We start from the raw sequence: 142,670 nt of genomic DNA on the forward strand, positions 1-142,670 counted from the left end.
GAAACTCATAATAAGAGACACGCGGTCAAGGGATTTTTTTCTGCCAATAACTTTTGCCACATATTGGTGACATTTTTGTTTCATTTCAATTTGCGAAAAGTTAATTTCTTGAACTCCTAAAATTCCCAATGCAACCTAACGTTTTCTTTGCGGAAATGGGTTTCCCGTGGTCATTTTTGTTCAGTATAGCACATAATCCCACTTGTAATGCAATGGCAAATGCCGAAATAAATTCGCCGAAAATACGCGGAAATGGACTCTTGGCTCTGCCTCTGTTTTGACGGCTCGTAGTTTGACCGTAAAGCTGCGAAGAAAGGAGGTTAAATTGACACGCCACATGAGGGGGAAAGGGTTACAAGCCTTACCCACGGAACAACCACGAGCGGTGAGTGCCGGAATCAGACCTATCTTATCACAAATGAGATCACACAATCGATTACTTGTAACCCTTTCCCCCCTTGTGTGGCATGTCAATGTAAATCCTTTCTTCGCAGCTTCGCGCTCAAATTGCGAGCCGTCAAAAAAGAGGTGGAGCCAAGGGCTTATTTCCACAGATTTTCGGCGAATTTATTTCGGAAATTGCCATTGCATTAGGAGTGGGGTTATGTGCTGTACTGAGTGAAATGACAACGGGGAACCAATTTCCGCAAAGAAAACGTGAGGTTGCCTTGGGAGATTTCGGAGTTCAATTCAATTCAAGAAATTATTTCCGTCAATTGAAATGAAATAAAAATGTTACCAATATGTGGCAAAATTATTGGCAGAAAAAAATTTCTTGACCGCATGTCTCTCCGGGGCCTACGTTATTTACTATGAATTTCTATCATTGTTTGTGGACCACCCTGTATATGCTTTGGTGCTCCATGTTTCAGAAATACTGTCCACTTAATGTACTTAATCTGGTATTTTTCCAATAAAAATGCGTATAATTCAGTTCACTTCACTTCTAAGATTTCCAATAACATCTGGCTTTATCTGCTAGACGCCCTATGGACTGAAAGCAACTACGTGTTACAAAATAAAATAATCGTGCATTTGACGTGCGTTTATCACGTGCTGCAGGGTTCTTTCTTTGTAATAATAATAATAATAATAATAATAGTGCATTTCATTTAGGGTGTATGTATACGGCAATATATCTTAAAGGGTCTCTGACCAGAAGCTGGAAAGACTTTTCCGGATTAGCTACCGACAGAATACACAAAAGCAACTTCACATACGAAAATGCATGCCTGAACACCTCGTAGTTTTCGTAAATTTGAATTTTAAACATCGCGGTTCACGCCGACGCTGGCACACCTAACGTCAAACCAAGAAAACGTACGCATATATAGAAAATTCATCTGGTCATCCCACTGGGATGACGTCATTCGCCCATGCAATCAGCGCGCAGAATGCCGTCACGTGATCGAGCACTAGAACAGCAACTTGCAGCAAGAACCAACATTTTTACACCGATATACTGTTGTCATAATGTCTGGAAATAAAAAAGTATGTATATACTTCGAAATCTGCGACCTGTTTTATAACTGCGATAATCCAATTAGCGACTACCGTCGAAAGAGGAACTAGCTACGAGCTTCGACCTACGGCGACTTTCGTGATCCAGCCCGCTGTTTCACAGCGCTAGCGTAGTGTGTGTATTTCCAAGTTTTCTTTATTTATATCTTTTGGAACAACGACCAATTTATCAAGGTACACAGACTTCATTGGACATGCCTCGGTTGTGTCGCCAAAGCGAGATTTGTCGGCGGGCATTCAGTTCCGTACGATACTGCAAGTTGAAACGCAGCGGCAGTTATGGTTGGCAGCGGATTTTGCCAATCGTATTTGAAGAAAGCAGACTATGAGACGGACCCCTCAGTTTGAGTACAAAGAACCTCCGTCTACAGCAGTCCGCAGTGCTTTCTTTGAATCTATCTTCCAAGACTATTGCATCCGGACGCGACGAGGTTAGTGTCTTCTGTATAATTTATACAGTGATTACTCTCTTTGTGAGAATTACGTTGTCGCATGCAGATGTGAGGAGACCATTTACGCAACAGAGAAAGATAAGGATGAAAGAAAATTGAAGTTTACGCACTAAATCAAAAGATATACTGTACAATTCCGAGTGTTGTTCAGAATGCAGCCATGCCATTGCAGTAAGCAACACCTACAGTACTTAAAATGAAGCTGTGTATTCCGCATCTAGGTTTAACATTTTAATTGTCCCGGCAGTGTGCACCAATGTAGTTCATGACTTCCTTGGACAAGATGTGGAACCAAATGTTGAAAATACAAGGCAGGGATCACGTACAACTTTTCATAGGTTTGTTTTCCTTATAATATGCAGCATACTGCACATAGTAAAGGACGGCTCTGGATCCTAAACAAACGCAGTTAAAATCCTTAGTTTCCCCTAGCTGTACTATTGTTGTCTAACCCGGGGAAACACCACAGAGGGCAACTACGATAAAATTGCAGTGCACACACACAAAAAAGACAGCCTGGTGTACGACAACTATGTCTACAGGTGCAATGCGCTGGACCTTCATTGCAAAGAGGCCCACCAGGGGGTGCCACAACAATCCATCATTCCATCCAGCCCCTCATCTCCTTCAAGACGTGCAAAATTGCCTTGCCAATTCAGGATCTTTTAGCACCATCCCAAACACTTGCCATTAGTTGTAGGAGGGCGGTCAGAAACTACGGGGGAGGGGGGGGGGCGAAACTACGGCACCCCTGCCCCTGAGCCGTGCGCGTATTTTCCCACGCGCGGCGCGTGTGCGGAGCGTTGTCCATGTGCTTATCGGCGAGGGAGGGCTGCGTGCGCGCTTACCCTCTCACATTTTTCAGCCTGGGCCGACTTCCCTGAGAATTTTTTTCCGATACAACAGGTATGCAGTAGGCTGTTTACATGCAAAGGATAGCCATACACAAAAGTACAAGTGAAAATATATTCATTGAAGTCATTAGTGTCAGAAATTATGTTATGACTCTGTGTGAAGGAGAAAAACCCAGCCAAGAAACCTGATGCAGAAGAAACACAATACACGTAACAAAGAATATACTTATTAGAGGTACGATACAATAGCATTGAATAGGTATCACAGATCAAACACGATATTTTTTATTAACTGTAATCATACACACAAGTTTTCAATTAATCAGAATTAAAATGTAGTAGCACATTTTAATGAAGATGTTCATGATCAATACGATTACATTCAAAATTACAAGTTTTATTATAAAAGCCTGAGACGTGAGAACCTGATAGATTTAAGTAATTTTGAGCACAATATGGAAGCTAAGTTTAATATTTAAATATGACACAAATGTAATTAATCAATTTCTATTGAAGTGAATAGCGCAGGCATAAGGCAATAATTCGAATCAACACATACCATTAATAGAGATGTTTGTGGAAGACAGGACAGCGATCAGGGATGATGACACGACGTTTATTCGCCGAGAGCAAGAGAAGGAATGAACGGGCTGTGGTCGCGCGGTAGCGACCACGAATGGTGACGCGAGCGATGACGTAATGAGCTGTCGTCTTCTTTGGGATATTCAACAGCTTGCCACCCGCGGTGACGAGTCTGTTGCGTGATTCGATGGGGGTTGGGCTGTACCGGACTCGATCTTGTACAGACGCTGATTCGGCCTTCTAAGCAGAGCCTTATTGGATGTTCTCAGAATGCAAGCTCGGACCTTCCCATCTGAGGAACTTGGGAGGGTGCTCTCGATGACCCCCAGATTCCATTGAAGCCTGCTCCGGTTGGGATCTTCAGTTAGCACGACGTCACCGGGCTTGAGATCTGACCCTTTTAAATGCCGTGAATGATATGCTGAGCGCAGTTCTGCGAGGTACTCTTAGCGCCATCGGATCCATAGCGCCCGAAGGTGTTCTTGGCGTCTGTTCCACATGCGCGTCAGGAGCTCTACCGATAGGGCAGTGTCATGGAGAATGTCCATAGAGGGAAGTGCCGATGAGTTGGATTGTGCTGTCAGACGTCTGCCTGTTAACATATCCGCTGGCGTAAGAGGAATCGATTCATTCGTTTCGCTGTAAACGAAGGTGATGGGCCTCGAGTTAATTACCGCTTCCACTTCGGTGAGCAAGGTCTCCATTGCCACGAACCCTATTACGTGCCTTGAGAGGGTCTTCCTGATGGCTGATTTGACCGAACGTACTAGGCGCTCATAAAAGCCACCCCACCAGGGAGCTCGATCTGCAATGAATTTCCAGCGTATTCCCCTGGAGGAGGAGGAGTCTTGAACCAACGGGTCCCTCACGGATCGAAATATGTCACGAAGTTCTTTAAGATACACTTTTAAACGACTTTGCGTTGTCACTGTACACGGTGTGGCAGAGTCCCCTGCGTGCTGAGAATCTGCGGAATGCTTGCAAAAATGTAGCAGCGGACATATCCTCGCACAGTTCCAGACGTACCGCTCTCGTTACGGCGCACGTAAACAAGGCGATGTATGCCTTTGCGTAAGGCTTCCTGCGTTGTTTTATGGTGATTGGTCCAGCAAAATCGACACCTATTACTTGGAACGGATGAGATACGGACGAACGATCTGCTGGAATTTGTGCTTCGTTTTGATCCTCATGTCTGGCGTCGTTTTCCTTGCAGGCCACACAATGCTTTAAAATGTGTTTAACTTGCTGGCGCGAACGAATGACCCAAAACCTTTCTCGTAACCGCACAAGCGTGTCGCGCACACCGCTATGCAGCACTTGACGATGTGCCGCCAAGATCAGCAGTTTGGCGTAGTAAGAGTTAGCCGGGATTAATATAGGGTGGCGCGCGGCGTAAGATTGGTCACTTGCGCGCATTCGTCCGCCAACCCTTAATCTACTGTCGTCGTCCAGGAAAGGAGTCGAATCCCTCCTTGTCCTCGAGCGTTTAGTAGCTGCTGCCGGAGACGAAGTGTCGTGAGGCTGAGGGGTGTGAGCTGCAGCGCCGCTGCGCCTGGCAGTTAAGAATGCCTTCGCTTGAAAGTAAGGGTGCCGATGCGGTTGGTATATTCGAGCTGCCTGGAATATTCCTGCTCGAATTCGTCCTCGGTAAAAAGAGGTTCAAGTGAACTGTCAACGCCCGTGAGCATATCGGTAAGGCTCTTCAGACGTTCCATGCGTTCTTCGAGCTCACCCAGAGGCGCTGACTCATCGGTGATGCGTCGTTCAATGTCAGTCGATATATTGGTCACCTGAGAGCGTAGAACCTTTCGCTTCTTCATCAGCTGAGCTTTCTCCATCGTCGTGCGGTATCCGTTTCTCTCTCACCCTGTAGCTGTGCCGTAGCCTTCCGTCTTCTTTCACTTCCTTCGTCGTCAATCCTGGTCACGGCACCAGATTGTGGAAGACATGACAGCGATCAGGGATGATGACACGACGTTTATTCGCCGAGAGCATGAGAAGGAATGAACGAGCTGTGGTCGCGCGGTAGCGACCACGAATGGTGACGCGAGCGATGATGTAATGAGCTCTCGTCTTCTTTGGGATATTCAACAATCCTAACTGACGTATTCTCCAACATGTAGGGAAATAATAGCCACACCATATCAAAACGAGAAACGATCAACACATTTAATCAAAGAAGATATTCTTAATCAGTAAGATTATAAACAAAATTATAAGTTGTGTTATAAAAAGTCTAATATTCCTATACGTGAGAACCATCAGTGCAATAGCAGGAAATTCTGATACTTGTATGTAATTAACTGTGAACAGCAGTGAGCCTGGAAGGCTATGGGACACGAACACAAGAGGAAATAAAATCTATACCACTACAAAGAAGACATTCCTAATCAAAACAACATAGCAATCTATCATTCAGAAAATCAGAAGAAAAAATCAAACTCATCAGAAAATAGACATGTTAAAAATGAACTTCACCACATAGCACACTCCTAGCCAACAAACACAACTAATGATATCTGCCCTGATTTGTTGAAGACGGGTGCCAATAGATGTATGGAACACCATGGAACACGAACGACAAAGAATGACACGAACACAAAAGGAAATAAAATCTATACCACTACAAAGAAGATATTCCTAATCAAAACAACAGAGTAATCTACCATTCAGAAAATCAGAAGAAAAATCAAACTCACCAGAAAATAGACATGTTAAAAATGAACTTCACCACATAGCACGCTCCTAGCCAACAACCAGATCTGATGATATCTGCCCTTATTTGTTGAAGACGGGAGGCGTACGCCTGTTTTGTGACAGTTATGAACATTTTCGAGCGCAATAGGGAAGATATGTGAGTGAACGGGTGATCATCATTCCACATCGTTTTTTTTCTTGCCTTCTGGGATTTTTTTCCCGGAACTGTCGGAACTTTCTCCCGTTGTTTCAGAACTGTTGTCGACGTCTTAAATGTAACTTGCAACTGTGTGAAGTTTAGGGATGTCACGCGGTACGTACAGTACGTACAGTACTAGGGATCTTTGATCGCGATCTGCCAGAGAAGCTGCAGCTGCTCCATACCTTAACTTCTACAAAGCGTTGATCACGTACCGTCAGCAAGCTCACCACAGTCTGGTTCCCGAAAAAGGTGGCAATACCGACCGCTTTACTCAACACGGAATCAGTAATAAGTCAACATCGGAAGAAACATTGACAAATGAACTCAGCGAATTCCCAGGAATCTTAAAGCAAGTCACGCGGTTGCTTGCGCCAGGGATACAAAACGGAGACAACAGTGTGCAGCGGAAACTGTCATCCGGTCACCCGGAACCCCAAAATGAATATTTTGTATTGCAGTGCAAATCATCCTTAACACTTCACGCAGCGTAGATGCCGCTGGTGTAGCCTATGATGTGGTTTGTAAGTCAATATACAGGGTGTTTCACAAAAATCCCCCGGATGAATAATTCGAAAACGGCGCCACCTATCGGGAAACTTTTTTTTCTGTTAGCCTTGATGCGTCAGCCACAATCCTGCCGCTAAGTTTCTCATTTGCATGCGCTGGTTAATTAGATAAACATCCTGACTTTTTGTTTTACTACGCCGGGCTTTGGTACCTGTGACGTAGCAATGGTCACCCTGAGACAGTGCTAAACCACTAAAAAATAGCTTCGACTTTTAGTGATTTTTTCAAGTAATTAACTGGTTTCGGTTTACAAATTTTGTGCGGGGAGCAGTGCAGGAATGCGCTGTTTCGCTCAACTATCCTGCCCTGAAATTGGTGTCCATCCGCTTGCACTGGTGGCGGGAGAGCCTCATGATAAGGAACAGCCGCGCGCGAGGGTTTGATATGGCTTCTTGTTTACTACTAAATTCGAAAACAGGATTGCGGTCATGTCATTCGATGAGCCAGATAGTGCGCCTTCGTATACAGGGTGTTTCAAAAAACGTGTCATTCGGACTTTATAAAAAAACGGGGCGACGGAAAAATACGGGGTAAACGGTATTTGTGTGGCAACTGAATTTGCCATCTTTCAAAAATATTTTCGTTTGATTTTATTTAAAAGAAATTAATTTTTTTAATTGAACTCCAGGATTTCCCAAGTCAACCTACGTTTTTTTTTTTTACAGAATTAGAGAGCCCGTAGCGAACTTCGTCAGATCCACGAAGAAATTCGCTCGATATTGCAAATAGAACTGCCAAAAAAAAGTACCGAAATTGAGGCTTCAGAGTTTCGGCTATTCAACGGCTCACAAAATCAGTCGCAAAGACGCGCGGACAGCCTGACATGCTCCTGCCCCCACGAAGCTAGTACAATTTATCGCCGAACCGGCGTGCAGCACAAGACGGGCCGATAACAAGGCGGATGACATTGCACCATACCTTGATAAGCGGCAAACAAAAATGATTCCGCCTCTTTTTCCCGCCCAAGCAGCAAAATGCACTGAAAGTCGAGTGCAATAGGGGTGGACGGGTAGATGAAAGGCCTTGAACAGATTCATGAAACTAGAGAACATTGATAAGACACATACCGTCCACCCCTAATGCACTCAACTTCCAGTACATTGTGCTGCTTGGGCGCCCTCTTGTTTTTCGACCTTCTATCTTTCATGGGGGCAGGAGCATGTGCTGCGCTCTGCGCATCTCTGCTACTGATTTGGTGCGCCGTTGAATACGCGAAACGTTGAAGCCTCAATTTCGGGAATTTTTTTTTTTTTTGCAGTTCCATTTGTAATATCGAGCGGGCTTCTTGGTGGATCTGACTAAGTTCGCTACGGGCTCTCAAATTCTGTAAAAAAAACGTGAGGTTGACATGGGAAATTTTGGAGTTCAATTCAAGTAATTCAATTTATTTTAACTAAAATCAAATGAAAATATTTTTGCAAGACGGCAAGTTCAGTTGCCACACAAGTGCTGTTTACCCCGTATTTTTCAGTCGCCCCGTTTTTTTATAAAGTCCGAATGACACGTTTTTTAAACACCCTGTATATAGATATATAGATAGTTGTAATAAATGGGAAACAGAAGACGAAAGTAGGGGAAGTAACTTGATAGCACTTGACAACCGCCAGGTGGCGGGAATTTCCCCCAACCGACCATGACGTCATTCTCAAACCCCAATGTCAGCCTCGTGGCCACATTTAGCTATTTCGTCCCGAAGAAGGCGGAGCTTCCGCCGTAACGTAGACATCCTCCCTAACTTTAATCATTTTCAAGTTTTAATAAACCCTTTTTGTTACTTCCCCTACTCTCTTCTTCTGTCTCCCATTTATTTCAACTATAATTACGTAGCCGTCCGACCCAAGTCCAACTTTTCAAGATATATACAAGGTGTCTCAGTTAAATTCCCGGGCTAAATAATTCGCGAACGGGTGCACCAATCGAAGAACTTTCTTTTTACAAGTATCTGTCCGATACTACCTACAAGTTGCGCACCGTGTGATTGAGTGTGAGGCGCTCATTATTTAAATAAAAATTCAAATGAGTTTCGTGAAAAACATAGCTTCTAAATCAGAGCGCCGTCAACATTAAAATGTGTACTACCCCTTTTAGAACCTTCAGTGGACACCTTTTCGATAAAAATCTGCCACCGAAGCGGGTCATTTGTTGCCGTAATTAATTGGTTTCGGTTTACATGTTTTTATCGCGGCTGGTCACAGTGAAGCGCACAAGGACGCTCTTCCACTCCCGTATCCACCAATGAATTACGTGTTCTTGAGCTTACTTCGCAACGGGGAGTGCCGAAGAGAAAGTAACAGCGTCATACAGGCTTCGCCAGTCCCACACCCCGCGTATCTGACTGATGAGCACCCTTTCTCTGTTATGATCGCGCGGACGAAACACAGTTTATCGCATAGTGCCTTGATATCACATGCTTTCCACTAGCAGCCACTGGTCCAGACTTTTTGTTCAGCACTCCCCGTTGCGAAGTAAGCTCAAGAACACGAAATTCATTGGTGGTTAAGGGAGTGGAAGAGCGTCCTTTTGCGCTTTACCGCGACCAGCCGCGACCAAAATATGTAAACCGAAACCAATTAATTACGGCAACAAATGACCCACTTCGGTGGCAGATTTTTATCGAAAAGGTGTCCACTGAAGGTCCCAAAAGGGGCAGTACACATTTTAATGCCGACGGCGCCCTGATTTAGAAGTTATGTTTTTCACGAAACTCATTTGAATTTTTATTTAAATAATGAGCGCCTCCCAATCATTCACAAGGTGGGCAACTTGTAGGTAGTATCGGACAGATACTTGTAAAAGAGAAAGTTCTCCGATTGGTGCACCCGTTCGCGAATTATTTAGCCCGGGGATTTAACTGAGACACCCTGTATATATATATATATATATATACACGGTGTCCCAGAAAACGTGTCATTGAATTATAATAAAAAACTACAGCACCTAGAGTCACGTGGTCAACGGCATTTGTTCTTACAGGGTTTTTGCCACCACCTCATGTGAATGTCGTGTAACGTAAGTTTAATTATGTAAATTTTTGCGAGCTTAAGTCGGAAATTTGCCTAGTAAAGGTCACTTTTTTACCCCACCAATGTGAAGAGCGTGTTTACTCGATAGCTGTTGACAGATGTTTAGATGTTGATAGATGTTTACTCGTAAATTAGCGAGCTAATTTAATCAAATTAATGATAATTGACACGGATATTCAGGAGCTATCCCATCGGAAAAAATAGCCGAACATCATGCTCTACGGAGGTCGCACAGAATAGCGCACGATGAATTTTTCAGCGCAATTATTGTCAGTCCGACCAAAGTAGGTTGGAAACCCAGCCCACCCCGGCATGCAGAAGAGATCACGTCCGACTTTCGCTGGGATAATGCTTTCCCTCTCCCAATTTTAGGAACTGTTACTTTTTGTACTATCACTCTGTGGGCTGGCTTCGGAGCCTCCTTTCGACGGACTGCGAGCGATTGCGCTCAAAAAGACATCGCGCGTAATTGTCCGGTGCTCCGAAAAGCATGATATTCGACTATTTTTTCCGATGGGATAGCTTGTGAATATCACTGTCAATTGTCATGAATTTGAGTGAATTCGGCACGCTCTTCATATTGGTGGGGTAAAAAAGTGACCTTCCCTTGGCAAATTTCTGAGTAGGTTTCTGAAATAGGTTGAGGCAAAAAGATTATCAAACGGTCACGAAGTTTTACAGAAGTTGCAAAAAAAAGACGCGGAAACAGATTTCAGGGAAGTTACAAACACTACTTTATTACATAGGGAGACGTTAAAAAGTAAAATGGGCAAGGGTTCGACGTTTCGACAGTGGCACTGTCTTCGTCAGGACAAAAGATGCGTAGGTGGTTACACTTTACTTAAATAGGTTTGGTACTGTGACGTCATAATCGGTACGGGCACGCCACAGCCGTTTGTCAGGGAGTCAGATTCGGGAATATTCCAGAAGGTCAGGTCCGGGTGGTGATGTCATTCGCCTTTGGTTACTCTACCTTTAGGGAAAATTCCTGGGCAGGGTGAGCGCTGCTTCAAACTTTGCTGAAAAGAAAAAAAAAAGAAAAAAATGAAAAGGAAGAGAGTGTAGCTCATGTAGGCGGCCAGATTTCTTACCGTTGAAAGTGCTCGGAGATCTTCGTTAATGGTTGACTGGAATTTGTAAATGAGATAAGATTCGCGTTGTTCCCTGCACCGATGTGAGCTAAAATTTGACTGGAGAATGAAAAGTGACACATTATTTAGTGAATGACCTGGTTCTTTGAAATGGCGAGAGACCGGGAGGTTTGGCTTTTTTGTAACGTCAGACCGGTGGTTGTTGAACCTGATCCGAAGTGATGTTTTAGTCTGGCCTACGTATTGTGCTTGGCACATGTTGCACTGAATCACATAAATGATGTTAGGTGAATTACAGTCGAAGTCACTATTAAGTTTGACAAAAAAACTGGGATTAGTGCTTTTATGTACTTGGATGCTTTGCATTAATTTACATATTTGACACCTGCGACCATCACACGTGTGGCAGCCATTTCCTGGATGCGCTGCTTGGCTAAACTTAAAACTAACTACAGGTTGTCCCGCTCATTTTAATCCATTGGTCACTGAATTTAATCCAAGCGCTACCCAATATAATCCAGTGGTGAACCACATTAATTCAGACACCAACCAATTTAATTCAAGCGCTACCCAATTTAATCCAAGCAACACGTGTAAATGTATTCAGTGTGTATTCAGTCATGCCATGACTGAGACTTTCATGATTTCGCCAATGTATCATGACTGGTTCAACAACCCATGAATTTTGCGTGTCATGCGGTGTTTTATGACTGCTTTATGTCATTATGACACTTCATGACTATTATGATATGCGCCACGAATCAATTTTATGGGACTACCGCTGCTGCAAACAGTGTCATGCAGTGTCTTATGACTACCGACGGTCATTAAGACATTCCATGACTATTTTCATATGTGCATTGAACCAATTTGGGACTACTGCTGATTCAAACAGTGTCATATAGCGTTATATAACTACCGACGACCATTCTGACATTCTATGACTATTTTCATGTTTTGTGCCATGAATCCATTTTATGGGACTACCGCTGCTTCAGACAGGGTCATGCAGTGGTTTGTGACTACCGACGGTCAATATGACATTTCATGACTATTTTCATGATATGCGCCATGAATCGATTTTATGGGACTACCGCTGCTTTAAACAGTGTCATGCAGTTCTTTATGACCACCGACGGTCATTATGAGATTCCATTACTATTTTCATGACATGTGCCATGAATCAATCTTACGGGACTACTGCTCCAAACAGTGTCATACAGTGTTTTATGAGTACCAAGAATCATTACGCCATTTCATGACTATTTTCATGGTATCTGCCATGAATCAATTTTATGGGGCTACCGCTGCTTCGAACAGTGTCATACAGTGTTTTATGACCTGCCGACGGTCATTATGACATTCCATTACTATTTCCATGATATGTTCTATAAATCATTTTTATGGGACTTCGGGTGTTTCAAACAGTGTAGTGTAGTGTTTTATGACTACCGATGGTCATTATGACATTCCGTGACTATTTTCATGATACGTGCCTTGAATTAATTTGATGGGACTACCGCTGGTCAATACGACATTCCGCGACTGTTTTCATGATATGTGCCATGAATGAATTTTATGGGTCTACCGGCGTTCCATACAGTGTCATACAGTGTTTTATGGCTACCGGCGGTCATTATGACGTTCAGTGACTATTTTCATGATATGTGCTATGAATCAATTTTATGGGACTACCGGTGTTTCAAACAGTGTCATATAGTGTTTTATAACTACGCACGGTCATTATGACATTCCGCGACGATTTTCATGGTATACGCCACGAATCCATTTTATGGGACTACCGCTTCTTCAAACAGTGTCATGCAGTGTTTTATGACTACCGACGGGCATTACGACATTCCATGACTATTTCATGGTATGTGTCTTGAATCCATTTTATGTGACTACAGCCGCTTCAAAGAGTGTCGTGCAGCGTTTTATACTACCGACGGTCATTACGACATTCTATGATTATTTTCGTGTTATGTTCCACGAATCATTTTTGTGGGACTAGGAGTGTTTCAGACAGTGTCCTGCAGTGTTTTATGACTAGCGATGGTCATTATGACACTTCGTGACTATTTTCATGTATGTGCCATGAATCAATTTGATGGGACTACCACTGTTTCAAACAATGCCATAGAGTGTGTCATGTCTACTGGCTGTCATTATGACATTTCATTAGTATTTTCGTGATACGTGCCATGAATCAATTTTATGGGACTAGCGCTGCTTTAAAGTGCCACTCCGGATTCGAAAAACATCGTTTATTTTATTTAGTCCACGAAAAGAAGGTGACACAAGGACTTTATACGGGAAATTTCAATCCTATTTCCGAACAGTGTGCATTTCTGTCAATTTTTGAAGGTATGCTGATCCTGCTCGAGTTTCGAGGACGTCGGGAGCGGGTGACGTAACTAAAAGCCCGCAAATTGCGATGATGACATGTTCTAGAGAGGGCACTCTGACGCTGACTGAAAAAGGCGAAAATAGGAGAGATGTCTTCCCCCTCCTTGTGTTTTCTCGAAGGTAGCAGAATATGTCATGTGCGGCTCCGCTTACGGAGCGCAAAAAGCGAGCCCCACGGAACACGCCAAGGGCAACAACGTTGCCAGATGACAGCCGGGTGCCCCATCGGAGCCTAACATGATGTCACAGTTCTCAAAGATACAAATTGCTTTTCTCTGGATTTCGCGTCACGTAGAGCAAATATATTTTGCAGGAATGTAAAGTGAGAGAAGTATATTTCAGCAACATAACTTTGGTGGGATTCTGAAGACACGAGATTTAGTCCGCAGTGGCAATTGAAACAACGCCATAGTGTTTTCTGTACTAATGGTCTTTAATACATTCCATGACTATTTTCTAGATATGAGTCATAACTCGGCTTCATTCAACTATCGTTGCTTCATACAGTGTCACAAGTGTTTTAGAGACTACAGACGGCCATTAGGACATTACATGATAATTTCCATTATAGGTGGCATGAACCGACATTATTTCGCTTCATTTCATTTCCTTAAAAACCCTCTACGCAAAAGCGTTACATAAGGGGAGAAAAGCTACACAAAATAGAAATTTTTAGACAAGTTTGACTGTTACGATCGAAAGAACATTTTCTCGCAGGCTATCTGAAAGCTACAAAGACCTGGCAGTGCGACAACATCTGCTGGCAAGTCGTTCTAATCGCTAATACCCAGCCGCAGTGTGGAGTACTTATGTGTGTATGTAACTTAGTTTTGATTCTAGCTTGTAAGGATGTTCTACACGACGTGAGGAAAAATGAGCAGGGGTAACATAAGAACCAGAATGATATAATTTATGTATAAGAACAAGCCCAGCTATTTTACGTCTCACTGCCAATAACGGAATTTTGTAACACCTCTTAATCTCGGACATACTTGCTGTGCGATCACGTATATTAAAAATGAACCTCTGGCATTGTTCTGAACAAACTCTAGCCTATCACACAAATATCTCTGAGGACTCCACACCGGCTGCATATTCCAATTTTTACGGAACCAACATGTTCTGGGACTACAGCGGCTTCACACGGTGTCCTATAGTGTTTTATGATTGGTGACGCTCATTATAACCCTTCATGATATTTACATGATATCTACCATGACCGACTCGATGTACCTCAGCTGCTTCACATCGTGTTATACAGTGTTTTATGACTATGAATACCTTAGTGACCATAGGTATTCATAAAACTGCATGACACTGCGTGAAGCAGCGGTATCTGCATAAATTTCGAGTCATGACCCGTGTCATGAAAATAGTAATGAAATATCATAATGACCGTCGGCCGTCACAAACCACTGGATGACCCTGTGTGAAGCAGCGGTAGTCTCACAAAATCGATTCATGGCACATATCACTAAAACAGTCATTGAACGTCATAATGAGCGCCAGTAGTCATAAAACACTGTATGACACTGCTTGAAACAGCGGCAGTCCCATAAAATTGATTAATGGCACACATCTGAAAATAGTCACGCAATGTCGTAAAACACTGCATGCCACTTTATGAAACAGCGGTAGTCCCATAAAATTGATTCATGGCATATACCATGAAAATAGTCTGGAAATGTCATAATGACTGTCGGTAGTCATAAAACAATGCATGACACTGTTTGAAGCAGCGGTAGTCCCGTAAGATTGATTTATGGCACATATCATGAAAATAGTCATAGAATGTCATAATGACCGTCGGCAATCATAAAACACTGTATGACAGTAGCATGAAGCAGAGGTAGTCCCTTAAAATCGATTCATGGCGCATATCCCGAAAATAGACACGAGTAGTCATATTGAACATCGGTAGTCATAAAACACTACATTGCACTGTTTGAAACATCCGAAGTCCCATAAAAACAATTCATGGAACATATCATGAAAATAGTCACAAAATGTCAAAATGACCATCTGTAGTCATAAAACATTACATGACACTGTTTGAAACACCAGTAGTCGCCTAAACATGATTCATGGAACATATCCTGAAAATAGTGATGGAAGGGCATAATAACCGTTGGCGGTCATAAAACACTGTATGACACTGTTTGAAACAGCGGTAGTCCCATAAAGTTGATTCATGGCACACATCATGAAAACAGTCACGAAATGTCGTAAAACAGTGCATGCCACTGTGTGAAACAGCGGTAGTCCCATAAAATTGATTCATAGCATATGTCATGAAAATAGTCGCAAAATGTCATGACTATTGGTAGTCATAACACACTAGATGACACTGTTTGAAACACCAGTAGTCCCATTAAAATGATTCATGGCACATATCATGAAAATAGTCATGGGATGTCATAATGACCGTCGGCAGTCATAAAACACTGTATGACACCGTTTGAAGCAGCGGTAGTGCCATAAAATCGGTTCATGGCAATATCATGAAAATACACGACATAAACACGACAATGATGGGACAGTTAGGCACCGGAGGGAGTCTAACCCTCGATCTCCTGTTTACTAGACAGGCGCTTTAACAACCTTAGCCACGGTGCCGTGGAAGGCAAAATACAATGCGATGTCGCGGAGCTAACGATCCCTAGAAGGGCGCGAACAAGAGAGTCTACCAAAACTGTAACATAAATACGACAATGATGGGACAAGTTAGGCACCGGAGGGAGTCGAACACTCGATCTCCTGTTTACTAACCAGGCGTTTTAACCAGCTAAGCCACGGCGACATGAAAGGCAACATCCAGTGCGACGTCACGGAGCTAACGACCCCTAGCAGGGTGTGAACAAGAGAGACTACCAAAACTGCAACATAAACACGACAATGGTGGAACAGTTAGGCACCGGAGGGAGTCGAACCCTCGATCTCCTGTTTACTAGACAGAAGCTTTAACCACCTTAGCCACGGCGCCATGGAAGGCAAAGTACAATGCGATGTCGCGGAGTTAACGATCCCTAGCAGGGCGTGGACAAGAGAGTTCACCAAGACTGTAACGTACACACGGCAATGATGGGACGGTTATGCACCGGAGGGAGTCGAACCCTGGATCTCCTGTTTACAAGACAGGCGCTTTAGCCACCGAAGCCACGGCGCTTTTTTTAACCATTTTATTATCACAAAATTATGAAGGCATTAAAAGGTAGCATCTAAAAGAGGGCACTCCTTCTTGGAATGACACCACACCAGAAATCATGGAGCCAGTCAGGCACATGACCTCTACACTCTGCATACAATTTCATTTGTGTCAATTCATCTGCGAGATATACCATGGGTGGCTGCACAGGTTCTTCGTTTCTACAAGCGATTATGCACTTCCACAAGCAGAACATTGCTACAACGCACAAGGTGTCATATGGCGGTCCTTTCTTCTCTGGCAATGGCAGATACCGCATGGTGTGCGGGTTTAGCTGCAGTCGCTTTCCAATTGCGGTGCTCAAGTCATCCCACATGAACTGCGCTTCTGTACAATACAGGAAGACATGTACACACGATGAAAGAGCTGCATTTTAGTCCTTGAACACTGCAGCACTTGTAGCCAGTAAACGATTTTTGCCACCAAGAACACGTTGCACACACTGGCTCGCTGGAAAATCGACAGGTCCCTCACCTTCCAGATGTTTGCTTGAGCCCGTACTTTGCCATACAGTTCAGTCCAAATCCTGCTGGTGTTCCCAGACGCTTGCAGCGGTACGCCTAAGTATACGCTTGGTTTGCACTGCCACTTCATACCTTGATACACAGATGGCGTTGTCCCCCATCGTCCTGCCCAAATTCCAATTGACTTCTTTTTGTTGAGGCTAGCACCCGACAGTTCGCAAAAATCTTCTATTTCATCTATCACACGGTTAACACTTTCTTTGTCAGCGACTACGAAGGTTAAGTCGTCAGCGTACGCCAAAACTTTCACTTCACTGTTTCCTAGGTGGAACTCTCTAATATTCATGTTACTGATGACATTTCGGCACAGCGGTTCCACATATAAGTCAAACAACAGGGGTGACAATGGACATCCTTGTCGCACAGACGAGCGTAGAGGGATTTCACCTGTACACTGGTTATTTATAACGAGCTTTGTAGCCACTTCTGTATAACAGAGTCGAATGCGATGTGTAAATGACTTGCCAAAGTTCATGTCAAGAAGGACGAAAAAGAGAAATTCATGGCTCACCCTGTCGAAAGCCTTCGACATGTCAGCTTGCATCACAGCTGCCTGATCTCCTTCTCTCGCGCACACATCCAGCACAGTCCGCAGCACATGGATATTCCTCTGAATGCTTCTACCTTTCACGGCACATGTCCGATGCTCTCCGACAAGACTCACTATAACTTTCTGCAGTCTACCTACCAATACTTTCCCATAGAGTTTATAATCGACATTGCACAATGCGATTGGTCTGAAGTCAGTCACCCGAGGTGTAGACTCTTCAGGGATTTGCTTAGGTATAAGCACCGTATGCGAGTGTCTGAAGGACCGGGGAAGCAATCCCTGTCGTTCTGACTCTTCGTAGACTTGTAACAGCAGCGTTGCAATGGCGTCGGCGAACACCTGGTAGAATTCAGCCCCTAGACCGTCTGGTCCTGGCGTCTTGTTTCGGTCAAGGGACGAAATGGCTTCTCTTATTTCCTCAAGTTGTAATGTGCGATCCAGTATTTCCTGTTCTTCTTTGGACAGTCGTGGCAAGCCGAAGTTTATTTCATTTGCAGCCCTCATTACCGGTTTCCCCTCTTTCCCTATGAGGTCTTTGTAATATACTTCGAAGCACTTTCGGATCTCTGATTCATCCCTAACTATTTTGTCATGTATGATCTCCTGTATTGCTTTTCTTTTCCATGCTCTACTTCATGACGAAATTGTCTTTTGCTAGGCACCTCATCCGCCAGGTATTGCTGAGATCTGGATCTAACCTTTGCACCTTCGTACTTTGAATGGTTGATTAGTTCAAGCTCGTATTTGATATCTTCCATTTCCTTGTAGAACGCTCCCGGATTTTCATACTCCAACCTCACTACACTGTCAATTTTTTCTTCAAGTCCTCTTCACGCCATCTTTCGGCGTACGCCAACACGCTGCTCCTTTCTACAGCGAGGTACCGTACTCTTTGTTTAAATTCTTCCCACAGTGTAACCCTACTGTCCTTGCTTGAAGATAACCTCCTTATCTCCTTCTTCACATCCTCCAGAAATTTCTCGTCCTCTAACAGCGTCACATTTAACTTCCACGGGGCCCATCCATTCGTTTTTGCTTTAATAACTTTATCTTGTCCTAGGGTAACTTCCACCATACAATGGTCACTGAAGTATACGGGATGAACGTTGTACTGATGAACTTTCCTTTTGCTTGAAGCAGTGACATACACTCGGTCCAATCTGTCATGCGCATTTCCTTGAAAGTGCGTAAAGGTTTGTGTACCTATTCGTGCATAATCGAATGCATCTGTCATGCCACGGTTCGTTGTCAATGCTACTAATGCATCTTTACTCCTGTTAGGGGACTGCTTTGCGTTGATCCTGTCTTTATCTCTCAACGTACAGTTGAAGTCCCTAAGTAACAATATGTTATCGGCTCCTGTTGCATTGTCTTCCAGAGAATCGAACAACGCCATTCTTTCCTGCGCCTTGCTGGGAGCATACACACTGATAAAACGCCACAATTCGTTATCGATGAGCACATCAAGCCTCGCTACACTTCCTTGTTTGTCGACCACATGCTGCAACGGTGTCATATCGCATCTCTGCTTCAAACACAGTAAAGTTCCTGCTGAGTGGCCCACTGCATCCCAAGCAGCACAATGTACTGAAAGTCGAGTGCAATAGGGGTGGACGGTATGTGTCTTATAGATGTTCCTTAGTTTCACGAGTCTGTTCAAGGCCTTCCACCTACCCGTCCACCCCTATTGCACCCGGCTTGCAGTACATTTTGCTGCTTGGGATGGCTCACGACGACATCATACCGCTGGGCAAACAGCTTGTTTATTAGATCAGCAGTGGCCTCTTCTGTACTTATCTTTGTTTCCTGTACGGCAATAACATCAATTATCGGATGGCTTTCAAGATATCGTTTCAAGTGATATTGTTTTTTCCGAGAATTTATGCCTCTGACGTTTAAGGTGGCCACTGTGATTGATGTTACAGTCATGGTTTGGTGTATTTGACGCGTCTAAGTGAAAGTTTTCATTCCCAGCTTCTTTACTGCACGCAGTGGGCTTCCAGTCGTGTGATTCGTTGCCGTGGTGTTAAATAGTAGCAAAGGGGGCGTCATCGAGGTGCGACGCTCCGATTTCTTGAGGAGTCAAGCTCATTAAAGTCGTGGGGCTATTATGTTTCAGTCTTTTGGATGTGGGAGTGCACGTCCGCTTTTCCTTCCATTTTGTGGCAGACACCTCGTCAGCTCGATCGTTTCCACCAGGTCTTTTTTCTGTAGTCTGTTCACTTTCTTTGGCACAGTTGTCCCGCTCTTGCCTTACGCTGTCTTCTTCCATCTCATTCGATACGTTGACATTTAGAACGGGCTCTTTTCTTTCTTTGCTTTCCTCTGCAATGACTTCCATCGCCGTATCGCTGTCTATGTCGTCAGTGTAAAGTTCCCTCGCTGGCTCATCAGGCTGCTTAGCCCGCGACGCGTATGTAGACACGCATTCTTCTTCCAGATGTCCAAATCTTCGGCATATCTTGCACCATGGTGTATTGCACGATTTTCTGATATGGCCAGCCTGTTTACATCTCAAACAAAGTGGGGCACGCCCTTGTATGTCCAACAGTACTTGGCATCCCGTAATGAAGATCAGATGGGGCATGTCATCAACAGAAACCGTTTCTTTCAACAGCAAAGTTACCTCTCGTGTGGTAGTTTCAACACCTTCGAAACATGAAGTCTTCCACTTCTGTCGTTTCACTTCCTTCACTTTCCCATAGGCAGAAAACGCACGTATCACTGATTCGTCAGGTATATTTCTCGGTATCCAGTTTATTTTCACGGTCACCACTTTCACATTAAGGTCGATGATTTTGCACAACTTTCCTTTCACTTGCGCTTCTCTGAGCGCCAACAATTTTTCTTTCGCCGCACTATCATGGAAGCTGATAGTCCACACGAGGTTGTACTGGTAGGCTCCGAAGTTTGCCACGTCGTCCTTGTTGACCTTGTCCTCAAGTGCTTCCCCAAAATGATGCACGTTTTAAGGCCTTCCTCGGGGGTGCGCGTGAAGGAAGAGGGTGTTGTACGACATCTTTCCGGAGGGCACAGTTGGCATAATAAGACGATAATCCGTGCGACCGTTCGACGTCAATTGTTCACGGTCAACCCGGCTAGGCCTAGCCGTAGCGTCCGCCCACGAGGAGCTCACGTTACCTGCGTTCGTACGCTATCGCGGTCGGAAGCAGAATCCCTAAGCCACGGCGCCATGGAAGGCAAACTACAATGCGACGTCACGGAGTTAACGATCCCTAGCATGGCGTGAACAAGAGAGTCTACCAAAACTGCAACATAAACACGACAATAATGGGACAGTTAGGCACCGGAGAGGTTCGAACCCTGGATCTCCTGTTTACTAGACAGGCGCTTTAACCACCTAAGGAACGGCGCCATGGAAGGCAAAATACAATGAGATGTTGCGGAGCTAATGATCCCTAGCAGTGCGCGAACAAGAGTGTCTACGAAAACTGAAACATAAACACGACAACGATGGGACAGTTAGGCACCGGAGGGAGTCGAACCCTCGATCTCCTGTTTACTAGACAGGCGCTTTAACCACCTAAGCCACGGCGCCATGGAAGGCAAAATACAACGCGATTTCGCGGAGCTAACGATCCCTAGCAGGGCGTGAACAAGAGAGTCTACCGAAACTGCAACACAAACACGACAAAGATGGGACAGATAGGCGCCGGTGGGAGTCAAAACCTCGATCTCCTGTTTTCTACACAGGCCCTTTAACCGCCTAAGCCACGGCGCCATGGAAGGCAAACTACAATGTGATGTGGCGGAGCTAACGATCCCTAGAACGGCGTGAACAAGAGAGTCTACCAAAACTGCAACATAAACACGACAATGACGGGACAGTTAGGCACCGGAGGGAGTCGAACCCTCGATCTCCTGTTTACTAGACAGGCGCTTTAACCACCTTAGCCACGGCGCCGGGGAAGGCAAAATACAATGCGATGTCGCGGAGCTAACGATCCCTAGCAGGGCTTGAACAAGAGTGTCTACCGAAACTGCAACATAAACACGACAATGACGGAACAGCTAGGCACCGGAGGGAGTCGAACCCTCGATCTCCTGTTTACAAGACAGGAGCTTTAACCACCTTAGCCACGGCGCCATGGATGGCAAAGTACAATGTGAGGTCGCGGAGCTAACGATCCCTAGCAGGGCGTGAACAAGAGAGTCCCCCAAGACTGTAACGCACACACGACAATGATGGGACGGTTAGGCACCGGAGGGAGTCGAACCCTGGATCTCCTGTTTACTAGACAGGCGCTTTAGCCACCTAAGCCACGGCGCCATGGAAGGCAAAATACAATGAGATGTCGCGGAGCTAACGATCCCTAGCAGGGAGCGAACAAGAGAGTCTACCAAACTGTAACATGAACACGACAATGATGGGACAGTTGGGCACCGGAGGGAGTCGAACACTCGATCTCCTGTTTATTAACCAGGCGTTCTAACCAGCTAAGCAACGTCTTTTTTTTTATTGGCAACAAATGTTCGAAAACATATAGTTTCTCGTAACAGTTCGATAAAAAAGATAAAGAAAACAGGCCTACTTTGGCCCTGCTTTTCCACATAAGTTCATCGCAACACTCCACAATGTGGCGGGGTAGGGTGCTTCACTCCAAAATGCCAAAGCCTACGATCAGCACTGTGATATCATTGGGTACACCAGTTAGTGGGTGAGGGCCCTCATTCCCTAAGATGTGCTACACATATTGTATGCATCAAAGTTACATCACTACACATATTACGTGTTGCGCGCTATAGAATTTTCCAATCACTCTCGAGACGCTCTGTTTATCATCAGTAGCTTGCACACATTTCCAAATGTCTCTGGTTTGAGGTTTCTGACGATGTTGGCGAGCCTGATCCAGCGATGCTCATCCTTTAGCTTGTTGTGCCCAACTAGCGATGTCGTGCACAGTAACTTCTCTTTCAGGTACGTAACCGGTGGCGCCGCTCTTACGTCGCACTCGACTCGTGCTGTGCGTGCCTTCCACAACGCGTGTAGTCCTGTCACTGCGATCACACTGAGAAGTTCGGCGCTTGGGTCATTGGTGAACATAAGAAACTTGAGGTTTTCGTACGTGAAGTCCGCCGTAATCTCCAGCGACACACAGAGGTCAATCCAGAAGAGCAGCGCCGTTCTGCAATCGGAGAAAACATGCCTTAGTGTTTCGTCGTGGCCACAGACATCGCATTTCCCATTGTTCGGCACAAAGAAGCCTTTCCCCATCATCCACTTTCTCACTGGGAGGACTTCACAATGCAAACGAACAAAGAAGTCCTTTGTCCCCGTAGCTACTGGCAGCTGGCGAATTCGCTTCAATGTATCCATCCCTACCATCTTCCCGCTTAATTGGCGATGTAGTGGAGGAGCAAAGGTACTGGATATCGTGTCCCAGTAAAGCGTTTTACCAGCTAAGGAACGGCGCCATGGAAGCAAAAATACAATGCGACGTCACGGAGCTAACGACCCCTAGCAGGGAGTGAACAAGAGAGTCTACCAAAACTGTAACATAAATGCGACAATGATGGGACAGTTAGGCACCGGAGGGAGTCGAACGCTGGACCTCCTGTTTACTGGAGAGGCGCCTTAACCACCTAAGGCACGGCGCCATGGAAGGGAAAGTACAATGGGATGTCGCGGAGCTAACGATCCCTAGCAGGGCTTGAACAAGAGTGTCTACCAAAACTGAAACATAAACACGACAACGATGGGACAGTTAGGCACCGGAGGGAGTCGAACCCTCGATCTCCTGTTTACTAGACAGGCGCCTTAACCACCGAAGCCAGGGCGCCATGGAAGGCAAAATACAACGCGATTTCGCGGAGCTAACGATCCCTAGCAGGGCGTGAACAAGAGAGTCTACCGAAACTACAACACAAACAGGACAATGATGGGACAGTTAGGCACCGGAGGGAGTCGAACCCTCGATCTCCTGTTTTCTACACAGGCCCTTTAACCACCTAAGCCACGGCGCCTTTTTTTTACTGATAATTTATTGCATAAAATCAATCGAAATACACAACTTGTGCATCACCACCATTTAAAAACTGTGCACGTTCAGTCGCTTGCATAGTTGCATGCAGAGTTCATTTCTTAGTCTTCAACTCTTTCGACGAGGATCCTGAAACGAGCTTCCCAATTCGGCCAAAGGTTGTTGGATGCAGAGTGTTTATGACGGAAGCCAACTGCTCCCACCTTTCTTCATCGCGCAATCTGTTTTCGCCACGTAAAGAAAGAGTCCACAGGAGCTTCTGCTTCAGATATATCACTGGCGATTCCACTCTGACGTCGCATTCAACGCGTCCTGTTCTCGACTTCCAAATCGCGTGCAGACCGGCTGCTGCCACAACTGACACCACTTCGGCATGTTTTGCTTCCGAGAAAGTAAGGAACTTGAGGCTCTCGTAAGACAACTCCTCTCTAATCCGCAGAGTTGCTCGCAGGTCACTCCAGAAGAGCAAGGCGACTCGGCAATCATAGAACACATGCCGTAGGGATTCCGTTTCACCGCAGACGTGGCACCTCGCATCGCAGGGTACAAAGAAACCTTTACCCTTTAGCCATTGTTTAACTGGGAGAACTTCGATATGAAAGCGTACGAAGAAGTCTTTCGTACCTGAGGCTATCGGCAATTTCTTTAATCGGTTCAACACGTCCTGCCCCGGAAAGGTCGTATAGTTTAGCCTATACAGCGGTGGTGGGAAGAGACTTGTCACCGTATCCCAGTAGAGTGTCCTCCTTTTCACCTTTACCAGGTATTCCCAAGAGAACTTCTCAAGGAAGAACTCAATGCTGTGCCTGATTTCCTTATAGAATTTGAGAGCGTTCTCTCTGGTATACCGTGGCAGTGCTTACAATCCATTGCAACAAATTCTGCGTTCCCAAGCACTGCACCGCAGCGCGAAGTTCCGGCTTCGATTCGTCCCTAAAGAAGATGAAACGCTGTACCATGATCTTGACCTCTAAGTTAACAACGTTCAGACCACCCGCCTGGAGGGGCAAGAAAATATTTGACCGGCGCATCCTTTCAAACTTTGAACCCCATAGAAGCGTTGCACAGGTTCTGTGAAAGCGCTGCATTGTAGCCGCGTCGACTGGGATAGCTTGAGCGGAGTATAGCATCGCTGGATAGAGTACAGTATTGCACACAAAGCTGCGGTGAAACAGCGAAAGGTGTCTTCCTCGGTACTGTTCCAATTTACCCTGAAGAGCATTCAGCTTCGGACGCCATTTTACTTCTTCCGCTATTTCCCAATCCAGATTGACGCCCAAGTGCTTCCCAACTTCTTCCGAACATGGAATATCCATAAAAATTTCCGGCTTCCGTTCCCAGTCTCCTAGCCAGATGCCTTTCGACTTTTTTGGATTGATTTTGGCTCCGGAGGAATCACAAAAGTTCTGGATTATGGAGAGGGCCACCTTCACTTGCATTTCTGATTTACATATGACCGCTATGTCGTCTGCGTATGCCAGCACCTTGACTTCTTCTTTTGCTAGAGTTAAACCCTCGATTTGCTGGCACTGTAGTATCGCCCGACAAAGAGGTTCCACGTACAACGAGAAAAGCGTAGGCGACATAGGGCATCCCTGTCGCACTGAGTTGGAGATGGCAATTCTGGGACCTAAAACACCGTTGATGATGAGCTGTCCGGAGATGTGAGTGTAGCAAATCTGTACCCACTGGAGAAAATCCTCGGTTACATTTACACATCGCAACACCTCGAACAGGAACTTGTGACGTACGCGATCAAATGCCTTGCTTAGGTCAGCCTGGAAGACGGCAAGACTAGAGCCCGTTATTTTGGACGTCTCTACTACAGTGCGCATCAGATGAAGGTTTGCGGATATTGATCTTTTCTTAATGCCGTACGCTTGGTGTTTTCCAATCACTCTCCACAGCAGGTTATCCAACCGTCGGGCCAACACCTTCGCCAGGATTTTGTAGTTCGTGCATAGTAAACTGATAGGACGTAGATCAGATGGTGCTGGGACTCCCTCCTGCTTAGCTCTTTTTGGTATTAGTATCGTGTGGCTGTTCCTCATGGGCGTCGAGTTTTGATGTCTTCGAACACTTCTTCTAAGACTGGGCATAGCTCTTCCTGAAACTTCTTGTAGAAGGCAGATGTTAGCCCGTCCGGTCCAGGCGCCTTGTTACTTGGTAGCTTACGGATTACCCATTGGATTTCACTCTGTGTGATTTTGCCTGTACCACTTTCCTTCTCTTCGTCTGAAAGTTTTGGCATGTTCTTCAATATAATATCGTTGGGACTGGTTGCGTCGTCTTTCAGGTTAAACAGCTCCTTATAGTGTCTTGTAATATCGCTTCTACCACATCCGTATCTTCTGCAACCGCTCCCTTGAAACTTATTTTAGTTATCCCGTTTTTCACCGCTCGCTCTCTTTCTCTTAACAGAAAAACTTTGGTCGGGGCCTCGTCCCTTTCTAAAGCTTCTAAACGGCTTCATATCTGTGCACCTGCAAACGTTTCGCGCATCCTTTCAAGCATCTTCTTCTTGATTTCTTTTATATCTGAAGAGAAGCGACCTGGGCTCTCCTCCTCTTCTTTCAAAATGGTTATCAAGCTTTCCGTCAGCGCTTTCATTTCCTGCTTCTCCCGCAGGGCCCTCCTCTCGCAGTGTTCGATAGCTTTGAGACGAACTTCATACTTGAAGGTCTCCCATACTGGAGCAGTGACACCCGTTTCTTTTATCTTCAAGATCATGTTCTTAATCTCTTCGACGAAATTTTCGTCCTCAAGGATGCTGTCGTTTAGTTTCCACGGCAAAATCCGTTTCCGGCTAGGTTTCCCTCTGCCCGAATACGCTTACAGTACGCTTACGCAGGCATGATCCGAGAAGGCTAGCGGCAGAACTTTGTATTCGCTTGCATAAGACTTGATGTCTCCGGAGATGTAAATTCGGTCCAGGCGTGCGTGTGACTCCCCTTGCCAGTGGGTAAATCTTATCGTGTTAGCATCTTATCCGACTGCAACGTCCTGAAGGTCGTTATTTTGCAGCAACCTTTTTAATTCGTATACACTGCTGTTCTGCTTTTCACTCTTATACGAACAGTCCTGTCTGCAAACTACACAATTGAAGTCTCCGGCCACTATCAATGTACCTTCTGTTTTAGTGAAGTGCCTTACGCTGGTTTCAAAGAAAATCTTCCGCTCAGCGCATCCGTTTGGAGCATACACGCTTATAACCCTGATAATTCGACCTTTCCATAGACAGTCCACACTCGCCGCCCGACCGTTTTGCTCCAAGTCAGAGTCTATTACCGTTAACTTGCTACTTTTCTTTATCATCACAGCTACTCCCGCACTGCCGCTGGCCCCTGAAGCATGAAACACGAGAAACCAACGTCTGAAGGCTTCCACCAACTCAAATTCCTGTTCCTGCGTTGAAATTTTCGTTTCTTGTATACACAGGACATCAAACCTTTCCTTCAGTGCGACACTCAATAACCAAGTCTTCCTTTCTTTTCGTAAAAGACTGCTTGCGTTTATCGTTGCAACTTTTATCTTCTTCCTTCTTGTCATGGTTCTAAAAACTTCAAAGAACTTGTAGCACTTACTTCTTCTGCCCTTTTAAGAGTCGTCTTTTCTCCTCTGGAGTAATGAGTGGAGCCGGAGAAAATCTTGACTTTTTTAGGCTTGACACACTATCCTTCCATTTCCACTCATTTGTGTTGTTTTCTGATGTTTCCGCACTGCTGGCGATGCTCACCGCCTCTACCGACATAGTTTCGCTATTGGAGTCCTCTTCTTTATCCTTTCCTTTGGACTGTTCCCATACTTCTGTGCCGGTCTTGAAAACTTCCATGGAGTCTACTTCTTTTCCTTCTGTCGCATCCTCTGATTGTGGTGCTACATTATGACTGCTGCATCGGTCATCATTTCCGCCTTCATCCCAGGGAGCTCATGGTGGGCTAGTAAACGTCTAAATGACGTCTAAAAAAAGAGATAAGGAATGTCTATAGAATGTCTAGGCAATTAGACCAAATGTCTAGTATCCGTCCACTAGACGTCAAATAACACGTCTAACGTTACGCCACCTAGCCATCTAGCCCTAGACATCCGATGTCTATGTACCTAGCCGTGATTTAGACATTCTTTTGACCTGGATGTCTGGAACAGGGTCAGACACTTAACCATGTATTAGACATGAAGTCTACAGCTAGACCAATTTTATCCCTCCATTCAGGCGACAGGTCTAGGGTTATACATTTCCTGTACCTTACTTTAGCCACCTTTAGACCTACTTTAGACCATGACTAGTCCTGCTACCGTCCTGGCATGCATTCATGCAGAAATGTGATATAATTGATAGCAACACGGATCTCAGCATAAACATTTATTCACAGTAAACCACACACAAAGTCTACGGTACAAAACTCTTGTCTAAAATTGGATTGACTTTGCCGCCAAGCAGGCGTCTTGTGTTTTGACTGAGGAGTGTTGAACTGGCAGCAGGGTGTTGATGGCCACCTCATTCCTTTCTTCCAACGAGTGATTGTTGGTGCTGCAGCACTGCCTCCAATGACTCACTGTGGCTAGAAAATAGAACAAAACATGTCAGAAAGCATTATGTAGCCTGCTAGTTCTAACTAGTTTGTTTAGTGGCTATGCACACTCTTTTACGGGATGCTTGTCTGGCCACATAAGAGCAAAAGCTGTATCAACATTGATCTGAGAGACACAAAGAAAAGAAGCTGCACGTACAAAAATCACAGAACTGTTACAGCTACACAACACAAATTGCAGCAACAGCTGAAAATGTGTTTGCGCATCACTAGCTGATGTGGACGCTAGAACCCTGCACCATCCGCGGATGGAAGCGAATATCAGTAAGATACTTGCGGATTCGGATGAGAATTTATCACTTTCTGCGGTGTGCGGATCGGATGGCTCGAGGTCGGATGCGGATATACCGCATCCGATGTAATTTTTCTGTCGATGTAATTTTTCTACTAGCAATTTATTTGTATTGCGCACCGACAGCGAGCGCATGCCCAGGTTCACCTTTAACCATGCACGGCCAAGACGGGAGAGAAGGCATTTTGGCGTCCACACGAGCACCGGTGAGGAAGCGTTCCAGAAGTCTCTCCATATCGCGTTTGTTGAAAGGTTTACCTTTGCTTGTCGCCATGAGTCCTTCCATGAGAGCATGGAGGCATCCGAAATTATACCAACATTCTTCTGGCTGTGTTTACGCGTCCTTCGAAACTTGCGGATCTAAACGGTTGTGTATGCAACGGTGCGGAGCAGATAACGTGTACGCGGATGCTAAAAATCTTATCTGCGCAGGGCTCTAGCGGACGCTGCCAGGATCTCAGTGAAATGAGGATGTAACAGCTGTCGCTGTGAAAGTACGTCAATGTGACAGGCGTTTTCTCGTGACACACGACCTTACCTGGTCGAGCAGGCGACTGCTAAGCACTCCATGATTGGCGCAGCACTTCCATCACTCCATTACGCTAAAAAAACATCTGTGCTGCTCTCATAACTTTGGTGCAAAACTTCTGTACAGGATAAAAATAAACACTGTGTATATTATAAAAGACAATACAAAGCAAGAGCTGTATCACTACGTCAAATATTATAAGTACGTACAAGTAGCATACAAGTTTATTCACATGACATCATCCGCAGGAGACTGCCACTGTCGCTAGCAGGCAGATTTGCTGCCATCGGCCTTATTGTAGATTTCAGTCAAGCTGTTACCCATATTATACTCACCGTATATCTGGTGTTTAAAACTTGTTGCTCTGTGATTTGTAGAATCTCTGAGCAATTTCCATATTTTTTGTGTTAATAGTCACCTAAAAAGCATAATGCAGCGAACAAATGCAAGGACTAAACATTGAGGGACCTATAGTATGGCGCTGAGGTGACTTCAGTGAATAAACCTTTTAGGAACTCAAATCTTGCACTACTACCCGGTAGCTGTTTGGGTGAAGTAAGACGGAATGACATAGTCACGCTGTCCTCAATACAATACCAAGGATGTCTCAAAACGACCAAGCACAAAAATACTAGTTTTGTACCGTTTGATGAATATTTTGTCTGCTGCCCACACAGGTTGTGCGGTTCCTTAGCAAGCTTCTGGCAGTCATTTCTTCTACATCGCACTTCCCTGCTGACTTTCACAGCATCTGAAAAAAAGTTTGATTTCGTTAACCACAAGACAACCATGTAAATGGAAAGCAGTTAGAGTCTTCCACCAACTATACTTGCAATACTTTGTTGACAAAAAATTTAAAGAGGCTCCCTCCAGAGTAAGATTAGGGGGTACATCGAACACCAGGAAGATTGGAGGACAACACAGTCACACGTCAGTGACAACTGCTTCCCCTCACCTCACAGGGAACTGTTAAGCTTATGTGCAAATAGCTGTTTCGTAGGGTAGGTTACCACTATTTTCATATCCACCGATGCAAGACAGTACAAGCACCTATAAAAAGAAAAACCCAGTTGCTATGAAACCATGATATGCAAACAAAAGTACTTGCGCAAAATTTTCAGTGTGTAGTTTCACTATCAGCGAAAAATGCAACAACCGAAGTCGGGCTGACATGACAATGAACTAACCAGCATTTATGTTCCGGCATGTCCGCCCTGCAAACCGTAACTGTCGACTTTCGTTTACTCAAGACTTCAACAGTCATCGAAAACTCGTTAATCTCGATGGTTAATTAGTGATACCGTATTTATTTTAGCACCAAGACGAACCAAGGCACTTAATGAAACTTTGTACTGCCGAACATACAATGTTAATCACTACTTTGAATGCAAGTGCAGTCAGGTCAACCCACACTTCCAATATGCTTCAATCGGTGATACGAAGCCGAAATAAAGGAAACGATATTCCGATATTATGCCACGCATCTCTACTACATGCGATTTGGTGCACTGAAACAGGCACATACTTTAATGAAGAGTGAACTCACCCCTTAAACTTGAAAGCCAGAGAACAAAGAAACGTTGTCCACCACAGTACTCTGGCGCTGCGCTTAACAGCTTTTATCACTGGACAGTACGGCGTACGTTCTCGCTATGCTCAAAAATTGCAAGACAAAACGCGCGGGAGATTAGAACTTCGAAAGATTTTCGTATAACAACCAGTGGAATGCAGCATGCAGCCGCGAAGACCCCAACTGCTACCCGTTGCGCGTCTGGAAAGTTTGAAGTTTCAACCGTTGAAACTGAACTGGTTCGAACTGGTTGGATGGATGGATGATGGATGGTGATTGGGTAGACGGGCAGACGTCATTGTCATTGCTTTAGCTCGTGCTTATTGAGTACTTATTTTTTGTAATATCTTTAATTTCCGTGGCCGTTCATTTTAATTGGGTGGTGGAGGTTAAATGTTAAATAACACATATGCCAATCCAGCGGAAGTGACACCAACATCATCATCATTATGCAATCGCCATCGTTGTTGCAGCGACGAGCGTCGTATTTTGTGATGTGTGTGTTGAAAATCGCTGTTCTTTTTGCAAACATTTTATGAGTGCCTTTGCTACTGAGCTACAGGTGTGCCTAATATGTAGCGCATTGCCTGTTCAGCGGTTTCAAAAAGATACCATGGGCAGTTTCAAGATTTTTTGAAGGGTCCTGAAATCCCTGAGTCGCGTCAGATTCCATTTTACTGCTGCAGCTGTGTAGCTTGTGGGAAGATGTTATATGCAGTAAACAAACATCTGCTATCTGCTGCCTACGTGCAAAGTGCTTCTGTGTTTGTGGAGCTATGGTTTATAGTGCTACGCTGCACGATACGTAAGAGTCGTCGTCTTTTTTATTGACGTTTCAGTGATTCAATAATTTAGTTGCTGATTTCTTTAAGTTGGTGTAGCAGTTGGTGCTACACTGCACCAACCCCTGCACCAACACCAATAAGGTGTTGGTGCAGGGGAGTTACTAACGTACAAAATTTACATTTACCAGCAACGGTAACGCCATCAGGAACGATAGTTCAAGAAACATTGCTCCGAACAAATGCAGGCTTTCGTTAAGAAAAAAAGATATATATTCAGTAAAATAAAATATTACTTCACAGCACTTAGATTCTGGTAATGTCTTCTAGTTGTGGATGCTGTCAGTGTATATGCATGTCAGTGAGCCAAAAACACTCGGATCATCATATGTATGGACATTATTTAAATTATCTACGTACCTCAGTCAGACTGCCTTCATCTGACTGATCTTTTGTTACAATATATGGGCATACAACTCACATAGCATGAAAGACTACATACTATCCATTTGGTCATAATATAATTGGACAAAGTTAATGTGGTCCATTCCTTTAATAGTTTCTGAAGGTTGTTGCAGAGTCCAGTTTTATTACCTCAGTATGATCATTTGCAAACAGATTGTACTTGCTGCTCCACACACGTGTGATGGAAAGTAAGAGAATAAGGAATTTCCTTCATGTATGAGGATCATCCAACAAAAGTTCCTCTGCTGTGATCAAAATAATAAACCTATAGCACAACATTGAAAAAAATTATGTACAGATTAGAGCTCAACGTTACACCCTAACACAGTCACCTTATTTAGCTGTACATTTTTGAAACTGTGAGGCATTCACTTTGCATTTCACCTGATCAATTTGTGTTTCATGATCACTTGCGAATTGGTGACTGCCGAGGGGTGCTTTGAGAGGAAGATGGAACAGCAGATTGGGCAAATTTTCATTGAAGTAGGAATCATCACCTTGAGCACGAGGAGAACGAAGTATACAGGAAGCCCACGAAAAGGAAACTCACGTTTGTGTGTCTCCTGTATACTTCATTCTCCTCATGCTCAAGGTGATGCTTCCTATTTCAACGTTGTACCAGCTCGCTTGTGTACTTTTTCTCTCTTTGGCAAATTTCCAGATGAATTTCTGGAACATATCCCGAGTCTTTCAAGACGAGTGCAGACAGCGTTGACGTGGTTGTACTACACCCTTCCAAGTCCTGTGCGTTTTTGTTTCATTGTAGTTTGAAGCTTACCCAGGATCTCGCAGTACATCTGCATTTACTGTCATTGTGCATGTGAGATAATCTACAAGTTGCACACAACGATAGTCCTAAAACATTGTCGGCATAGCCTTTCCAGACGAAAACGCGAGTTTGACCTCCTTCAGAATGCTTTCACCGGGCACCCACCATGACTTCCTATGGTATTTTGTCTCAGCACTTGCATAATGCATCCAGGTTTCATTAATAAAAATTGTTCCAAGAAATTCATCTTGACCGTCTTGATACCATTGAAGGAAAATGCAAGCTGCATTCATTCGTTGCTCTTTACAAATGTTACCGAGCAAATGTGGCCCCCATCTCGCATAACTTTCGTTGACCATACTGAAGGAAATTTGTTCTCATTAGTATCAGAGTGCAGTACCAGTGACCCGCCAGTCTCCGTTAACAATTCTCGGAATTTCAGAAAAGAAACGTCGTTTCGTGGTGTTATAGCTGATCTCCCACTGTACTGTTCATTGTGCAGATTTTCACGACCCTGTATAGAGGACACACAATTTCAATGCCTCTAAAGTGTTTTGTATAAACATGTGTTAACTGTCAGTGGATATTCTCTAAAGTACTCTTTCACTCTTTTATTCTTTAACGAAAAGTAGGATAACTCTTCCGTACTAGGATAGTCAGACGTACTCGGAAATATTACATCCATGCTTGAATGCCTGACACATTAGGTGAACGGCACTCCATTAACCAACATCTGCAGTGCCGGGATGTCACACCGAACTACTACACCATTCAGGTTGTCCTAGTGGTGTTTCCTTTAAATAACAAATATCGGGAAACTTATTTTTGGATGGCCCTCCTAATTCCAGTTCTCTTTCTGCATTTGGCTACATTTTTTAGATTTCTTGTGACGACTCATGTGGACAAATACCAGCATGGAAGACTTAATAACAATTGGGGTTTACATTGCGAGACAACTGAGATCATGAGCGACGCCACAGCAGTCGGTCTGTGGATTGCCCACCTGAGTGTCCTTAAATGTGCAATGAAAGCTCACCACACAACACACCGTATTTAATGTCCCTTGTGGAAGATGGCATGTCTAAGCAACCTGTATCCTGGCACTAAGTTGCTGCTGTTTTTGGCCGGGTTCGATCCAGCGATCTCGGGATCAGAAGGCGAACAGACTCACTCACCAGGGCCGGTTCACGGACAACTTGAACACCACAATTATGTTAACTCTGCCATCAAGTAATTCAGTTTCCTGCATATGTTTTGTAACAATTGAACTTCAGTTTTGTAAGCCTGAAAGCTAAGCTTAGAACCACCTCTTATAATATAGTGACTGTATTTGATGTGTGAATGTGTTCACACCTCTTAAAAAGCTAATAAAACAAAAATCTTGATGATTTCTAATATGTGGTACATACAAGGCCAGCTACAAGACGTCTACAATTAGACGTCAATTACTAAATGTCTACAAGATGTCTAGTAAATCACTAATTTTAGACGTCTAAATAATGGTAAGACTTTTAGACGTCTAGTCAACGTCTAGTTTGGGCACTATCCCTAAAGTCTAGGGCTAGAACAGGTCTGGACGTCTAGTTGACTACCATGTGTTCCCTGGGATCACTTAGCCCATCCTTCTGATGGACTTCCGTACATCCTTCATTTCCCTTGGGTTCAATCTTACTCTCCTCATTCGATGTGTAGGCGTCTGCCCTCATAGACTGGTCCCTGAGAGGTGGTCCCCTAGGTTCATCCGACATAGTTCCACCGCTGCGACCTAGATCACCGGTATCACCCGCCTGCGTGCTCTCTTCGACATCCATCAAATCCACCACCGTTGTATCTTGCACGGCAGTTCTCGTCTTCGAAGCATACGTGCTGACGCAATCATCCGCTTCATGGCCGAAGCATCTGCAGCATTTGCACCATGGAGTCCTGCACATCTTCCTCAAATGACCAACTCTTTTGCATCTTAGACACATCGGCGGTCTTCCTGGGATGTCGATAAGCATTTGACCGCCGAGGATTTTCATAATGTGCGGTATGCTGTCCACGGAAACAACGTCGCGTAGGACTATCCTCACCTTCCTTGTTGTAGTCTCCGCTCCTGCGAAGGCAGTTGACCTCCACCTCTCCCTTTCTATGTTTTCCACCTTTCCGAAGGGATTAAGCACGCTGGTTAGAGCCTGATCAGAAATGTGCAAAGGAAGCCAATGCACCGACATCAAGAGCTCCTTTTGATTTGGGTCAATGACGACACACTTTCTACTTTTCACGTTGATATGCCCCTTCGCAACCAGTTTTTCCTTAGGCAGTCTAGTATGAAGCGTGAGGGCCCAAACATGATTGTAAAGGTAAGCTCCAAACTGGGCCACGTCTGCTTTATCAATCACGCTAAACACTTCTTCAGCAAAATCGTCTACGTGATAAGACCTCCCTGCTGGGTCCGCATGAAGGAAAACAGTGTTGAGTGAAACATTACCGCTTGGAAGTGTGGGCAGTAGAAGTCTGTAAATCTCGTTCGACGAAATCACTCGTGAATCTTTCGAGGTATCCCGGCTAGGCTTAGCCGTGTTAGGGTTAACCGCTCCACCGGAGCTCATATCGCTCACGTCCGTATCGCTCGAAAGCCGGAAGTGAAACTCCCCCACCTATGCCACGGCGCCATGGAAGGCAAAATACAACGCGATTTCGCGGAGCTAACGATCCCTAGCAGTGCGTGAACAAGAGAGTCTACCGAAACTGCAACACAAACACGACAGTGATGGGACAGATAGGCGCCGGTGGGAGTTGAACCCTCGATCTTCTGTTTCCTACACAGGCCCTTTAACCGCCTAAGCCACGGCGCCATGGAAGGCAAACTACAATGTGATGTGGCGGAGCTAACGATCCCTAGAACGGCGTGAACAAGAGAGTCTACCAAAACTGCAACATAAACACGACAATGACGGGACAGTTAGGCACCGGAGGGAGTCGAACCCTCGATCTCCTGTTTACTAGACAGGCGCTTTAACCACGTTAGCCACGGCGCCGTGGAAGGCAGAATACAATGCGATTTCGCGGAGGTAACAATCCCTAGCAGGGCGTGAACAAGAGAGTCTAGAAACACTGCAACATAAACACGACAATGATTCGGTAGTTAGGCACCGGAGGGAGTCGAACCCTGGATCTCCTGTTTACTAGACAGGCGCTTTAACCACCTAAGCCAGAGAGCCATGGAAGGCAAAATACAATGCGATGTGGCGGAGCTAACGACCCTGGCACGGCGTGAACAAGAGAGTCTACCAAAACTGCAACATAAACACGACAATAAAGTGACAGTTAGGCACCGGAGGGAGCCGAACCCTCGATCTCCTGTTTACTAGACAGGCGCTTTAACCACCTTAGCCAAGGCGCCATGGAAGGCAAAATATAATGCGATGTCGCGGAGCTAACGATCCCTTGGAGGGCGTGAACAAGAGAGTCTACCAGAACTGCAACATAAACACGACAATGATGGGACAGTTAGGCACCGGAGGGAGTCAAACCCTCGAGATCCTGTTTACTGGACAGGCGCTTTAACCACCTAAGCCACGGCGCCATGGAAGGAAAAATACAATGCGATGTGGCGGAGCTAACAATCCTCGGCACGGCGTGAACAAGAGAGTCTACCAAAACTGCAACATAAACACGACAATGACGGGACAGTTAGGCACCGGAGGGAGTCGAGCCCTCGATCTCCTGTTTACTGGACAGGCGCTTTAACCACCTAAGCCACGGCGCCATGGAAGCCAAAATACAATGCGATTTCGCGGAGGTAACAATCCCTAGCAGGGCGTGAACAAGAGAGTCTAGAAACACTGCAACATAAACACGACAATGATTCGGTAGTTAGGCACCGGAGGGAGTCGAACCCTGGATCTCCTGTTTACTAGACAGGCGCTTTAACCACCTAAGCCAGAGAGCCATGGAAGGCAAAATACAATGCGATGTGGCGGAGCTAACGACCCTGGCACGGCGTGAACAAGAGAGTCTACCAAAACTGCAACATAAACACGACAATAAAGTGACAGTTAGGCACCGGAGGGAGCCGAACCCTCGATCTCCTGTTTACTAGACAGGCGCTTTAACCACCTTAGCCAAGGCGCCATGGAAGGCAAAATATAATGCGATGTCGCGGAGCTAACGATCCCTTGGAGGGCGTGAACAAGAGAGTCTACCAAAACTGCAACATAAACACAACGATGATGGGACAGTTAGGCACCGGAGGGAGTCGAACCCTCGATCTCCTGTTTACTAGATAGGCGGTTTAACCACCTAAGCTACGGCGCCATGGAAGGAAAAATACAATGCGATTTCGCGGAGGTAACAATCCCTAGCAGGGCGTGAACAAGAAAGTCTAGAAACACTGCAACATAAACACGACAATGATGGGGCAGTTAGGCACCGGAGGGAGTCGAACCCTAGATCTCCTGTTTACTAGACAGGCGCTTTAACCACCTAAGCAGGAGAGCCATGGAAGGCGAAATATAATGCGATGTCGCGGAGCTAACGATCCCTTGGAGGGCGTGAACAAGAGAGTCTACCAAAACTGCAACATAAACACGACAATGATGAGACAGTTAGGCACCGGAGGGAGTCGAACCCTCGATCTCCTGTTTACTGGACAGGCGCTTTAACCACCTAAGCCACGGCGCAATGGAAGGAAAAATACAATGCCATGTGGCGGAGCTAACGATCCCTGGCACGGCGTGAACAAGAGAGTCTACCAAAACTGCAACATAAACACGACAATGACGGGACAGTTAGGCATCGGAGGGAGTCGAACCCTCGATCTCCTGTTTACTAGACATGCGCTTTAACCACCTAAGCCACGGCGCCATGGAAGGCAAAATACAATGCGATTTCGCGGAGCTAACGATCCCTTGGAGGGCGTGAACAAGAGAGTCTAGCAAAACTGCAACATAAACACGACAATGATGGGACAGTTAGGCACCGGAGGGAGCCGAACCCTCGATCTCCCGGGAGTTTACTAGACAGGCGCTTCAACCACCTTAGCCAAGGCGCCATGGAAGGCAAAATACAATGCCATGCCGCGGAGCTAACGATCCCTTGGAGGGCGTGAACAAGAGAGTCTACCAAAACTGCAACATAAACACGACAATGATGGGACAGTTAGGCACCGGAGGGAGTCGAACCCTCGATCTCCTGTTTACTAGACAGGCGCTTTAACCACCTAAGCCACGGCGCCATGGAAGGAAAGATACAATGCGATGTGGCGGAGCTAACGATCCCTGGCACGGCGTGAACAAGAGAGTCTACCAAAACTGCAACATAAACACGACAATGATGGGACAGTTAGGCACCGGAAGGAGTCAAACCCTCGAGATCCTGTTTACTAGACCGGCGCTTTAACCACCTAAGCCACGGCGCCATGGAAGGAAAAATACAATGCGATTTCGCGGAGGTAACAATCCCTAGCAGGGCGTGAACAAGAGAGTCTAGAAACACTGCAACATAAACACGACAATGATGGGGCAGTTAGGCACCGGAGGGAGTCGAACCCTGGATCTCCTGTTTACTAGACAGGCGCTTTAACCACCTAAGCCAGAGAGCTTTTTTTAGACCTTTTTATTTTGATACATTTTAACTTGACATCAGATTAAAAACACTTGCATTTAAAAGAGTGGACTCCGACTTGGAGCAACACAGCCACAGAATTGTTCAAGCCATTCCGGTACTTCTCCTCTGCATTCAGCATATCGTTTCATTTGTCTTAGTTCTTCTCTTAAATATACCATCGGTGGTCTCATGGGCTCCTCGTTTCTGCCAGCAATGATGACTTTCCATAATGAGTACAATGCGACTACACACAGGACGTCATATCGTGGCCCTTTCTTCCCTGCTAAGGGTAAGTAGCGCATCGTGTGGGGATTAAGTCGCAAACTTTTCCGAATTAATATACTTAGGTCTTGCGACAGGAACTGGGCCTCTGTACAATAAAGAAAAATGTGTTCAATAGTTTCAGGTTCTCTGCAGTAACGACAGTTAACTGACCATGGTACGAATATTCCTTTCGCTGCCAGCCACGATTTCACGGGCAACGTGTTTGTATGTATCTTGAAGAAAAATGTTTTTAGCGCTGGCTTAATCGGCATTTTCCTAACACGGCAAAGTACATCAGTACCTGGCCAGTCACTCGGAATTTGTCTGTATATTGGAGTTGGAAAGAGGCATTCAATGAGATCCGCTCTTAGCTTGCTTCTTGACACACTGAACACATAGTCTCTTGTAAACCTAGTCAGTAGGAACCTTATACTTTCCACCACATCACTGTAGAATCCAGACAACACAAACGTACGTTTCACAGTCCCTACCACGATCTGCGGTAGATATACCTGTCCAACACTCTGCAGCATTTCACACAAAACAGGGTGCCTGCATTTGCGAAAGAAAAAGAGCCTCATAAGTAGTTTTTGGACAAACAGATGCTGTAGCCCTACTCCCCCATCACGTATTGCTTTGAACAAGTTGTTCCTTCGCATTGCCTCGATGTTTGATTTCCATATCAGTGTTGCAAACACACGGTGAAGTTGTTGAATTTTGCTCCTCGAACACTGCATCACTTGTAACAGGTAGACAACTTTTGCCACAAGGAACACATTGCAGACACTTGCCCTTTGGAAGATGGACAGCTCTCTCCCTTTGCACATGTTTGCACGAATTTGCACCTTTTTACACAGTTCTGTCCACATCCCATTAGTGTTTCTGGTTTCCTGCAGGGGGACACCTAAGTATACAGTCGGATTACACTGCCACTTTATACCCTCATACATCTTTGGTGTAGAGCCCCATTGTCCAGCCCATATACCAACTGATTTTTCCTTATTAAGCCTGGCACCCGACAACTTACAGAATTCTTCAATTTCCTTCAGCACTCCCGCAACACTCTTTTTGCCCGCAACCACAAACGTCAGGTCATCAGCGTAAGCCAAGACCTTCACTATGCTGTCACCCAGGTGATAGCCTCTTATATCCATGTTGCTTAAAACTCTTTGGCACAGTGGTTCTATATAGAGGTCGAAGAGTAGTGGGGATAATGGGCACCCCTGTCGTACCTATGATTTCAGTTGGATTGCACGTGTGCACTTATTATTAATTACTAGTTTCGTCGTCACCGCGTTGTAACAGAGACGAAGACGTTCCGTGAACACCTTTCCGACATTCATCTGCTGGAGAGTGGAAAATAAGAAATCATGACTCACACGGTCAAAGGCGTTCAATAAGTCGGCCTCAATGACTGCCGCCTGATCTCCTTCTTGCCTGCATACATCAATTACAGTACGGAGCACATGAATGTTCGTTTGGATGCTTCTACCCCTGATGGCACAGGTCTGATGATTTGCGACGAGGGTTCCCATGACTTTCTGCAGCCTAGCTGCGAGGACTTTGGCATAGAGTTTATAATCTACATTGCTGAGTGTGATTGGCCTGTAGTCTGCGACACATGGTATTCTTCCTTCTGCCTTTTTCTTCAGTATTAGGACGGTGTGTGATCGTCGAAACGATCCAGGTAGCAATCCTTCTCTTTCGGCTTCCTGATATACTTCTAATAACACCGGTGATAACAAATCGGCAAACTTTTGATAGAACTCGGCCCCTAGCCTGTCAAGTCCCGGTGTCTTGTTCTTTCCCAATGATGTCATTGCCGCTCTTATCTCTTGTAGTTGTAATGGCTGGTCTAACATTTCTTGGTCTTCCATTGTTAGCTGCGTCAGCTTCCATTGGTTTTCACAGTCCGTCAGTTTCGATTTTCTTTCTTTACCTATTAATTCTTCATAATATTCTTCGAAGCATCTGTGTATTTCTATCTGTTCACTGATTATTTTTCCTTCATGCTGGATTTCTTGTATAACTTTCTTCTTCGCATATTGCATTTCTTGAGTGAAATGCCGTTTACCAGGTAGCTCATCTGGAAGAAATTGCTGTGATCTTGCCGTAATTTTTGCGCCTTCATATTTGGAGTGATTTATCAATTCAAGCTCGTATTTTATATCTTCCATTTCTTTATAGTATCTTCCTGGACTTTCCGATTCCAATAACGTGACACTGTGCAGTTTTTTCTTTAATTCGTCTTCACGCCATCTTGCTTGGTACACTATGATGCTGCTTCTCTCGATAGCAAGGAATCGTATTCGCTGCTTGAATTGTTCCCAGAATAAAATCTGGGTTCCACTGCCTGGTATGATCTTTGCGATTTCTTTCTTGACATCATCCACGAATTTCTGGTCTTCCAACAATTTCACATTAAATTTCCAAAGCACCCATCCTTGCTTGTATGATTCTAAAGGCTCGGATTTTCCCAATGTAACTTCCACGAGACTATGATCACTGAAGTACACTGGTTCCACCCGGTATTTGTAGACTTTCTTCGTACTTGACGCCGTAACATACACACGATCTAACCCAGCATGGACATTCTTTTGGAAATGAGTAAATCTCTGTGTCTTTGGCGCTGCATATTCAAGTGCGTCTATTATGCCTGAGTTTCGTATTATGCTTCGTAAAGCTTCTGTACCTTTATCAGTTGTCCCTTTTACATTACTTCTGTCGTTATCTTTCAAGGTGCAGTTAAAGTCACCCAGGAGCACTGTGTTGTCAACTTCTGTTATAACCTTTGTCAGCGATTCGAAGAAAGCGTCTCTTTCTTGAGCTTCATTAGGTGCGTACACAGCAATAAACCGCCACAGGTCGTTATCTATGAGGACATCGAGACGAGCTGCCCTGCCTTGATCATCAGTTGCATATTGCAGCGGTATCATATCTTCTCTCTTTTTTAAACATAATAATGTTCCCGCCGAGTAGCCATCTGCATGGCTGACGACAACATCATAGCTCTGTTGAAACACGTTGGTGATTAAATCTTCAGTGGCTTCTTGAGAACTTATTTTTGTCTCCTGTATCGCTATCAGATCTAGGTTTGGGAAATTTTCCAGATAACGCTTCAGCTGATATTGCTTTTTCCGTGAATTCAGTCCTCTTATGTTTGAAGTAGCCACAGTAATAGTTTTTTCTTTCATGCAATGGTGTGTCTGCAAAAATTGAAGTGGTGCATACTTAACGTGTTTTCAGCTGTTATGAGGTTGAAGGGGGAACGCACCGCTGCTATATATTTCCAAAAGGCACGTTATCCAAACACGACGCTCCGATTTCTTGGGGTGTAAGAGGAGAAGTTACGTTGAAATCGACCTGCTTGAGTCGTTTCGCACAGGACGTAGATCCACGTTGTTCATTTTCATTGCCGGCAGAAACACTGCTTGCTTGTAATATTCCACTAACCCATCTTCTCGTTGGTTGCTGGTCGTCACGCTGCAATTCAGAGCCTTGCTTCTCATTATCTACTTCCATGTTTGTCGCTATATCTCCGTTTCCATTGAATTCATTTCTTTGTTCATTCTTCTCTTCTTTTTCATATATCTGGATGTCGCTGTCCGTGTCCTCCACATGCATTTCTCTTGCAGGATCTTCCCTCTGTTTGGTTCGCGATGCATACGTAGACACACATTCTTCATCCCGATGCCCATATTTCCTACATTTTTTACACCATGGTGTATTGCAAGCCTTTCTAATGTGGCCTACCTGCTTGCATCTCAAACATACGGGCCACGTCCCTGTATGTCTAATAGCACTTGGCATCCCGCTACGTAGGTTAAGTGGGGCATGTCGTCAACAGAAACATTTTCCTTCAATTCCACGATCACTTCCCGCGTTGTTGATTCCACCCCTTCAAAGAATGAAGTCCTCCACTTTTGCCGGTTCACTTCTTTCACCTTTCCGAAGGCTGATAAGGTTCGAATCACTGCTTCATCCGGAATGTTTCTCGGTGTCCAGTGCACTTTAACGGTGATATCTTTCACATTAGGATCAATTATTTTGCATTTTCTTCCTTTCACTTCTATTTCGCCGATTGCCAATAATTTGTCCTTCGCTACACCATGGTGAAAACATATGGTGCAAACGTGATTGTACTGGTACACTCCGAAGTTCGCCACATCTTCCTTAGTCACTTTTCCCTCAAGGGCTTCACCAAAATGGTGCACATTATAAGGTCTTCCACTCGGGTCTGCGTGCAAAAAAAGCGTATTCCGAGCAACCTTGCCTGTAGGTAATGGTGGCATGATGAGACGATATCCAGGTTTATCCTTCGTTTCTACCTGTACTGTATTAGCCCGGCTATGCCTAGCCGTTGAAACCGCTCCCGAGCAGCTCATGATAACCACGACCGTTTGCCTTCGCAGCCGGAAGTAGGATCCTGTTAAGCCAGAGAGCCATGGAAGGCAAAATACAATGCGATGTGGCGGAGCTAACGAACCCTTGTACGGCATGAACAAGAGAGTGTACCAAAACTGCAACATAAACACGACAATAACGGGACAGTTAGGCACCGGAGGGAGCCGAACCCTCGATCTCCCGGGAGTTTACTAGACAGGCGCTTCAACCACCTTAGCCAAGGCGCCATAGAAGGCAAAATACAATGCGATGTCGCGGAGGTAACAATCCCTAGCAGGGCGTGAACAAGAGAGTCTAGAAACACTGCAACATAAACACGACAATGATGGAGCAGTTAGGCACCGGAGGGAGTCGAACCCTCGATCTCCTGTTTACTAGACAGGCGCTTTAACCCCCTAAGCCAGAGAGCCATGGAAGGCAAAATACAATGCGATGTGGCGGACCTAACGATCCCTGGCACGGCGTGAACAAGAGAGTCTACCAAAACTGCAACATAAACACGACAATAAAGTGACAGTTAGGCACCGGAGGGAGCCGAACCCTCGATCTCCAGTTTACTAGACAGGCGCTTTAACCACCTTAGCCAAGGCGCCATGGAAGCAAAATACAATCCGATTTCGTTCGCGGAGCTAACGATCCCTAGCAGGGCGTGAACAAGAGAGTCTAGCAAAACTAAAACATAAACACGGCAATGATGGGACAGTTAGGCACCCGAGGGAGTCGAACCCTCGATCTCCTGTTTACTAGATAGGCGCTTTAACCACCTAAGCTACGGCGCCATGGAAGGAAAAATACAATGCGATTTCGCGGAGGTAACAATCCCTAGCAGGGCGTGAACAAGAGAGTCTAGAAACACTGCAACATAAACACGACAATGATAGGGCAGTTAGGCACCGGAGGGAGTCGAGCCCTCGATTTCCTGTTTACTAGACAGGCGCTTTACCACCTAAGCTACAGCGCCATGGAGCGAAAAATACAATGCGATGTGGGGAGCTAACGATCCCTGGCACGGCGTGAACAAGAGAGTCTACCAAAACTGCAACATAAACACGGCAATGATGGGACAGTTAGGCACCCGAGGGAGTCGAAACCTCGATCTCCTGTTTACTAGACAGGCGCTTTAACCACCTAAGCCACGGCGCCATGAAAGGCAAAACACAATGCGATTTCGCGGAGCTAACGATCCCTTGCACGCCGTGAACAAGAGAGTCTACCAAAACTGCAACATAAACACGACAACGACGGGACAGTTAGGCACCGGAGGGAGCCGAACCCTCGATCTCCCGTTTACTAGGCAGGCGCTTCAACCACCTTAGCCAAGGCGCCATAGAAAGCAAAATACAATGCGATGTCGCGGAGCTAACGATCCCTTGGAGGGCGTGAACAAGAGAGTCTACCAAAACTGCAACATAAACACGACAATGATGGGACAGTTAGGCACCAGAGGGAGCCGAACCCTCGATCTCCCGTTTACTAGACAGGCGCTTCAACCACCTTAGCCAAGGCGCCATAGAAGGCAAAATACAATGCGATGTCGCGGAGGTAACAATCCCTAGCAGGGCGTGAACAAGAGAGTCTAGAAACGCTGCAACATAAACACGACAATGATGGAGCAGTTAGGCACCGGAGGGAGTCGAACCCTCGATCTCCTGTTTACTAGACAGGCGCTTTACCATCTAAGCCACAGCGCCATGGAGCGAAAAATACAATGCGATGTGGGGAGCTAACGATCCCTGGCACGGCGTGAACAAGAGAGTCTACCAAAACTGCAACATAAACACGGCAATGATGGGACAGTTAGGCACCCGAGGGAGTCGAACCCTCGATCTCCTGTTTACTAGACAGGCGCTTTAACCACCTAAGCCACGTCGCCATGAAAGGCAAAACACAATGCGATTTCGCGGAGCTAACGATCCCTTGCACGCCGTGAACAAGAGAGTCTACCAAAACTGCAACATAAACACGACAATAAACTGACAGTTAGGCACCGGAGGGAGCCGAACCCTCGATCTCCCGTTTAGTAGGCAGGCGCTTCAACCACCTTAGCCAAGGCGCCATAGAAAGCAAAATACAGTGCGATGCCGCGGAGCTAACGATCCCTTGGAGGGCGTGAACAAGAGAGTCTACCAAAACTGCAACATAAACACGACAATTATGGGACAGTTAGGCACCGGAGGGAGTCAAACCCTCGAGATCCTGTTTACTAGACAGGCGCTTTAACCACCTAAGCCACGGCGCCATGGAAGGAAAATACAATGCGATGTGGCGGAGCTAACAATCCTTGGCACGGCGCGAACAAGAGAGTCTACCAAAACTGCAACATAAATACGACAATGACGGGACAGTTAGGCACCGGAGGGAGTCGAGCCCTCGATCTCCTGTTTACTAGACAGGCGCTTTAACCCCCTTAGCCAAGACGCCATGGAAGCAAAATACGATCCGATTTCGCTCGCGGAGCTAACGATCCCTAGCAGGGCGTGAACAAGAGAGTCTAGCAAAACTACAACATAAACACGGCAATGATGGGACAGTTAGGCACCCGAGGGAGTCGAACCCTCGATCTACTGTTTACTAGATAGGCGCTTCAACCGCCTTAGCCAAGGCGCCATAGAAAGCAAAATACAATGCGATGTCGCGGAGCTAACGATCCCTTGGAGGGCGTGAACAAGAGAGTCTACCAAAACTGCAACATAAACACGACAATGATGGGACAGTTAGGCACCGGAGGGAGCCGAACCCTCGATCTCCCGTTTACTAGGCAGGCGCTTCAACCACCTTAGCCAAGGCGCCATAGAAAGCAAAATACAATGCGATGTCGCGGAGCTAACGATCCCTTGGAGGGCGTGAACAAGAGAGTCTACCAAAACTGCAACATAAACACGACAATGATGGGACAGTTAGGCACCGGAGGGAGTCAAACCCTCGAGATCCTGTTTACTAGACAGGTGCTTTAACCACCTAAGCCAGAGAGCCATGGAAGACAAAATACAATGCGATGTGGCGGAGCTAACGATCCCTGGCACGGCGTGAACAAGAGAGTCTACCAAAACTGCAACATAAACACGACAATAAAGTGACAGTTAGGCACCGGAGGGAGCCGAACCCTCGATCTCCTGTTTACTAGACAGGCGCTTTAACCACCTTAGCCAAGGCGCCATGGAAGCAAAATACAATCCGATTTCGTTCGCGGAGCTAACGATCCCTAGCAGGGCGTGAACAAGAGAGTCTAGCAAAACTACAACATAAACACGGCAACGATGGGACAGTTAGGCACCCGAGGGAGTCGAACCCTCGATCACCTGTTTACTAGATAGGCGCTTTAACCACCTAAGCTACGGCGCCATGGAAGGAAAAATACAATGCGATTTCGCGGAGGTAACAATCCCTAGCAGGGCGTGAACAAGAGAGTCTAGAAACACTGCAACATAAACACGACAATGATAGGGCAGTTAGGCACCGGAGGGAGTCGAACCCTGGATCTCCTGTTTACTTGACAGGCGCTTTAACCACCTAAGCCAGAGAGCCATGGAAGGCAAAATACAATGCGATGTGGCGGAGCTAACGATCCCTAGCACAGCGTGAACAAGAGAGTCTACCAAAACTGCAACATAAACACGACAATGAAGTGACAGTTAGGCACCGGAGGGAGTCGAACCCTCGATCTCCTGTTTACTAGACAGGCGCTTTAACCACCTCAGCCAAGGCGCCATAGAAGGCAAAATGCAGTCCGATTTCGTTCGCGGAGCTAACGATCCCTAGCAGGGCGTGAACAAGAGAGTCTAGCAAAACTGCAACATAAACACGACAATGAAGTGACAGTTAGGCACCGGAGGGAGTCGAGCCCCCAATCTCCTGTTTACTAGACAGGCGCTTTAACCACCTAAGCCACGCCACCATGAAAGGCAAAACACAATGCGATTTCGCGGAGCTAACGATCCCTTGCACGCCGTGAACAAGAGAGTCTACCAAAACTGCAACATAATCACGAGAACGACGGGACAGTTAGGCACCAGAGGGAGCCGAACCCTCGATCTCCCGTTTACTAGACAGGCCCTTCAACCACCTTAGCCAAAGCGCCATAGAAGGCAAAATACAATGCGATTTCGCGGAGGTAACAATCCCTAGCAGGGCGTGAACAAGAGAGTCTAGAAACACTGCAACATAAACACGACAATGATGGAGCAGTTAGGCACCGGAGGGAGTCGAACCCTCGATCTCCTGTTTACTAGACAGGCGCTTTAACCACCTAAGCCAGAGAGCCATGGAAGGCAAAATACAATGCGATGTGGCGGAGCTAACGATCCCTGGCACGGCGTGAACAAGAGAGTCTACCAAAACTGCAATATAAACACGACAATAAAGTGACAGTTAGGCACCGGAGGGAGCCGAACCCTCGATCTCCTGTTTACTAGACAGGCGCTTTAACCACCTTAGCCAAGGTGCCATGGAAGGCAAAATACAATCCGATTTCGTTCGCGGAGCTAACGATCCCTAGCAGGGCGTGAACAAGAGAGTCTAGCAAAACTGCAACATAAACACGGCAATGATGGGACAGTTAGGCACCCGAGGGAGTCGAACCCTCGATCTCCTGTTTACTAGACAGGCGCTTTAACCAGCTAAGCCACGGCGCCATGGAAGGCAAAATACAATGCGATTTCGCGGAGCTAACAATCCCTAGCACGGCATGAACAAGAGAGTCTACCAAAACTGCAACATAAACACGACAATGAAGTGACAGTTAGGCACCGGAGGGAGTCGAGCCCTCGATCTCCTGTTTACTAGACAGGCGCTTTAACCACCTAAGCCACGGCGCCATGAAAGGCAAAACACAATGCGATTTCGCGGAGCTAACGATCCCTTGCACGCCGTGAACAAGAGAGTCTACCAAAACTGCAACATAATCACGAGAACGACGGGACAGTTAGGCACCAGAGGGAGCCGAACCCTCGATCTCCCGTTTACTAGACAGGCGCTTCAACCACCTTAGCCAAGGCGCCATAGAAGGCAAAATACAATGCGATGTCGCGGAGGTAACAATCCCTAGCTGGGCGTGAACAAGAGAGTCTAGAAACACTGCAACATAAACACGACAATGATGGAGCAGTTAGGCACCGGAGGGAGTCGAACCCTCGATCTCCTGTTTACTAGACAGGCGCTTTACCACCTAAGCCACAGCTATGAGATATATACAAACATGATATTATGCTAGACGACAACCTAGATTACACTTGCAGAACGGTCTCCCGGCTCGGAAGCAACCTTTGCACACATGAACTTAACCACTTGGGCACAGCGCCCCTATGTTGGGCCATCGCATACATTTCACTGATTTCCTGTTTAAAAAGGCACATTGGTGGGCTAAGTGGCTCCTCATTCCTGTCTAGTAATCTCACCTTCCATATACAAAACATGGAAATGATACACACAATATCATCACGGTTGTTTTCTGTTAGCTCATTTGGTAAAAACCTCATCGTATAGGGGTCCAACCGAATGTACCGTTTTAAGTTAACGCTGAGCTCATCCCAAAAGAAAAGCGCTTCCGTACAATCCAAGAAAAGGTGTTCGATTGTTTCAGGCGTATTACAGAACCTACAGATCGTTGTCCAAGGTACAAAAATCCCTTTTTGATCCAGCCATACTTTAACGGGTAGGGTTCTTGTGTGTACTTTGAAGAAGAAAGTCTTGATTTGTGGTCTGATTGGCATCTTTCTGACGCGACACAATATGTCCTGATCTCCACTGTCACATGATACTAGCCTATAAAGAGGCACAGGAAACAGTGTATCAATCAAATCATGATACAGCTTCTTGCGGTGTACACTAAAAACATATTCCGGTGAAAATTTAACAAGAAGAAATCGAATGCTTTCTACAACTTCGGCGTAAAATTCCGTGACAGGATACGTGCAGTTTACTGTGGCAACCGTTATATCGGCCAAGTGCACACTTCCAACAGACTGCAACACTGTTCTTAACAAAGGGTGATTGCATTTCTTATAGAAGAGCAATCGCATCACTAGTTTGGTGACAAATAGATGACGTAATCCGAGTCCACCTTTCATGACACTGTGGAACAGATTGTCCCTTCGCATGCACTCAAACCCCGACATCCATACATAGGTTGCAAACAATCTATGAAACTTCTGAATGTTCTTGCGCGAAAGTTGTATCACTTGAAGCAAGTACAGCAGTTTAGAAACAAGGAACACATTGCACACTGAAGCTCTTTGAAAAATTGACAATCTTCTTTGTTTCCAGCCTTGAACCCTCTTCTCCATCTGTCTTCGTTGTTCGTCCCACACCTGGTTTGTGTTCCGGGTCTTATCCAAGGGTACTCCTAGATACTCTGCAGGCATCTTCTGCCACCTGATCCCTTCAAACCGTTCTGGTGTGGACCCCCATTCACCAACCCATATCCCTAACGACTTTGTCTTGTTGAGATCCGCCCCAGACCTTTCACAAAACTGATCTATACACTGTAACACATTTTTCACGCTCGGTTTGTCCCTAGCAAAAAAGGCAATATCGTCAGCGTAGGCTAATACCTTCACATGCGAGTCGCCGAGCACAACTCCTGTGATACTATTATTCTGAATAACACTTTGACACAAGTATTCCACGTATATGTTGAATAATGCAGGCGACAAGGGACACCCTTGTCTGACAGATGACATCAACGGTATTGCATCTGTGCACAGGTTGTTCACTAGCACGGTAGTTTCCACATTCTGGTAACACAGTTTCACTTTTTGTAAAAAGGAGAAAGGAGACTTTCACTTTTTGTAAAAAGGAGACCAAGAAATCATGGTCCACTCTATCAAAGGCCTTTGATAAATCAGCCTGCAGCATTGCCACCTGTTCACCCCCGTGTCTGCACAGATCAAGGACTGTTCTTGTCACATGTATGTTTGATTGGATGTTTCTTCCTTTGATAGCACAGGTTTGATGCTCACCCACGATGTTTGTAATGACCTTTTGTAGCCTGCATGCCAGGATTTTAGCGTATATCTTATAATCTACATTACAGAGTGTTATCGGCCTGAAATCAGTTACTTGCGGGATTTTTCCTTCTTCCTTTACTTTGGGAATAAGAACCGTGTGCGTTCGTCTGAATGACAGGGGAAATTCTTCTTTCGTCTCGGATTCTCTGTATACGTTTAACAACACAACAGGCAACCAGTCCTTGAAGGTTTGAAAAAATTCACCGCTTAGTCCATCAGGTCCCGCAGTGCGATTTCGGGGAAGTGATCCTATGCTTTGTCGAATTTCCTCTAATGTGATGGGTGCTTCAAGTTCTTCACGTTGCCGCTCTGTTAACTTTTGAAACGCTATTTCATCTGTCGTCGAGTGGGAAACGTTGCGTGGCTTGCGCTTGGTGCCGATCAAATCCTTATAGTACTTCTCGAAGATGTCAAGTATCTCTTTGCTCGTTGAAATGACAGTTCCATTATACATTAATTCATCAATCTTTTTCGGTCTCCCCCGCTGTCGCTCTTTCCAACAGAAGTTCTTACCAGGTGCCTCATCGGGAAGAAATATTTTAGCCCGTGATCTAATTCTTGCACCGTTGTATTTTTCTTCGTTTATAATGTCTAGTTCCATTTTTGTTTTCTCCAAGATGTCCTTGCAGCATCCCGGCACTTTGGATTCCATCTCGAGTACCTCAGAGAGTTGTCTGTTTAGTTCATTTTCACGTTGTTTTTGAAGGAAGCTTCTAACACTGCTCTTTTCTATAGCGATTGCACGTATCTTCTGCTTGAACAGATCCCATGCCACAGACCATTCGTCTGTGCTGGTAGCCATTTCTACGATTCCCTCCTTAACTCTGTCGACGAAGGACTCGTCCTCCTGCAGCTTCAAATTTAATTTCCACTACTTCCTTTTGTTTGCTCTTGGCATTTTATTTTCTTTTTCCCCGATAGTTACAGTAACAAGACAATGGTCACTAAAATAGGCTGGTTTAACTTCATACTTGGCCGTTCTCAAATTGCACCATTCAGATATGTATATGCGATCCAGTCTTGCGTGGGAATTACGTTGAAAATGTGTGTACATTTGGACATTTCCATGGCAGCTGTCGGCAGCGTCGTGTAGATTATGGTTACGAATAATTCCTTCTAGAACCGGTTGGCTTATGTCCCGGGAACTTCCGTCTGTAGACCTGTCTTCCTCCCGCATGGTACAGTTAAAGTCTCCTAATAAGACGCAATTCTTTACATTGCCGATAACTTCCGTCAATGACTCGAAAAAGTTCTTTTCTTTTAGTTTTCTCATTCGGATCGTAGATGTTGATGAATCTCCATACTTCCAATTTATCGATAACGACGTCAATGTACGCAAGCCTCCCTTCGCTATCTACTCCGTGTGAAATGGGGACAAATCTGTTGACCTTCCTCAACAAAAGCAAGCATCCGGCTGATTGTCCCACTGCGTGGCTGACCACGACGTCGTAGCTTTTTTCAAACAAATCCTTAACCAGGACAGTTGTTTCAGCTTCTCCACTGATTTTTGTCTCTTGGATCCCGAGGACATCTATGTGTGTTAACCTCTCCAAGTACCTTCGCACTTGGTATTGCTTCTTCCTCGAACTGAGACATCTTACGTTAAGTGTGCCCACGACGACGCTACGCATTTTATGTATGTATTAGCTGCAGTTAAACACGGTTATCAGATTCTGCTCCCGTCTCCGAAGTGATTGACATAAGGAAGGCTCTTTATCTGGAACTTAGTTGGACACAAATTCCATGTCTTCCAGCATCGACGCACCCCTTTCTCTTAATGGCGGTGTTAAGCTTTGTAACGGATCTCCTTTCATTTTCTTTCCGGTTATGCTTTCACGTTCGACATCCTTCCCACTCTTCTCACCCCTTGTGTTTATCATTTCCCATTTCCTAGTCGTCATCATCACAATAGGATCAGCCACCGTGTTATTATCATTTCCGTTATCGTTTGCATTGCTACTGCTTGTTCTACTAAGCACAGTTTCCAGTAGCGGCGCATTTTTTTTGCGGCCGAGTCATCATCTACCATTTCATTATCGTCTGCTAGGAATAAGTCGAATAAGTCAGGTTCGTCCAGGACGACCTTCTTCGTCTTCGACGCGTATGTGACTACACACTCAACATCGTCGTGACCATAACGCTTGCATTTCCCACACCTTGGTGTTTGACACTGTTTGCGAATATGTCCCAGTTGCTTGCACCGAAGGCACAACGGTGCCCTTCCTTTAACAGCCAGTAGAACTTGACACCCACAGAGCGCCATTTGGTGTGGCAGGTCGTCAACTGTCATGCCTCCTTTTAACTCAATATTGAATTGTCTCGTAGTGGGTTCTACACCATCGAAGAAGGAATCTTTCCACTTTTCTCTGTTGATCTCTTTAACCTGACCAAAACGCTGCAACCCTCGTCGTATTTCCTCGTCGGGCAGGGCACCCGGCACCCAGTGCATTTTCACTTCAACGTATTTTTTGTTGGGGTCGATGATGACGCATTTGCGCCCTTTTACGCTTAGTTCTCCGAGAGCTAAAATCCTTTCTTTCACCAGGCTGCTATGAAACCGGATGCTCCACACATGGTTATACTGATATACCACAAACGTGGCTACATCTTCCTTATTTACAAGGGTCTTGAATACTTCAGCAAAGTGATGTTGGTTATATGGCCTTCCAGTCGGGTCAGCATGCAAGAAAAGTGTGTTTAAAGACACACTACCTGTAGGTACGGTAGGCATGATCATCTTGTAATCCTTTGTAGTCCCAGCAATTCTGTCATTCCTGTTTTCCACCCTGTTAGGGTTAGCACTCATCGTCGCTCCGCCGGAGCTCATACCGCCCACAACCGTTCGCTTTCGCTACCGGAAGTGAACTCCACCACCTAAGCCACAGCGCCATGGAGCGAAAAATACAATGCGATGTGGGGAGCTAACGATCCCTGGCACGGCGTGAACAAGAGAGTCTACCAAAACTGCAACATAAACACGGCAATGATGGGACAGTTAGGCGCCCGAGGGAGTCGAACCCTCGATCTCCTGTTTACTAGACAGGCGCTTTAACCACCTAAGCCACGGCGCCATGAAAGGCAAAACACAATGCGATTTCGCGGAGCAAACGATCCCTTGCACGCCGTGAACAAGAGAGTCTACCAAAACTGCAACATAAACAGGACAACGACGGGACAGTTAGGCACCGGAGGGAGCCGAACCCTCGATCTCCCGTTTACTAGGCAGGCGCTTCAACCACCTTAGCCAAGGCGCCATAGAAAGCAAAATACAATGCGATGTCGCGGAGCTAACGATCCCTTGGAGGGCGTGAACAAGAGAGTCTACCAAAACTGCAACATAAACACGACAATGATGGGACAGTTAGGCACCGGAGGGAGTCAAACCCTCGAGATCCTGTTTACTAGACAGGCGCTTTAACCACCTAAGCCACGGCGCCATGAAAGGCAAAACACAATGCGATTTCGCGGAGCTAACGATCCCTTGCACGCCGTGAACAAGAGAGTCTACCAAAACTGCAACATAAACACGAGAACGACGGGACAGTTAGGCACCAGAGGGAGCCGAACCCTCGATCTCCCGTTTACTAGACAGGCGCTTCAACCACCTTAGCCAAGGCACCATAGAAGGCAAAATACAATGCGATTTCGCGGAGCTAACGGTCCCTTGGAGGGCGTGAACAAGAGAGTCTACCAAAACTGCAACATAAACACGACAATTATGGGACAGTTAGGCACCGGAGGGAGTCAAACCCTCGAGATCCTGTTTACTAGACAGGCGCTTTAACCACCTAAGCCACGGCGCCATGGAAGGAAAATACAATGCGATGTGGCGGAGCTAACAACCCTTGGCACGGCGTGAACAAGAGAGTCTACCAAAACTGCAACATAAACACGACAATTATGGGACAGTTAGGCACCGGAGGGAGCCGAACCCTCGATCACCTGTTTACTAGACAGGCGCTTTAACCACCTTAGCCAAGGCGCCATGGAAGCAAAATACAATCCGATTTCGTTCGCGGAGCTAACGATCCCTAGCAGGGCGTGAACAAGAGAGTCTAGCAAAACTACAACATAAACACGGCAATGATGGGACAGTTAGGCACCCGAGGGAGTCGAACCCTCGATCTCCTGTTTACTAGATAGGCGCTTTAACCACCTAAGCTACGGCGTCATGGAGGGAAAAATACAATGCGATTTCGCGGAGGTAACAATCCCTAGCAGGGCGTGAACAAGAGAGTCTAGAAACACTGCAACATAAACACGACAATGATAGGGCAGTTAGGCACCGGAGGGAGTCGAACCCTGGATCTCCTGTTTACTTCACAGGCGCTTTAACCACCTAAGCCAGAGAGCCATGGAAGGCAAAATACAATGCGATGTGGCGGAGCTAACGATCCCTAGCACGGCGTGAACAAGAGAGTCTACCAAAACTGCAACATAAACACGACAATGAAGTGACAGTTAGGCACCGGAGGGAGTCGAACCCTCGATCTCCTGTTTACTAGACAGGCGCTTTAACCACCTAAGCCACGGCTTTTCTTTTTTTTTAGATAACAAAAAAAATATTGAGTATACGATGCATCGATCACGGCACCCATCGTATGCGAAGTCCACTATTTTTTTTTTTTTTACCAACTGAGCTTTTATTGTGTTAAAAGTTGATTATTTACAGATCACGTCACGACAACGCTTTGCTGGCGCCTACTTTGGCACCACGTCATCCTTGAGTGTAAACCTTCACGAGGTGTACCAAAGCAAGGTGTCACCGGCACTGACTGGGTGTATGGAGAAGTATACAGGATGTACGGCAACTTCAGCAGGACATACAGGGCACATGTAACATCTACAAAAGTCACACGGCTCGTGACTAAAACAAGGAAGAATAACCAACATATACGATAAACAGTCACGTCTGACAGTGAATGTGGGCCCACATCAGAAAATCGTTACTAGCTGTTGAAGCAATCTAAACTGAACACAAAGACATCATGATTTCAGTCCTCGCATCACCTCCACCGCATATAGTGATCTAGGTGTCCTCGTACAGCGACCAAGTTGGACCGCGTAGTTGACTATGCAAGAACCATCACTACCTCAGGAAGGATTGTTGCATGCACTCTCAAAGAACATTGTCCAAAACACCTCTTACGGTACTGGCAGCATGTTGTGCAGCGCATACGAAGCACTTTGATGAAACGACACTGGCTTTAGATATTTTTCTAGCTCCTTGGGGAAAGCGTTCCTCAAGGTATCCCGCGTATTGTTGTTCTTCGCAACAGCTCACCGTCTGGCGCACCTTGCTCTTTGAGGGCACTGACCGACCAATCCAATTTCGCAGCAAGTAAAACTAGAGGAATCCGTGGTGGTGTCTTGCAGTCGGCAACATCCATCCTGTGTTGCCACAAAGCATGTAGCCCACAGATATAGAGGAGCCTCAAGGAAGGACCCTTGTCCTCACGGACGTCCAAGAACTTCAAACGGATCCAAGTTATGTCTTCTTCGATGTCAAACACTGCCCTGAGAAATCCCCAAAACTGTATTGCATTCCTGCATCCGATGAAGGTGTGGATCAAGGTTTCTTGCCCTGCGAAGCACATGTCACAGGTACTGCCGCGTGGTACCGGGAAGCCTTTACCTGCGAGCCAGGTTTTCACTGGTAGTGTCTCCGTGTGAAACAACGTGAAGAACCTTTGCGTACCAGTAGGAACAGGTAGTGTCTTCATCACTTTCAGAACCTTGTCATTCCCTCGTCCTGGGTATAGACTTCGATATAATGGCACCGGAAATAAGATGCTGATAAGGTCCGAGTACAATGTGCGCCTCTTAACTGTGATTAGGTAGTCCCAGGAGAACCTGCTCGTCAGGAATGTCACGGATTCAGCCACTTCCTTGTAGAATGTAAGGGTCATCTTGCGCATAGGTGACATCCCTGTCGTTACTGTGAAGGCTGCCATGAAAACGGAACCAGCACTTGTAGGGCCCATTCCAAGACATTGTGCTTTCTCTGGCGAAAGTAGAAAAAACGGTGAACGACTACTTTAACTGCCACGTGGATCAGTCCGAATCCGCCGTTCTCAACACTATGAAAGATGTTCGTTCTTCTCATTCTTTCCAATGGCGAGTTCCAGATAAAAGTAGCAAAAATCCTATGTACTCGGTGCGCGCTGGAAGCAGGGCATGGGGTAACCTGTGCACGGTAGAAGAAATTGGGGTACACAGAAGTATTACAAACGTATGCTCTCGTTAAGTAAGATATGTTCCTGCCGGACCACTTGAAGATCGGGCCTCGAAGATGATCCACATGAGGACGCCACTGCTCGGTGATTGGCTTAGCTGACGCGAAGGCAATGCCGAGGTATCTGCTCACCATCTTGTCCCACTTGATCCCGAGAAATCACTCTGGTGTGACATCCCAAGGCCCCAACCAGGAACCAGACGTCTTATCTAAGTTAATGGAGGCACCAGATTCTTTGCAGAACATTTCGACGTGTTTCAGTATGACAGGCACTTGCTCTATTGCAGAGAAGATGATCGCAATATCGTCCGCGTAGGCCAGTACACCCAGATTCCCGTTAGGCGTTTCGAGCCCTGTTAGCCGTCCATCAGCGATGAGGTTCTTGCACAGAGGTTCCAAATACAATGCAAAAAGTATAGGAGAGAGAGGACACCCTTGCCTGACTGAGCTTAACACGGGAATAGGTTCACTTGGGCTACCATTTACCAGAAGCGTAGCTGATAAGTCCCGGTAGCATAGCCTAACCCAGCCTTCCAGGTAATCGCCGACATCACACCAATGTAGAAGCGCAAACAGGAAGTCGTGTCGAACCTTGTCAAAAGCGCGCCTTAGGTCTATTTGAAGTACTCCCAAATGTTTCTGCAAAGCCTCAGCCACTTCGTACACGGTACGCATCAGGTGTAGGTTGTTTACAAGCGATCGGCCCTTGAATCCGTAAGGCTGATGCACACCGACTACCGAACTTAGAGCCAGCTCAAGTCTTCGCGCCAATATCTTTGCAAGGATCTTATAGTCGGTGCACAAAAGACTAATCGGTCGGAAATCGCAGATTTCGTAAACGCCGCTGTTCTTTGCCTTTTTCCTGATGAAGATCACGTGTGCTCCTCTCATCGAAGGAGGAAGGAGCTCCCTTTCATGGATGTCCTTGAAGACAAGTTGTAGAATGGGCGCGAGGCGTTCAGAGAAAACCTTGTAAAAGGCGGTGCCGAAGCCATCTGGCCCCGGAGACTTCCTCGGTTGCAGCTTTTTAATGGCCCAAGCCACTTCTTCTACAGTGATTTCTTCTTGCATCCTCTCCTTTAACTGCACAGGGTCTTTGGGTATATGTTCGAACACAGTTGTAGACGAGACGCTCATCGATCGCCCAGATGGCGCAAAAAGCGCCTTATACTCTTGTACAAAAGACTCCTCTATCCTTTTCCTACTATTATGCTGTCTCCAATGTTTATAACAGTGATGGCATTATCCGCAACGTGCTTCCTTTCCAGTGCAGCAAACACTTTTGCTGGACGTTCTTCTGTCTGGATAACTTTTACTCTACTTCGTATCATAGCACCAGCGTATTCTCTGTTCAACAAGGCTTGCAGTTGTTCCTTGCATCGTCGAATATCGTCTATAAAGATGCCGGGAGTCCGCTCCTCTTCGCGAATTAAAATCTGGAGGGTACTGCCCAGCTGTTTCTTCTCTTGCTTGGTCCTAGAACTCAATAGTTGGCCAGCCTTAATCGCAGCTGCCTTAAGGCGGCACTTGAGAAACTCCCAGGAAACGGCGTCAACTTTCTCCTGTGCGACATATTCGTTCAGCATATTGGCGGTCTGCATGCGAAACTCTTCTGTATCTAAAAGGGCTTCATTGAATCTCCAGGGTGTATCTCTCTTAAAAGACTTGTTGTTTCCAGCTGTCCAGGCACACGTAAAGAGCACCAGAGCGTGGTCCGAGAAGCTACTTGGCTCGACCACATATCGGCCCCTTGAGGTGTCGATCTCAGCAGAAACATATATACGATCTAGCCGAGCATGAGAGCTACCCTGCCAGTGCGTATATCGAAAACTCTCATGTTGCGCTCCGTGGGTCACGTCGACCAAGTTGTTTTCGTGTAGCAATTTGCACAACTCTGTTGTGCTTGCATCCTTCCAACTTGTACACGACGATTTATCAGTTGGAGACAGCACACAGTTAATATCTCCTGCTAACACAATTGTACCCGGCACTTGTAGAAATTCACGCATGCACTTGAAAAAGTCTTCTTTCGGTCGGTCCATTCGGAGCATAAACCGAGATTGCGCGTAGCAACTTTCCTTCTATTAAGCAATCCACGAAGCTGACGCGTCCTTCGCGATCGTGTCCGATATCAGGGATTATCTTGATCCTGTTGCAGCGTTTAATAAATACTGCGGTTCCTGCACTGCCTTGAACGGCTTGTGAGTGGAAAACTTGATACTGGTTCTTGAAAAACAGAAACAACTCCTTTTCCTGCTCAGGATTATCAATTTTCGTTTCCTGCACGAATAAGATGTCGATGTTCTTGACCAGCAATATGTCAAGTAACCATTGTTTTCTCTTCCTGCTAACTAAGCTTCGGGCGTTGAAAGTTGCTGCTGTAATTGCCATTATCAAGTTGTTTTGGTTTCTTTCAGAAAGTGACAACCTTTATCACGGGGGTCATACGGGATATTAGAGGTTGCCCACTTTTTACGTTTCATAGTGAGTCCAGGACGATGGGACTTCTCGGAGTCTGATAGCATCTTGGTAGTCTCACTATCCGCGTCACACATCTCTTGCTCTGTAATATCCGTTGCCACGACTGATGACTGCTCCCGCACCTCGTCACGTGTCTCTGTTTCTTGATGCTGTGGTACCATGAATTTATCATCAGCCTGCTGTCTAAAATCCGTTGCTAGTGTCGCTGAGCTTTGTTGCACGGGGAGAATGGCTGCTGAGTCGGAATCGTGAGACAGAACTCCGTCATCCTCGACGGCTTGTTCCGGTACGTTAGTCATAGCAACGTCTGTCTCATGTTGGTCCATGACATTCTCGTATTCCTCCCTGACTGGACGCGTCAATTGAGCTTAGGACCTGATACATTCCTCTGCTGGGAGCCCGAAACGACGACAAGTTGTACACCTCGGTGTTTTGCAGTGCTGCCTTATGTGCCCCACTTCTCGACAACGGAGACACAATCGAGGCCTGCCGGGAACCGATACCAATACTTGACTTCCTCCTACCTTCATGAGGTGCGGAATACTTTCTGCCGTCACGTCCTCGTGTAATGTAAGCTTGACGAGCCTGGTTGTGGTCTCTACATGTCCGAAAACATCATCTCTCCACTTCTCTCGTTCTACGTGACTTACTTTACCAAACCCTCCCAACGCGAGCTGAACTTGCTGGTTGCTGACATTATGCGGCAACCAAAACACTTTCAGTGTCACCTCTCTTTGTGAAGCATCGAGCACCAGGCATTTTTTCCCTTTTACAATGCATTCCTTCTGTCTGAGTAATTTTTCCTTCGCTTCCTGCGTGCAAGTTGTTATGAGCCATACATGATTCATCTGATATGCCCCAAATTGGGCGATGTCTTCTGGGTTCACCATCAACTTCAAGGCAGGTTTAAAATCTTGAATTCGGTAAGGCCTACCCGTTATGTCGGCGTGAAGAATAACTGCATTGCAGCCCAGAGATTCCTTGGGTAGCAGGGGAAGCACAATTCTGTAGTCCTGTTTCAAATTGACATCCGCTGTATCGTCCTTATCCAGGCTAGGGTTAGCCTTGTTTACCGCTCCGTGAGAGCTCATGATGCCACGTCCGTACTCTTTGACAGCCGGAAGTAGAATCACCACCTAAGCCACGGCGCCATGGAAGGAAAAATACAATGCGATGTGGCGGAGCTAACGATCCCTGGCACGGCGTGAACAAGAGAGTCTACCAAAACTGCAACATAAACACGGCAATGATGGGACAGTTAGGCACCCGAGGGAGTCGAACCCTCGATCTCCTGTTTACTAGACAGGCGCTTTAACCACCTAAGCCACGGCGCCATGGAAGGAAAAATACAATGCGATTTCGCGGAGGTAACAATCCCTAGCAGGGCGTGAACAAGAGAGTCTAGAAACACTGCAACATAAACACGACAATGATGGGGCAGTTAGGCACCGGAGGGAGTCGAACCCTCGATCTCCCGTTTACTAGACAGGCGCTTCAACCACCTTAGCCAAGGCGCCATAGAAGGCAAAATACAATGCGATGTCGCGGAGGTAACAATCCCTAGCAGGGAGTGAACAAGAGCGTCTAGAAACACTGCAACATAAACACGACAATGACGGGACAGTTAGGCACCGGAGGGAGTCGAACCCTCGATCTCCTGTTTACTAGACAGACGCTTTAACCACCTAAGCCACAGCGCCATGAAAGGCAAAACACAATGCGATTTCGCGGAGCTAACGATCCCTTGCACGCCGTGAACAAGAGAGTCTACCAAAACTGCAACATAAACACGACAACGACGGGACAGTTAGGCACCGGAGGGAGCCGAACCCTCGATCTCCCGTTTACTAGACAGGCGCTTCAACCACCTTAGCCAAGGCGCCATAGAAGGCAAAATACAATGCGATGTCGCGGAGCTAACGATCCCTTGGAGGGCGTGAACAAGAGAGTCTACCAAAACTGCAACATAAACGCGACAATGATGGGACAGTTAGGCACCGGAGGGAGTCAAACCCTCGAGATCCTGTTTACTAGAGAGGCGCTTTAACCACCTAAGCCACGGCGACATGGAAGGAAAAATACAACGCGATGTGGTGGAGCTAACAATCCTTGGCACGGCGTGAACAAGAGAGTCTACCAAAACTGCAACATAAACACGACAATGACGGGACAGTTAGGCACCGGAGGGAGTCGAGCCCTCGATCTCCTGTTTACTAGACAGGCGCTTTAACCACCTAAGCCACGGCGCCATGGAAGCCAAAATACAATGCGATTGCGCGGAGGTAACAATCCCTAGCAGGGCGTGAACAAGAGAGTCTAGAAACACTGTAACATAAACACGACAATGATGGGGCAGTTAGGCACCGGAGGGAGTCGAACACTGGATCTCCTGTTTACTAGACATGCGCTTTAACCACCTAAGCCAGAGAGCCATGGAAGGCAAAGTACAATGCGATGTGGCGGAGCTAACGATCCCTGGCACGGCGTGAACAAGAGAGTCTACCAAAACTGCAACATAAACACGACAATAAAGTGAGAGTTAGGCACCGGAGGGAGCCGAACCCTCGATCTCCTGTTTACTAGACAGGCGCTTTAACCACCTTAGCCAAGGCGCCATGGAAGGCAAAATACAATCCGATTTCGATCGCGGAGCTAACGATCCCTACCAGGGCGTGAACAAGAGAGTCTAGCAAAACTGCAACATAAACACGGCAATGATGGGACAGTTAGGCACCCGAGGGAGTCGAACCCTCGATCTCCTGTTTACTAGACAGGCGCTCTAACCAGCTAAGCCACGGCGCCATGGAAGGCAAAATATAATGCGATGTCGCGGAGCTAACGATCCCTTGGAGGGCGTGAACAAGAGAGTCTACCAAAACTGCAACATAAACACAACAATGATGGGACGCTTAGGAACCGGAGGGAGTCGAACCCTCGATCTCCTGTTTACTAGATAGGCGCTTTAACCACCTAAGCTACGGCGCCATGGAAGAAAAATACAATGCGATTTCGCGGAGGTAACAATCCCTAGCAGGGCGTGAACAAGAGAGTCTAGAAACACTGCAACATAAACACGACAATGATGGGGCAGTTAGGCACCGGAGGGAGTCGAACCCTGGATCTCCTGTTTACTAGACAGGCGCTTTAACCACCTAAGCCAGAGAGCCTTTTTTTTTCCTTTTATTTCACAAGTCTTATACATTCGTACACGTCACATAATGAAAAATTATGTTAAACACTGTATGTGACTCCCAGTCACATCCAGGGAATACGCTCCCGGTCACTTATTTTGCGCAAAACATCTCGTAACCACTCGGGTACGTCATTTCTGTATCGTGCTACTTTGAAGGTTTCCAGCATTTCTTGCTGGAAATACTCAAAAGGGGGTCTTAAGGGTTCCTCATTCCGGTCCAGCATCTTGAGCTTCCACAGTGCGTGCAGGCCGATTATAATGATCATATCGTATCTGGTATCTATCCCCCTAGCCAATGACAAAAACCTAATTGTATGCTCATTTAAATACAGTGTCTTTTTCAGCTTTTGTTGTAAGTCGTCCCAAAAAAACATAGCCTCATTGCAGTACAGAAATACGTGGTCAATCGTCTCAGGCACATTACAGAAGCGACAATTAACAGTCCACGGTACAAAAATCCCTTTTGATGCAAGCCACGCCTTAACAGGAAGAATACCTGCATGAAGTCGGAAGAAGAAAGTCTTCAAATCCGCTCTAATTGGCATCTTGGTTACACGGGACAAAACATCTTTCCCTTTCCCTTCTTGCGATACCGCGCGATACAGAGGTGTTGGAAATAAGGAATCGATAAGATCACTTGCCAGTCGTTTTCTGTCGACTTCAAAAACATATTGCACAGAATATCTACAAAGCAAAAACTTGACACATCCTACAAGCTCACTATAAAATCCACGAAGTTTAGTCTTCAGTTTCACTACAGAAACCGCTATGCATGGCAGGTGCTCTCCAATCACACACTGTAACACGGTTCTCAAGACAGGATGGGAAGCGTTCCTGAGAAAGAACAGTCTCATAACAATCTGTTTTACAAACAAATGATGTAGTCCGAGTCCACCGTCCATAACACTTTTGAACAGGTTTCTCGTCGCGTTGGCTCAAATTTGGAAGACCATATCAAAGTTGCAAAAATCCTGTGAAGCACGTGAATGTTCTTGCGAGCACACGGGACAACATGCAGTAAATACACAACCCTGGCAACCAGAAAGATATCGCAGACTTTTGCTCGCTGAAATATAGACAATTCGCTTGGTTTCCACGTAAAAGCCTGCTTACGCACCTTGTCCGCTACCGTCTTCCACACATGGTTCGTATTGATACTATCCTCCAAAGGCACCCCCAAATACTTTGGTAGGCTTGTCTGCCATGTCATGCCCTCATATTCCTTCGGCTTGGATCCCCACTCGCCTGCCCATACACCGACAGATTTATCCTTGTTTAGTCGTGCCCCTGATGCTTCACAGTACCCTTCGACAATTTCCATGACTTTGGCAACGCTTTTCTTATCGACGACGAACACGGCCAGGTCATCAGCATACGCAAGCGTCTTTATCTCTGTGCTGCCAAGTGTATAACCGTGCACATCAGTACACTTGTTTATGTTTCGGCACAGGGGTTCTAAGTATAAGTCAAACAGAAGTGGGGACATGGGGCAGCCTTGACGTACTGAATTCTGCAGTACAATGGGTTTGCTCACGATTTTATTGATGACCAGGCGAGTCTCAGCCATTGCGTAAGACAAGCGTATCCTGTTTATGAAGATAGGGCACATATTCACTGCTTCAAGGATGGAAAACAGAAATGAGTGATTCACCCGGTCGAACGCTTTGGACAGGTCGAACTGCATCATAGCTGCCTGGTGTCCTTCTAGTCTGCATCTGTCCAGTACCGTCCTTGCCACATGTATATTGCTTTGAATACTACGTCCCTGTATAGCACAGGTTTGATGTTCGCCCACTAATTTTGGCATTACTTTCTGCCTAAGCCAGAGAGCCATGGAAGGCAAAATACAATGCGATGTGGCGGAGCTAACGATCCCTGGCATGGCGTGAACAAGAGAGTCTACCAAAACTGCAACATAAACACGACAACGACGGGACAGTTAGGCACCGGAGGGAGCCGAACCCTCGATCTCCCGTTTACTAGACAGGCGCTTCAACCACCTAAGCCACGGCGCCATTGAAGGCAAAATACAATGCGATTTCGCGGAGGTAACAATCCCTAGCAGGGCGTGAACAAGAGAGTCTAGAAACACTGCAACATAAACACGACAATTATGGGGCAGTTAGGCACCGGAGGGAGTCGAACCCTGGATCTCCTGTTTACTAGACAGGCGCTTGAACCACCTAAGCCAGAGAGCCATGGAAGGCAAAATACAATGCGATGTGGCGGAGCTAACGATCCCTGGCACGGCGTGAACAAGAGAGTCTACCAAAACTGCAACATAAACACGACAATAAAGTGACAGTTAGGCACCGGAGGGAGCCGAACCCTCGATCTCCTGTTTACAAGACAGGCGCTTTAACCACCTTAGCCAAGGCGCCATGGAAGGCAAAATATATTGCGATGTCGCGGAGCTAACGATCCCTTGGAGGGCGTGAACAAGAGAGTCTAGCAAAACTGCAACATAAGCACGGCAACGACGGGACAGTTAGGCACCGGAGGGAGCCGGACCATTGATCTCCCGTTTACTAGACAGGCGCTTCAACCACCTTAGCCAAGGCGCCATAGAAAGCAAAATACAATGCGATGTCGCGGAGCTAACGATCCCTTGGAGGGCGTGAACAAGAGAGTCTACCAAAACTGCAACATAAACACGACAATGATGGGACAGTTAGGCACCGGAGGGAGTCAAACCCTCGAGATCCTGTTTACTAGAGAGGCGCTTTAACCACCTAAGCCACGGCGACATGGAAGGAAAAATACAACGCGATGTGGCGGAGCTAACAATCCTTGGCACGGCGTGAACAAGAGAGTCTACCAAAACTGCAACATAAACACGACAATGACGGGACAGTTAGGCACCGGAGGGAGTCGAGCCCTCGATCTCCTGTTTACTAGACAGGCGCTTTAACCACCTAAGCCACGGCGCCATGGAAGCCAAAATACAATGCGATTGCGCGGAGGTAACAATCCCTAGCAGGGCGTGAACAAGAGAGTCTAGAAACACTGTAACATAAATACGACAATGATGGGGCAGTTAGGCACCGGAGGGAGTCGAACACTGGATCTCCTGTTTACTAGACAGGCGCTTTAACCACCTAAGCCAGAGAGCCATGGAAGGCAAAGTACAATGCGATGTGGCGGAGCTAACGATCCCTGGCACGGCGTGAACAAGAGAGTCTACCAAAACTGCAACATAAACACGACAATAAAGTGACAGTTAGGCACCGGAGGGAGCCGAACCCTCGATCTCCTGTTTACTAGACAGGCGCTTTAACCACCTTAGCCAAGGCGCCATGGAAGGCAAAATACAATCCGATTTCGATCGCGGAGCTAACGATCCCTACCAGGGCGTGAACAAGAGAGTCTAGCAAAACTGCAACATAAACACGGCAATGATGGGACAGTTAGGCACCCGAGGGAGTCGAACCCTCGATCTCCTGTTTACTAGACAGGCGCTCTAACCAGCTAAGCCACGGCGCCATGGAAGGCAAAATATAATGCGATTTCGCGGAGGTAACAATGCCTAGCAGGGCGTGAACAAGAGAGTCTAGAAACACTGCAACATAAACACGACAATGATGGGGCAGTTAGGCACCGGAGGGAGTCGAACCCTGGATCTCCTGTTTACTAGACAGGCGCTTTAACCACCTAAGCCAGAGAGCCTTTTTTTTTCCTTTTATTTCACAAGTCTTATACATTCGTACACGTCACATAATGAAAAATTATGTTAAACACTGTATGTGACTCCCAGTCACATCCAGGGAATACGCTCCCGGTCACTTATTTTGCGCAAAACATCTCGCAACCACTCGGGTACGTCATTTCTGTATCGTGCTACTTTGAAGGTTTCCAGCATTTCTTGCTGGAAATACTCAAAAGGGGGTCTTAAGGGTTCCTCATTCCGGTCCAGCATCTTGAGCTTCCACAGTGCGTGCAGGCCGATTATAATGATCATATCGTATCTGGTATCTATCCCCCTAGCCAATGACAAAAACCTAATTGTATGCTCATTTAAATACAGTGTCTTTTTCAGCTTTTGTTGTAAGTCGTCCCAAAAAAACATAGCCTCATTGCAGTACAGAAATACGTGGTCAATCGTCTCAGGCACATTACAGAAGCGACAATTAACAGTCCACGGTACAAAAATCCCTTTTGATGCAAGCCACGCCTTAACAGGAAGAATACCTGCATGAAGTCGGAAGAAGAAAGTCTTCAAATCCGCTCTAATTGGCATCTTGGTTACACGGGACAAAACATCTTTCCCTTTCCCTTCTTGCGATACCGCGCGATACAGAGGTGTTGGAAATAAGGAATCGATAAGATCACTTGCCAGTCGTTTTCTGTCGACTTCAAAAACATATTGCACAGAATATCTACAAAGCAAAAACTTGACACATCCTACAAGCTCACTATAAAATCCACGAAGTTTAGTCTTCAGTTTCACTACAGAAACCGCTATGCATGGCAGGTGCTCTCCAATCACACACTGTAACACGGTTCTCAAGACAGGATGGGAAGCGTTCCTGAGAAAGAACAGTCTCATAACAATCTGTTTTACAAACAAATGATGTAGTCCGAGTCCACCGTCCATAACACTTTTGAACAGGTTTTCTCGTCGCGTTGGCTCAAGTTTGGAACACCATATCAAAGTTGCAAAAATCCTGTGAAGCACGTGAATGTTCTTGCGAGCACACGGGACAACATGCAGTAAATACACAACCCTGGCAACCAGAAAGATATTGCAGACTTTTGCTCGCTGAAATATAGACAATTCGCTTGGTTTCCACGTGAAAGCCTGCTTACGCACCTTGTCCGCTACCGTCTTCCACACATGGTTCGTATTGATACTATCCTCCAAAGGCACCCCCAAATACTTTGGTAGGCTTGTCTGCCATGTCATGCCCTCATATTCCTTCGGCTTGGATCCCCACTCGCCTGCCCATACACCGACAGATTTATCCTTGTTTAGTCGTGCCCCTGATGCTTCACAGTACCCTTCGACAATTTCCATGACTTTGGCAACGCTTTTCTTATCGACGACGAACACGGCCAGGTCATCAGCATACGCAAGCGTCTTTATCTCTGTGCTGCCAAGTGTATAACCGTGCACATCAGTACACTTGTTTATGTTTCGGCACAGGGGTTCTAAGTATAAGTCAAACAGAAGTGGGGACATGGGGCAGCCTTGACGTACTGAATTCTGCAGTACAATGGGTTTGCTCACGATTTTATTGATGACCAGGCGAGTCTCAGCCATTGCGTAAGACAAGCGTATCCTGTTTATGAAGATAGGGCACATATTCACTGCTTCAAGGATGGAAAACAGAAATGAGTGATTCACCCGGTCGAACGCTTTGGACAGGTCGAACTGCATCATAGCTGCCTGGTGTCCTTCTAGTCTGCATCTGTCCAGTACCGTCCTTGCCACATGTATATTGCTTTGAATACTACGTCCCTGTATAGCACAGGTTTGATGTTCGCCCACTAATTTTGGCATTACTTTCTGCCTAAGCCAGAGAGCCATGGAAGGCAAAATACAATGCGATGTGGCGAAGCTAACGATCCCTGGCATGGCGTGAACAAGAGAGTCTACCAAAACTTCAACATAAACACGACAATAAAGTGACAGTTAAACACCGGAGGGAGCCGAACCCTCGATCTCCTGTTTACTAGACAGGCGCTTTAACCACCTTAGCCAAGGCTCCATGGAAGGCAAAATACAATCCGATTTCGTTCGCGGAGCTAACGATCCCTACTAGGGCGTGAACAAGAGAGTCTAGCAAAACTGCAACATAAACACGGCAATGATGGGACAGATAGGCACCCGAGGGAGTCGAACCCTCGATCTCCTGTTTACTAGACAGGCGCTTTAACCAGCTAAGCCACGGCGCCATGGAAGGCAAAATACAATGCGATTTCGCGGAGCTAACGATCCCTAGCACGGCGTGAACAAGAGAGTCTACCAAAACTGCAACATAAACACGACAATGAAGTGACAGTTAGGCACTGGAGGGAGCCGAACCCTCGATCTCCTGTTTACTAGAGAGGCGCTTTAACCACCTTAGCCAAGGCGCCATGGAAGGCAAAATATAATGCGATGTCGCGGAGCTAACGATCCCTTGGAGGGCGTGAACAAGAGAGTCTACCAAAACTGCAACATAAACACGACAATGATGGGACAGTTAGGCACCGGAGGGAGTCGAACCCTCGATCTCCTGTTTACTAGATAGGCGCTTTAACCACCTAAGCTACGGCGCCATGGAAGGAAAAATACAATGCGATTTCGCGGAGCTAACGATCCCATGGAGGGCGTGAACAAGAGAGTCTACCAAAACTGCAACATAAACACGACAATGATGGAACAGTTAGGCACCGAAGGAAGTCGAACCCTCGATCTCCTGTTTACTAGACAGGTGCTTTAACCACCTAAGCCACGGCGCCACGGAAGGAAAGATACAATGCGATGTGGCGGAGCTAACGATCCCTAGCACGGCGTGAACAAGAGAGTCTACGAAAACTGCAACATAAACACGAGAATGACGGGACAGTTAGGCACCGGAGGGAGCCGAACCCTCGATCTCTTGTTTACTAGACAGGCGCAACCACGTTAGCCAAGGCGCTATGGAAGGCGAAATATAATGCGATGTCGCGGAGCGAACGATCCCTTGGAGGGCGTGAACAAGAGAGTCTACCAAAACTGCAACATAAACACGACAATGATGGGACAGTTAGGCACCGGAGGGAGTCGAACCATCGATCTCCTGTTTAGTAGACAGGCGCTTTAACCACCTAAGCCACGGCGCCATGGGAGGAAAAATACAATGCCACGTGGCGGAGCTAACGATCCCTGGCACGGCGTGAACAACAGAGTCTACCAAAACTGCAACATAAACACGACAATGACGGGACAGTTAGGCACCGGAGGGAGCCGAACCTTCGATCTCCCGGGAGTTTACTAGATAAGCGCTTCAACCACCTTAGCCAAGGTGCCATGGAAGGCAAAATACAATGCGATGTGGCAGAGCTAACCATCCCTGGCACGACGTGAACAAGAGAGTCTACCAAAACTGGAACATAAACATGAGAATGATGGGACAGTTAGGCACCGGAGGGAGTCGAACCCTCGATCTCCTGTTTACTAGACAGGCGCTTTAACCACCTAAGCCACAGCGCCATGGAGCGAAAAATACAATGCGATGTGGGGAGCTAACGATCCCTCGCACGGCGTTTTTTTTTTTTTCTTTTCCACCTTTGATTAACAAAACACACAAGTGCACACAACTACAGGTACGTCACACGGTCGCAACGCCGTGGGCCATTACAAAACGTCTAAAGAGGAAACTGAAGACCTTTTGAATTTGTACATACGATTTTACAAGTACGTAAGGGCATCAGACAATGTTTCTAACCAATCTGGCAGCTCTAAACATCGCATAAGGCACAGCTTAAGTTGAGATATTTCTACCTTAAAGTATTTCATAGGAGGCATTAACGGTTCTTCGTTCCTGTCAGGCATTACAAAGTTTCCACAGACAGTACAAGGCTATAAGCATGACAATATCGTACCTGACTGTTTCCCTCGGGTGTAATGGGAGAAACCGTATGGTGTGTGGGTTAAGCCGAAGTCGAGTTTTGAAAACTTTATACTGGAGATCGTCCCAGAAGAACTGGGCACGGCGCACAATAAAGTGACAGTTAGGCACCGGAGGGAGCCGAACCCTCGATCTCCTGTTTACTGGACAGGCGCTTCAACCACCTTAGCCAAGGCGCCATGGAAGCCAAAATACAATGCGATTTCGCGGAGGTAACAATCCCTAGCAGGGCGTGAACAAGAGAGTCTAGAAACACTGCAACATAAACACGATAATGATGGGGCAGTTAGGCACCGGAGGGAGTCGAACCCTGGATCTCCTGTTTACTAGACAGGCGCTTTAACCAGCTAAGCCACGGCGCCATGGAAGGCGAAATACAATGCGATTTCGCGGAGCTAACGATCCCTAGCACGGCGTGAACAAGAGAGTCTACCAAAACTGCAACATAAACAGGACAATAAAGTGACAGTTAGGCACCGGAGGGTGCCGAACCCTCGATCTGCTGTTTACTAGACAGGCGCTTTAACCACCTTAGCCAAGGCGCCATGGAAGGCAAAATACAATGCGATGTGGCGGAGTAAACAGGAGTATTTCTGTCGCGGCTGGTCGCGGCGAATCGCAAAAGAATGTAATTCATTGGTGTAATTCATTGGTGTAAGGACGTAATTCATTGGTGGACATGGGAGTGAAAGAGCGTCCTATTGCGCTTCACCGAGACCAGCCGCGACAAAAATGTGTAAACCGAAACCAATTAATTACTCCAACAAATGACCCGCTTCGGTTGCAGATTTTTCTCTAAAAAGTGTCCACTGAAGATCCCAAAAGGGGTAGTACCCATTTTAATGCCGACGGCGCCCTGCTTGAGAAGTTAGCTTTTTTCACGAAACACATTTGAATTTTAATTTAAATAATGAACGCCTCCCGCTCATTCACGCGGTGCGCATCTTGTAGGCGGTATTGGACAGATACTTGTAAAAAAGAAAGTTATTCGATCGGTGCACCGGTTCGCGAATTATCTAGCCAGAGGATTTAACTGAGACACCCGGTATACTGTCTTTGCTGTCGTGTCTCAGACAGTTACTGCACAGACGCCCACAGTGCTGGAGTAGACTGAGAAATTACTCTGTAACCCAGTAACCCAGACTGCGAAGTAACTCTGAGCTGTACGGGGACAATGGTGAAGGCGGTGATCAAGTGGAAAAAAAATGCACATTGCGAAGTGGTCCGGTCAACCATCTGTGCAAGGGAAGCCTTTGGGAAACATTTTGCTATGCTGCGCAATTTTCTTTCCTGGAGGGAGTCCTACACAGCTTGTGCGAATGTTTTCATTCTCGGGATTCAAAACGCCGCAGAAGACACAACACTTCAAATTCCAGCGTTATTATATACTTCCTGCAGTGACAGAGGTTACTTTTCAAGTTTTGTACTGGGACTTGAGTCGAGATGTATGTTACATAAAACGGCAAATAAATCTTAAACACAGGTTCACTACATAAGGTTTCTGCTTCAGCGCGCAGGTCTGCCTGGCAGAGCAGTCCGGCCTCCTGCAGCAGCTGACGAGAGGGATGATTCCCCTTGCATTTCGACTGATTTTGGCACTTGCACCCTTCTGGCAACTTAGATCAACCGAGTTGTCCAGGTTTAGCTGTCAACGTATTTGGAAATACAACTTGCTATACCATATGTTTCGTCCACTACGCACTGATAAAAAAAAAACGATCTCTTTTTTTTACCTTTATTCTGTGCGCGATGAGCTTCCACTTTGCGATTGTGACGGATAGTAAAGCGCCAACCGCATGAGGCGTTTTGCGAGCGGAAGAGCGTCGCGCATTTCTCACCGACAAATGACCCTGGCAAAAAAAAAGAAAAAACACGCTCGAAGCTCACGCACTGCAGCGTTTCTACAACGGCGGATGGACGCCGTCTCATGCAAATGTTTCCGCAATCTCTCTGGGAAGGAAACTCTGGCTGCGGCCTCACGATGCTCGATAAACGCTGGAGAAACGCCTCCTGCTGTTAGCGCTTAAAGCGACAGTCCGGAGGCCTGGTGATTATCGAATAACGACTGTATTAGATTCCAGACAGGACGTGTATGCTACATGTTAAACGAGAAAACTTAATTCTTCCTCGTTGTTGAGAAAATGAATTTAATTGTATGCAAATTCCATATTCGGTTTCGGTCTTCCCTGACCCCGCCCGACACTAGCGACGTCACGAGTGTCGAGACAAGGCACCGTCTGCTGCGGCGACGCGAGACGTAATGAAATCGAAAGTGTTTTCAGCATGAGCGCTACGGACGAAGGAGAGCTGCTTTCTGAGAGCGACGACGACCTTTACTATGACAACTACGTCGAAGACGACTGTCCGTTTACCACAGACCCTTACCAGTTACGCATGTACGCACGGAAGCATGCACGGATACGGACGATGAGGCTCCTTCGTCGCCGGAGATTCCCATTCAAGCAGCAGATTTGTTTAGGTGGCAGCTCGTTGTCTGCACGCGAGTTTTGTGTCTGTTTACACGGCATGTGTTGTTGAGCCAGCTTTCTGTATATCTTGTTTAGGTGTTGGTGCTTGGGCTGCAATCCGGAACGCCCAGATGAATTTCTGTGCTGCCGAATCGTCGTGATCATTTCCCAAATCTGTGACGAAAACAACATCGATTGCATTGCTCAGCATCATATGTTTCCACTGTTGTGCCTTCACCGCGAAATTCTCTCAGTTTTCGTACGACAAAAGAGGCACTACATCCCCAACCAACTAGAGCAACACAGAGACGAGAACAGGTACTGTAATAACCATATACGTTTATAATTACTGAACCGTGTTAGTTTACATAACCACGAAAGTCTGAGGAATACATGTAAAATTTCTAGAATACCCAACTAAGTTTCGGGACGGCACGAAGAAGCTGAACTTATATTCCTTTTTCTTTTTCTGCAGTACACTCAGGTCTGCAGCATATACCTTGTTTGTATGTTGGGTGTGGTGCTGCCTTGGCCGTGGGCATCGCAGGCAAATACCCGGCTGCTGCGTATTAGCTATTCGCAGTGCATTTCCATCAGCAGTCTATCCGGGGTTTCAAGGTGGGAGAGATGCAACAAACAGTTCCGATGAGCGATCTATTGCTATGATTTGTATTGACCACCCAATGAATTTTTTCAGAGATTGCTCACTGTATGATTGGAGAACGATTTTGCTGTGCAGCCTTCCTTGAAACCTGGCTGTACTCTTGTACAAGCTACACAGAAACCAACCGTGAAACAAATAATTTTTATTTACATTTATTTACGTTGATAAAAAACACACACATGTGATGGTGCAGAGACTACAGGACTTTTGGATATTTAGCAGAAGTTACATGTCCATCCAAGGACCCATGTTGAAAAATGCCACAAGATTGTTTTATCATTGCATGCCTACATCTGCATGGAACTGAGGCAGACATGTGGAACACTTGCGCTGAAAAGAAATATTAATATTACTAGCAGGACAACATATATGAAATCCATATTCTATATGGCTATAAATCAATGGCTTCCAAATTAGGCATTGCATGTCTAGTACATTGTCCTAGACATCCTAAATCATAAGAGAAGTACGTGTGTTTACAGCGCCCAGTTTTGAACCACTTTTGGAATTGAGAAGCTTTCTTGTTATTATCTGCTCTGTATAATCATGTCCTTTCTCATTGCAGGATAATGCGGTGTCGTAAGACTCATCAGCATGTAGTGTGCAGTATGTAAGGCTGGTGTGTATTGTGCACTCTGTTCATTTGATTGTAGATATTCTACTTTTGTGCATTTGCAGCAAGTGCTGTGGAATAATTTATTTGTGAAAACACTTTACTTTCATATAATTATATTTTGATTGTGGAAATAAATGGAGAGGACAATTATTATTCAGCATATTTGTGACATTTAATTTCTCCACATTTGAACATTGTTTTAATGACCTTTATGATAGCGTACAATGCAAGATATACTTTTTTTCTCATATGACACAATAGAGACACAAACCGATATTTAAAATGATGTTCAGCAAACAAAAAGAGAAAAGGAAAAACAGTTCTGCATGAATACACACCCATGTTGTGTATTCGAATTCTAACAAGTAACCTAAACAATGAAAGACAAGCCACATTTTCCTGGCTTATTTGAATCAGAATTTCGGGGTCGTCAGCACTGGAAGGCACCACCAAGTTTGCAGACATGATGGCAAGACCTCACCATATCTCAGAACTGTTGAACAACCAGGGTTACAACTTGGACTTGTCGGTACAGTGCTGAACAAAAGTTTACGGAACGTGCTACGGTAGATTCCTCCCTCGAAGTGATACGCCAGCAGGGAACAGGACAGTACGGACTTACAGACATGTGCCTAGGTAACTCGGTTACCTGCCACCATTCGCTGCAAAGCGTGTCACTCAGAGGAAGGAGTGCTTCACAGCATGTTCCGTGAACTTTTTTGTTGAGCACTGTACAACAGAATAAACATGAATAGAGACCTAAATAAATGCTTGGTTGAATTCGGTGCTCTGTACATGTTGTGTACGTCCTTTTATGAAGCCTGCCATCACGGGAGGTGTAGTGAATTATGTACGTGCAACAACTTTACTAATAATTTGCTCCACATAAATTAAACAATCAGTACATAGATTTCACAAAGTAACATATAAAGGACACACTCTGCAAGAAAGCAATGCTGTCATTTTCAGGCTTCATGCTCATTGTATCATCACATGATCATGTAAAAGGTATCCTGTACCTGAAGCAGAGTCACTCACTCCTGATTATAGAGTAGTCCTGTGGCCATACACAGCTAGGTTCTCGCAATGTCTTAAAAGTGACTATGAGGTAACCTGTTTCTTGTTAGGCTGTCTCTCTCTCTTTTTTTTTATGTCAGTTCTTTCAGTACAGGTTCCTCGTGATGCAGAGACCTCGAATAACTTTGAATGTCATAATTAGAGCCCAGATTATTAGGCATGACAAACCTTTTTTTGGGTGCCTATAAATTTAAAGGTGCTAAGAATCCTGATTTTAAATCCTAAATGTCCTAAATCCTAAAAATCCTAAAAATGTCACTACATGCAGGTCATTATTTTTTCATCTGTAGCACTGAATACACAAAGATAAAGTGAATAAGTCACTTCTATCCCCGGGGGCATCACCATAACTGGGAGTTGTTAGTGTTTTAGTGTTGTGTGTGGGGGGGTCTGGATAAATCACTGTTCTAGGTTGCGACGAAGCCGTTACGAGAGGCATTTATACTTTTAATAACGACCCATGAGATGCTACAGTGCTGGAGTGGAGAAAGAACAAAGCTGTAACGAGTAATCAATTTTCAATTCACAGCTTACATGTCAATACTTTTTGGATACTTGTTTCATTTAAACAATCAAGGATTTCAAAAGGACGTCCGACGTGACCCATGTCAATTTCGCCTGGACAATGGAGTTTTGCTACCGCTTTAGGGTCATCATAGGTATTTTTCAATGTTTACTTTGAGCATTAGGCATCTTTCACAAAATAGGCACTAATGCCACAATAGGCACTTATAGGCACTATTAAATCAATACAGGATCTTCCTCAGCACCCATCTGGTGCTCCTATATCAAAAAGGCAGTATTAGAACCACACGAAAGAAATAGGCATTTGCCGAGGAATCCGGGCTCTAATCATCAACAACATGCGAAAGCTCTGTAAGACTAAAATAATTGTACAAAGTGAGACAGCAAGGCAAATACCAAAGTGCAACATACATTGGTGTTGTAAGACAAGTAAAGCAATTTCATTGTTGTGATGTATTTGCAATCACACTCGATGCAAGGTGGTTAGGCAAAGCATTTAAAGCATATTGCATGGGGAAGAATTTTTACTGGAATGCTGGGCTTGCAATTACTAGGCACTACATATCATCCTCTATTTGTAGTAATTGAACATACTATTTTGCAGGAAAATGCCAACGCCACAGTGACCAAAGCTACAGTGCTGCTGCTACTGCCGCTAATTTTATGTGTTTACCCCCTGAGCTCTGTTAATGTGCTAAACTGAACTTCTGTTTGCAATAGGTGGGATCAGTTGACTTATCCCATTTTCACTTTATTTATTGCAATGAAATCTGCATACCAGTATGTATCTACGAAGAAAAATTTAGGACCGCATTGCAATTTATTGCCCTGCTACGGGACGGTAAGAAACAAGAAATCCATGTGTGTAAATGGGACACATAATCAGAGCAAGCCCTCTTTTTACGCACTCGTGCAAATGGAGTAGCCTAGAAGAACTTCAAGTTCCACTTGAGAAACACATTATACCTATGTCACATGACTGTTTCTGTAGTGGTAATGAGTATGGCAGCAAGAAAAAAGCGTGCAGTAACAAAATAAGTCATATTATTGTGCTCACTTAGCAGCACAATAAGTTCAATCCCTGCTATCCCACCATACAAGGGTGATTTCACCCTACCTAGCTGACATCACCATCAAGGTCAGAGTGAAAAAGGAGATATGTCATGCCTGTGGATTTTGCTCGATTTCTGCAAAGTCACACACCCGAAATGATGCTATCAGTACATGCATGTAGAGCATACATCTTACATACATGTTACACCTTTTGTATTTTTTATTATTCCAGGAAAACCAGCTGCAATTACTTGAACAAACGTTCACTTGGTTTTCTCGGTTTGGGATTTTATTACTTAGCCCCATGCTGCACATAGAGGTTCAATTATCAACATACATAAGTTTTGTGTTGGGAAGCAGATCAACATAAGCAATGTAGTATGCCTTTCAATTGGCTACCGGAAGCAGGTTTATGGCTTGACCAAGAGAAATGATTTTGGGGCATGGTTTTGCCATTTCCTCTCTAGATCAAGTGCAAGCTTATTAACATTGGAACATCATTTTGACGTTGCCTCCCATGAGAGGTATTCAATGATTCCTATTTGTTTTGAGGTTCTACTGACGTATATCAACATGTATATAGTGATCACGAACACATAAAGGGTTATAGGAATGGTTATTTCTTAATTCCTTGAGAAGCATCATCTGCACTAGTTTTGGCATGCCATTATGTCAACGATCTTGTCTTCTTGCAGCAATGTTGCAAGAACTTTGCAACATCACATTACAGACGTGATTACATAACACTAATTTCAAACTTCTGCATGATTTCTGTTAAAATGTCTGGTTCCGGTTTCCGACCTGTCACAACTGAGTGTGTTCCGCCATTCTATTGTCAATACCTTCTTTGTTTGGTAACATATGGCAGCTTACAGAGAAAGTAATCAGGCAGATTAGTTTCAAGGAGAATAGGGCCCATGGTATCAATGCAGAAAGGCACAGAGATACAAAACGAACAACATGACACATAGACGTGCTCGTCGAAACACACACACAGTTATGCACATATGCACACTTTGCTGCAGTCATTTCCTGTCCATCACGGTTAGTTGTAAAAATATAACACATTCACACAAAGTCAACTATATACCTCGGCAGAATGTACCCCTGAGCATGCTCACACACACAATGTTGCAAATGAGTTGAGCAGTGGAGCTGACCAGGGAGTAAACAAATGATGAACTGAACAAGAATTGAGTAAGTAAGCAAGAATGAGTGAGAAAAGAAGTTGAACCGAAGATGAGTCAGCAAACAAGCAGCTGAGCTGAGATAACTGATCATGAATGAGCAGAAGTCACAAATGATAACGTTGGTGGCCTGTGGTCATAACTTGTGATTACTGTTAGTGTGTCACACGGATCCAGAACATATTGCAGATGCTTTTGGTACACAGCAAAAATTATACATTTCCCGTCCTGGCTCAAGATCATGCTTGGGCGAAGTCTTGAAGCCTGAAACTCCTGTGTCATTTCACTGATTTACCTGACCAGTTATGCCTGCATGCCAATAGTTGATGAGTACAGCTAAACAATTGTCCTCTAAAACCTGCTGTACTGTGACTCCAACACAGCTCTCATCTCTGGCCTGTCCCCATAGCTGCTGCTTCTGGTAGGCAGTGACACCTCTACCAGAGCATCTCTTGCTTTTTTGAAGGATGGGTAGCGAGTGATGCGGTCAAAAACAGCAGACTTCAGGTCACTGACATAGCCTGCCAAATATAAAAATGGTTAGATCAATGAATAAATTATTCCACCCTTTGTACTTCTGAGAGCACCCAAATATAAACTAGTTTTGTAATTTCCTTGCTCATAACAAGTTAAAGCAATAACTTCTCCAATATTACCATGACTTTGCGATGGTCATGCAAGAGACGAGATCAGCAGTGCGAAGACTTTCTAGTGGTGGCCTGTATTGTTTTATGCGCATCATAGACTCAAGACAATGTCACCACACATAGGTTACATTAGCTTTCCTGGATTCTCCATGGTCTGTTTGGCATCACTTACTGTATGTGGCATCCTCCTTCACGGGAACAGCGATCCACCCTTTCCGCACCTTTGATGGCTTCAGCCGGTGCTTCACAGCACCATCTCTGAGAAGGGCAACACGATCTGCATTGGCATTATAGTGGAGTGCTGCCATAGCAGTCCTATGAGCAAAGAGATAAATGCAGCACTGATGAGTATGATCACAAACATGTGTTACAGTAAGACAAGCTCCCTTTGCAACACATCAGCACATGAGGGCATCGTGTGACTGTGATATCATGATTCTGATAATTTATAGTTTTGTACACGTATTGTTCCCTCTCTCTGGGATGATGTACATCTAAAGCCACGAGTTTTGGGGATTTTTTTTACGCTACAGTGGTAACGAACAAATGTAAATAAATAAACCAAACTGATCACGTCAAACTCGTTAAGTACATGAGTTCCGTTAAGTTTCATACCTTGCAACCATCCCTTGATCCAAAAAGCTGTACGATTTAGGCGCAAAGTGGATCAGGACATCATGGAATGTTTCGAAACCACATGTCTGCTGCGCTAATGAGAGCTGGGAATGTCTTTCAGCAGGCGCTTTGCCAACAGAATGTCGTGGAGCTTCTTGTAGGTCTCCGTCTCTAAGCAAAATTTTTATTGTGAAAGTAGCTTTTCAAAATTTTCTTTTATGTCTTTGAATCGTAATAATTCCATAATTATAAGCCTTCCTTTGACTCGCACCAATGTGTTACAATTTACAGTTATTCTTGTTGAGCTTCTGTATTGTTAATGTACGGATAGATCAGTGAAGGAAAACATAATATTGACAGGTCCCAAAAAATGAATAAAAAACTGGAAGCTCTTTGTATTTGAGTCTCAAGTGAAATCGTGCAAAAAATTACCTTCCTCAAACCATCTTCGTTCGCCCAAATCACCATGGAAGCAGGCAGGGTGCAGGCTATTTGGGTGGGGTTGATGACGTGCCGCATGATCGTCGTCCACTTAGCAAGCAAAAGATTGCCACTGTCATTGGTGTCACTGGTGCGCGCACACCAATATAGGTGACGGATTATGCTTTCGCACCACAGTCGCAGAACTTGGTGCTTCTTGCATTGCGATGCTGCAGCGATCTTTTCTTGATGCCTGCATAGCGACAGCAATGATGATAATGTAACACCGAATATCAGTTCCATACACAGTGTTCTCATCATCTAACCTTTTGCAACGTGCCACACATCAAAACGATGGCTGGTACTCGGGTGCTTGTCCCTCAGAAAGGTTTTCACCTGCGAGTGCATGTCAGTGACCAGTGTGCTGACGACCAACCCTTTAGCTGTCAAGTAGTCAAGGCAAAGCTCGAGCCCCCTCTGTTCCATGCAGTAGCTGGAAGACACGGTTGTTGCCTGCAAATGGATTTCTCAAATTTATGTTACTGGCTACGAAATCCACAAAAAAGAAACTTCTATAGGAAACGTGCCTGAGCTACTTCGAACTGTACAATCCTGTTGATCGTGGTCTCCATTATCGTATATGTGCCGTGCAGTGCGGTGTGCCCAGGAGAATCACATGGATTTATGGGTGACCAATACGCAGTATACAATAGATTATTTCTCTCAATGTGTATTCGCAGAAACACAGCATCACTATGTCCCCACTAGAGTAGAGCCCTGTGCAATTCGCGAATGGAGGCGGATATCCGCAAGATACTTGCGGATTCGGATGAAAATTTATCACTTTCTGCGGTGTGCGGATCGGATGCGGATGGCTCGAGGTCGGATGCGGATACAAAGGCAGCAGATCGGATGCGGATATACCGCGTGCTGTAATTTTTCCACTAGCAATTTATTTGTATTGCGCGCCGACAGCGTGCACCCTCGAGGTAGTGTACCATGCGTTCTAGTTTACCATCTTCACCATCTTCTCCATATCGCGTTTGTTGAAAGGTTTACCTTTGCTTGTCATCGTGAGTGTTTCCGTGACACCATGAAGGCATCCGAAATTATACCAACATTCTTCCGGCGGTTTTTATGCGTGCTTCGAAACTTGCGGATTTTGCGGATCGGATGTGGATATTGCGTTTTGCTCAGCGGATCAGATGTGGATGTAAACGGTTGTGTATGTAGCGGATGCGGATCGGATAACATGTGCGCGGATGCGGGTTGGATGCCAAAATTGTCATCCGCGCAGGGCTCTACACTAGTGTGTAGATTTCCTTGAGATATGTAGCACATATGTCTTTTCCTGATGAGGTTGTATGCAAAATAGGCAAAATAATAAGTTTCATTGACCTGTGACTGATCAGGAGAATTCTCTGATGTGCCAGCTAGTAGCTCTTTGAACATACGCGAAATGGACAATGAGAAGCTCAAAGACACCATCACATGTTAAATGACTTTTTCAGAGCAATGGGGTAGAGTATCGCCTGTGGCGATGAAACTCCCCACTCTCCAAGGTCGAAAATAAAGTTGTTGTTGACTTTTTCAGCCCAGACATGTGCTGTGTACCGTTATCGAAGGACATGCAGTAATCCTAGCACAAAGCACACATAATTTTCCAGCATTAACTCACATCTTGTATTGCCGGAAATAAATAGCACTTCTGGTAGAGGAAGTACTGACTCCGTTATATATGAGCAAGGCCCATGATGTCGAACAGGCGCAGTGACTTGGTGATGCTGCTACCAGAGAAAAGGATTGCCGAGCACATTGCAATATTGCCCACAGGTTTTTCGTGAACAAGTGGCTGGCCGTTCCACTGGTTCCTGTGGCCATTCTCGCAAGTGATTGTGGCTCTTGCAACCGTTCCCATTGTTGTGAGCTGCACGTTTGTGAGTGATGATGAGCACACGGTGCACACCTTTAGGAGTTTCATGAGGCTGGAGCGTGCCACGATGAACATGTCGGGCACTGATGAAGGCTGTGCTACGGACCTTAGAGTAACATTTGATGTTAATGACAGGAGAAACTTCAAAAGTCATGGGCCTATGCATACAACCCCACACTGTGAACAAAACAAAGGCTTCAGGAAATGTATCACACCATGCTTCCCTCTCCTGGCTAGTTTATTACAGCATCTCTACTGCATTTCTATTGATAACAGCAAGTGGGGAGTCAGGTGGCAAAATCCTATTGCTGTAAAGGAATGTAAGTACTCACTGCTTTCTTGCAGCAGATAATGAAGCACACAGTTAAGGTAAAGAGCATCTTCCCACAATGCATAGTGATACTTACCCATCACCATCCAACTCATCAACAAGATGGCGCGTATGAACCACATCTATTGGCCTGTTAGGGAAGCAATAAACCAAGGGTCGGTGGCAGAAGGTTAGGGAATGTACAGGGGGTTAAAAAAAGTGCACTCCTCTCCATCACTGTCATAGCCAAGCTCTGAGCTCAGTTGATATGATGGGTCATCACACAAAGCCTCTGACCTATATCAGATGGAAGTGAGACATCAGTACGGCCTCATGCACTGATGTATAAAATTAACCACATTTATGTTTTACCAGTGGATTGCCACTCTATAGCCTTCGTTAGTTTTGTGACACAAAAGTCATCATCATGAACATATATGTATTCAGTATGACAAGCCCAACAACGCCAGGCTTTATGAGTGCAATGGAAACAATACTGACAAAATTTGCATAACTGCACCGTTAATTACCAGGCTCCTCCTCAAAACTGACAATATCTGCCGTGTCATCATGCCCTGGTAATGAAACTGTCAATGAAAAAGGTGGGGGCAACGCAGCAGGTGTTGATGATCTAAGGGGAGCTTTGTCACTATCCGGTGGCTCAGGAACTTCCACTATGACCAAACGAGGCGGATTCTGTATAGGCTCTGTCTGAGTGGTTGCATCTTGTGGAGGTGGTCTCTGTTGTTTGATTGTGGGGCTTTCCTGAAGTGTCTCTCATCCGTTTGGGTTGCTGCATCTTTCATTGCATGCCGAGGCCCTATGATTTGGGGACGGAATTGCAGTGAGCAACTTACATTTGTAAAGCGAGTGGAGTTCGACAGTGTGCAAAATACTTTTTCAGAACTATAATTATACTTGGCATATTCCATTTATACACAAACACCCAGTTACAGTTACATTAACAAACGCCTTTAACCAAACTGGTGTTTGGAGTAGAAATTGTTAAACATGCAAGGGTGACATGAACACTAGTATACATTTGACGGCCGGAATACAAAATGTATTGTAGTCAATCAAGATGTTCAATGGGTCTTTGGAAAGTGTCAACCCTAATGATGCAGTATCAACAGAAATTGAGCAACCTCTGTCACTACATGAAGATGCGGAGTAATGCACACCAGACTCTGGGGAAGCAGGTGGAGAGGGTTGCGGTACACCTTGGAAAAAGAGAAAAAAAACACATCAGTGCACGCTGGCTTTGTCGCTTCTGAATATTTTTCCTCCATGTTCCTTCCGTCAACTGAACTAAGAAAACACAGCACAGATATTCCACGTACTGCTTATGCAGTTCACCTGCGATTTTGACTACGCCGATTCATCGGGAAAACTAATCAGTGTCACTTCGGCAGTGAGCGCGTAATTTGAGGAAATGTGCCGATGACAAATATTGCGGCTCAATAAATATTTTCATATTTTTACAAAAAAATTGACCTTCACCGTACTCACTTGTCTCTTCAAAAGGAAGTGACACTGCACCGCGGCCTTGCTCCTGCGCATCAATAAAAGAAGTGGAGCAAACAATATGTGAACCAGTTACATGATCGGGAAAGTTAGGGACTTACGTCATCGTAGCTCGAAGAAGTTGATGGTGCATTGATACCAACGGGGAGATCACTGAAAACTGAAGGTACGGCGTCAGATCTCAAGGTGTGGCTCCGTCTTTTTTCTGGACGAGGTATGCCGAGCACCCTCTGAAGTCTGTCAGACTCTTCGAAGCAATCCGCGGTAAAGTGTTCGGAACAGAGGGTACTTAGTTTGTAGAACTGCCATCCCGGGCGACGAACCTTCGCGATCCATAGTTGTCTTAGACGCTCGCACTTTGGAAAACCGAAAAACGATGCTCCTGTTGTGTTCTCTCTGTTGTTCTTGCTGTGAACAAAACAACACCTGTGTCCTCCCATTGCCACAAATGAGTTCAGCGACGGCGAAGTAGCAAAAACGTGGCACGTTGAAATATTGAAAGTACGAAATGCCACTGGCGACTGCTAGACAGGCGACAGACGTCAGAGACAAGGCGGAGCAGACACCGGAACTCGACACCGGTGACGTCAGCAGTGATCAGAGTGCGGCTTTCAATCGGGGGTAGTGTCCAAAGTTCAAAATTCAATAAAAAAATTTCCGGAGCCGAATTCAAAGGAAAGCCTTCGCATGGTGGCTCCTGGGAATATAAGACATCGTATAACAACGCCCACAAACTTTGCATGATAGCCTCCAGACAGTCCCTTTAAGTCGGTCATACGGGTTCTCGGGTGGTGTGGAGGTGATGAGACATTGCACCTCTTCGGCGGCGGTTGCAGACAGAGCCGAGATGACGTTGTAGAACCGGGTGGTCTGGGAAGTGATGTCGGACAGATAGAACTGCGCTTCGACTTGGGCAAACCAAATGGCTGGATTACGGTCTCAGAATGGAGGTAGCTTGACGGCGACAGCGGTTACGTGCGGTGATGATGGCGCCGCGTTGTCGCCATAAGATATCGTCGGAGAGGGTTGGAATTGTTCGAGAAATTATCCGAGTCACGTCCGGGTCACCAACGTAGTGCTAGAGGCACAAGAGAGTACACAGAAGTGAGGGAAGACCGGCCAGCCGAACAACAGCCAGAGCTGGCCGTGCAGTGGTGTTTTATTAACCGCGCGCATTGATCATTGGTGCGCGGGGGATAATGATGGCGATGCCGCTACAAGTCTTCGTAACTATAATATAAACATGCGAATGGTGGGACAGCTAAGCACCCGAGGGAGTTGAAAGAGACGTTGGAGATAACGCAACGCGGGAACTGTGTAAATAGGCCATCCTTTATCCCTCTCCCTCCTCTCCGGGAGTTGTTAGGTATTTAGGAGGTATTAGGGTATTGTTAAGTATTTAGGAGATATTAGGAGGTATTTAGGAGGCTATGTGTCTGAGAACTCTTGTGCTTGTCTTCGTGTCCCGTGTCTCTCGGTTATTTGTTCCTTCAGCATCATGCACCAGTTAGTCTACGCCGTATCCCTTTTATCGATCATCTTACCAAATGCAGGATTCAAGTCTGTTCCCGCGTGTGATATCTCTCCTGATCATGAACTGTTTCTGCGTCATATTGCTCTCATCAGCCTCTGCAAAATCGGCTCCTCCATTGCTTGCTTGGAAGCTGATGTCTGTGTCCTAAAGTACGCACTTCAACACAGGATTGTACCGCCCGTGCCTCAAGTGGGGTGTTCTTCAAGTATGTTGCCGTGGCGACTCTCTCAGCGAATTCTAATCGAATCGAATTCGAATAAGTCATCCGTTATTTCCCACATCATTTATACTGCATTTCATCCATCATATGGACTGAGCTTCTTGGTGACCGGTATCGGTCCAATATCTTCTTCCAACAGTGGGTCTTCTTAAAAAATTGGGTTCTTTCCGAAGGTGTGGTTTTCAAGCAAAGTTCTGGTTCATTCTCACGCTCCGCCACCTTCTCAACGTAACCCTGGCCAACATGTCAGCGGCTCTGTGATCAATCCCCGCAATATTCCGCTACCGAAACCCGTGGTTGAGCTGCTATCATCAACACCGAAGTTTTGCCTTTCTGTCAAGCCGGCTAAGCTTGACGTGGCTTCTATGATAGATTCTGTTACCTACAAGATTGCTGACCCGTCCGCTAAGAACCTCTTCGCTGCTAGATGTGTTTCCCAAATTCCTGCAAGCGCCATTTCAAAAAAGACCAAGCCGCTGTCATCTCAACTTGCTCCCGTGATCAAGAACCTTGAAACCTTGGATTTAAAGCTCCTTCAAAGTGAGAAATCTGGAAAATTCGCGGTCCTCCCGAATCAACTTTTCAGGTCTAAAGTGGATACTGCTCTTTCGTCATTATTTAAGCCGTTTAATAGTTCCCTGAAGAAATCCAAGTCAATTATCGTCACTCTACTTTCAAGATGTGAACACCCCCTTGCGGCAGCTATCCAGAAATGTAATCATTCCGCCCTTGACGTGAAATTCCTCATCAAAGATCATAAGCCGGAAATTCCCTTACGTGTTGTGGTATCTGAACGTGGTTCGTGGCAGCGAACTGTTTCAGATTTCCTTCAGCGAGCTCTAAAGTCCATCACCCTTTCACGTTCTATGTCGCTAAAGAACACCGGCGAGCTCATTGAGTACTTGAAACCCTTGCATGCTCAACAGTTTCAACTATTTTCGCTTGATAATAAGGACTTATACTACTCCATGAACATTCAGCTGTTGCTTCAGCGTGTTTCAAGTTTCATTGATGACAATTTAACGGTCTTTCAGAACTCTGTTGGTGGTGCTGAGATTGAGACTGACTGAGATGAGAGTCCCAGTAGTCATCTCAGCACCGATCAAACTGCAAAGCGTGTGTCGGCGGGCAAATAAACCACGGGAACCAGGTGACTGCAAGTTCAAACATAGGTTCCAGGCTGTAGAATGTGAGGAACAGGTCGTTTACTCGATTCCTATGTCGTGCGGTAGAAAATACGTCGGGCAAACGGGGAGGTGCCTGAATACCAGCCTCAATGAGCACAAGACGTTGGTGTCCAACGTTTGTTGTCCAATGTTCCCTTTAGTCGATTACTTCACGTTTGCCTCTCTGGGGTATCCCTTCTGACGGCCTTTCTTGAACAGGTTCTTGCGCTTGTCGCTGCAAGTTTGCCTGTATTGGCGATGTTGCTTGGGGTGACAGTGAAGGTTCCTTATCCTTCCTGTCTTGTGCGCTGCTCACGTGCCGACCTTCACTGGGCTTTTCGCTATCTGATGCCATTATGTTCACTTGTGTGGGGGGCTTCAGGACTTCGGCATTACCCGCTGTTTTTTCCGTTGTTGTTATGCCAGAGCAAAAAATGATTCCTTCCTGCGGGAGACTTGTCGCCGTGCATGGTGGCATTCCTGGCCCGTAATTTGCCTCCCTAGAGCAGCTTTCCATGACTCCTTTATCTCGTCCCTCATCGACTTCTTCCGTGTCCATAAGGTCCGACGCAGAGATGTTTTCTGGTGCCACCCTCGTCTTCGACGCATACGTACGTATGTCGTGCTCCTCTTCATGGCCAAAGCCTCTGCAGGTCCGGCACCACGGCGCCTTGTATGTTTTCCTTAGATGACCTTTGCACCTGAGACAAATGGGCGGCCTCCCTGGAATGTCGACCAACAGTTGTCCTCCAAAAATCCTGATGATGTGTGGAATACTCTCCACGCCGACGCCGTCACGCAGGGCCCCACTAGTCATCTCAGCACCGATCAAACTGCAAAGCGTGTGTCGGCGGGTAAATAAACCACGGGAACCACGCTCTCCACACTCTCAACGCCGACGCCGTCACGCAGGGCAATGGTGACTTTCCGCGTGGTGGTAGCCGCACCTGCAAACGCCGTCGACCGCCGCCTTTCCTTTTCAATTGTTTGTACCTTGCCATAGGCGCTGAGGGCATTACTCACAGCATCGTCCGACAAGTGCCACATAAGCCAGTGCATAAACAATTCTAGCTCCTTCTGATTTGGGTAAATAATGAGACATTTCTAGTTTTTCACTGTAAGCTCCTTCTTCTCTTTCAGTTTTTGCACAGCCAGCCTGGAGTGCGGCGTCAACGCCCACACATGTTTGTACAGTCTGAACTGTGGAACGTCTTTCTTTTCAATCACGGAAAGCACACTTTCCTCAAAATCGTCTGCCCGATAAGGGTGGCCGGATGGATCAGCATGAAGAAAAACAGTATTGAGCGAGCTGTTACCTGTTGGCAGAACGGGTAAGAAAAGCCTGTACCTGTTGCACGGCGCGGTCGTCGAAGATCCTGTTGTTGTTTCCCGGCTAGGGTTAGCCGTATTCGACGCAGCACCGACGGAGCCCATGATACCTACGTCCGTACGCTACAGCGGCCGGAAGAAGAATGCTTTAACCACCTACGTCACGGTGCCACCGAAGGCAAAATGCAATGCGAATGTCGCAGACCTAAGTAAAACTAGCAGGGTGTGGACATGAGGGTCTTTTTAACTAAAACATGCGAATGATGGGACAGTTATGCACCGGAGTGACTTGAATGCTCCATCCCCTGTTTACTAGACAGGCGCTTTAACCACCTAAGCCACGGCGCCATAGAAGGCAAAATCCAATGCGAACGTCGCAGACCCAAGTAAAACTAGCAGGGTGTGGACATGAGAGTCTTCTTAACTAAAACATGCGAATGATGGGACAGTTAGGCGCCGGAGGGACTTGAATGCTCTATCCCCTGTTTACTAGACAGGCGCTTTAACCACGTAAGCCACGGCGCCATAGAGGCAAAATCCAATGCGATCGTCGCAGACCTAAGTAAAACTAGCAGGGCGTGGACATGAGGGTCTTCTTAACTAAAACACGCGAATGATGGGACAGTTAGGCACCTGAGAGAGTCGAACCCTCGATCTCCTGTTTACTAGACAGGAGCTTTAACCACCTTAGCCACGGCGCCATGGAAGGCAAAGTACAATGCGATGTCGCGGACTTAACGATCCCTAGCAGGGCGTGAACAAGAGAGTCCACCAAGACTGTAACGTACACACGACAATGATGGGACGGTTAGGCAGCGGAGGGAGTCGAACCCTGGATCTCCTGTTTACTACACAGGCACTTTAGCCACCTAAGCCACGGCGCTTTTTTTAACCATTTTATTATCACAAATTTATGAAGGCATTAAAAGGTGGCATCTAAAAGAGTGCACTCCTTCTTGGAATGACACTACACCAGAAATCATGGAGCCAGTCAGGCACATGACCACTACACTCTGCATACAATTCCATTTGTGTCAATTCATCTGCGAGATGTACCATGGGTGGCTGCACAGGTTCTTCGTTTCTACAAGCGATTATGCACTTCCACAAGCAGAACATTGCTACAACGCACAACGTGTCATATGGCGGTCCGTTCTTCTCTGGCAATGGCAGATACCGCATGGTGTGCGGGTTTAACTGCAGTCGCTTTCCAATTGCGGTGCTCAAGTCATCCCACATGAACTGCGCTTCTGTACAATACACGAAGACATGTTCTATTGTTTCCGGTTCCTTACAGTATCTGCAGTTTGTGGTCCAACGGGACAAGTATTCCTTTAGCATCCAGCCATGACTTTACTGGCAAGGTATTTGTATGCACTTTGAAAAAGAAAGTTTTGACTTTCGGTTTGACCATTTTTTTTTAACCATGTACAAAATATCGGTACCTTTCCATTTGACAGGAATTTGTCTGTAAAGTGGCACAGGAAAAAGACACTCACAAAGGTCGCTCCTGCGCTTTGCTTTCGAAACCTCGAAAATATATTCTCCTGAGAACCTTGCCCGTAAGAAGCGCAAACTTTCTACGACTTCTTTATAGAACCCGGACAGGGCGAAAGTACGTTTCACAGTAGGTCTGTCAAGTGCACCTGTCCAACGCCCTGTAACATCTCCCTTATCACTGGGTGCCGGCATTTCCGGAAGGAGAAAAGCCTCATAGTTAACTGTTTCACAAAAACATGTTGTAACCCCAGTCCGCCCTGGCGCACACTTCTGAAGAAGTTGCTCCTACGCATCGCTTCCCAGTTGGACTTCCATACCAGAACGGCGAACACACGATGAAAGAGCAGAATTTTAGTCCTTGAACACTGCAGCACTTGTAGCCAGTAAACGATTTTTGCCACCAAGAACACGTTGCACTCACTGGCTCGCTGGAAAATCGACAGGTCCCTCCCCTTCGAGATGTTTGCTTGAGCCCGTACTTTGCCATACAGTTCAGTCCAAATCCTGCTGGTGTTCCCAGACGCTTGCAGCGGCACGCCTAAGTATACGCTTGGTTTGCACTGCCACTTCATACCTTGAAACACAGATGGCGTTGTCCCCCATTGTCCTGCCCAAATTCCAATTGACTTCTCTTTGTTGAGGCTAGCACGCGACAGTTCGCAAAAATCTTCTATTTCATCTATCACACAGTTAACACTTTGTTTGTCAGCGTCTACGAAGGTTAAGTCGTCAGCGTACGCCAAAACTTTCACTTCACTGTTTCCTGATGACAATGTTACTGATGACATTTCGGCACAGCGGTTCCACATATAGGTCAAACAACAGGGGCGACAATGGACATCCTTGTCGCACAGATGAGCGTAGAGGGATTTCTCCTGTACACTGGTTATTTATGACGAGCTTTCTAGCCACTTCTGTATAATAGAGTCGAATGCGATGTGTAAATGTCTTGCCAAAGTTCATGTCAAGAAGGACGGAAAAGAGAAATTCATGGCTCAACCTGTCGAAAGCCTTCGACATGTCAGCTTGCATCACAGCTGCCTGATCTCCTTTTCTCGCGCACACATCCAGCACAGTCCGCAGCACATGGATATTCGTCTGAATGCTTCTACCTTTCACTGCACATGTCTGATGCTCTCCGACAAGACTCACTAAAACTTTCTGCAGTCTACCTGCCAATACTTTCCCATAGAGTTTATAATCGACATTGCACAATGCGATTGGTCGGAAGTCAGTCACCCGAGGTGTAGACTCTTCAGGGATTTGCTTAGGTATAAGCACCGTATGCGAGTGTCTGAAGGACCGGGGAAGCAATCCTTGTCGTTCTGACTCTTCGTAGACTTGTAACAGCAGCGTTGCAATGGGGTCGGCGAACACCTGGTAGAATTCAGCCCCTAGACCGTCTGGTCCTGGCGTCTTGTTTCGGTCAAGGGACGAAATGGCTTCTCTTATTTCCTCAAGTTGTAATGGGCGATCCAGTATTTCCTGTTCTTCTTTAGACAGTCGTGGCAAGCCGAAGTTTATTTCATTTGCAGCCCTCATTACCGGTTTCCCCTCTTTCCCTATGAGATCTTTGTAATATACTTCGAAGCACTTTCGGATCTCTGATTCATCCCTAACTATTTTCTCATGCATGATCTCCTGTATTGCTTTTCTTTTCCATGCTCTACTTCATGACGAAATTGTCTTTTGCTAGGCACCTCATCCGCCAGGTATTGCTGAGATCTGGATCTAACCTTTGCACCTTCGTACTTTGAATGGTTGATTAGTTCAAGCTCGTATTTGATATCTTCCATTTCCTTGTAGAATGCTCCCGCATTTTCACACTCCAACCTCACTACACTGTTCAATTTTTTCTTCAAGTCCTCTTCACGCCATCTTTCGGCATACGCCAACACGCTGCTCCTTTCTACAGCAAGGTATCGTACTCTTTGTTTAAATTCTTCCCACAGTGTAACCCTACTGTCCTTGCTTGAAGATAACCTCCTTATCTCCTTCTTCACATCCTCCAGAAATTTCTCGTCCTCTAACAGCTTCACATTTAACTTCCACAGGGCCCATCCATTCTTTTTTGCTTTAATAACTTTATCTTGTCCTAGGGTAACTTCCACCATACAATGATCACTGAAGTATACGGGATGAACGTTGTACTGATGAACTTTCCTTTTGCTTGAAGCAGTGACGTACACTCGGTCCAATCTGGCATGCGCATTTCCTTGAAAGTGCGTAAAGGTTTGTGTACCTATTCGTGCATAATCGAATGCATCTGTCATGCCACTGTTCGTTATCAATGCTACTAATGCTTCTTTACTCCTGTCAGGGGACTGCTTGGCGTTGATCCTGGCTTTATCTCTCAACGTACAGTTGAAGTCCCCAAGTAACAATATGTTATCGGCTCCTGTTGCATTGTCTTCCTGAGATTCGAAAAACGCCATTCTTTCCTGCGCCTCGCTGGGTGCATACACACTGATAAAATGCCACAATTCGTTATCGATGAGCACATCAAGCCTCGCTACCCTTCCTTGTTTGTCGACCACATGCTGCAGCGGTGTGAAATCGCATCTCTGCTTCAAACACAGTAAAGTTCCTGCTGAGTGGCCCACTGCATGGCTCACGACGACATCATGCCGCTGGGCAAACAGCTTGTTTATTAGATCAGCAGTGGCCTCTTCTGTGCTTATCTTTGTTTCCTGTATGGCAATAACATCAATGTTCGGATGGCTTTCAAGATATCGTTTCAAGTGATATTTTTTTCCCCGTGAATTTATGCCTCTGACGTTTAAGGTAGCCACTGTGATTGATGTTACAGTCATGGTTTGGTGTATTTGACGCGTCTAAGTAAAAGTTTTCATTCCCAGCTGCTTTACTGCACGCAGTGGGCTTCCAGTCGTGTGATTCGTTGCCGTGGTGTTAAAGGTACTGTAAAGCAGCACCAATCAAATGTCATTTAGTGTGGCTATTCGATAGTCCAAGCCACCAGGAAAAAAACTGTGCAAGTTTCATTCCAATCGACGGTGCAGTTAATTAGAAAATTACAATTAAAGATTACGGGCAACACTGTACTAGGTATTCGAAATGAATCCGTACTTCTGACACATACGGCGGCAACCACATTGCATGCGTATAACACTGGGCACGACATAACAATCCACCACAATCCACCATAAAATCCGCCCCTGCAATCCACACAACGATCCACATCTTAGGATAAACGGATAAGCGAACTGAAATGAAATGCTCAGCCGTTGAAAAAAATGTGTCAGACGTTCAAGAAGCCAGACAGTGTCGGGACTTGTTTGTTCACAGAGGTTCACAGATAGAGTTTGTTAGTTCGAAAGAGGCGGCGAACAAAAGGAGCGCGCAGGCGCAGCAGAGAAGTAGGTAGAGCACCCATCGAACGGCGGCCAGCACTGGGTTACTTCGCAAAAACAGGGGTTAACAGGTTAAACTGTTAACGGGGGTTTCAGAATGCATAAGTAAACAGGAAAACTAATAATATGGTTACTAAAATAACGAAGTTCCGATGTCATAGTGTGTAATACCAATTTTCAGTGTTGGCCGCTGTACAGGGGGTTGTTTAACACCAGGCGTCGCACCGCTCCAATACGCCGCATCTTTCATGGCAAATTAAAAACATTTATAGCGCGTTGTCTGTCGTATGGTTCCGCATATGGTATTTAGAAGCAACAAAGTCTCTAGTCACATCACCGGCATATCATGCTTGTCTACTGCTTTACAGTACCTTTAAATAGTAGCAAAGAGGGCGTCATCGAGGTGCGACGCTCCAATTTCTAGAGGAGTCAAGCTCATTACAGTCGTGGGGCTATTATGTTTCAGTCTTTTGGCTGTGGGAGTGCACGTCCGCGTTTCCTTCGCTTTTGTGGCAGACACCTCGTCAGCTCGATCGTTTCCACCAGGTCTTTTTTCTGTAGTCTGTTCACTGTCTTTGGCACAGTTGTCCCGCTCTTGCCTTACGCTGTCTTCTTCCATCTCATTCGATACGTTGACATTTAGAACGGGCTCTTTTCTTCCTTTGCTTCCCTCTGCAATAACTTCCATCGCCGTATCGCTGTCTATGTCGTCAGTGTAAAGTTCCCTCGCTGGCTCATCAGGCTGCTTAGCCCGCGATGCGTATGTAGACACGCATTCTTCTTCCAGATGTCCAAATCTTCGGCATATCTTGCACCATGGTGTATTGCACGATTTTTTGATATGGCCAGCTGTTTACACCTCAAACAAAGTGGGGCACGCCCTTGTATGTCCAACAGTACTTGGCATCCCGTAATGAAGATCAGATGGGGCATGTCATCAACAGAAACCGTTTCTTTCAACAGCAAAGTTACCTCTCGTGTGGTAGTTTCAACACCTTCGAAAAATGAAGTCTTCCACTTCTGTCGTTTCACTTTCTTCACTTTCCCGTAGGCAGAAAACGCACGTATCACTGATTCGTCAGGTATATTTCTCGGTATCCAGTTTATTTTCACGGTCACCACTTTCACATTAGGGTAGATGATTTTGCACAACTTTCCTTTCACTTGCACTTCTCTGAGCGCCAACAATTTTTCTTTCGCCGCACTATGATGGAAGCTGATAGTCCACACGTGGTTGTACTGGTAGGCTCCGAAGTTTGCCACGCCGTCCTTGTTGACCTTGTCCTCAAGTGCTTCCCCAAAAATGATGCACGTTGTAAGGCCTTCCTCGGGGGTCCGCATGAAGGAAGAGGGTGTTGTACGACATCTTTCCGGAGGGCACAGTTGGCATAATAAGACGATAATCCGTGTGACCGTTCGACGTCAATAGTTCAGGGTTAACCCGGCTAGGCCTAGCCGTAGCATCCGCCCACGAGGAGCTCACGTTACCTGCGTCCGTACGCTATCGCGGCCGGAAGCAGAGTCCCTAAGCCACGGCGCCATGGAAGGCAAACTACAATGCGACGTCACGGAGATAACGATCCCTAGCATGGCGTGAACAAGAGAGTCTACCAAAACTGAAACATAAACACGACAATGATGGGACAGTTAGGCACCGGAGGGGTTCGAACCCTGGATCTCCTGTTTACTAGACAGGCGCTTTAACCACCTAAGGAACGGCGCCATGGAAGGCCAAATACAATGAGATGTCGTGGAGCTAATGATCCCTAGCAGTGCGCGAACAGGAGAGTCACCAAAAACTGTAATATGAACACGACAATGATGGGACAGTTAGGCACCGGAGGGAGTCGAACACTCGATCTCCTGTTTACTAACAAGGCGTTTTAACCAGCTAAGCCACGGCGCCATGGAAGGCAAAATACAATGAGATGTCGCGGAGCTAACGATCCCTAGCGGGGAGCGAACAAGAGAGTCTACCAAACTGTAACATGAACACGACAATGATGGGACAGTTCGGCACCGGAGGGAGTCGAACACTCGATCTCCTGTATACTAACCAGGCGTTTTAACCAGCTAAGCAACGTCTTTTTCTTTTATTGGCAACAAATGTTCGGAAACATATAGTTTCTCGTCAGAGTTCGATAAAAAAATCAGTCAAAAAACAGGCCTACTTTGGCCCTGCTTTTCCACATAAGTTCATCGCAACACTCCACAATGTGTCGGGGTAGGGTGCTTCACTCCAAAATGCCAAAGCCTACGATCAGCACTGTGATATCATTGGGTACATTAGTTAGTGGGTGAGGGGCCTCATTCCCTAAGATGTGCTACACATATTGTATGTATCAAAGTTACATCACTAGACATATTACGTGTTGCGCGCTATAGAATTTTCCAATCACTCTCGAGACGCTTTGTTTATCATCAGTAGCTTGCACACGGTTCCAAATGTCTCTGGTTTGAGGTTTCTGACGATGTTGGCGAGCCTGATCCAGCGATGCTCATCCTTTAGCTTGTTGTGCCCAACTAGCGATGCCGTCCACAGTAACTTCTCGTTCAGGTAACCGGTGGCGCCGCTCTTACGTCGCACTCGACTCGTGCTGTGCGTGCCTTCCACAACGCGTGAAGTCCTGTCACTGCGATCACACTGAGAAGTTCGCCGCTTGGGTCATTGGTGAACATAAGAAACTTGAGGTTTTCGTACGTGAAGTCCGCCGTAATCTCCAGCGACACCAGAGGTCACTCCAGAAGAGCAGCGCCGTTCTGCAATCAGAGAAAACATGCCTTAGTGTTTGGTCGTGGCCACAGACATCGCATTTCCCATTGTTCGGCACAAAGACGCTTTTCTCCATCATCCACTTTCTCAGTGGGAGGACTTCACAATGGAAACGAACAAAGAAGTCATTTGTCCCCGTAGCTACTGGCAGCTGGCGAATTCGCTTCAATGTATCCATCCCTACCGCGTTCCCGCTTAATTGGCGATGTAGTGGAGGAGCAAAGGTACTGGATATGGTGTCCCAGTATAGCGTTTTACCAGCTAAGCAACGGCGCCATGGAAGGCAAAAATACAATGCGACGTCACGGAGCTAACGACCTCTAGCAGGGAGTGAACAAGAGACTCTACCAAAACTGTAACATAAATACGACAATGATGGGACAGTTAGGCACCGGAGGGAGTCGAAGCCCGGACCTCCTGTTTACTAGACAGGCGCCTTAACCACCTAAGGCACGGTGCCATGGAAGGGAAAGTACAATGAGATGTCGCGGAGCTAACGATCCCTAGCAGGGCTTGAACAAGAGTGTCTACCAAAACTGCAACATAAACACGACAACGATGGGACAGTTAGGCACCGGAGGGAGTCGAACCCTCGACCTCCTGTTTACTAGACAGGCGCTTTAACCATCTAAGCCACGGCGCCATGGAAAGCAAAATACAACGCGATTTCGCGGAGCTAACGATCCCTAGTAGGGTGTGAACAAGAGAGTCTACCGAAACTGCAACACAAACACGACAATGAGGGGACAGTTAGGCACCGGAGGGAGTCGAACACTTGATCTCCTGTTTACTAGACACACGCTTTAACCACGCTAGCCACGGCGCCATGGAAGGCAAAATACAATGCGATGTCGCGGAGCTAACGATCCCTAGGAGGGCGCGAACAAGAGAGTCTACCAAAACTGTAACATAAACACGACAGTGATGGGACAGTTAGGCACCGGAGGGAGCCGAACACTTGATCTCCTGTTTAGTAGGCAGGCGCTTTTGCCACCTAAGGCACGGCGCCATGGAAGGCAAAATACAATGCGATGTCGCGGAGCTAACGATCCCTAGGAGGGCGCGAACAAGAGTCTACCAAAACTGTAACATAAACACGACAATGATGGGACAGTTAGGCACCGGAGGGAGCCGAACACTTGATCTCCTGTTTACTAGACAGGCACTTTTGCCACCTAAGGCACGGCGCCATGCAAGGGAAAGTACAATGGGATGTCGCGGAGCTAACGTTCCCTAGCAGGGCGTGAACATGGGTCTACCAAAACTGTAACTTAAACACGACAATGATGGGACAGTTAGGCACAGGAGGGAGTCGAACCCTCGATCTCCTGTTTACTAGACAGGTGCTTTAACCACCTGAGGCACTGCGCCATGGAAGGCAAAATACAGTGCGATATCGGGGAGTTTACGCTCCCTAGCAGGGCATGAACAAGAGAGTCTACCAGACCTGTAACATGAACACGACAAAGATGAGACAGTTAGGCACCGGAGGGAGTCGAACACTCGATCTCCTGTTTACTACACAGGCGCTTTAACCACCTTAGCCACGGCGCCATGGTAGGCAAAATACAATGCGATGCCACGGAGCTAACGATCCCTAGCAGAGCTCGAACAAGAGAGTCTACCAAAACTGCAACATAAACACGACAATAATGGGACAGCTAGGCACCGGAGGGAGTCGAACCCTCGATCTCCTGTTTACTAGACAGGTGCTTTAACCACCTAAGCCACGGCGCCATGGAAGGCAAAATACAATGCGATTTCGAGGACCTAACGATCCCTAGCAGGGCGTGAACAAGAGAGTCTACCAAAACTGCAACATAAACACAACAATGATACGACAGTTAGGCAGCGGAGGGAGTGGAACCCTCGATCTCGTGTTTACTAGACAGGCGCTTTAACCACCTAAGCCACGGCGCCATAGAAGGCAAAATACAATGCGATGTGGCGGAGCTAACGATCCCTAGTACGGCGTGAACAAGAGAGTCTACCAAAACTGCAACATAAACACGACAATGATGGGACAGTTAGGCACAGGAGGGAGTGGAACCCTCGATCTCCAGTTTACTAGACAGCCGCTTTAACCACCTAAGCCACGGCGCCATGGAAGGCAAAATACAATGCGATGTGGCGGAGCTAACAATCCCTAGCACGGCGTGAACAAGAGAGTCTTACCAAAACTGCAACATAAACACGACCCATGATTGGACAGTTAGGCCCCGGAGGGAGTCGAACACTGGATCTCCTGTTTACTAACCAGGCGTTTTAACCACCTAAGCCACGGCGCCATTGAAGCCAAAATACAATGCGATGTCGCGGAGCTAACGATTCCTAGCTGGGCTTCAACATTAGAGTCTACCAAAACTGTAACGTAAACACCACAATGATGGGACACTTAAGCATCGGAGGGAGTAGAACCCTGGATCTCCTGTTTACTAGACAGGCGCTTTAACCACCTAAGCCACGCCGCGATGTCGCGGAGCTAAAGACCCCTAGCAGGGCGTGAACAGAGCGTCTACCAAAGATCCAGTACTTCAACACAAAGCCCAGCAGCATATACCTCACGTCCAGAGGAGACTGATGATTGCTTCATATGCAATCAGCCAGAGAGGTATGCAGTGCACAGGATTGTATATCTTTGCATTCTGGTAATCCCCCAAAGTCGACATCATACATCTACTCCAGTATCACAACAAAAGCGCTCCTCGAGTGAGTAGTTGAGGAACAATCTATCTATGAGTAATTTTTGTGACCTTGAACACTTAATTTTTGGGCGCATCATGTTATTTTGCTTTTGAAGTTAAATGATATGCTTTGACTTTCTGATGTAGACGTTATTTAAAATGCTGAGGTAATACAATTCCGCTCTAGTGTAATCACCATGGGCATTGTACACTTAATTACTCAACAGTATAGTGCACAGACTTATGTTGACCTCTCTGTACTTTCAATGTACGCGCTGTATGCGAAGGACACTTCATACCGCCGTGACGAAGTTACCGAAACTGAATGATAAATTATATTTATGACTCCGACATGTGGGCTATATATACTGCCTTTGCTGTCGGGTCTCAGACAGTTACTGCACAGACGCCCACAGTGCTGGAGTAGACTGAGAAATTACTCTGTAACCCAGTAACCCAGACTGCGAAGTAACTCTGAGCTGTACGGGGACAATAGTGAAGGCGGTGTTCAAGTGGAGAAAAATGCACATTGCGAAGTGTCAACCATCTGTGCAAGGGAAGCCTTTGGGAAACATTTTGCTTTGCTGCGCAATTTTCTTTCCTGGAGGGAGTCCTACACAGCTAGTGCGAATGTTTTCATTCTAGAGAGTCAAAACGCCGCAGAAGACACAATACTTCAAATTCCAGCGTTATTATATACTTCCCGCAGTGACAGAGGTTACTTTTCAAGTTTTGTACTGGGACTTGAGTCGAGATGTATGTTACATAAAAACGGCAAATAAATCTTAAACATAAGGTTTCTGCTTCAGCGCGCAGGTCTTGCTGACAGAGCAGTCCGACCTCCTGCAGCAGCTGACGGGAGGGATGATTCCCCTTGCAATTCGACTGATTTTGGCACTTGCACCCTTCTGGCAACTTAGATCAACCGAGTTGTCCAGGTTTAGCGTGTCAAGGTATTTGGAAATACAACTTGCTATACCGTTGCTATACCGTAGTGTTTCGTTCACTACGCATTGATAAAAAAAACGAATAGTCAGCGTCAAAAACCGAGCTTTTTTTTTGCCTTTATTCTGTGCGCGATGAGCTTCCACTTTGCGATCGTGACAGATAGTAAAGCGCCAACCGCATGAGGCGTTTTACGAGCGGCAGAGCGTCGCGCTTTTCTCAGCGACAAATGACCCTGGCAAAAGAAAAAAAAAAAACGCTCGAACCTCACGCATTGCAGCGTTTCTACAACGGCGGATGGACGCCGTCTCATTCAAATGTTTCCGTAATCTCTCTGGGAAGGAAACTCTGGCTGCCGCGTCAGGACGCTCGATAAACGCTGGAGAAACGCCTTCTGCTGTTGGCGCTTAAAGGTCAATAAGTTGATCGTTTTTTGACGGCTATTTTCGAAGTACACTCTTAACTCGGTACCCTTTAGTAAAGGGTAAAAAATCGCAATATTTTACCCTCTATTTCAGAAGTTACCAAGTACCCTCTGAGCAGTACCTTTTATAAAGGTTACAAAGACGCACACTATTTAGAGGTTCCGGCCTTCAATCCAGCACCTGCCCGCAAAGGTTACGCCAACATGTGGCATTTTATACAGGATGTTTATTTTTATTCGCAACAGAGTAGCGCTCATTTGGCAGGTGGGTTATGTGAATTTTTGCAAATTAATCGACCCGTAGTTACAAACACGTACGTCAGGAAATGTCGGAAATGTTTGTAACTACGGATGGGTTATTTAGGGAAAATGAACATAGCCCGCCTGCCAAATTAGCGCTGCCATGATGCGAATAAAAATAAACTCTCTGTATATTGTGCGGAAATGGTCAGACATTTACGCAACACACCAATGTAGCAAAATGCACCAACAGAAAAGGAAATCTTGCACGTAGGTCTCTTACAAAAATGGAAGTCTATCCAGAGCACTTGTAACAGCCCTGATGTTGCGAACACTTGAAAGGCCACATGCTGACACATTGTGCACAAGTGTGATTCTGATGTGACGAGAAGCCATGGTCGCTTTACCAAAGATATGTAGAATGAAAAACTATGTTCGAAGTGAGGAGTAATGCATAAAAGTGTGCAGAGAGCCAGCCAGTGAGAACAATTGACTTATTTTTGTTACGCTCAACAGACACAACAAAACGGAGAATTGCAGCTGAAAAAAAAAAAAATCCACATTCATGTTGTACAGGCAAGCGCAAAAGGCGATACAGTATTACGCAAAACACACACAACCTTTTTATCAAATTACCTTTTTATCAAAGCAAATTATCAAGGTAACCTTGAACGGTGTCAGATCGTGGTTGACAGCTGCGTTATCAGCGTGGGAGGCGCTTCGAGACGAGTTTGTGAGGTACTCCAATGCACCGGTGACCAACCTACATGTGAGATCCTGGGAACACAAGGTTGGGTATTGATAGCAACATTTGCGGTACCATCCAATATGTTATTTGTGCATATACCGCTTTCTGATAAGCCTTTCCAGCCACTACCCTCTGCTTGAAGAAATTTCTGACATGAACAAAATAAGCAGGAGCCAATAAATAACCTATAGCACTACTCAGTTTTTTATGAAACATCTTTCAAGCAGGGAAGCGCCACCACAAATGCCAAAACGAAAAAATAAATAAAGATCACATCCCTTCCTCTAGGCATGTGTCGTGTGGCGCCTGAGCCTCAAGACGCGGCCTTTTACGTCATCTAATTGTGCTCCATCTGCAAACATGAGCAGCTCATTATATACCTAGCAGCAGTTAACCACGAAATGTGCCGTGACCATTACATACATGAAATCGGAGGCTAGCCGATAAAACTTTTGCGTTGTGTGCCTCTATTTGCAACAATGCAGAAAAGCCATCCGCATTTAGCAGCAGCGTGGACGAAAAAAAGTTTTGCTGAATAATATCCGCAGAAAGCACAAGGTACGCTGAGAGAACGGCATAAATGCGGGATGCATTCACTCCACCACTGTTTTTCTGGTTTGTTAATTTTGATAAATATTTATATATATATAATTGTATATTAATTTTCAGTGGTGGCCACTAACTACTTCTACAGTAGTTTAACTATAACTACTAACTACTTTGTGATTGAGTAGTTTAACTAGTAGTTCAACTACTTTTCGGGGGAGTAGTTAAAACTACTTTTTTAACTACTGCAATGTAGTTTAACTACATCTATAACTACTTAACGTTGTTCACCAACACCAATCCCTTGTATTGTTCTTGGACACCTAAATACGAATCACAAGCAATAATAAACTTTGGCTCAAGCAATTCCTACGATCGTCAAATACAAAGCTTGCGGCGGAATTCTTTCTGTGCCTACGCGATAAACTAAGTTCCAGAATTATTTCACAGCAAATCAAATGAGGCTTCACTAGACAAGCATTAAGAGTGAAGATTTAGTACACATGCACAACACAATTGCTCTGCACCTCTGTTCTCATCAAACAAGTAGCTCAAGGTAAAAGTCGGAAGCACAATCGTGCCGTAAAGCTTGCGGCAAAATCGGAAGTAGTTAGCACCTTAAGTAACCTAACTACTGTAGTTAACTACTTAAAATAGTAGTTTAACTAGTAGTTGCCACTACATTTCTGCAAGTAGTTGATAACTACTTTTTAACTACAATCAGGTAGTTTAACTAGTAGTTTAACTACATGTAGTTAACTACTGGCCATCACTGTTAATTTTATATAATATTTTATTATTATATTTTTATATAATATTTTATAATAATATATATATAATTTTAATTGTTAATATTAATAAATATGGGGTCTTCACCGGGAAACATTTCTGGAATCTTAGTTTCACGACTGGAACAACTTTTTTCCTCTGTCCGCTGCCGTTAACAATCCTAACTTACAAATGTAGTCCTCATTCTAATTTACCTGCAACCTCCCCAAGTGTACAAATGTGCTGATCGTAACCACTCTCAACCTATTTTTCTGTAAGCCACTATGTCGGTTGTGTTGGTGCATTGTTATGAAACATGCAAAAACACCGCAATTAGGTTTGTGAGCGTCTCAGCAATGTTATTGTGCACCTCATGAAGGGATTGCGACACATCATCACATGTCATCACAGATAAATGCAAACGACGCTCAGCTGCACGATATCAACCTGCATTCCAAGTTTCAAAGCCATACTATGGGACACTCGAAAACTATTATAATGGCTACGTAAATAAGTTCAACACATTCTTCCGAAATTTTGAATAAAGTTGATTTGGCAGTCGGGGTATCGTTAGTTGCCAAAAGAGCTGGGAAGCTTCCCTCTCCTACGTCTTGTGCCGTGCATGACGTCACCAGTAGTCTGATATTGCCCACCGGTTGCTTTTCGGGCACGCATTTTGTGACTTCTTCGTGCGACATGGATGACCAGTCATATGCTACTTCCATTTCGTTCTAAAATATTCGCCACCGCTAAAAGCAAAACTTACTGAAGGCCGTACATGAGGAATACCGGCGAGGTGAAGCCTATAGTGTTGTTGGGTTGCGTTTCCGTGGAGGAAAGCATAATCACTCAAAAGAAAAGAAAGAAATTATTCCTTTTCTAATTATCTGCGCTACTTGGGGATGAGAAATTGTATTCACTGGAACATCATACGGCACGGACTGACGCCGCACTGCTATCTCAACACGTTTTTGTTCTGTTGTATTACTTTTTGCGGGGTCTCCCTTTAATGGGCATATTCTTGTTACCGTTTCCATTTCCAATATTTTCATTTCCGTTATCTGTTTCTGATACCAGCCTTTCGTTTCCGTTACGTTTCTAGTACTCTTTCTGTTACTGTAACGGCTGGCTGCGGGAGTAACCGTAACGGATGCAAGGCTGGCTGCGGTTTCAGCTCTGGCAGCATCCCGTTTTGCCAAAATGCTGCTTCGATATCACGTGCACACACTACACAAGTCATTTCGCATCGGTGGGATCCGTTCATCCCATGGGACTTTTTTTAAATCTAGAGAAACACGTCTTCATCTGGTATAGAGTGTTGTGGTCAAACTTGGAGTCCAGCAACTTAAGTTGGGCGGGACCAGACTTCCTTCTAATGTCGCATACATAGGCACACGCTCTCAGTAGTGAACGCTACTCACATAACCACGCTAAGAATTAAAAGAATACAATAAAAACAGGTTCCCATGCACGGGCTATGGTCGTGGAATATGTTGAGTAGGTCACGTGTGTTGATGTCATCACTTACGCGGACTGGGACGGGCATTGTGAGGATCCCATATTGTGCTTCCCATACTCTTGTGCGTAATTGAGAGCATATATTACTGTGAATAAGGAAAATTAAAAAAAATGCAAAATAACATGAAAAGTCGCTCATGTCATGGCGCAACAGCAATAGCCATTACCCGTATTCGATACCGCACGATCATTTTCGTCTCCGTTTCCAGTAGTGGAGTACCGTGGTATGCGTTCCTGTTTTCAGTATCGTTGCCATCTCCAATTTCGGTGATATACCGTCTCCGTTTCTGTTACCATAACCCACGCCGTTCCCTGACTTAAAGGTCTGCTGAAAGTCAAATAAACCCGATTTAAATCAAATTGATCAGATTTATTTAATTTTTTACAACCCTTTCACTGTCACACGGACAGTGTTCAATGATCATTGAAAGCAATGGCAACTGAACTTGCTCGAACAATCCTATAACCTGTGAACCTGTCAGGAAACATTGGATTCAATGTTATTTGATAAGTTAGCACGTGGCAGGCTACGGCTACCCCATGTTCAACGGCCATTGGTGTCAACGACCGTTGATGCTTACCCGTGTAACAAGGCCTGGTACGAGTCCGAAGGTGCACGTTTTGATGATAATTTTGATGATTTTGATGATAATAATAGTTTTATCGCGATTCCCGAATACTCTATATAAACCGTCTTCTTCCGAACGAGGCACGTCGGTTGCGTATTCGGAGCATCTCTACCATCAACGATCAAGGAGAAAATAGTAAATTAGTAGTCCCTTAAAGCTGGTTGTGCAATGTGATCCAACAGCCACGCTCTAAGAAAAGAGGAGCTAATGCCGGTAATCGCAGCTTCTAGCCCCTAGACTGCAATTACTACCCATTTTAGTTCCCTAACCGGATGTCTACTCCCCAGCACTGCAAATTTTCAATGAGCTTCGCAAATGGTCTTGCGAATGCAACAGTCTACGTAAATATGTGCTCTTTGTGAACTTGATGGTATAAGGCTGTGTAACTCAGTCAACTTTAGCAATTTTCTACCGATACAGAGTAAGAAACAGTTTGCGCTTCTTTCTTCCAAATTGTGTATGTCGCAAGATTTTATATCACTCGATATATCCCTGTTGACGGTTTGATTTCAGATATTTTCATTTATGAGCATGAATTATGTACCTGCGACTCTTAGAAAAGAGTGACACTATGTGACATTCAGTAACTCCCTTGCATTTACTCCCGAAATGAACTATTTTTTGTGGCAATGCATTTAGTCTCCAAAAGGAGTACAATTACTAATTTTCTTGTTAGCATGCAGGATCAGAGTAGTTGCCGCCCACTGTATTCTGAACGCGTGACAGGAAATAAAAGGTGAACGGGAGCAAACAAGGTGACAAGTTTGCCCACTTGCATCAAACTCTACATGTCCAGCTGCAAGAAGGACAAATACGGATGACAGTAAACGAACGGATTACCTTTCCTGTTAAACACGCCTCGCCAGCATTTGTTGAAGAAGCAGCCATGCTGAAGGTATGAAAAGTCTCAAAGCTATTACTGAGTTTTAGCGCACTGTACGCTATCCCCTTCCCGTACGTATAAGGGAGAGCGTTTGTGGTTTTGCACACGCGTGAAAGATAAAGAGAGCTTCGGGGATAGCGCAGAACCACGACGTTATCCCGTACGATAGTGTTCCCTGAAATCTGTTACCCAGCGACCCATCGAAATTATAGAAGATCGCTTGGCGACCCGCACCGGCTGTTCGCAATGTCACAAGCTTTTCGATTGCAGTGCATGAAGAATTATAGCCAAAACTGATGCTGAATTAGAAACCACCGAAAAAAAGAAAAAGAAAACACATGCCAGCGGGAATGGCTGTTCCCGTTCAGTTACTTGAACTTGTTATACCCAACGAGATGTCTGTCTCATTCTTCAGTGCTGCACTCTCACCCTCAACTCATTAACCTGATGTTTTGTTTAAGGCATCTTCTGTAATCCATATCATCCTTCTTTCATCGTTTGTTAGTCCATCCTTTATTCCTTAATTCTTTTCTAATTGTCTTTTTCAGTTATTTTATTCTTGTATTTGTTTCGCCTTCCTTTTCTTTGTGGAATAGCAAGCCGGCGTCCCGTTTGGCTGATCTTTCCCTTTTCTTTTTTCCTTTGTTCTAGTAAAGATACCCCCCCCCCCCCAAACGAGATAGAGATACCTGGAGCGCGCAACCGCCTGGCGTTTCCCCATGAACTCTGGGGCTTCAGGTGACCTCTCGCACTCCTTCGGTCAAGGCAAAATATAAACGAAGAGCGAACCCAAGGGCCAATGAAACGAGCGACGCACGCTGGGTTGAAGCGGTCGTGGAACATGCACACTGGAGCCAGTGCAACTTTTTCTGCACGAAAACAACCAGCTGAATTCGTTACAAAGACGGTTCCTTAGATTATTGGCGGCAAATAAGTATTTAAAGAGATTGAACATTTATTTTACTGAAAAACAAGCTTTCGGACGGAACCGTGCTTGATCAGGTGCGATACATTAAACACTTGGTAGAGATATGTATACTAATGTACATCCTGTAAATGCCAGGGAATTTCTAAGAGCACGCGCTCAAAGACGCTGACCGCATGGGTCTCTATGTCCTCCATATGCAAACAAGGCAAGATGAGGTCAACATGGCGCCATCCAGGTGGCTTCAAATATGGCTGCTGGTTTATCCCTTTCCCTTTCTACCCCGTCTTTCCCTTGCTATCCCGTTGGTTGTATCCTAGCCACAAGGCGAACTAAATGCATTAAATGGAGTGGCAGTAACTTCACCTCCTAAGGAACCATCATCTCGAATGACATCGTTCCCTTCCCTGATTCGTTGAAAACAGGAGGCGTACGCCTCTTTTGTGACAATTATGCTGGACACAGTTGTAACTCGAAAGGCGTACGCCTCCTATAAATATGTGAGAGAACGATGTCAGTCGACCTGATGGTTGGTTTCAGGTGAAGTCACAACTATTCCGTTTAACACATTAGGTTTGCAGTGTGGCTAGGGCATTAGGCCTCGGGGTCCACTACTACAGGAGCTCTTTTTTCTTTTCTTTTTTCTTGACGCAGAATAGCAGGCGGAGAATCGTCTAAGGGCATCATTTTCTGTCTCTATTTTCAAATTCCCGAGCCGTTCGTGACCCCCCCCCCCCCCGGTGCATCACGACCCCCCTGGAGGTCGAGATTCGCAGCCTGCAAAACAGTGATGTACGACGCGTTAAAGGACACTGTACGACACTACCGGGTGCACCTTGCAATCCAGGGACAGAGGGCATCGTCATTGACAGCTTCAATCTGCCTTGTGGTATTCTGTTGCTGCGGAGCGAATACTGTGTCAGTGGTGAAGTTCCAGAACCAAAATGTGACCTCAGACGCCCAAGATTGCGGTGGAAAATTCAGTAAGTATCGAGGTCGCTGTGGGTATGTCGATGATTACTTTCATAGTGAACATGTGTTTGTATTTCCAGCACAGTTGGCACCTGGCTTTCGCGAGGGTTAGGAGGGGTTGAGCCCACAAAAGTTAAGATTCGGGAATGAGGCAAAGGCGACTATCAGAGAAGAAGATTGGACAGCCAGCTTTCCAAAATTTCCAAGGTACACAATAGAGGCAACTCGAAAACCGAAACTGGCAAAATTGTGATGTTGCCGCTGATTCCTCTAGACCCCTTCTTTGCTCCTGCTGTCTAGATTGGGATCGCGGCGGTGCCGTTTCTACCAGCTTGAATATGCCGGAACTGACAATGTAAGATGAGAAGTGATCTTCCGAAACAAGAAAGTGGCCGATTTAGGCATGCAGTCGTTGAGATAATCGTAGGACGGGTTCAGCAAACCTCTTTAATACATGGATATGTAGGAAACAGACATGGCTGCAACAGCCAGATAAGAACAGCTGGCACGCGCCAGACTAGAATCGTGCTCTCGCGCATTTTCTTCTCGGTAGTCGCGCCGCCTCAATCGTGAATAATAAAATTCGCGAAAGCCAAGCGCATGTATGTCATGCACGGACTGTACTTCTTAGAAAGCCATTCTGAACATCGTGTTTTCTTCTGATTCATTTACAACTTAGGAAACTTTCGCAAATGCTTGCAGTTCACGTACAGGAGGTTGCCACACATCAAGTGGATTTTTGCAATATTGGAACAAATTCGGTTAGAGTTTCGCAACACACATTTTTTCTTCTTCTGTTAGCTTACCTTATTCCATTCCTCAGTAGAGCGTGGATAGAATGAGTACATGAACATCTCAACAGAACAAGGGTGGTGGTGATGCTGAAAGGGCTCGTCGTTGTCGGCCTCACAGATGTGGGCAAAGTCACGTCTAACGCCCTGGGCCGGCTTCTATGGGAACTGTGCCGACATATGTCTGGAAGAGTCTGTGGAAAACAACCCAGGCAGCACAGCAGCCGGCACCGGGATTCCAACCCGGGTAGCTGCCAGTGTCGACGTGACATGGGCATCACGCTAACCACTGAACCACGCGGGCTGGTGGGAGAACAAGTGGGTGCTGCACGTGGTGGTTTAATGTAGTGGAACGAGATGTGCTTAGATTGCTATTTTGGTCATTTTTATTAGCTATTATTTCGTGCTTGATTTAACTTTAATTCGGTGTATTGGATTCTTGTAACTATATTTTGTTTTCTAGTAATTCTAGGCTAATGTAAGTATGTATGCATATCCCTTTCGAAATTGGAAATTAATTACGGGTATCATGGAGGAGCGGGCACAAGAATCCGTTCGTTAGCTAGAAACGGTGTTTCACAAAAATCCCCCGGCTGAATAATTCCAAAAACGCGCCCCCTATCGGGAAACTTTTTTGTTTAGCATCCTTGGTGCGCCGGCCACAAACTGGTCGCTCAGTTTCCCATTTGCATGCGCTCGTTAGTTAAATAAACTTTTGTGTTGTAAACTGTCTTTTTTGTTTTACTTCGCCGGGCTTTGGTACCTGTGCCGTAGCAGTGGTCACCATGACAGAATGCAAAACGTGTAAAAAATATCTTCGAATTTTATAGATTTCTTCGAGTAATTAAGCGGTTTCGGTTTACAAATTCCTTGCGCGGAGAAGTGTAGGAATGCGATCTTTCGCTCAACTATCCTGCGCTCAAATTCATGTACATCCGCTTGCATTCGTGGCGGGAGAGGCGCAAGTTAAAGAACAGCCGCGAGCGAAGGTATGATATGGCTTCTCGTTTTCTACTGAACTCGGACTGCGGTGATGTCACTGGGTGGGTCAGACAGCGCGACCTTATCGCTATAATGACAAACACATGCCAATGAAGATAAAGCTATTTGTGGTTTTATAAAAGCAAATTAGTTCTACCTAGCCACCCTTCTGGAGATAGTTACGGATTGCGCATTTCGCTACAAAAGCTCTCATCTGATGTCGATCCTACCCATGTTAACAGGAGCCCACTGTCGTCCCGCGCGAAATAGCTTTATCGCTTTTGGCAAGTGCTTGTCATTATAGCGATAAAGTCGCACTGTCTGGCCCAACCAATGACATGACCGCGATCCTGTTTACGAGTATAGTAGAACACGAGATCTATATCATACCCTCACTCGCGGTGTTCCTTATATTGCGGCTCTACCACCACCAATGAAAGCGTCTGAACACGAATTCGAGCGCAGCATAGTTGAGCGCAAGAAATTTGTAAACCAAAACCAGTTAGTTACTCGAAAAAACGCGAAAAGTAGAAGCCATGTTTTTACTGGTTTTGCACTCTGTCGGAGTGACCATTGCTACGTCACAGGTACCAAAGCCCAGCGAAGTATACGAAAAAAGTCAGGATGTCTAATTAACGAGTGCATGCAAATGAGAAACTGAGCGGCCAGTTTGTGGTCGGCACATCAAGGATGCTGACCGAAAAATAATTGACCGATAGGTGGCGCCGTTGTTGAATTATTCAGTTGGGGGATCTTCGTGAAGCACCCTGTATAGACAAAGTCTTGCTGAAGATTGGGACGGGGTGGGTTCCAATCCTCCCAGTGGGTTTCCTGTTGGACAATTTCCGCAAGTTTTTCAGCGCAGTTCCCCATGGAGTCGGCCCTGGACGCCATACTAACCCCGCTGCCCTCCTCCTCCTTCCTGCTGTCCAACCTTCAACTGCCCACGCCGGGATGCCGCTCATAGCCACAGTCCACGTTTGTTATACATAAAGCTCAATAGTTTAAGTCTAGTAATAGTGACGTCTATCTGCTAAATTTTGGAACTGTCACATGCGAACTACCGTGGTAATAACAGCGCCGAACGGGAACTCCAACCCCGGACCGTTAGGTAAATAGCCTAACGCGCCACCGAATGTGCTATTCAGCCTCTGATTTTCAAACGAAAATACTTTACTGGCAATTTTTTTAAATAGTTACAGAGTGCACAAACACAAGGCACAGTAGAGCGAACTGCTGTCCTTGGAGTATTAAACTACCATGTCTACGCAGTTTTTCTTGTCATTTGCTGAACTTGTGAACTTTCCAAGACCTCTTAACAGACAGAATTATGGGTTTAAGTCACCTAGCAGTACTCCGGATTCATTCTGAAGCTACGTCGAAGTCGAGTGCACTTTATGTCAATTGTTCCATGTGATTTTACTCCAGCGAGACTTACTTTGGTACGTGGCTGATAACGGGCTCAAAATGGGCAACCTTAGTGATGTTAAGAGGAAACACGTTTGCCATTCGCCAACCTTACGGTTACTCTAGTTCTTCCCTTTTATATTCTTAGTATGTTATAAGTTCCTTCGCTCAGAGCGGTTAGGTGTACATTATTAAATAAACAAAATAAATAATGCGTATTGTTGTGGTGACGTTTTGATGATCCCGGCGATGGTAATGAGCTCTAAACGTGTAATTGGATGAAATACTGTCCACCACAGCGCTGTCAAACATCAGTATAATTTCATTTTGGATTTCAATAGAATACCAGCTACCTACGCTTACGAACAGAGTCCATGAGCAGTGACGTAAAAGTGTCTGTATTTTTGCGACAGTTTTAAATATCACAAAAGGAGCCTATATTTTTCAGTTTTTTAGGGTGATTTTTACTTTCTTCCTGAAAATTACCAAAATTTAAATAGGATGGGATTCATGACGTGCATTCATTTATACACGAGTAGTAAGTACTGACCACGCTTATCCGAAAACGCTACAAGGCTTCTGGACGCCATTAATTAGCAATTAGAGCTAATTGGGACCCCCCACATTAATCAGCATCATCCAGTGAGTCATCACACTAATTGGGGAGCGTCTAACTAGTGTCCAGACCACCCTGTGCGTTTCCGGATAAACGTGGTCATAAAAAATAAAAAAATAGATAGAGATAGAGTGGAGAGAAGGAGTTTAGTTGAAGATCAACGACGCCATCTTGAAGGAAGCGGCCCGGAAAGGCCGCTGACCATCGCCGGGCGACGGAGCACAGAGGCAGGTTGCAAAGCATCCCAGCTATGACCACAAGTTCCGGACATCCTGTGACGTCAGCTGTGACGTCATCATGGCATGTCTGGGCAAGTTAGGACAGCTCTGGACATGCAAGGAGAAAAACACTCGTAATACAGAGGCTGGGAAAGCAAGAGTATGCAAACCATCAATAGCTAACAAGAAAAAACAATTAGTTACACAACAAATGAGCCCACCAGAACAGAAGCGCAGAACGATGCGACTGCTCCATCCGAGAGGCAGGCAGAGAACTGACTCGTAATGGTTTTTTTCTCCTGTATAAAGCCCCGCAGCTGCATCCCCTAGCGGTTACTTTCTCAACTAATCTCACAACAAAATTATTAAGAATCACGCCAGCGCTACTCCCGTTCCCAAGGCAGAAGATGATAGAAAATGCCGGGGATGCCTAGTCAACAGCAACCAGCACCCGACGTGCACGGGCACGAAAATCGCAAACAAAGCGGGAACAAAGTTGACGAAAGCATTAGTTACACAACAAATCACCTCACCACAGCAGGAGCGCAGACCGATGCGACTGCTCTCCGTGACAACCAGCCAGAAACTGAGCGAGCGCGGGGAGCGCACGTCTGCTTTCCGTGACAGCCGGAGAGAAACTGACTGGGGCGCCGCTCCGCGGCCGCTACGCATACGCGCTCCTAGCGCCCTCTGGGGCGACTACCTCTGAGAGGCTAAGAGTTAAGAGCATTCCTGCGCCCCCTGCTGGCCATTCTCATTGGTCGTGAGGCTAAGAGAGAAGAGCATTCCTGCGCCCACTGCTGGCCGTTCTCATTGGTCGTGACGTCATCCTATTGTCTCAGGGCTACCCTGTTTTTTTCCACTAATGCTCCTTTGGTCAATCTACAATGAAGCCACAGTATGACGTCATCATGCAGCTGCGTGGCTCAAGGACACGTACGCTCTAGACAGGGGACATATTATTTATTGAATCACTATCCCAAGATTATGTCCTTTATTATTCTATAACAACTGAATAGGAAACTATTGCAGAAGAGCACCATGCATGAAAGCTGATCGTAGGAATTCCAAAGTCTTACTAAATGAGACTTGCAAAAGAACAAAATATCCTAACACGTAACTCCATCAACGGCAAATAAGAGGACTAGGTACTCAATAAATCAACACAGAGTACGGGTAAACAGGAGCGCAGAACTCAGGGCAGCACTATCGTCAAGACAACAATGTTCCTTGTCAAAAGAGAAAAATTACAAAACGTCAACACAGGAAAGCATGCATATCGGGGCATGTCAGAACACGTCAGCACAAATTGTACGACTGCTGGGCAACAGAGGAAAACAAACACTTGAACAGAGTGAAAAAGACAGTCACCATCATTTTTCCCGTTCACAGCATTCCCTCATTGTAAATCCGCTCGTCACAAAATCCACCTGCATCGTCGAACACCATTCACCAGTGACGAACCACACATCCGCACCCCATCAGAGGCAGACAGAACCCCACCGAAGCTACGCTCTTCCACTGACGGCCAACGCCAGGAGCAGAATTTGCGTGTCGAGACCCGTCAGTGTCCAAGAGAGAAGTGAATCCTTGCGCCCCCTGCAGGCCGTTCTCATTGGTCGTGACGTCATCCTATTGTCTCAGGGCTACACAGTTTTTTTCCACTAATGCTCCTCTAGACAAGGTCAACCTGAAACAATAGTCTCTCGGTATGCGGTCATCATGCAGGTGCGTGGCTCAAGGACGCGTACGCTCTAGACAGGGGACATATTATTTATTGAATCACTATCCCAAGATTATTTCCTTTATTCTACTATAATGATTGCGTAGGGAACTATTGCAGAAAAACACCATAGACAAGAGGAGATTGTAGCATTTCATTCCCAAAGTCTTACTGTACAGGAAAAAAAATGGTTCAGCAAGACATAAAGTCACACACCTGTCCCCCTCGCGGTTACTCTCTGAACTAAATGAATCGCAAAATTATTAAGAATAGCTCTACTCCCATTCAAGGCAGCACTATCGTCAAGAATATGCCTTGTACAAAAAGAAAAAAACTACATGCAGAAGGAAAGCATGTCAGAACAAGCCCAGGCATGTCAGCACATGTTTGTCAGACAAGGGGGGAAAAAGCGAAAAGAAACAAAGAAGGAAACCAGCATCAAACTATTTCTTCTTATTCAAAAACAGTGCTCATCATAAATCTGCCCAGGACAATACACACCATTTTTCTATTGCCACACTTTTTTCCAGTAACGGTCAATGCATTGCTACAGACTGCGTGACGTCATCACATCCTGTCCGAAGAAGAAGACACCGGCAAAGACTCCTATTATTTATTGAATCGCAAGATTATTTCCTTTGTCCTACTCTTAATGACATTGATTCTCTCATTAAAATTCAACAAAAAAGCACCCTGCATATTAACGATTTTCACCCCAAAGGCTCATCATGGTCATTTTATTACAGTAAACTACCACTGCTCTTTAAAATAATAAGTGAGTCCACTCCACATCACCTCCAGGCCCACCCGAGAGCCAGGCAGATAATTGAATAATGATGCTTTGTTCCTCCTGAATAAAGTCACACACCTGTCCTCCTCGCGGTTATACTCTCTGAACTAAATGAATCGCAAAAGTATTAAGAATAGCACTATTCCCATTCAAGGCAGCACTATCGTCAAGAATGTTTCTCTTCAAAAAGGAAAAATCTACATCTAGAAGGAAAGCATGTCAGAACAAGCCCAGGCATGTCAGCGCATGTTTGTCAGACAACAAGGGGGAAAAAGCGAAAAGAAACAAAGAAGGAAACCAGCATCAAACTATTTCCAAGCACACGCACTCCTCTTGTTCAAAAACAGTGCACATCATAAATCCGTCCAGGGCAATACACACCATTTTTCTATTGCTACACTTTTTTTCCAGTGACGGTCAATGCATTGCTACAGACTGCGTGACGTCATCACATCCTGTCTGAAGAAAAAGACAGCGGCAAAGACTCCTATTAATTATTGAATCGCAAGATTATTTCCTTTGTCCTACGCTTAATGACATTGATTCTCTCATTAAAATTCAACAAAAAAGCACCCCGCATATTAACGATTTTCACCCCAAAGGCTCATCATGGTCATTAGAATTACAGTAAACTGCCACTGCTCTTTTAAAATAATAAGTGAGACCACTCAACATCACTTCCAGGCTTATGTAATACGTGACCCTTTCTATGCTCATACATTCGTTGTCTGAGGCTACACCCTCGAGCAAAAAAGGCGCGGAAGCCGGGTGGGCAAAGTTCCATTCGCGCATTGCGAGCATAAAGGCGGGAAAGGCTGCGAGCAAAGTTCTATTCGCGCATTCCAAAGCACAAGACAGAACGCCTTTACGGGAACACGATAGCATTCCTATACTATATTAATGATTATTGCATTGCAGTTTAGAAAAACTACAACTAAACTATAATTTTAGGAGCCCATTAAAATTCTACTTTCTATGGAAACTATAATTGCCCTATTACTTGGATCGCTACTAATGAAGCGCTCCAATTTTTTCTCTCTTCCCATTTCAGCCTTGTCATGCAGGGAAGCAGACTCATATCCAACATAATTAATTTACACCGAGGGTGCCGTGCTTCAGGAATTCCTATCCTGCGCTCAGGTGCAAGCATTTCTTCACGGATACCTTTAACAGCTGACTTCCTCAACATATCGAACACCCAACAAAATCAAACAAACAATCAGAGAAACCCTCTTCTCAGCTGTACCATGCGACTGTCTTCTTCGTAAAATCGGTGATCTGAGGAAGAGAGCAGCGAAAAATTGCGCGCACTTGTGCTTGACTTAAAAAAACCTGAAGCATATGCCAATAAACCAAGAAAAGGACACTCATGTCTGGTATCTGATAGTGCCACATACACAGACGCATTGTCGCAAAGAAAGCACAGGACAGGGATACACAAATTTCCTTAGGTGAGCAGGGAAAAGGCTTAAGACCTCAGGAATAATAGCAGAGTCACTGGACATCGCTACGCGGCTAACACAAGATAACAAGATAATAGCGGCGGGTAAAATTGCAACACTGCTAAACAAGCCCCAACATGCCATCATGACGTCGCAATCCAGGAAAAAGAAGCACGCGCGCGCACACAGCAGCTCAGGAATGCACAAGGAGAGGTGCTTTATAGGAATTTCTACTCCACACACTCAGATACCAGCATTTCTGCACAAATACCTATAACGGCTGACTTCCTCAACATATCGAGGAAAGCGAATACTAACACTCAACATATAACAAAAAACAAACAAATTCCATTCTCATGAACTCTCTCCTCTGCCGAGCGGCTTTCTCCTGCTCTACCTGGATGCTGACTGTTTCCCCTCATCTACATTCTGAGTAAAAGCCGTGAAAGGAGAAAAGAACCGCGAAAAATTACACGTATGTGTGCTCCAATAGCTGTAACTGCAAGAAACCGTAGCGCACGCCAATACACTGAGAAAAATACACCTATTTCTGCCACCAGATAATTCTTGCATAATGCCACATACACAGTCGCATTACCCTTGCGTAAAGAAAGCACAGGACAGGGATACACAAATTTCCTCAGGTGAGCAGGGAAAAGGCTTAAGACCTCAGGTCACCACACATCGCCACGCGGCTAGCACAACATGACACCAACAAGATACTAGCAGCGGGAAGAACTGCAACACTGCTAAACAAGTCCAGACATGCCACGAGGACGTCACAAATCAGGAGAAAAAAAGCACACGCATGCACGCAAAGAGGACAACGCATTAAACACACGGAGCGCTCAGGAATAATCGTAGCGTTACCGCACATCGCTACGAAGCTCAACGTCTAACACAAGACGACAACAACAACAAGATATTAACGAAGGGTAAAAATTGCAACACGGAACAAGTCCAGACATGCGACATCGCATACAAAACACTGCTCATCGGGGAAAAGGCCTAAGCCCGCGGCGGATCATCATAGAGCATACACAACTTCATTTTTCAACTTCGCGTAAACTAAACGCGGTCTGCTTGGAAAACGACGTACAAATTTTCTTAAGGAGCAGAGAAATATAGAAATTTCTACTCCGTGCTCAGATACCAGCATTTCTGCTCAAAAACCTGCAAAATTAAGCACTGCTTACTTCGTCAAGATATCGAACACCCAACAAAATCAAACAAACAACCCCACTTCCACTGGTAGAACACTATTCAGCTTTTACGCAGGAGGCTTTCTTCTACATAAAAGTAGAGAAAATAAGAAAAAGAGCAGCGAAATATTACACGCACTTTTGCTTGACTTAAAAAACCTGAAGCATATGCCAATAAACCAAGAAAAAGACACTCATGTCTGCTATATGATAGTGCCACATACACAGACGCATTACCCTTGCGTAAAGAAAGCACAGGACAGGGATACACAAATTTCCTTCAGTGAGCAGAGAAAAGGCTTAAGCCGTACCGCCTAGGAATAATCGGAGAATCACCGCTTATCGCTACGCGGCTAGCACAACATGACAGCAACAAGATATCAGCGAAGGGTAAAAATTCCAGCAAGAAAGACACTACTGAACAAGTCTAGACATGCGACATCGAATGCCAAAACACTGGTGATCGGGGAAAAGGGCTAAGCCTGCGGCGGATCATCATAGAGCATACATAAGTTCATTTCGCGTAAACTAAACGCGGTCTGCTTGGAAAACGACGTACAAAGTTTCTTAGGGAGCAGAGAAATATAGCAATTTCTACTCCGTGCTCAGGTACCAGCATTTCTGCTCAAAAACCTGCAAAATTAAGCACTGCTTACTTCATCAAGATATCGAACACCCAACAAAATCAAACAAACAACCCCACTTCCACTGATAGAACACTATTCAGCTTTTACGCAGGAGGCTTTCTTCTACATAAAAGTAGAGAAAATAAGAAAAGAGCAGCGAAAAATTACACACACTTTTGCTCGCATAGCAATAAGAGAAAAAAATAAAATAAAATAAAATATCGACACACACGCTAATAAACTGTGACAAAGACACCCATTTCTGCTATCAGATAATTATTGCATAATGCTAAATACTCATTTGCATTGTCCCTGCGTGAAGAAAGCACAGGGCAGGGATACACAATTTATCTTAAGCGAGCAGGGAAAGTCACTTCTACTCGAACAGCTTAATACCATAAAGTCTGAATTTTTGCAAAGCAAATAAAGCTTGAACAGCGCTACGAACATGACAGACACATACTAACAAACAAACAAATAAACATACAAACAAACAAACAAACAAACAAACAAACAAACAAACAAACAAACAAACACTTCTATTCATTTCTATTGATAAAGGCGTAAACCACACTACAAGAACAAAGCACGCTGCTTCAGGAAAGCGTATCAAATGCATCGCAACAGGACCAGCTCTCATAAAATAGCCTGCCCAAAACGAATACTTCACCAGGTTCGCGAGGTAATTCCATTAAAAACGCTCTCGGTCTATCCTACAGATAGCAATGCAACGCTGCTTCCCTTATTTTTTAAGCCACTATTCCACGCAATGGTACATAAATGTATCACTCGTGTCACATGAAAAAGCACACACAAAGAACTTACTTGTCAAGTGGGATCCCTGGTTCAGGAAAGCGCGCGCGCACACACAGACACACACTCACATTTTCACAATCACAAACACAACGTCTATTCTCACAACCACATAAATCCATATTATTCCTCAGGTCAATAATTATCCTACCATCGTCAAAAGATGGCTCACTCTTGTATGCGATCGCAAAGCGATAGGTCCTCGTTCCGGATGTAATAGGATATCGCCACTCGGCCGACGCGAACCAAAAAAGAAAGAAAGGAATGCGCGTTCGCTATACCTCCACAAAGGAAACGGTGCCGTGCTTCTACGCAGCGCTCATCATACAGGGGTGAATTGTCTTCTTCGTTTTCCTTTTATTTTCTTGCACCCATATATTTTGCAAGAATACTATAGAGCAGAACGGACAAATGTGAACATCATTCGCTACACACTGTAGCTCTCATAATTTTTAAACCAAACCACTTAACATGTGTTCATAGGTCTTCACTAAATAGGTGAGCCGATAATGACTCAAAATGAAATGAAATCAAATAAAATAATCATTCCAGCATCGCTGGCTGCAAGCTTGGGTACCCTGCTTGGGTCTGCTGGCGCTGGAATAAAAGATTTATCGCGAGGGTACTACAATGGTGAGCTCTGCTGCTGTTTAAGTGATAAAACAGTGCATCTGCTCGGGGAAAGGGATCGCGCGCGTCCAAACCGCGAGGCCCGCGTTGCGCTCGCACGGGGAATCGCGCGCGTCGCGTCCCGAGAACGGCTCCGCGCGCGGCTCGCGTGGGGCGCGGTTCGGGAGCACTGTTTTATCACTTAAACAGCAGCAGAGCTCACCATTGTAGTACCCTCGCGATAAATCTTTTATTCCAGCGCCAGCAGACCCAAGCAGGGTACCCAAGCTTGCAGCCAGCGATGCTGGAATGATTATTTGATTTGATTTCATTTCATTTTGAGTCATTATCGGCTCACCTATTTAGTGAAGACCTATGAACACATGTTAAGTGGTTTGGTTTAAAAATGATGAGAGCTACAGTGTGTAGCGAATGATGTTCACATTTGTCCGTTCTGCTCTATGGTATTCTTGCAAAATATATGGGTGCAAGAAAATAAAAGGAAAACGAAGAAGACAATTCACTCCTGTATGATGAGCGCTGCGTAGAAGCACGGCACCGTTTCCTTTGTGGAGGTATAGCGAACGCGCATTCCTTTCTTTCTTTTTTGGTTCGCGTCGGCCGAGTGGCGATATCCTATTACATCCGGAACGAGGACCTATCGCTTTGCGATCGCATACAAGAGTGAGCCATCTTTTGACGATGGTAGGATAATTATTGACCTGAGGAATAATATGGATTTATGTGGTTGTGAGAATAGACGTTGTGTTTGTGATTGTGAAAATGTGAGTGTGTGTCTGTGTGTGCGCGCGCGCTTTCCTGAACCAGGGATCCCACTTGACAAGTAAGTTCTTTGTGTGTGCTTTTTCATGTGACACGAGTGATACATTTATGTACCATTGCGTGGAATAGTGGCTTAAAAAATAAGGGAAGCAGCGCTTGCATTGCTATCTGTAGGATAGACCGAGAGCGTTTTTAATGGAATTACCTCGCGAACCTGGTGAAGTCTTCGTTTTGGGCAGGCTATTTTATGAGAGCCGGTCCTGTTGCGATGCATTTGATACGCTTTCCTGAAGCAGCGTGCTTTGTTCTTGTAGTGTGGTTTACGCCTTTATCAATAGAAATGAATAGAAGTGTTTGTTTGTTTGTTTGTTTGTTTGTTTGTTTGTTTGTTTGTTTGTTTGTTTGTTTGTTTGTTTGTTTGTTTGTTTGTTTGTTTGTTTGTTTGTTTGTTTGTTTGTTTGTTAGTATGTGTCTGTCACGTTCGTAGCGCTGTTCAAGCTTTATTTGCTTTGCAAAAATTCAGACTTTATGGTATTAAGCTGTTCGAGTAGAAGTGACTTTCCCTGCTCGCTTAAGATAAATTGTGTATCCCTGCCCTGTGCTTTCTTCACGCAGGGACAATGCAAATGAGTATTTAGCATTATGCAATAATTATCTTATAGCAGAAATGGGTGTCTTTGTCACAGTTTATTAGCGTGTGTGTCGATATTTTATTTTATTTATTTTTTTCTCTTATTGCTATGCGAGCAAAAGTGTGTGTAATTTTTCGCTGCTCTTTTCTTATTTTCTCTACTTTTATGTAGAAGAAAGCCTCCTGCGTAAAAGCTGAATAGTGTTCTATCAGTGGAAGTGGGGTTGTTTGTTTGATTTTCTTGGGTGTTCGATATCTTGATGAAGTAAGCAGTGCTTAATTTTGCAGGTTTTTGAGCAGAAATGCTGGTATCTGAGCACGGAGTAGAAATTGCTATATTTCTCTGCTCCCTAAGAAACTTTGTACGTCGTTTTCCAAGCAGACCGCGTTTAGTTTACGCGAAATGAACTTATGTATGCTCTATGATGATCCGCCGCAGGCTTAGCCCTTTTCCCCGATCACCAGTGTTTTGGCATTCGATGTCGCATGTCTAGACTTGTTCAGTAGTGTCTTTCTTGCTGGAATTTTTACCCTTCGCTGATATCTTGTTGCTGTCATGTTGTGCTAGCCGCGTAGCGATAAGCGGTGATTCTCCGATTATTCCTAGGCGGTACGGCTTAAGCCTTTTCCCTGCTCACTGAAGGAAATTTGTGTATCCCTGTCCTGTGCTTTCTTTACGCAAGGGTAATGCGTCTGTGTATGTGGCACTATCATATAGCAGACATGAGTGTCTTTTTCTTGGTTTATTGGCATATGCTTCAGGTTTTTTAAGTCAAGCAAAAGTGCGTGTAATATTTCGCTGCTCTTTTTCTTATTTTCTCTACTTTTATGTAGAAGAAAGCCTCCTGCGTAAAAGCTGAATAGTGTTCTACCAGTGGAAGTGGGGTTGTTTGTTTGATTTTGTTGGGTGTTCGATATCTTGACGAAGTAAGCAGTGCTTAATTTTGCAGGTTTTTGAGCAGAAATGCTGGTATCTGAGCACGGAGTAGAAATTTCTATATTTCTCTGCTCCTTAAGAAAATTTGTACGTCGTTTTCCAAGCAGACCGCGTTTAGTTTACGCGAAGTAGAAAAATGAAGTTGTGTATGCTCTATGATGATCCGCCGCGGGCTTAGGCCTTTTCCCCGATGAGCAGTGTTTTGTATGCGATGTCGCATGTCTGGACTTGTTCAGTGTTGCAATTTTTACCCTTCGTTAATATCTTGTTGTTGTTGTCGTCTTGTGTTAGACGTTGAGCTTCGTAGCGATGTGCGGTAACGCTACGATTATTCCTGAGCGCTCCGTGTGTTTAATGCGTTGTCCTCTTTGCGTGCATGCGTGTGCTTTTTTTCTCCTGATTTGTGACGTCCTCGTGGCATGTCTGGACTTGTTTAGCAGTGTTGCAGTTCTTCCCGCTGCTAGTATCTTGTTGGTGTCATGTTGTGCTAGCCGCGTGGCGATGTGTGGTGACCTGAGGTCTTAAGCCTTTTCCCTGCTCACCTGAGGAAATTTGTGTATCTCTGTCCTGTGCTTTCTTTACGCAAGGGTAATGCGACTGTGTATGTGGCATTATGCAAGAATTATCTGGTGGCAGAAATAGGTGTATTTTTCTCAGTGTATTGGCGTGCGCTACGGTTTCTTGCAGTTACAGCTATTGGAGCACACATACGTGTAATTTTTCGCGGTTCTTTTCTCCTTTCACGGCTTTTACTCAGAATGTAGATGAGGGGAAACAGTCAGCATCCAGGTAGAGCAGGAGAAAGCCGCTCGGCAGAGGAGAGAGTTCATGAGAATGGAATTTGTTTGTTTTTTGTTATATGTTGAGTGTTAGTATTCGCTTTCCTCGATATGTTGAGGAAGTCAGCCGTTATAGGTATTTGTGCAGAAATGCTGGTATCTGAGTGTGTGGAGTAGAAATTCCTATAAAGCACCTCTCCTTGTGCATTCCTGAGCTGCTGTGTGCGCGCGCGTGCTTCTTTTTCCTGGATTGCGACGTCATGATGGCATGTTGGGGCTTGTTTAGCAGTGTTGCAATTTTACCCGCCGCTATTATCTTGTTATCTTGTGTTAGCCGCGTAGCGATGTCCAGTGACTCTGCTATTATTCCTGAGGTCTTAAGCCTTTTCCCTGCTCACCTAAGGAAATTTGTGTATCCCTGTCCTGTGCTTTCTTTGCGACAATGCGTCTGTGTATGTGGCACTATCAGATACCAGACATGAGTGTCCTTTTCTTGGTTTATTGGCATATGCTTCAGGTTTTTTTAAGTCAAGCACAAGTGCGCGCAATTTTTCGCTGCTCTCTTCCTCAGATCACCGATTTTACGAAGAAGACAGTCGCATGGTACAGCTGAGAAGAGGGTTTCTCTGATTGTTTGTTTGATTTTGTTGGGTGTTCGATATGTTGAGGAAGTCAGCTGTTAAAGGTATCCGTGAAGAAATGCTTGCACCTGAGCGCAGGATAGGAATTCCTGAAGCACGGCACCCTCAGTGTAAATTAATTATGTTGGATATGAGTCTGCTTCCCTGCATGACAAGGCTGAAATGGGAAGAGAGAAAAAATTGGAGCGCTTCATTAGTAGCGATCCAAGTAATAGGGCAATTATAGTTTCCATAGAAAGTAGAATTTTAATGGGCTCCTAAAATTATAGTTTAGTTGTAGTTTTTCTAAACTGCAATGCAATAATCATTAATATAGTATAGGAATGCTATCGTGTTCCCGTAAAGGCGTTCTGTCTTGTGCTTTGGAATGCGCGAATAGAACTTTGCTCGCAGCCTTTCCCGCCTTTATGCTCGCAATGCGCGAATGGAACTTTGCCCACCCGGCTTCCGCGCCTTTTTTGCTCGAGGGTGTAGCCTCAGACAACGAATGTATGAGCATAGAAAGGGTCACGTATTACATAAGCCTGGAGGTGATGTTGAGTGGTCTCACTTATTATTTTAAAAGAGCAGTGGCAGTTTACTGTAATTCTAATGACCATGATGAGCCTTTGGGGTGAAAATCGTTAATATGCGGGGTGCTTTTTTGTTGAATTTTAATGAGAGAATCAATGTCATTAAGAGTAGGACAAAGGAAATAATCTTGCGATTCAATAATTAATAGGAGTCTTTGCCGCTGTCTTCTTCTTCAGACAGGATGTGATGACGTCACGCAGTCTGTAGCAATGCATTGACCGTCACTGGAAAAAAAGTGTAGCAATAGAAAAATGGTGTGTATTGCCCTGGACGGATTTATGATGTGCACTGTTTTTGAACAAGAGGAGTGCGTGTGCTTGGAAATAGTTTGATGCTGGTTTCCTTCTTTGTTTCTTTTCGCTTTTTCCCCCTTGCTGTCTGACAAACATGCGCTGACATGCCTGGGCTTGTTCTGACATGCTTTCCTTCTAGATGTAGATTTTTCCTTTTTGAAGAGAAACATTCTTGACGATAGTGCTGCCTTGAATGGGAATAGTGCTATTCTTAATACTTTTGCGATTCATTTAGTTCAGAGAGTATAACCGCGAGGGGGACAGGTGTGTGACTTTATTCAGGAGGAACAAAGCATCATTATTCAATTATCTGCCTGGCTCTCGGGTGGGCCTGGAGGTGATGTGGAGTGGACTCACTTATTATTTTAAAGAGCAGTGGTAGTTTACTGTAATTCTAATGACCATGATGAGCCTTTGGGGTGAAAATCGTTAATATGCAGGGTGCTTTTTTGTTGAATTTTAATGAGAGAATCAATGTCATTAAGAGTAGGACAAAGGAAATAATCTTGCGATTCAATAAATAATAGGAGTCTTTGCCGGTGTCTTCTTCTTCGGACAGGATGTGATGACGTCACGCAGTCTGTAGCAATGCATTGACCGTTACTGGAAAAAAGTGTGGCAATAGAAAAATGGTGTGTATTGTCCTGGGCAGATTTATGATGAGCACTGTTTTTGAATAAGAAGAAATAGTTTGATGCTGGTTTCCTTCTTTGTTTCTTTTCGCTTTTTCCCCCCTTGTCTGACAAACATGTGCTGACATGCCTGGGCTTGTTCTGACATGCTTTCCTTCTGCATGTAGTTTTTTTCTTTTTGTACAAGGCATATTCTTGACGATAGTGCTGCCTTGAATGGGAGTAGAGCTATTCTTAATAATTTTGCGATTCATTTAGTTCAGAGAGTAACCGCGAGGGGGACAGGTGTGTGACTTTATGTCTTGCTGAACCATTTTTTTTCCTGTACAGTAAGACTTTGGGAATGAAATGCTACAATCTCCTCTTGTCTATGGTGTTTTTCTGCAATAGTTCCCTACGCAATCATTATAGTAGAATAAAGGAAATAATCTTGGGATAGTGATTCAATAAATAATATGTCCCCTGTCTAGAGCGTACGCGTCCTTGAGCCACGCACCTGCATGATGACCGCATACCGAGAGACTATTGTTTCAGGTTGACCTTGTCTAGAGGAGCATTAGTGGAAAAAAACTGTGTAGCCCTGAGACAATAGGATGACGTCACGACCAATGAGAACGGCCTGCAGGGGGCGCAAGGATTCACTTCTCTCTTGGACACTGACGGGTCTCGACACGCAAATTCTGCTCCTGGCGTTGGCCGTCAGTGGAAGAGCGTAGCTTCGGTGGGGTTCTGTCTGCCTCTGATGGGGTGCGGATGTGTGGTTCGTCACTGGTGAATGGTGTTCGACGATGCAGGTGGATTTTGTGACGAGCGGATTTACAATGAGGGAATGCTGTGAACGGGAAAAATGATGGTGAGTGTCTTTTTCACTCTGTTCAAGTGTTTGTTTTCCTCTGTTGCCCAGCAGTCGTACAATTTGTGCTGACGTGTTCTGACATGCCCCGATATGCATGCTTTCCTGTGTTGACGTTTTGTAATTTTTCTCTTTTGACAAGGAACATTGTTGTCTTGACGATAGTGCTGCCCTGAGTTCTGCGCTCCTGTTTACCCGTACTCTGTGTTGATTTGTTGAGTACCTAGTCCTCTTATTTGCCGTTGATGGAGTTACGTGTTAGGATATTTTGTTCTTTTGCAAGTCTCATTTAGTAAGACTTTGGAATTCCTACGATCAGCTTTCATGCATGGTGCTCTTCTGCAATAGTTTCCTATTCAGTTGTTATAGAATAATAAAGGACATAATCTTGGGATAGTGATTCAATAAATAATATGTCCCCTGTCTAGAGCGTACGTGTCCTTGAGCCACGCAGCTGCATGATGACGTCATACTGTGGCTTCATTGTAGATTGACCAAAGGAGCATTAGTGGAAAAAAACAGGGTAGCCCTGAGACAATAGGATGACGTCACGACCAATGAGAACGGCCAGCAGTGGGCGCAGGAATGCTCTTCTCTCTTAGCCTCACGACCAATGAGAATGGCCAGCAGGGGGCGCAGGAATGCTCTTCACTCTTAGCCTCTCAGAGGTAGTCGCCCCAGAGGGCGCTAGGAGCGCGTATGCGTAGCGGCCGCGGAGCGGCGCCCCAGTCAGTTTCTCTCCGGCTGTCACGGAAAGCAGACGTGCGCTCCCCGCGCTCGCTCAGTTTCTGGCTGGTTGTCACGGAGAGCAGTCGCATCGGTCTGCGCTCCTGCTGTGGTGAGGTGATTTGTTGTGTAACTAATGCTTTCGTCAACTTTGTTCCCGCTTTGTTTGCGATTTTCGTGCCCGTGCACGTCGGGTGCTGGTTGCTGTTGACTGGGCATCCCCGGCATTTTCTATCATCTTCTGCCTTGGGAACGGGAGTAGCGCTGGCGTGATTCTTAATAATTTTGTTGTGAGATTAGTTGAGAAAGTAACCGCTAGGGGATGCAGCTGCGGGGCTTTATACAGGAGAAAAAAACCATTACGAGTCAGTTCTCTGCCTGCCTCTCGGATGGAGCAGTCGCATCGTTCTGCGCTCCTGTTCTGGTGGGCTCATTTGTTGTGTAACTAATTGTTTTTTCTTGTTAGCTATTGATGGTTTGCATACTCTTGCTTTCCCAGCCTCTGTATTACGAGTGTTTTTCTCCTTGCATGTCCAGAGCTGTCCTAACTTGCCCAGACATGCCATGATGACGTCACAGCTGACGTCACAGGATGTCCGGAACTTGTGGTCATAGCTGGGATGCTTTGCAACCTGCCTCTGTGCTCCGTCGCCCGGCGATGGTCAGCGGCCTTTCCGGGCCGCTTCCTTCAAGATGGCGTCGTTGATCTTCAACTAAACTCCTTCTCTCCACTCTATCTCTATCTATTTTTTTATTTTTTATGACCACGTTTATCCGGAAACGCACAGGGTGGTCTGGACACTAGTTAGACGCTCCCCAATTAGTGTGATGACTCACTGGATGATGCTGATTAATGTGGGGGGTCCCAATTAGCTCTAATTGCTAATTAATGGCGTCCAGAAGCCTTGTAGCGTTTCCGGATAAGCGTGGTCAGTACTTACTACTTACACGAAGAGCAAAATGTGTTGTAGTTTCAGTTGACAGCCAAGAACACGGGCGGAATGAAGAGGACGGCACAGAGTCAATATAATAATAATAATAATGGTACTGTAATGGTACACTAAAGGTTTGTCTGTGCAGTGTGGCGACATGTTGCACGTAGGACTGGTAGGACTGCGGATAGTTTGAACCACCTGGGGTTCTTTTGACGTGGGCCGGAAATCTCCGACGTACGGTGCTGGAATCAATGTTTACCTCCCCCACATTGCTACCGCCCTCGGCCGGGTTCGAACCCGCGATCTTGAGCTCAGCAAGCGAGCACGTTACCGAATGAGCTACCGAGGACGGTCACAGAGTCAAGACCAGGTTGAAACCTGTTCGCATTCCTGTCCAATTCGCTCAGTCTGTACTCTTTCGTGTCTCATAAAACTCCAGAGAACATCGTCCTTCTCACTTCAGACATTTCAGATATTCATGTTCATTCAAGTTCAGACATCTATTCCGCTACATTTCACATTATTAAAACAAATACCTGCAGAATATTAAAGGAGAGAGTGTGTTAGTGCCGCAATCTAGAGTGTGTGTTGTTTTCAGCTGCACCAGACGTTTTACAAGAAAAAGCTGGAAGAACAGCAGACATACCGTTTCTGCTGGTGGGTTACGGTTAGGAGGACATTCCCTCGACGACAGTTCGTGACTTCTGCACGACTAATTACTTGCAATTCATTAAAGGTACTGTAAAGCAGCACCGATCAAATGTGACTTAGTATGGCTATTCGATAGTCCAAGCCACCAGGACAAAAACTGCGCAGGTTTTATTCCAATCGACGGTGCCATTAATTAGAAAACACGTATAACACTGGGCCCGACATAACAATCCACCATAAAGTCCGTCCCTGCAGTCCACAACACGATCCACATCCGAGGATAAACAGATAAGCGAACTGAAATGAAATGCTGAGCCGTTGAAAAAAATGTGTCAGACGTTCAAGAAGCCAGACAGCGTCGGGACTTGTTTGTTCACAGAGGTTCACAGAGAGAGTTTGTTCGTTCGAAAGAGGCCGCGAACAGAAGGAGCGCGCAGGCGCAGCAGTGAAGTAGGGAAAGCCTCCATCGAACAGCGGCCAGCGCTGGGTTACTTCGCGAAAACAGGGATTAACAGGTTAAACTGTTAACAAGGATTTAAGAATGCATAGGTAAACAAGAAAACTCATAATATGGTTACTAAAATAACCAACTTCCGATGTAATAGTGTGTAATACCAATTTTCAGTGTTGCCCGCTGTACAGGGGGTTGTTTGACACCAGGCGTCGCACCGCTCCATTACGCCGCATCTTTCATGGCAAATTAAAAATATTTATAGCGCGTTGACGGTCGTATGGTTCCGCAAATGGTATTTAGAAGCAACAAAGTCTCTGGTCACATCACCGGCATACCATGCTTCTCTACTGCTTTACAGTACCTTTAACAACTCAATTAGACGCTTTTGGACAAAAGTGATAACAAAACAGAGCCCCTCAGGACCGCGCGACCTTCATCGCTGGAAGGTTATCCGGGCCACGGAGCTGTTGATCTAGCCCGTAGATCACCTCCTACTTCGATCATCTCCATCGGTCCAAAGCACGCCGCCCTCTGACGTGGAATTAACGGTGTATGCTCCCTGCGCCTTCGATGCGCGCGGTTTCGGCTGATTTGCCTATAATGCTAATTTGCGTATATATCAGGTTACGTGCTTTTTTCAAGATTTTTGGAAAGGGGAGTGGCTCACAACGAGGATTGTCTCCCATTCTCCTATGTGACTTTTGCCCGAAATCCCCTATTTAAAATGTTAATAAATGAATTTTAGGTAACGAGTCAGCGGTATCAGCAACAGTCTGCAAAACGGAGTCTATGCAGTTCTGATGCAGTTTTTCATTTAAAAAATCTGTAAATAAAACAAACATACTCTGATAAAGGCGGAAAAGGTGGAGTGATACTACTCGGCGCAGAAAGAGACAACTTTCGTTCAATATCATTTGCGATTGACATGACCACGATAATCAATTTCTGTGCGATGGGTTTCGTATTTTGTGCAACTGAGCCGCTAAAAACGAGTGACTAGCGGGGACACAAGTAAGCCCATAGTATGACCTAATTCCATAGTATCATAATTATTACTCGTAATATCAATTAATATCGTCAGGGTTTGGGATTTTGGTACCGGATACCTACTATGGCTATAAACCTTATGTGGACGTGATCGCATGGAGTACAGCAGATAGCGGCGGGAGACAAGAGGGTTAATGTGTCCCCTGTCCCGACATCAGCAGGAACCATATGCCATCGATCCCGAAATCCTGCCGGGAAACCCGGTTCCGCCTGTCCTAGGAGATATAACCGATCAGTAGACGTTCTATGAACTCGCTCACCCGTGCTACGTTTCTATGTTCCAGGTGTATTGACAAAGGCGAAGGCGGCCCACACAGCGTCGAGACTGTTCGAAAAGTGTGCGAAAGACATATTTCATGCACTCAAGTTGCATGTCAAGTACATGCAAACGGTACGCTTTTAGTGTACGTGACTTTCCGTTCTGCACATGAAAGCCGCCAGAGGGCTATTTGGAAAATATGAGTAAGCCCGCCCAAAAGTAAATACCAAGATTCACCTGTTATTGTCATCGAACAATGAATAATCCGTTTCGGTAGATAGATAGATCTAGGTAGGTAGAAAGGTAAATAAAGTGCATAAGTCGACGCTGACGCTAACTCTGGGTGCAGAGTTAAAGTGCCATTCCATATTAAAAACTATAGTAGATATATATTGATGGAATAGTCAGGAAGCAAGCGAGCTGGTGATATAGATACGCACTGAAGAAACCCCGAGACGAGAGAACACGGAAAAGGGGGACAAACACAACGAAGTCTCAACTGATAAAATAATTAGGAAGCAAGCGAGTTGGTTTGTGCTTTTGAGCCATCTTTGTGTCTGTCCCCTATGTCCGTGTTCCCTCGGCACGGAGTTTCTGCTGACAATCCAATACGATTGGCACACTGTATATATATATATATATACAGGGTGTCCACGCTAAGTGTGAACAGATTGTTTAATATATTTATATAACACTTTTTCCAAGATGAAATCAATTGCAATATAGCATGTGCTAAAGGGCACTCCCTAGCAGGGCATTAGCAAAGTCCAAAGGCAATGTCTTAATTTACTTTTTAATTATAAAAGCTACAACGTGGTCCCAATGAGATCATCAGTTCCTTTCGGTCACCTGATATCGTAGCCCTTTTCAGAACAAAAATCCGTTCGATAGATCGCCCGCAAAAAATTCGTGAAGGAACGCAATTTTCTTCTTTATTTTGTTCATTGCGCTTCTTAGAAGACGCGTATTTCCTTCATCCCCAACGGGAGAGGGGGAAGGAGCACAGTTCCGCCTCATGCGTCGAAGATGAGCTTTAACTTGCGGAAACAAAACAAAAACAAATGTATCGGTTGACTCTATCGGAACTGGCCTTATCTTGCGTTGCATTTTCTGTTTCCTTTTAATCTTTTTCCAGGACGCGAGAGGCGACAGTGTGCTCTTTCTCCCTCTCACATTGGGGGTGAAAGAAAGACGCGTCTTCTAAGAAGCGCAATGAGCAAAATAAAGAAAAAAATGGCGTTCCTTCACGAATTTTTTGCGGGCGATCTATGGAACGGATTTTTGTTCTGAAAACGGCTACGATATCAGGTGACCGAAAGGAACAGATGTTCTCATTGGGACAACTTTGTAGCTTTTATAATTAAAAAGTTAATTAATTAAAGTTAATTAAGACATTGCCTTTGGACTTTGCTAATGCCCTGCTAGGGAGTGCCCTTTAGCATATGCTATATTGCAATTGATTTCATCTTGGAAAAAGTGTTATAGATATTTTTAAAAAATCTGTTCACACTTAACGTGGACACCCTGTATATTCGTTTTTAATCAGCTTCGCTCGAAGACTCAGTACGTGAAATATAAATGCCATAAGTGAAAATTGCCCACCTCCGTTACATTTCCAGACAACCGCGTAAAACCAACAACAAAAAAAACATAGTTTCAAATTATTCAGAGCACGGGACGTCACATTTTGCTCCGGCCTCTGTCTCGTACCGCACACACCTTCCCGGACACCCGACTCTCTCGCGTCATGCTGGCGGGAGGTGTCGTAAGGAGACGAATTGACTAAGGCGCCTCAATATAGGTCCCTCTGCATACGAATTTCCCCCATATTGACTCTCATGCATAGCTCGCGATGCGCTCACAAAAGTGTAAATATACGCTTATCGACACACTGCTAGTATCGACACACAGAGTTGAGTAGGAGAGGAGGTTTAAAAACGTTGGTAAAATCGGTACACAGCATTCATGCATGGTAAGCGTAGGAGTAAATATGGCGGCTTTGCGGCATTCGCTTCTGCAAAGGGTGACTCCACCTTACACAGCGGAAGCTAGTATTCAGACATCCTAGAATTGACCTGGGTGGAACAATGTTGCTGTTGTGTTGACGCTTATAGCTTTATAGCACAAGGTGGTGTTAGCCATGCAAGCAAGAAGAAGAGGACAATAAACTGTTATTCGTGTTTGGCTGGGCACGTGCGCGTATGTTCCTCTCTACGCTCCTGCTGAATTCCATAGGTATGCTTATTTTAATGGAATTCTACAATTGGCGACGAGCGTGAACGTTTTTCGACAGTATGAGCTTCTTACTGCTACAGCCTCCGCAACCTTTCTATTTCTATTTCTATTTATTTCATTTCCAAAAAATACAGAAATGAGGTCCAGGTACAAAAGGCGGAGCCTGACGAGGTACCTGGACCGACAAACAGGAATGCGTACAGACAAACATAAACAGTTGGCGGATATCTGTGCGCCATTACAGTGTCTATTGCAACGTGATTATGCAGTAGTAACATCGATAACATTGTTTACATGTACAGTACAAGTACTCCACTGTTCGTGGATGTTCATTTCTCACCTAGATGGTACACACAAAAGAGAAAAACGAAATACAGCGCTGTGCAAAGTGTAAAGCAAGCATACTAAGGTTTACCATTTTAAAATAGCTTAATGTTATAATTGACATCTAAATATGAGCGGAAGAGTCCTCTGAACTGTGCCTGTGTGTACTCAGGCTTTACAAAATTTGCAAATTTGTTTAAAAATTGAGGCACTAGATAGGCCATGGATTGATACCCGTAGTTGGTTCGCACACATGGTGTTGTGTAATTCCTGAAGTGCCTTAGCCCATACGTCGTGGTTTTAGTTGTAAGGTTTATGCGATTTTCCTTAACTTCTTTATGAATATGAATTCCGAGTTTTAAAATGAACATTTGTTTAACACTAAGAATGTGAGCGTCGGAAAAGAGGTCTGGAGAAGGAGTAAAGAAGTCGGCATTTGTTAGAAAACGTATTGCTCTTCTCTGGAGAATGTGTAATTTGCCTAGGTTATTTGCTGATGTGTTGCCCCATACTAACAGGCAGTAGGAGAGTTTGGAATGGACAAGTGCGTAATAAATATTGCTCATGAGCCACCTTGGTAGTGCTCTTCTAATGCGACTGATAGCACCGATTACCTTGGATAGTTGTTTTGTAAGGTGATCAACATGCGTATTCCATAATAAATTCTCGTGAAACCATACGCCGAGGAATTTTATCTCAGAAACCTGTTCTAAGGGAATCGCATTAATGCTTTCGCATTAATGCTTTTGCATTTCGCTTTCCTTCAAACACCCGGTGACCCTACGCTACCGTGGGCGCAGTGGAAGTATCTGTTCCAAACGTTCCTGCAGGCAGTTCGCGGAGATAGGTTTTCGGCAGCACGACGCACCTCGATCCTACTTCATTGCTTAGGAGCAGAAGGACAACGCATCTACGCAACATTGCAAACGGATGAACAGCTAGCTTCAGTTGGAAGTACAGATCAACAGACAAGCCGGCAGACTGATGATGAGTTTATGAAGGTCGTGAAGAAGTTAGACGAATGATTCCGCCCAGTGGTGAACGCAGAAGTAGAGCGGCATCAATTTCGACAGCGTCTTCAACTTCCGACGGAGACTACAAGCGGGTACGTCGGGGAATTGCGTTCTCTTGCAATTGACTGCAACTTCGGAACATTCCAAGATGACGCTATTCGTGACCAGCTCATCGAGGGAACGTGATAGCAGCAGCTTCGGGAAATATTTTTGATGGAAGGTGCTACGCTTACATTGGAGAAGGCAGTAGCCGCTAACGACGAAGCTGCGGTGAAAGCGGCACAAACGTTTTCGACCAATGCGTCAGTCCAGCATGTTCGCAGCGCGTCTGCGAAGCCTCATAAAAGGCCCAAATCTACAAAATCTTCAGCGGCAGCTTCATCAACTTCAGGTCAGAATGCTCGTTTTTGTTTCCGCTGTGAAGCAGCAAACCATCTTGCCAATGATGAATCCTCCGAGGCAAGGAATCAGAAATGTCATCTTTGTGGCAAGATAGGACATTTTAAGAATGTCTGCAGGAGTAAAATGAGAAGCGTGCAGAACGTGTCATCAGCAGATGTTGACTACGGAGTTTGTTTGCACGTCTCAAGGAATGCCACTGACAATGAACCCATCCATTCTGACACGCGCGTAGGAGGAGTGCCTATGAAACTTCTGGTCGATGCTGGATCTACAGCCTCACTCGTGTCTTACGATGTTTACATCAGGCACTTCAAAAGCACTTCACCGCTGGAAGTGCAGAGGTTGACTCTACTTAGCTACTCTGGGAAGGCACATTCCAGTCGTGGGTTGCTTCTCTACAAGCGTTCAGTACCAAGAAAGAACTGCGACAATTCGTTTTCGCGTTGTTAAACGAGGCACGACGCTCTTAGGGAGGGATGCTGTTCAGAAACTAAATATCAGTATTGAAGGCAAGACGCTCAACTGCTTCAATGCCCACGAACGAGCAAGCATCCTTCCTGAAGACTTAAGGCACAAATTTGGGCGCCTCTTCAGAGACGAACTGGGTCTCGCATGTGGATTCTTTCACAGAGTTAGGGTGCACCCATACGTTGTTGCCGTTTCAGCCAAGCTGCGCCGGTTACCGTTGGCATTGCGAGACGACGTCTCACGGGAACTTGCACGACTTGAAACAGAATGTGTTATCGAACGCGTAGATGCCTCTTCATGGATCCTACCACTGGTAGTCGTTATGAAGAAAAATGGCGCCTCGCGCTTCTGCGTTGATCTACGCGAGCCTAACAAGATTATTGTTGTTGACGCATTTCGTCTACAACATACGGAAGAGCTCCTCAATTCTTTGTTTGGAGCAACAGTCTTTTCAACATAGGACCTTTCTTCAGCATGCCATCAAGTGGAACTGAGTCCAGATAGTCCAGATAGTCGTGAGCTTAGGACTTTTATAACTCACGATTGACTCTTCAGATTTCGACGTATCTGCTTTGGGTTGGCATCGGCACCATCAGTGTTTTAACGAATGATGTCAGCACTTCTCAATGGCTGTCCAAGGGTATGGTGTACCTTGATGACATTGTTGTCTACGGCCGTAACGTGCGGGCGCATCGAAAAAATCTGGAGGAGGCGCTACAGAAAATATCAGAATGTGCCTTAACCCTAAACGACAAGTGCATTTCTGAAACAGGCAGGATAACTTTCCTCGGTCATACAATTTCAAAGGAAGGCATTTCTCCTTCAGAGGTGAAGATTGAAGCTGTTACAGAAACTCCGGCACCTACAGATATTCCAAGCCTTCATTCGTATTTAGGCTTAGTCGGATACTATGCTCGGTTCATTCCGCGATTTGCTGACGGGGTGGAACCATTACGGAATACGGAAAATGCTCCGGAAAGGCGGACACTTCCAGTGGATACAAGAAGCGGATGGAGCGTTCCGAGAGCTGAAGCACCTGCTTGGAACTGCCAACATTTTGCAGCCTTATGATCCGGCGTTGAAAGTAATAGTAACGACGGACGCTTCGGCTTATGGCCTTCGAGCTGTTCTTCAACAAGTTAAAGGACACGAGCTTCAAACGGTAGCATTCGCTTCACGTACACTCGCACCAGCAGAGCGCAACTATTCCACAGGAGAAAAGGAAGCCCTCGCTTGCCTCTGGGCTTCAGACAACTGGCATGCGTACCTTTATAGTCGGAGATTAACTCTCCGCACTGATCATCAAGTTCTGGTTACCATGGCACCTAAGGCACTTGTCTACCCTGGTTACCCCACCTCATTACCCTGGCCTACCAAGGAACTGGCAGGCGATCTTTACGTATCTCAAGATGGACCGCAAGAGTCCTACGCTACCACTTCATGGTCGAGTACAAGAAAGGGTCCGACAACGTAGTTGCAGACGCACTCTCCAGGCTGCCATTGCCACGTTCTGGACAACAAATGGACTTCTACGAAGAGGTCGTTTCCTTGGTATCATCATCATACGTTACCAAGGACCAACTACAAGTAGCAACACGAGAAGATTCGATTCTGCAGCAAGTAGCGAATTACGTTCTCACGTCCTGGCCGCAAAAGCGTTAACTATCCTCTGCATTACTCCCTTTCTTTCATCTTCAGGATTAACCTTCTGTATTAGAAGAACTTCTTTTCCCGAATTACACTGTTATAGTACGAATCGTTTTGCAGTCAACATTCTTGACTTTTGCGCATGAGTCACACCCTGGAATTGTCGAGACAAAACAGCGCCTTAGACAGCTGTGGTGGTGCAGGCCAGGTAAAGATTGGCACGTCATCAGGACTTGCTCACGAACAAATCATCAGGACTTGCACGGTATGCCAAGCTGATGATAAGTCTGCAATAGTGCGACCTGCGCCGTTGACACCTGCACAGCTTCCAGCAAAGTCATGGCAAAAACTAGCCATTGACATCGTCGGCCCTTTTGAAAGAGCACCACAGGACTGCACATTTGCAAATACTCTAATTTACTATTACAGCAAGTAGCAAGTAGTTGCACTAGGCCAACCGTGACTTCTCAGTCAGTGATGAAATTTCTACTTGAATCGGGAAGGGTACCCAGACGACATCGTTTCAGACCACGGACCTCAATTTACCTCTGCGCTGTTCAAGACATTCCTCGAGAAGCCGTGTATTTCGCATTCGTTTTCTTCGGTATAGTACCCGCAAGCGAATGGTCACGTGGAGAGATTTAACAGAGTATTCAAAGACTACATTCAGCAGCCATCTCCGGTGTTGACAGGAATACCAGAAGTACATGTTCTGAACTGACAACACCCCAAGCACACCCTCCACAAGTGGCCAATCAACCTTCACTACGCCACTCAACACGAGCGAAAAACCACCTCAACATTTCGGTGACTATGTGTCTCACTGAACATTGCTTTTCAGATTTTTTTTCTCCCTAACTCTCTTTGCATGTTTCATTCATATTTCTCAGCTGTTCCTCTGCCTGGTGCAGTATTTGTGGTTTACTATTTAACTACTTATTTCATCATTGTTGTCGGGACTGAGTTTGAAACGGTATAATATGATTTTTTTTTTTCACAGAGAGAGAGAGATGCGTGCGGCTACAATTTGTGTGCTAGAAGTCATTTTAAGGAGAGGATATATGTTGTGTTGATGCCTATAGCGTTATAGCAAAAGGTGGTGTTAGCCATGCAAGCTATGAGAAGAAGAGGACAATAAAGTGTTCTTCGTGTTTGACTGGACACGTGCGCGTATGTTCCTTTCTTCGCTCCTGCTGAATTCCATAGATATGATTATTTAAATGAAATTCTACAGTTGTCATGCGTACGGCAGATTGCACACATTGAAATGTCACACAGAGAATCAATGTGTTTGCTGCAGTATGAGATCACGGTGTGGAACACATTGATTGTAATGTCTTAAATGGCGTCAGGATTCCTACATGTGTTGCATAGTTGCGCTTTATGCATGAGCACCCAACCGCCGCCAAACTAAAGCTACATCAAACTTTTGTTCGTGTTTAGTGTGACAAGTAAACTTTCTCGCTGCAGGGCCTCACCCTGACATGCAGCGCAATCCGTACATGCTATGAGAAGTACGCTGACATGAACGCTAAGGTAAGTGTGACGTTGTACAACTTCTATAATAGGTACTTTCGCAAACAAATTGACGTTGCGCTCCTCTCAGCGGATGATAAGGCCAACGACAGCGCATGAGCACAACGCTCATCTGGGAGTATGTTTCCAGAAAAACGGTACCACTCAGCGCGCAGTCCTGGGAACCGGAGACGGTTGCTCTAGAGAGGATGTGTACCGCTGGCGCGATGAGCGTTCACTGGATGACGGTTTTCATACACGCAATTACATTATTAGAACCAGAAACAATGTTATTATCATGAAGCGTGCTGCAGTCAGACCCCGGCAGTTTTGACTTTAGCTCACTCAAGTGCACTCACCGTCTACTCAGCTCTCGGTTCGCTAATTCACGCTCACTCACCATCCGCTCAGCCTTCGGCTCGCTCAGTCAAGTTCGCTCACCACCTGCCCAGTTCTCAGCTCGCTCACTCACGCTCACTCACCGTCCGCTCAGCTCTCGGCTCGCTCATTCACGCTCACTCACCGTTCGTTCAGCTCTCGGTTCGGTCACTCGCGCTCAATCACCGTGCGCTCAGTTCTCGAACCGCTCACTCAGCTCATTCAACGACCGTCGTCCGCTCAACTCCGTGGCATCGTTTGCGCTGTTTGGAGCTGTTCACTCATATGCTCACCTTATTGCTTTCCGCAAAGAATCAGATAAAGCAACCGCTGCGACACCCATGAACGATTGCTGCAAAGGGTAGAGAGTTTGCACGTAGAGCACGCGGGACGCGGTCACGGAGGCCATGCATTGAACGCAGCAAGCTTCTTCCTTCTTCGTCGACGAAGGGTGAAGGTCTATGGACAACGTCACATAAGGCAGAGAAAAACAAGGCTCGAGAAGGCAGCCACTGGTTTTATTGACTTTGGCGGGTATTGGAGTAACCGAGGAGACGTAAACTAACAGTAGTTAAAGGACCTGTAAAATGAATTTCAACCCAGGGTAACCTTTTGATTTTATGAAAGCCTCTGAAGAGTATATCTCAGTTACGAAATATTTCTTTTTGAATCACTTTTTTCTCTGAGTAATCGAATTTCGAAGATTGCATTCGAGCGTAAAGCTCAGTACCCCCTCAGCAACAACATGGGTTGGCTCGTGTCGGCTACGGCTAGTCTCGCCTTTCTTATCCGCGTCCCGGTCTGTGGCGAAACCGTAATGGCCGAAATGTTTTGGGGTCCTCGTCGTGTGATGTCGATTTTGCCAAACTTGAACGCCCTCGAGCTTGAGATAGTCCAGAAGTGACGTCAGCAAAACTTTTGTCCTTACGAGGGCATGCCCGAGACGCAGCATGACATGGTGTCGTCCACAGAATCGTCGATGGCGGATGAATTACCGTCATCGCCGTCACCTGGCCGCCGTGGGAAACTGCCTTCATGTGTAATGAAAATGATCAGAACCTCACAGCGCAAATATGGCATTGCTCTTTCGGTTCAAGTGTCCTTAACGCAAATGCGTGCCGATGCTGACAGCAGAAGAATGTCTTTATTGCCGCGAAATGAAACGTTACTGAAGCAGTAGTTGCATTTCAAGAAATCTGTACTTTGGGAATCTGCGGCTGAAGACTGAGGTGCTCTAGGTGTCGAATATTGCTACGTGAGAAAAAGTGACGAGTACGCACTTATCAGGAACAGCGAAGTGAACAAGTGAGTTCATTCATGTGTGCCTTGGGTTTGTTATCATAATTTTACGCTGTCCATGGTACATGCAGGAAGTTTCGGTACGTTGCCTATAAACAGGCTCTGGGGACCATTAGAAAACCACTGCCAAAAAGTCCTCAAAGCACGTGCTGTTCATGCCATAAGGGAAAACTTTCCTTCTGAAGCATACAAAGGTTTTTGTCTTTTTGACGTGTGATGCAGTAGGTGCTGTCTGAGCATGTGTATGTTTATTCGCTTTCACTGAGATGAAGCTACCACTTTTCTTTCAGGTGCTTGTGGGCAGCATTGAATGCCTCCCATCTTGACTGAGATACACTGGATGATTTAGTCGTGAGCACTGCTTGATCACAACAGTATACCTCTCATACACAATAGAGGTCTGCGATATACCCTTCTGGACTAACCAGACAGCCACTACACAGTAAAATACATTCTACAGACAATAAAGCTTGTAATTTTGCTTTATTAATCACTGTGTTTATGAATGAGCATACATGTGATAGCTGTAAAAAACAAACAAGTGAGGAGAACATTCCTATACTGTGTCCATATCAATTTGCAAGTGCTTCAGCTCCCACCAACCAGTAACATAATGTCTGCATGCTTTTTTCCTTCTTCTGTTCAGTGCACAGGTGTTTGCCACAAACACGTTCCAGTCCATACGCTCTAAGAGAACATATATTAGCAACTTGTCTATAAACATCACATGTTCATGACTTCATCAGTATAAGAAGGCCTCAGGTAGGGACATGCGTATTATCTTCAACAGAGGCGTCTCTTCAGAGGCACCCCTATCATTGACAAACAATTGAGACCTTTTCTGTGCACATCCATCTTTGTAACCCTTTCTCGATTTCTCATTATATATTTCTCAGGTTTCCCTTTATACCAGTCTAATTGCAATCATTGGTGCAGACTCAGGGCTTTTGGAGACCTCTGCTATTTCACTGTAGCTCGCATGTTTGCAGGTTCTCGGTGTTTCACTCAGGAGATGATCTACATCCTCTGCGAAGATAAGATAATATGGTCATGGCTAAGTGTCTTCCCTATGATCTTTATATCGCAACACGGTGCCTCATGGCTGTCATGGATGTTGATAGCGTGCCGGGTCAAACCTTGACACATTATCTCGAAGTTTGTATACACTGTTACCTGTGAATGGCAGCTCATTTGTATACGTAAGCTCATACTTCTCCACATGCTAAGCAGAAGCTCCATATTTCCCTCAGAATTGGAACTACACCTGTAAAGGTGGCTACAATTATGCTGCATCCACACCTGTTTAGCTCAGCACATGCACGGGACTTGACCGCAGCTTCGAGCTTTTTCTTAACCCTCTGTTACAAGATCATCTTGTGGACTACATGGCCCCTAAGCATTCCCAAGCATGGCAATTGCATATTGCAATTGTTTACTATAAGTAGCTACAAGCTAGTTCTTTTACTACATGTGCATTTAACGTCACTATTGCAGATAGAATTATTGTAACAGAAAATTCAACTACACCAAGCTTGTGTGCCTTCTTTTGTATTACTTTTTTCGTGCCGTCAATCCTTCCTAACAAGAATTTGTATTTCCTCCTCACCACCTTCTCTTCCCCCTTTCTCTAATGTACATCAGTATAAATATCTGTACCATGTGTGTCTGTATCATGCCTAATGAAGGACGGACTCTGTTCGAAAGCTTGTGTTTCAGTAAAAGTATTTCAATGTTTCAGTGTCTTACGGCCGTGAGTTCTGGTTATCCTACCTGTGTCGCGAGAGGGAGTCTGCAAGATTTCTGGTAGGTGTTGTAGGTGAGATTTCTTGAGGTGACTTTAATATCAATCGGCTCAAGTAACCAGAGAACCTGGTCAACAGCAAATACTACAAGGTGTCATTTGAATCTGTGAAAACATAAGACGCTATGAACTCACACTTTGGCTGCACTGGCCCCATTGAAAAGGACTGTGTCAGACAGCAAGATGTTCCCTGCAGTCATCTTGTTCACTTCTGGCTGACGTTTCCAAGATAAATTGTGTTCACTTGGGCACTCAACTTTTGCGCAGAGAAGCGTGACGTGAACATCTGTGTCCACTTTGTGAGATGCACCGGAAGTCCTGCATTTCTCAAACAGTTCTAATTGTGAACTTCTGAATTTGATGTATTTCTTCTGCTCTGGTAAAGCAGACGGCACAACAGTGCAAAGTAGAAGAGCTTTTAGTATCTGCAAACTTGTATCAGCAGGCAATGGACCATTCAAAACTGTTGTCTTCAGATTCCCATGATGACTCAACAGCTGGTTTTACCAGTGGTGCAGATATTGTCACATCATGCACCTGCAAGGAACGCAGAAGTTAAAATGTAAAACAAAACAAGAGCTTGACCCACCTATGAGCATGATGGTGTAAGGCCAATAGCTGTTGAATAATCACTGGATAATGGTTGAGACGTGTTGATGGTAAATCATGCGTTTGCAAGCTTTTACTTGCGATTTTCACTTTCTTGTCAGTCACGATGGAAGCCTGTGTCGCTGATATAAATGAAGAATGCGGTCAGTATCTTTGGCGCACAATTTATTTGACTGTTATATTCTCCTGCGAGAGCTCAGGGCTGCCCAGGGGAAGGGGGATATTCCGTACGGTACATTACGCAGCGTAGATCATTTCATCATCAGCAAAAATCGATTTGAATTTGAAATGAACTCTATATATGTATTATTCCTGTGTATCGGTAAATACATACCTCGTGTGCACTGGTGTTCGCATCGTCAGAAGTCACAAGGAGAAACACTGGTGTCGGGACTGCGGTCTGTTTTTGACGTTTTCTACCGCCCACTGCTACCATTCCGTACGACTCGTCGGTCAAATGGGTCGAGCAAATACGGCATGGCTCAGGAATGTCTTGCACAAGCGCTTGCAACCACTTTCGTTTCCGCGCATTTTGCGATGGAATCTTGTGGCACACAACGTCCCTTGTCGGAAGAGCACACTTGGTGTATCCGCGAACATTACAGTAGATACCTGGCATCGCTGTCAGGTGAAGTTCTGTTCAATTTCGGCAGGAAATGAACTTTTTTGCATACAGGAACCTCGCCAAACCACAATGCTGGCAATACATGCCGTGCGATATGGTCGGGAGGGGAGCAAACAGAGGGCGCTGACAGTATTTTGGGATACTGTTTCTTCGATATTTTGAAGAATTGTCCCATTAATTCTTGTGGCTCTAAAAGTAGTGTTTATTGTTAATTAGAAGCCGGTCATAAGTTCATTTTGTATTACTTAGGTATTACGTGACGGGAGTACTCCCGTCATGCCGTTTTTTAGCTATTGCGGGGCGCAACCTGCCGTCCGATTTAATTTTTTTTATTTTTCTAATTTATGCTGTGTAACACGCGGTTTGAGTGCTTAGGCTCTACGTGAGGCATCACACAGGCAAATACTACCAGGTCACACACAGAAACTGGGGGGGGGGGGTCAAATTTCACTTTACAGCACCTTTAACACGAGGAACGCGTCTCTCGGTTGTGAAGTTCGTGCCATCATATGCGCTTCGTTCTGTAGAGCCTGCGTCTGAGCTGTTGACTGTGCTTTCTGGCGTTGTTAACATCTTCAGGCGGTCATCTTATATACTCGACTGAAAAACTTAAAGACGCTTACGGAAAAGATATTGTCCCACCTACGGGACAACGAATCCAGTGTTGGTAGCACTCAAGCGTCTGACTGAGGTAAGAATGATATCTGGTTCACGCGTTCTGTCGTTCGTGTTAGCAGCACAGGCCTTATTTCAGCGGTAATACGCGTTGTGTTGAAGTGACGCATGAAATCGGCATGTTTCTTACTGATCCAGGGCGAAGTCTACGCAGCAGTCGAAGGTATCGTTCAGACCTACAACAACATCCATGACTCAAAGGCTGTTGAAATGATACATCCGATGTTCACCCTCTCACGTGTGAAAGAATTGCCGAAATTGCTGCAGCCACTCGCTAATGCAACCAATCGGCTTCAGGGTGACGCAGTCACATCCAGCATTCTCGATTTGTGCATTTCTGTGTGTTTTTCACAGGTTATGGACGTACAGTACAATAGAGTAAGTTGAACTGTTCCAGATTGTGTAACCTCAATATGCAGTGGGTGCATTGTACAATTTCATTTAGGGCGCTCTATTGACCAGCAGCGAACTTATAAGTTATAACTTATAACTTGCAAGCTACGCGGGCGTAGTACTCAATGCAATATCTGCTCGTTTAGGTTTCCTGAACTGCAGTCGTAGATGCTAAAACAAATCAACGAAAGACTTTCTCCCCTTCATCAAGATGGTATGATGATCCCAGCGAGTGTCCTGTGTCCTAGGCAGAAGCTACGGGCTTTTCAACCAAGTGTAGGGGAAGGGCTGTTGACGCCGTCTGCTGCTCACGCTCGTGCCATTGTAGAAAAGCTTTTCTGCTCCCTCGATAAAGTGCGCAAGTGTTTCATTCTCTGTACTACGTCATTCAGCTACTCGTTTAATACGGCATTTAAGTCTTAGCATTTTTTGCAATAGGTTAGGGTCCAAGATAATAACGTCCTTAGACGGGCAGAAATATTATAAAGATGACCTCACAATTTTTGTGACTCACTTCTTTACTCAACACTACAACAATGCCTGCAATACGTGCTTCAGAAAAGTCAACCAAAACTAATTAAAGAAACTTCCATGCCATTACGTTTCACACAGTGCAAAGCGTAATAATTCTTTTCTCTTCCGCACGTTGTCGTATGACTTTTTGGACGTCTCTCAAATATTGAACGTCGAACTCGCAAAAAGAAAAAAAAAGCTAACTCCTCAGCATTTCATATTCCACACAAAAGGTTCAGACTACAGATAAAATGGTTAAAAAGCAAGCGAGCTGGTGGCTAAGATCCATGACGAAAACCCGAGACTGGGAAAAAGACGAATTTGTGTTGTGTCGTCTGTTTTTCGTCTTTTTCCCAGTCTCGGGTTTTCGTCATGGTTCAGACTAGCCAGCTTTTCCGATGTTGCAAGGCACCTTTCATGGAAGGCAGAGGTTGCTTACAAAGGCATGGTTTATTCCCGACAAATAAACAGCCTATACTTCTATATTCGTGTACCACTTCCTCCGAACCGCTATAGCCGAATATGTTGTCCTCGTTATACCCTCATCAGATTGATATGTTAGAAAGGTATTTTATTGCAGTTTGGTACAGGCGTGTACTAAAGTTTTTGGTCTGTTAGTAGGATTTCCAACTCCCGAAGCTCCAGCAAATGACACTACGATGATGGCATGTCCGTCACAGCAACGCATCACAGCAATACCGGATATATATGAAGCCTTGGACGTCCTGTCCGCCGGTTGAGATGGAACAGGAAACAGAGTTGGACGCATACATCATATCCAGGCGCTCGAAAGATGATGTCATTTCCTACTGGAAGAAAAACGCCGAGAACTGGAAGGAAGAGAAAGGGGGCACGGCCTCGCTGAGAGCACGATGATCTCACGATCTTCTTTGATACAGGTCTTGTCCTTGGCTTCTGCTGTGCATGTGTTGCACTTTCCGCACGTGGATTTACCAGCCGGTTGTTCACTTGACTCTGCATTCTTCACACACTTTACTGCCGGATCGCAAGTCACAACTACAACCGTAACAGCGGCTTTCGTCGGCCAACACTGGTGTCCCATCAAGAGTCGGTGTTGTTATAAGGACTTGCCATTCCATCGACAGATGGGGCCCGGCCTTGCTGAGAGCACGATGATCTCACGTTCTTCTTTGATACAGGTCTTGTCCTTGGCTTCTGCTGTGCATGTGTTGCACTTTCCGCACGTGGATTTACCAGCCGGTTGTTCACTTGACTGCATTCTTCACACACTTTACTGCCGGATCGCAAGTCACAACTACAACCGTAACAGCGGCTTTCGTCGACCAACACTGGTGTCCCATCATGAGTCGGTGTTGTTATAAGGACTTGCCATTCCATCGACAGATGGGGCCCGGCCTTGCTGAGAGCACGATGATCTCACGATCTTTGATACAGGTTAGTTACATGAAAGGTGCCTCCTGTTTCCGTTACAACCACATTCTGCTTGTTTCCATGCCGTGCCCGGGCTCCGAGACGCGTTACCTTTGTTTATATTGCTTAGTGCTGAAATCCCTGTCTAGTTATACTTTCGATTGTACCTAAATCTTTCTGTTGTACTGAACTTCTGCTGTTATGTTCCGGTGATGTCGAACAAAATGCCGGCCCACCAATAACAAGGTCTAACGAGGAAGTACTGACAATACTATCGACTTTACAACAGGGACAGGAAAGCTTACTCCATGA

The 142,670-nt window shown here is 45.5% G+C and overlaps 4 long non-coding RNA genes and 36 other non-coding genes across 42 annotated transcripts; 1 reads left to right on the forward strand and 39 right to left on the reverse strand.

The window, feature by feature from the left end:
* Positions 1 to 16,307: 16,307 nt before the first annotated feature.
* Positions 16,308 to 16,381, reverse strand: Trnat-agu (transfer RNA threonine (anticodon AGU)). Its single transcript has one exon. It is a non-coding gene; the product is annotated as a tRNA-Thr (tRNA).
* Positions 16,382 to 21,162: 4,781 nt separating this feature from the next.
* Trnat-agu (transfer RNA threonine (anticodon AGU)) lies at positions 21,163 to 21,236 on the reverse strand. Its single transcript has one exon. It is a non-coding gene; the product is annotated as a tRNA-Thr (tRNA).
* Positions 21,237 to 21,528: 292 nt separating this feature from the next.
* On the reverse strand, positions 21,529 to 21,602 carry Trnat-agu (transfer RNA threonine (anticodon AGU)). Its single transcript has one exon. It is a non-coding gene; the product is annotated as a tRNA-Thr (tRNA).
* Positions 21,603 to 21,711: 109 nt separating this feature from the next.
* Positions 21,712 to 21,785, reverse strand: Trnat-ugu (transfer RNA threonine (anticodon UGU)). The gene has a single exon. It is a non-coding gene; the product is annotated as a tRNA-Thr (tRNA).
* A 109-nt stretch (positions 21,786 to 21,894) lies between these two features.
* On the reverse strand, positions 21,895 to 21,968 carry Trnat-agu (transfer RNA threonine (anticodon AGU)). The gene has a single exon. It is a non-coding gene; the product is annotated as a tRNA-Thr (tRNA).
* A 1,620-nt stretch (positions 21,969 to 23,588) lies between these two features.
* Trnas-aga (transfer RNA serine (anticodon AGA)) lies at positions 23,589 to 23,662 on the reverse strand. The gene has a single exon. It is a non-coding gene; the product is annotated as a tRNA-Ser (tRNA).
* A 4,419-nt stretch (positions 23,663 to 28,081) lies between these two features.
* Positions 28,082 to 30,129, reverse strand: LOC135372075 (uncharacterized). 3 transcript variants are annotated; one of them, XR_010415811.1, is made up of 4 exons: positions 29,931 to 30,026; positions 29,736 to 29,843; positions 29,102 to 29,210; positions 28,082 to 28,241 (listed from the first exon to the last, which is right to left on the reverse strand). It is a non-coding gene; the product is annotated as an uncharacterized LOC135372075 (long non-coding RNA). The 3 variants fall into 3 exon arrangements; XR_010415810.1 differs by lacking the exon at positions 29,931 to 30,026 and adding an exon at positions 30,048 to 30,129 and having other exon boundaries at positions 28,083 to 28,241; XR_010415809.1 differs by lacking the exon at positions 29,931 to 30,026 and having other exon boundaries at positions 28,083 to 28,241; positions 29,736 to 29,910.
* Positions 30,130 to 35,624: 5,495 nt separating this feature from the next.
* Positions 35,625 to 35,698, reverse strand: Trnat-agu (transfer RNA threonine (anticodon AGU)). Its single transcript has one exon. It is a non-coding gene; the product is annotated as a tRNA-Thr (tRNA).
* A 657-nt stretch (positions 35,699 to 36,355) lies between these two features.
* On the reverse strand, positions 36,356 to 36,429 carry Trnat-agu (transfer RNA threonine (anticodon AGU)). The gene has a single exon. It is a non-coding gene; the product is annotated as a tRNA-Thr (tRNA).
* An 840-nt stretch (positions 36,430 to 37,269) lies between these two features.
* On the reverse strand, positions 37,270 to 37,343 carry Trnat-agu (transfer RNA threonine (anticodon AGU)). The gene has a single exon. It is a non-coding gene; the product is annotated as a tRNA-Thr (tRNA).
* A 479-nt stretch (positions 37,344 to 37,822) lies between these two features.
* Trnat-agu (transfer RNA threonine (anticodon AGU)) lies at positions 37,823 to 37,896 on the reverse strand. The gene has a single exon. It is a non-coding gene; the product is annotated as a tRNA-Thr (tRNA).
* A 5,744-nt stretch (positions 37,897 to 43,640) lies between these two features.
* On the reverse strand, positions 43,641 to 43,714 carry Trnat-agu (transfer RNA threonine (anticodon AGU)). Its single transcript has one exon. It is a non-coding gene; the product is annotated as a tRNA-Thr (tRNA).
* Positions 43,715 to 44,004: 290 nt separating this feature from the next.
* Positions 44,005 to 44,078, reverse strand: Trnat-agu (transfer RNA threonine (anticodon AGU)). Its single transcript has one exon. It is a non-coding gene; the product is annotated as a tRNA-Thr (tRNA).
* A 475-nt stretch (positions 44,079 to 44,553) lies between these two features.
* Trnat-agu (transfer RNA threonine (anticodon AGU)) lies at positions 44,554 to 44,626 on the reverse strand. Its single transcript has one exon. It is a non-coding gene; the product is annotated as a tRNA-Thr (tRNA).
* A 474-nt stretch (positions 44,627 to 45,100) lies between these two features.
* Positions 45,101 to 45,174, reverse strand: Trnat-agu (transfer RNA threonine (anticodon AGU)). Its single transcript has one exon. It is a non-coding gene; the product is annotated as a tRNA-Thr (tRNA).
* Positions 45,175 to 46,203: 1,029 nt separating this feature from the next.
* On the reverse strand, positions 46,204 to 46,277 carry Trnat-agu (transfer RNA threonine (anticodon AGU)). Its single transcript has one exon. It is a non-coding gene; the product is annotated as a tRNA-Thr (tRNA).
* A 292-nt stretch (positions 46,278 to 46,569) lies between these two features.
* Trnat-agu (transfer RNA threonine (anticodon AGU)) lies at positions 46,570 to 46,643 on the reverse strand. The gene has a single exon. It is a non-coding gene; the product is annotated as a tRNA-Thr (tRNA).
* Positions 46,644 to 47,492: 849 nt separating this feature from the next.
* Trnat-agu (transfer RNA threonine (anticodon AGU)) lies at positions 47,493 to 47,566 on the reverse strand. Its single transcript has one exon. It is a non-coding gene; the product is annotated as a tRNA-Thr (tRNA).
* Positions 47,567 to 47,675: 109 nt separating this feature from the next.
* On the reverse strand, positions 47,676 to 47,749 carry Trnat-agu (transfer RNA threonine (anticodon AGU)). The gene has a single exon. It is a non-coding gene; the product is annotated as a tRNA-Thr (tRNA).
* A 5,187-nt stretch (positions 47,750 to 52,936) lies between these two features.
* On the reverse strand, positions 52,937 to 53,010 carry Trnat-agu (transfer RNA threonine (anticodon AGU)). Its single transcript has one exon. It is a non-coding gene; the product is annotated as a tRNA-Thr (tRNA).
* Positions 53,011 to 53,302: 292 nt separating this feature from the next.
* Trnat-agu (transfer RNA threonine (anticodon AGU)) lies at positions 53,303 to 53,376 on the reverse strand. Its single transcript has one exon. It is a non-coding gene; the product is annotated as a tRNA-Thr (tRNA).
* A 292-nt stretch (positions 53,377 to 53,668) lies between these two features.
* On the reverse strand, positions 53,669 to 53,742 carry Trnat-agu (transfer RNA threonine (anticodon AGU)). The gene has a single exon. It is a non-coding gene; the product is annotated as a tRNA-Thr (tRNA).
* Positions 53,743 to 59,915: 6,173 nt separating this feature from the next.
* Positions 59,916 to 59,989, reverse strand: Trnat-agu (transfer RNA threonine (anticodon AGU)). Its single transcript has one exon. It is a non-coding gene; the product is annotated as a tRNA-Thr (tRNA).
* A 292-nt stretch (positions 59,990 to 60,281) lies between these two features.
* Positions 60,282 to 60,355, reverse strand: Trnat-agu (transfer RNA threonine (anticodon AGU)). The gene has a single exon. It is a non-coding gene; the product is annotated as a tRNA-Thr (tRNA).
* A 475-nt stretch (positions 60,356 to 60,830) lies between these two features.
* Positions 60,831 to 60,904, reverse strand: Trnat-agu (transfer RNA threonine (anticodon AGU)). Its single transcript has one exon. It is a non-coding gene; the product is annotated as a tRNA-Thr (tRNA).
* Positions 60,905 to 61,383: 479 nt separating this feature from the next.
* Positions 61,384 to 61,457, reverse strand: Trnat-agu (transfer RNA threonine (anticodon AGU)). The gene has a single exon. It is a non-coding gene; the product is annotated as a tRNA-Thr (tRNA).
* A 3,247-nt stretch (positions 61,458 to 64,704) lies between these two features.
* On the reverse strand, positions 64,705 to 64,778 carry Trnat-agu (transfer RNA threonine (anticodon AGU)). The gene has a single exon. It is a non-coding gene; the product is annotated as a tRNA-Thr (tRNA).
* Positions 64,779 to 65,257: 479 nt separating this feature from the next.
* Trnat-agu (transfer RNA threonine (anticodon AGU)) lies at positions 65,258 to 65,331 on the reverse strand. Its single transcript has one exon. It is a non-coding gene; the product is annotated as a tRNA-Thr (tRNA).
* Positions 65,332 to 67,669: 2,338 nt separating this feature from the next.
* Trnat-agu (transfer RNA threonine (anticodon AGU)) lies at positions 67,670 to 67,743 on the reverse strand. The gene has a single exon. It is a non-coding gene; the product is annotated as a tRNA-Thr (tRNA).
* A 292-nt stretch (positions 67,744 to 68,035) lies between these two features.
* Positions 68,036 to 68,109, reverse strand: Trnat-agu (transfer RNA threonine (anticodon AGU)). Its single transcript has one exon. It is a non-coding gene; the product is annotated as a tRNA-Thr (tRNA).
* Positions 68,110 to 68,218: 109 nt separating this feature from the next.
* Positions 68,219 to 68,292, reverse strand: Trnat-agu (transfer RNA threonine (anticodon AGU)). The gene has a single exon. It is a non-coding gene; the product is annotated as a tRNA-Thr (tRNA).
* A 289-nt stretch (positions 68,293 to 68,581) lies between these two features.
* On the reverse strand, positions 68,582 to 68,655 carry Trnas-acu (transfer RNA serine (anticodon ACU)). The gene has a single exon. It is a non-coding gene; the product is annotated as a tRNA-Ser (tRNA).
* A 296-nt stretch (positions 68,656 to 68,951) lies between these two features.
* Trnat-agu (transfer RNA threonine (anticodon AGU)) lies at positions 68,952 to 69,025 on the reverse strand. The gene has a single exon. It is a non-coding gene; the product is annotated as a tRNA-Thr (tRNA).
* Positions 69,026 to 69,731: 706 nt separating this feature from the next.
* On the reverse strand, positions 69,732 to 69,805 carry Trnat-agu (transfer RNA threonine (anticodon AGU)). The gene has a single exon. It is a non-coding gene; the product is annotated as a tRNA-Thr (tRNA).
* Positions 69,806 to 82,107: 12,302 nt separating this feature from the next.
* LOC135372083 (uncharacterized) lies at positions 82,108 to 82,619 on the reverse strand. The gene is made up of 3 exons (XR_010415812.1): positions 82,584 to 82,619; positions 82,468 to 82,510; positions 82,108 to 82,178 (listed from the first exon to the last, which is right to left on the reverse strand). It is a non-coding gene; the product is annotated as an uncharacterized LOC135372083 (long non-coding RNA).
* A 12,325-nt stretch (positions 82,620 to 94,944) lies between these two features.
* Trnat-agu (transfer RNA threonine (anticodon AGU)) lies at positions 94,945 to 95,018 on the reverse strand. The gene has a single exon. It is a non-coding gene; the product is annotated as a tRNA-Thr (tRNA).
* Positions 95,019 to 95,672: 654 nt separating this feature from the next.
* On the reverse strand, positions 95,673 to 95,746 carry Trnat-agu (transfer RNA threonine (anticodon AGU)). Its single transcript has one exon. It is a non-coding gene; the product is annotated as a tRNA-Thr (tRNA).
* Positions 95,747 to 96,038: 292 nt separating this feature from the next.
* Trnat-agu (transfer RNA threonine (anticodon AGU)) lies at positions 96,039 to 96,112 on the reverse strand. Its single transcript has one exon. It is a non-coding gene; the product is annotated as a tRNA-Thr (tRNA).
* A 13,373-nt stretch (positions 96,113 to 109,485) lies between these two features.
* Positions 109,486 to 116,457, reverse strand: LOC135372088 (uncharacterized). The gene is made up of 3 exons (XR_010415813.1): positions 116,279 to 116,457; positions 111,042 to 111,360; positions 109,486 to 109,778 (listed from the first exon to the last, which is right to left on the reverse strand). It is a non-coding gene; the product is annotated as an uncharacterized LOC135372088 (long non-coding RNA).
* Positions 116,458 to 117,511: 1,054 nt separating this feature from the next.
* Positions 117,512 to 124,666, forward strand: LOC135378717 (uncharacterized). The gene is made up of 3 exons (XR_010418553.1): positions 117,512 to 117,719; positions 122,679 to 122,997; positions 124,261 to 124,666. It is a non-coding gene; the product is annotated as an uncharacterized LOC135378717 (long non-coding RNA).
* The last annotated feature ends 18,004 nt before the right edge of the window (positions 124,667 to 142,670 follow it).

This window comes from Ornithodoros turicata, chromosome 1, assembly GCF_037126465.1.
Source record: "Ornithodoros turicata isolate Travis chromosome 1, ASM3712646v1, whole genome shotgun sequence".
NCBI lineage: Eukaryota > Metazoa > Arthropoda > Arachnida > Ixodida > Argasidae > Ornithodoros > Ornithodoros turicata.